Raw genomic sequence first — 142,535 nt, forward strand, 5'->3', positions numbered from 1 at the left:
TAAGTCGCGAACGGGATAGTCAAGGGATGGAGGTGGCTTACATTTCTGCTCAGCGAGGCGTTCCCGGAGGCGGATGTCCGACCTCAGGGCGGCCGTGACAAGTTCTTCGAAAGTGCCTGCTTCGGGCTGGGTGCAAAGATGATCCTTAATGCGCTCATTCAGTGACTGGTAAAAAATCCCCTTGAGTGCGGGATCTGGCCATCCAGCCTCGACAGCAAAAATCCGGAAGTCAATGAGATGTTCACTCACCGGACGGTTACCCTGCCTGAGACCTAGCAACCGTCGGGTGGCTTCCTCCTGCTTTCGAGGCCGGTCGAAGACGAGGCAGAACTCTCCCAGGAAGCGTTCGAAAGGGAGATGCGAGATAGGATGGGAGGCCAGGAAAGCTTGAGCCCATTGCAGCGCCTTACTACGGAGAGAGTTCACGATTAGTGAGATACGAGTGTGATCGGCTTGATAATACCTGGGGGCTTGTTGGAAAATCAGTTCACATTGCAGAAGGAACCCTCCGCAGGCAGAAACATCCCCGAAAAAAGGTTCCGGCTGTAGTCGAACATTTTCCGGGATGAGGGTGGAAGCGGATGTAGCGTTGTTGCCGGAAATAGGAGGCGGAGCAGAGACAGTGGGCCTTGAAGTTTGACCAGAAAATTCATTAAGAGTCCGAGTGATACCGTTGATGCGAGAAACCAGATCCTCTTGTACAGACGTAATACGAGTGAGTAAGTTAGACTGAAGTCCCAGAAAAATACCTTGTTGGGTAACTGCATGGCGGAGCCCTTCCGGGTCAGCTGGGTCAGAGGTTTGGCCAGTTCGTTCTGTCATGATGCGGACGTGAGTTCAGAATGACCCAGATGCTGGAACCCGGAAGGAGGCTAGGACTCAATGGTAAGTTTCAAGTGGTTTAATCTGAAATAGGTCTTGACAGGTTTATCTCTAGTCAAAGAGCTAAGGCTAGCTGGAGAAATCTTGAGGAGGAATTTCCTTGAGGGAGTTCTGCGGCGTGGGCGAGGCTTGAACCATGGCGAGTAGAGGCGGCTGGCTGGAGGTTTCTTGAGGCGGATAGACAGCAGCGTAGGAGGACAGCGACCAGGGGAGGATCCAATAGGTTTAAGTCCTGAGGCAGAGCGAGAAAAAACACTATGAGCGTGAGGCAATGAGACGTGAGACATAAACATGAGCTGACCAGACTATGCACCATAGGAGGAACAACGAACTGGCACCGGCTGATGATCCAGGAGGAGCTTATGAAGGAATGAGTAGATGAGGTGAGTGGATCCAGCTGGTCGCGTGCAACACAGGAAGGAGGGGGGAGGAGGGAGTAGCTGCCAGGCCATGACACTATGGATGCTAAAGTCAGTTAATCAATGATGAAAATCAGCAAAGGAAAAAATCCCTAAACTTTTCTCTGAACTATATGACGGATGTGGAGCAAAATCTTCGAAAAATACATTGTCTTAGATGCATTCTGGTGCATACTGGCAGCTAATCATTCACCTTTAATCCAGAAAAAAAAACAAATTGTTTTGACTTACCATTAAGGACTTGCTGTCCTACAAAAAGAATTTGGAGAAGTGCTAAAAGCAACAAAATTCCACAATTTAAGCTTTTCCTTATTTAACTAAAAACACAATTCACACTCTAAACCACAACAGGTTCGTTAAAACACAGACAATTAATACGCAGACAATAACTTTTAACCGTTTTCTCAAAACCACACCAAAAGACATAACACAACAAATTAGGCACCTTACAGATAAACAAAATAAACCATTTCACTGAAATGAATCGTTTATCACTAGCATTAACATTCATGTTCTCCCTTCTTCTGTTCTACTAGAACCAGCACCTTTCCTTACCTTACCATACCTTTCTGTGTCCACAGACCCTCTATCACTTCCTATGCCGTTCATTTCTACTTTAATTCACTGCTTTGTCCTTTCCCCATTCTGTACAACATCCACTTACACTGTCTTCAAACTATAATTACATCAAAACATGGGATCTGCTTTAACTTTCATCTTTAAACAGCAATAAACCCTTTAACACCAACACTAAGTAATCTGGGAAATATTAAAACAAACATACAAAATAAATTAAACATTGCAAACATTCTTTTAAAGGGAGTCCGGATCTAAACCAACAAATACTTACAATTAGTGTCAATAACATTACTTTTTAGCAAAACTTAACTAAATCATGGTAATTAGGAATTACAAAATAAAGTAGAGACATTTATTCAAAATAAGAAAACCGAAATAATTGCAAAATCATTTTACACAAAATATATTTGACCGATATTACCTTACTGTGTTTTAGAAAGATTTGCCCAACTTTAGGCAAATGCCCGAGAAAGTTATTTTCGTTCGAACAGAGGCAGAACAGATAATGTTGCTGCAGGCTGCAGCTGTAGTCAAGCTGCTGTTGTGGCTGAAACTTCCATCGGAAGCGCTGCTCATAGACTCCTTTCTACTTAAAAATCTTTTTCGTCGAACTAAGACCACTGAAATTTGTTTTTATCGACGTCTTACAACCGAGGTCATGACCACGCTCAATAACTACAATGTCAGTTGTTATTTTACCACAAATTAGTTCGCAAACTCTTAAGCCTTGTTACGTGAAAGTTTAGCGCAGGTTGAACATTTCGGTCTCCATGGACGCCGTCACGCCGACCACATGGTACAAACAAAGCCAATCAGAGCTGTCGACGCATTCGAAAGAAACTAAAACGTCCCGTTATTGGCTAATTCGAAACAAGATGGCCACGTCCATAGAGAAAACATTTCACACAGAAACATGTAAAATAAAGCCAAAATTCGCTGCTTTCAGACAGTTTTTCATCCCATACTTTCCAAAATCTCATGCATACATTTCATTCATAAGCAGTCACGTCTCCAAAATCTCATACATTCAGTCCGTTCATCAGCGATCACGTCTGTATTGTCATCAGTCAGTCGTCAAGTCATGTTGTCGTTTTTGTCCTGACAAAATGCACAATTTTCCTCATCTTCTGTCAAATTCAGCGCTCATGTTTATTTTGAATCCTTCTTTGGTTTCTCTCCGCGTATAAAAAAATAATTTGTAGAGGCCGAAGCCTCCTTGGTGTTTCCGAAAATCCTAGACGCGCAAAATTAGTTCCTAAAATAACTCTGTTTTTTGTAAGGGATTTCTTAACAGGTTGAACAGACGCAAACCTAGTCAATTTGCTGCTTTCCAAATATCACAAGCTCCCAATTTGCCAACGTTCAATTTTGTACAGGCCGAACAGACGAAAAACCTGCATAATTATAATTGTCCAATTTTTCAAAATTTTTTACTGCCGCCCAAAGTGTATATTTTGCCACCGTTCAATTCGCTGTTCTAGGGAGGGTGAACCCAACACTTATTTATTCGGGTGCGCTCGCCCGTTCGTTCGTATAGGGTACACTGTGCCACCCATACAATCGACTTCTCCTTTAATTTGAGATCATCAATACGCAGACTTTACAAAAGGCTCTGCTCACCATGATTATGAATGAGGCCTCTGAAGAAGTCGACCGCATGGCAGGAAGCATCCCCAGACTTTACGTCGAAAGTCTCAGAAATCTCGTAATAAGCCACTATGATGTGGTCCAACCGGTCTGGTCCGCGTTTCCTATTCACCCCCGACTTCACGTCTCGAGGTCACCAAAATTGAAGGAAAGAAAATCGTCCGTTTTTCAGTTCTTTCCATCCATGCGTGTTCGATAGTCGAGAGTGGTAAAACAAACAAGGATTCAACCGGTTTAAAAATACACAGAGTTTATTTCCCTGACAATAGTTCTAAAGCACAGTTTAAAACATTAATGCAGATATATCTGGATTCTCAAGTAAAGATCTACTGACGCACAAGTTACATGCGAATTACTCGTAGATTTTCCTAAGAACAATGGAATAGTTTGAAAACAGTCTTTTTAAGATGTGTTTGAATCCCCGCCTTCCGGAAAGAGCATGGTCGCTGGTCCTCCACCCCTGGTCGCTCTGATTCATCAGCTGATAGCCCGCCTGCTTCCTCTGGCCAATAGCTGACGATTGCCAGCTTCGGATCCGCTCCGCCTCTCGGGGGCCCATTTCACCGGCGCACACAGTCCGATGATCAAGAGAGTCCCCATCTGGTCAGAGTAAATCATTCCTGGACAACTCAAGGTTCCTTTTACCGGTATCCAGAGCAAAGGTCAGCTTCAACCTCCACATGAGAACACGAATCTTCACACTTTCCCAGGGGAAGAATCTTCAACCCAGATGGTACGGATGTAGACCATGGCATATTTATTGCAGCTATGGAAGACACCTAACTTTGCACAAAGAACACCCTATGTCTTCACAGGATGCTGCAACCATAAAGCAAAAAGGAATGTCACACGACCATAAATCTGGATGGTTCAAAATAAGTTCACTTCACACTAAGGATAAAGCTGTAACATAATGAAGAATAAGATATTAAAACATACATTTTCTACACATCATATATTCATCGCAGTGTTTTTTTTTTTGATACACAGCATTCATGATGTAGTGTTTTATTAGGAAAAACCGAGTTGAAATGATCCTGAGCCACAGAACGTTTTTAATAGGAGCCATGGTATAGTGCAGTGAACTGACGCTGATTCCAATACAGGGGAAACAATGGAACTGGTCGGGAAACGTTCAGGATTCATTTCGCATTTCTAGATAGGGCTACTACTGTTCAAAACACAAGTGACATCTGAAGCGTGGTTCGACCAAACGAATCATTTGGCGCGTCATTCTTCATCCACCACGTGATCTGCGCTAGTTGACACACGACCCGAAACACTGTGCCGAAACACTCTGTTTCATGAAGGTCAACCGCGCGCCGAAGCGTTGTGTCAAACGAGCCATCCCTAGGTTCAGCACTGGCCTCTCGTATTTACAAATTATCTGCGAATAGTCACTTTCTTAATAAAACTCTACATTAATGACCCAAACTATTATGCTAGCATCCACCTCACACTTCCCAGCCTGTTTTCTTTCTATTAAAATGTGATAACCAATCTGTGCAAGACAATTCCTCTTGATCGTAAAATTTTGCTGTCGTAATTTTTGCGGTTGATTGTAAAACATGTGCCAGTATGTCACGTGACCGTCAACCCAGTAATACATATCAATGGTGACTGCTTTCATGCTACTGAGCAGCATCCTGCACCTATGGCATTGTGATTTTATGAAGGGGGCAGTTCTGCTCCGGTCCATATGTACTATTTAACCTGTTTTAAACTCTTACCTTTTCAACTCCACTCCACAAGTGGCCAGGATAGGCTCCGGCAGCCCCGTGACCCCGAAACGGAAAAACGGTACAGAAGAAAATGAATACCTTTTCAAATAATGTAGGACTTTAAACATTTGGAATATAAACTGTGAAAAAGAGAGAATCAAACTCTTAAAGTTTTTGTGGGTGGCTCTCAAAAGAGCCATTGTTTGTCCGTCCTTGGAGGACAGAAAACCCCATTCTGGAGGTGCCATGGGTCTGCTCCCTCTGCAGGAAAGTGGATCATGAAGGAGTCTCTCAGCTGGAGAGCCTCTCTGTTGGCAGCAACCTATTTTATCTCGTGCAGCAGCTCGTCTTCAGTTACCCCAGCCTCATCACTGCAGGTTCCTGTGGTGCTGAAGACTTGATGAAGCTGTGCAGAACACGAGAACTTCCCACTCTGCTGTGGATCTTCAGTCAGGCGTCAATACAGACCCCACTGTGGAGAGAGCATCCAGAAGGATTTCTTCACTAGCAGCCGGGCTGGTGAGAGGACGTAGTTAAATATGCACCTCTATTGAAAAAGGAGGCGCCCAGGGAATGACTGTATCCGGTTTCTCTGCAGTGGGAATGTCTCTTCTGCCACAAAGACACGGGGAAGGAGTTCTTTGTTTGTGTTTTGGGGGGATTGGGGACTCATTGGAGATAGACGATTGAATGATCCAATGTGAAGCGTCTAACCAAAGGGGGATAAAGCCAGTGTCCCACTGTGGCTCGTCCTGCCCCATCATCGACCACCAACAAGCAACCAAAGCCTCAAGAGGAAGTGCAGAAAAAGTTCCTTTGCTCTGGGGGGCCTTCAGGACAACATGCTTGCTATCCACTGCCCCACTGGCCACTGCCCCACTGGCCACTGCCCCACTGGCCACTGCCTCAGAGCAATTAAAAGCCACCAGACAAGAACTCACTAGTCTGGCTCCAGGGTGGGGGCACTGGTAACTCTTATTGGGGGGAGTAGGTGGATCTAGTAATGAAAAGGTTTTTGTTTGAATCGCCCTTAGTCTGGCCCGTCTCCCAGGACCAGTTTGAGGTGGAACACCACCCAGGTACTGGCTCCTTGGATCATTCGGGCTCGCAAACCACTCCACCACGATAAGGTGGCGATTCAGGGAGGGGATATTTATCAGTCGCTAGCCAATCACTAACAATTACTGTGGGGAAACTGAAATGCTGGGAGAAAACCCACAAGACTGCCCGGCTTTAATTTGGTTCATTATCTAAATATCTTGGTGACTGATTTATTTATATATGTATGTATGTATGTATGTATGTATGTATGTATGTATGTATGTATGTATGTATGTATGTATGTATGTATGTATGTATGTATGTATGTATGTATGTATGTATGTATGTATGTATGTGTGTATGTGTGTATGTGTGCATGTGTGCATGTGTGAATGTATTTATTTATATATTTATTTACTCATTTGTTTTTTATTATATTTTATTTTGTATTTTTTTATTTATTTGTTATCAATTACTTACTAATTGAACAGAGAGAACAGAACAGAGAGAGAAGGCGTAGATGCAGACAGCGAGGGCAGATGGCGCTCTTAGCCTCTAATTCACTTTTAAAAGTCTTTTTTAGAATCTAGGGAAAGCCGGAGCACCCGGAGAGAACCCACTAATGCACACAAGAACACAAAAACTATTCTTCATATAGTGATTACCTTATTACCCTTGTGCTATTCAAGGCACTTTAAAGTTGGTTTACTGAGGGCTCTGTATTTATATTTGCATGTTTGGCCATAAATCTCTTTTCATATAGAACTTTATCTCTATATATTTTTGGATATTTCATGGATCACTATTTTTTGCTCTAAAACAATCTCTTTATGTAGATATATTTATGAGTCTATCTTTCTATCTGTGACAATATATCCTAACATTTTTGCATATTTGTATATAAATTAATTTTTTTAGTGTTATATTTATACTTTTTAAAACAAAGATCAAGAGAAACGTCAGGTCAAACATAGATAAACTAACTAAATGAATATATGAAAAATATATAAAAACAAAGACTTACAAATATTTATCAACTTCAGACATGTTTCTCTACTTCCAAATAAAAAATAAATCTTTAAAATGAATTTATGACAACTTATATTTATCTTAGTAAAAACACTAACAATTTGTAATATTAAATAAAATAATATAAATACATGTAGAAAACCTGTCACACCTTTTTATTACAAAATTACTTATATTCCTACTAGCTAATGTTATCTAATATTTACACCTATGCATTGCTGCTTGCATTGGAGCTGACTTTAACGGCTGCTTCTTCTGACTGAACCCAACTGAACTGATGTGGTGGATTCACTTTCAGTGTGTCTAGCAGTTGAGAAGAGGCGTCCGGCTTTGCTTTAGGGCAAATGCTCTTAGTTTTTCTTCTCTTCGTGGTTTTCTGAGGTGCAGCTCCAATGGTAAAGATAGTCTTCTGAGGTTCTAACAACAAGGAGGCTTTTACTTTGTCCGATGTCGAGACTTTCTTTGCAAAAGAACTTTGTTGTTCAAAAGACTTTTCCTGAGGTGCACACCCACTTGATTTAGCCTGGCTGCTGACTTTAACGGCTGCTTCTTCTGACTGAACCCAACTGAACTGATGTGGTGGATTCACTTTCAGTGTGTCTAGCAGTTGAGAAGAGGCGTCCGGCTTTGCTTTAGGGCTAATGGTCTTATTTTTTCCTCTCCTATTGGTCGTTTTCTTAGGTGCAGCTCCAATAGTAAAAATACTTTTTTGTGATTCCAAACAAGCTGAGGCTGTTATTTGGTTCAATCCAGAGGCACTTTTAGGTCTATCAAATTCCGTCTGGATTGAGGTCTTCTGTTGAGGTGCACACACAATTGTCTCTGCTTGGTTGCTGATTCTATTGGTCGCTAAGTTGGACAGAAAGACCATCTCTACCACCTGAATTTCAAGATTTTCTCTTTTCTCCTTTTGTTTTCCAATTTGATCTTCCATGTGTGAATTTAGGTTGTTGATTTCAAGCAGTTGTTTTGTGACCATTTCTGTCTCTTCTAAAACTGTCTTGTAACCCTTTGAGTAGCTTGGTTTCTTTTCCACCTTGAGGAATTCTGTCACATTTTGGATCTTCTCCTCAAGTTCTCTGATTTCCTTTCGCCTCTCTTGTCTAATGTGCCGCTCCTGCTCAATACTTTTTTCAGAAAACAACCAGTCTTCATCAGCCTTAAGTGCCTCCTGCTCATATTTCTTAAGGAGGTCCAGTTTTTTTGCGATGTTCCTTTCCCTCTTAGCTAAACAGCTTTTTAGCTTATTGCGCTGTGAGATCAATCCATTAAGATCGTTGACGTCAGTTTCTTCTTGAGACTCCTCTGATAGTGAGTCTTCTGAATCAGAATCACTTGAATTGTCATCCTCACTATCTGAATCAGAGGGTCCAAATGGATATTCTCTGGGGGTGGGAGAGTCCAGACTGTGCTCATCGGTCTGCTCATCAGTGTAGCTGTTGTCAGGGGACATTGAGTAGTAAAACTCCAGATCACCTTCAAAGTCACTCTGACTACATTTCCTGTCGCCATCAGAGATTTGAGATGAATTGTCTTGAGAGTCCAGACTGTGCTCATGGGTGTAGCTATTGTCAGGGGACATCATATTGTTGACCTCCAGATCAGCTTCAAAGTCACTCTGACTACATTGCCTGTCACCATCAGAGATTTGAGATGAATTGTGTTGGGGGATGAGAGAGTCCTGACTGGTCTCCTCTCTGGAACTTTCCTCGGGGAAGACAATCATGTTATAAAAGTCGTCGTCCAGGACGATGTCACTCTCATTTTCAACAATATCGGACCAGAGTTTTTTGACTTTTTCTTCCTGTTGCCTCATTTTTCTCATTCTTGATAGCTGATTTGTTTTCTTTGTGTCTTCTTGAGTTGAAGGAATACTAATCTCTGGGGAGTATTTATGCATTTAAATCCCATCATGCCATGATGTAAAATGACATCATTGCATGTCATCATTTGATGATATGATGTAATATTATCAAAGGATGACATCATATTATGTCATCCTTTGATGATGTAGTCATTGAATGATGTCATCACTGAATGATGTCATCACTGAATCACAGTACTGTTTTCAGAATTTCCCCCCGTCTTCTATGCAGGATCTTCAAAGACGGAGAACCACAACCCACCTAAACCTCTGCCACAGTTGAAGAATGTCCGTCATTGATCAATTCTCATCAAAAATCCTCCTGAACATTTCTGAGGCTTTCTGAAACATTCATTGAAGAGCATTGGAAGATTTCTCAACATAAAGGTTTTTTCTCTCAAAGCAATAGATTGAACCGTATCGTACTTTATAACACACATTAGGAGTTCTATTCTGTGCCTTAAAACAAGGAGCATGAGAGGTCCCACATCGTGATTTGAGCGACGGGCAATTCGCCACTTCCAGTGCTATCGTCTTCCAGAAGTGGCCAGTTTCATCCATCATTCAATCATCCGGATGATAGTTACATCTATTCTCTGTGATAATCTTCCTCAGTGTATCACCTGCAGATTTGGTTGTTGTTTTCTAAATCCTCCCTGAATTCATAACCAAAGAAATAACTTTTAGCATGAACCCAAGTGTGGAGTAAATTTGTTTTGGATGAGAAAACAGAAATTTCTGCACAGTTACAGAATATAACGTTGTTATAACTTGTTCTTTCAACTATGTGAGGTTATCCAAATATATTTTTCCTTGCCAGTTTTTATCAACTATAAAACTTTTTTTAAAGGTAATTCAACAGATTGGATTGCTGAAATTGTTTATATTTGATTTTATCCTACAGGGAATTGGGAACATCAAGTGAGAAGGATCTTGGAGATCTTGACAAGCTGGAGCCTCAGAGTTGTACAATAAAAAAATATATTTTATGTTTGTTTCTCTTTTTTTGGATTTTTCTCAAAGGCAGATGACCAATAAATAAAATGTCAAAAGTCTGAGATGAGAGAGCAGAAAATAAAACCAACTAAGAGTCCAATACGAGAGATCAACCTGACTCTTCACTCTTTTCCTGCGCAGCAACGGGTGCATGAGTGTGCACTGCGGATTAGATGGATTTTAGGGCAATGTAGAAAATCTTTCAGTGATGTGACGTTTAGAAAAGAGTGCTTGAGTGCTGCTGCAGAGATTTTCCTGGAAGGCAGACACAAAAATATGAACTCACTAACAAAATTAAGCCAATCCCAAAGTCAGCCACCTCCACTATCAGAAGATCAAAAATATTAGCAGTTGATGTGTTGTCACAGCTTGAGGATGCTTTGCAGAGAGTAGAAAGCATCTTATTAGAAATTGATGAGTCCACATATGTCGCAGATAAGGCCCAACTTTTGGTCTATGTGGGATTTGTTCACAAACAAACCAAAGCATATTTCAAAACAAATATTCCAAAGACTATATTTTTTTCAGTTGGGTTAGGGCTCACAATGGCCTTTCCGTCCAGCTCCAGCAGCAGCGTAGGCCGTCAGGGACAAGTAATAACTCACTCCGCCCTTGGACAGGCGTGACATAATAGACATTGAAAAGATTGAACCGTATCGTACTTTATAACACACATTAGGAGTTCTATTCTGTGCCTTAAAACAAGGAGCATGAGAGGTCCCACATCGTGATTTGAGCGACGGGCAATTCGCCACTTCCAGTGCTATCGTCTTCCAGAAGTGGCCAGTTTCATCCATCATTCAATCATCCGGATGATAGTTACATCTATTCTCTGTGATAATCTTCCTCAGTGTATCACCTGCAGATTTGGTTGTTGTTTTCTAAATCCTCCCTGAATTCATAACCAAAGAAATAACTTTTAGCATGAACCCAAGTGTGGAGTAAATTTGTTTTGGATGAGAAAACAGAAATCTCTGCACAATTACAGAATATAACGTTGTTATAACTTGTTCTTTCAACTATGTGAGGTTATCCAAATATATTTTTCCTTGCCAGTTTTTATCAACTATAAAACTTTTTTTAAAGGTAATTCAACAGATTGGATTGCTGAAATTGTTTATATTTGATTTTATCCTACAGGGAATTGGGAACATCAAGTGAGAAGGATCTTGGAGATCTTGACAAGCTGGAGCCTCAGAGTTGTACAATAAAAAAATATATTTTATGTTTGTTTCTCTTTTTTTGGATTTTTCTCAAAGGCAGATGACCAATAAATAAAATGTCAAAAGTCTGAGATGAGAGAGCAGAAAATAAAACCAACTAAGAGTCCAATACGAGAGATCAACCTGACTCTTCACTCTTTTCCTGCACAGCAACGGGTGCATGAGTGTGCACTGCGGATTAGATGGATTTTAGGGCAATGTAGAAAATCTTTCAGTGATGTGACGTTTAGAAAAGAGTGCTTGAGTGCTGCTGCAGAGATTTTCCTGGAAGGCAGACACAAAAATATGAACTCACTAACAAAATTAAGCCAATCCCAAAGTCAGCCACCTCCACTATCAGAAGATCAAAAATATTAGCAGTTGATGTGTTGTCACAGCTTGAGGATGCTTTGCAGAGAGTAGAAAGCATCTTATTAGAAATTGATGAGTCCACATATGTCGCAGATAAGGCCCAACTTTTGGTCTATGTGGGATTTGTTCACAAACAAACCAAAGCATATTTCAAAACAAATATTCCAAAGACTATATTTTTTTCAGTTGGGTTAGGGCTCACAATGGCCTTTCCGTCCAGCTCCAGCAGCAGCGTAGGCCGTCAGGGACAAGTAATAACTCACTCCGCCCTTGGACAGGCGTGACATAATAGACATTGAAATTCTCGGTGTTTAGTGTACATGAATGAACCCAAAATGATCACAGTTTAATTGAAGTTCCAAAGCATTTTGAAGTTGTGGAAGTGTTGTCCAACAGACTGAAGCTGTTGGGCATGTGGAGTCCAGACAGCCAAGTTCTGGTATCTTGAATGTGTTTTTGCTCCAAGAAGATGTAAAGTTTTACAGCTTTGAAGAAGTTCATGATAAAATCTTGTAAGTTTACAGAACGGGATCATTCTGAATTTCTGAACATCTTGCTGTGACCCGGATTTGAACCGGGGTTGCTGCGGCCACAACGCAGAGTACTAACCACTATACGATCACAGCTGAGAAGTGATGGTGGTCACAGTTCTAGTGTTTATTGCTCTCCAGGGCTTTTTTGTCAGAACACAGTTGGACCTTGAAGGAAATTATATTTTTGGTCCTAACTTTAGAAGGGTTTCTCTGTCTTTTTTTATTACGTTTTCTGTTTTACATATATCACTTTTAGTTTATTCCATAGCTAAAGTGTGTGCTTTAACTGAACTCCGTGCATCCTGACCTCACATTCCTGAGATGTGACCTATGGACAGCAACTGTCAGTCATTCCCCTACAGAGAAGGGGGATGCTGACCTCTCGGGGGATGCTGACCTCTCGGGGCACTGGCCAGCAGAAATGGAGCCAGCACTCTAATCTAAACCACCTGAGGAATAGAGTATGTCTGTGAGAACCGCTCTGGATGTCCAGTTCTCAAGAAGAACAAAAGACTGAACTTTGACCCAGAACCTCCATGGATTTCCTGCTGTCAATCTGATTTGTTGTGGACAGGAAGGGACGGAGTTTACTGCAACACTAGGTGTCCCTTTGAAGTCATTCCCTGACGAGAGGAACTGGTCACGGAGAATGACCCTCTACGATTGGCTGAAGGAGGAGACGGATCATCGATCAGCCAATGCAAGTGTTCCAGGGCGGAGATTCGACGTCATGTTTTCCATGGGAGGAGGGAAACCCTAATTGTCTTTAAAAGTCTGAGCAGAGCATAATTTTATTGTCTTCTTCTGTCTTGTGGCCTTTCATGTAAAACGCCTGTAACTTCTTGCGTTTTGAAGGCCTTCTAAAATGAGGACCCAGATCTGTTTTAATTCTGTCTTAGAACTTTTGTTAGGGAATAAACCTTCTGTGAATTTATCCGGCTGAATCTTGGTCTTATATCTTTGCCGACTAATAGAACATGCGTGGAAAAATCTCAGAGCGAAAGATATTTTCCAACAACCTCAAGAACAGTAGAAATGCTAAGTTTGTTATCTTCATACACACATATAGGAGAGACACATTTTCACATCACAATCACAGCAGGTGACCACTCTGGTCTTTCATTCACAATACTTTTGCCCCTTTTAGTCAAAAACATTGTTCCATTCTCTCTTTACTTAGTATCAGCCTAACAGCGGCATGTGGGTAGAAACTGGCTTTAATCACCATACAGAAAACATGGTGATTAACATGTATTATTATAAAATGAAGACAAAAACAACAGGCTCATTTCCACCATGCCTTCCCATGTGTCCAAGGGTCCTTGGGCAAGACATTAAATCCAGTTTTTGTCCTGGTCGTTTAAGGTTGGCGCCAATATTTAGCAATGTGTGAATGTGTGTGTCTATTGGGGAATGGGACTGTGAATTTAAAGCAAGCCTCCTAGGAAGGTAGTAAAGCACTGCATAAGTAGCATCTGCTGCTAACTATTTATTCAGATTTTCACCGGTAGAAGAATCTGACAGTGAGATCAATTCAAATGCACAGAATTGTGTGTTGCTGTGACACTTGGATGGGAACTTGGTGACTAAAGGCCATAGATGTTTAAAGCTAAAGCCATGTGCACCTGTACGGTTACTGTGGCTTTTTGGGTTATCCATGCCCATGGATGGTCGTAGAGAGGAGTGGCTGCATTCATAAGGAGAGTACAGGTGTGTTTGAGAGTTCCCTTTAGGCTTGTTGAAAGCAGAAGCTATGATTGTTATGCGTATGGTAAGTGTTTTGTGAAGTATTCTCTTGTAAGTTGATGAACAGATGATGCTGTTGTACGGAGCTCCTAAGCCATATTCTAATTATAGCACAATTTTGACCTTCAGTTACATAGGACTTTGCAGCAAAAAAAATATGCAACCCTGGACGGTCAGCACAAGGAACATGCACTGATCACATGAACAGCCCCTGAACAGTCAACAGGATAGCAGGGATTAAAATCATTGAAAATCTGTAGGACTCACCTACATCTTTCACAACAAATACTCTTAAGACTATCTTTTTTTCAGTTGGGTTAGGGCTCACAATGGCCTTTCCGTCCAACTCCAGCAGCATCGTAGGCCGTCAGGGACAAGTAATAACTCACTCCGCCCTTGGACAGGCGTGACGTAATAGACATTGAAATTCTCATTGTTTAGTGTACATGAATGAACCCCAAATAATCACAGTTTAATTGAAGTTCCAAAGCATTTTGAAGTTGCGGAAGTGTTGTCCAACAGACTGAAGCTGTTGGGCATGTGGAGTCCAGACAGCCAAGTTCTGGCATCTTGGATGTGTTTTTGCTCCAAGAAGATGTAAAGTTTTACAGCTTTGAAGGGGTTCATGATAAAATCTTGTCAATTTACAGAAAGGGATTATTCAGAATTTCTGAACATCTTGCTGTGACCCGGATTTGAACCGCGGTTGCTGCGGCCACAACGCAGAGTACTAACCACTATACGATCACAGCTGAGAAGGGATGGTGGTCATAGTTCTACTCTTTGTTGCTCTCCAGGGCTTTTTTGTCAGAACACAGTTGGACCTCAAGAACAGTAGAAATGCTAAGTTTGTTGTCTTCATACACACATATAGGAGAGACACATTTTCACATCACAATCACAGCAGGTGACCACTCTGGTCTTTCATTCACAATACTTTTGCCCCTTTTAGTCAAAAACATTGTTCCATTCTCTCTTTACTTAGTATCAGCCTAACAGCGGCATGTGGGTAGAAACTGGCTTCAATAACCACACAGAAAACACCATAGAGATCTATGTACACCAAGGTGTGAGACAAGAAAACCAACCTTCAAGAAGAAGACTCTATCACAACAGCTGTCTTTACTGAGTCTGAAAGTGACACCAAAATGAAGACAAAAATAATAGGCTCATTTCCACCATGCCTTCCCATGTGTCCAAGGGTCCTTGGGCAAGACATTAAATCCAGTTTTTGTCCTGGTCGTTTAAGGTTGGCGCCAATATTTAGCAATGTGTGAATGTGTGTGTCTATTGGGGAATGGGACTGTGAATTTAAAGCAAGCCTCCTAGGAAGGTAGTAAAGCACTGCATAAGTAGCATATGGTGCTAACTATTTATTCAGATTTTCACCGGTAGAAGAATCTGACAGTGAGATCAATTCAAATGCACAGAATTGTGTGTTGCTGTGACACTTGGATGGGAACTTGGTGACTAAAGGCCATAGATGTTTAAAGCTAAAGCCATGTGCACCTGTACGGTTACTGTGGCTTTTTGGGTTATCCATGCCCATGGATGGTCGTAGAGAGGAGTGGCTGCATTCATAAGGAGAGTACAGGTGTGTTTGAGAGTTCCCTTTAGGCTTGTTGAAAGCAGAAGCTATGATTGTTATGCGTATGGTAAGTGTTTTGTGAAGTATTCTCTTGTAAGTTGATGTACAGATGATGCTGTTGTACGGAGCTCCTAAGCCATATTCTAATTATAGCACAATTTTGACCTTCAGTTACATAGGACTTTGCAGCAAAAAAAATATGCAACCCTGGACGGTCAGCACAAGGAACATGCACTGATCACATGAACAGCCCCTGAACAGTCAACAGGATAGCAGGGATTAAAATCATTGAAAATCTGTAGGACTCACCTACATCTTTCACAACAAATACTCTTAAGACTATCTTTTTTTCAGTTGGGTTAGGGCTCACAATGGCCTTTCCGTCCAACTCCAGCAGCATCGTAGGCCGTCAGGGACAAGTAATAACTCACTCCGCCCTTGGACAGGCGTGACGTAATAGACATTGAAATTCTCATTGTTTAGTGTACATGAATGAACCCCAAATAATCACAGTTTAATTGAAGTTCCAAAGCATTTTGAAGTTGCGGAAGTGTTGTCCAACAGACTGAAGCTGTTGGGCATGTGGAGTCCAGACAGCCAAGTTCTGGCATCTTGGATGTGTTTTTGCTCCAAGAAGATGTAAAGTTTTACAGCTTTGAAGGGGTTCATGATAAAATCTTGTCAATTTACAGAAAGGGATTATTCAGAATTTCTGAACATCTTGCTGTGACCCGGATTTGAACCGCGGTTGCTGCGGCCACAACGCAGAGTACTAACCACTATACGATCACAGCTGAGAAGGGATGGTGGTCATAGTTCTACTCTTTGTTGCTCTCCAGGGCTTTTTTGTCAGAACACAGTTGGACCTCAAGAACAGTAGAAATGCTAAGTTTGTTGTCTTCATACACACATATAGGAGAGACACATTTTCACATCACAATCACAGCAGGTGACCACTCTGGTCTTTCATTCACAATACTTTTGCCCCTTTTAGTCAAAAACATTGTTCCATTCTCTCTTTACTTAGTATCAGCCTAACAGCGGCATGTGGGTAGAAACTGGCTTCAATAACCACACAGAAAACACCATAGAGATCTATGTACACCAAGGTGTGAGACAAGAAAACCAACCTTCAAGAAGAAGACTCTATCACAACAGCTGTCTTTACTGAGTCTGAAAGTGACACCAAAATGAAGACAAAAATAATAGGCTCATTTCCACCATGCCTTCCCATGTGTCCAAGGGTCCTTGGGCAAGACATTAAATCCAGTTTTTGTCCTGGTCGTTTAAGGTTGGCGCCAATATTTAGCAATGTGTGAATGTGTGTGTCTATTGGGGAATGGGACTGTGAATTTAAAGCAAGCCTCCTAGGAAGGTAGTAAAGCACTGCATAAGTAGCATATGGTGCTAACTATTTATTCAGATTTTCACCGGTAGAAGAATCTGACAGTGAGATCAATTCAAATGCACAGAATTGTGTGTTGCTGTGACACTTGGATGGGAACTTGGTGACTAAAGGCCATAGATGTTTAAAGCTAAAGCCATGTGCACCTGTACGGTTACTGTGGCTTTTTGGGTTATCCATGCCCATGGATGGTCGTAGAGAGGAGTGGCTGCATTCATAAGGAGAGTACAGGTGTGTTTGAGAGTTCCCTTTAGGCTTGTTGAAAGCAGAAGCTATGATTGTTATGCGTATGGTAAGTGTTCTGTGAAGTATTCTCTTGTAAGTTGATGTACAGATGATGCTGTTGTACGGAGCTCCTAAGCCATATTCTAATTATAGCACAATTTTGACCTTCAGTTACATAGGCCTTTGCAGCAAAAAAAATACGCAACCCTGGACGGTCAGCACAAGGAACATGCACTGATCACATGAACAGCCCCTGAACAGTCAACAGGATAGCAGGGATTAAAATCATTGAAAATCTGTAGGACTCACCTACATCTTTCACAACAAATACTCTTAAGACTATCTTTTTTTCAGTTGGGTTAGGGCTCACAATGGCCTTTCCGTCCAACTCCAGCAGCATCGTAGGCCGTCAGGGACAAGTAATAACTCACTCCGCCCTTGGACAGGCGTGACGTAATAGACATTGAAATTCTCATTGTTTAGTGTACATGAATGAACCCCAAATAATCACAGTTTAATTGAAGTTCCAAAGCATTTTGAAGTTGCGGAAGTGTTGTCCAACAGACTGAAGCTATTGGGCATGTGGAGTCCAGACAGCCAAGTTCTGGCATCTTGGATGTGTTTTTGCTCCAAGAAGATGTAAAGTTTTACAGCTTTGAAGGGGTTCATGATAAAATCTTGTAAGTTTACAGAAAGGGATTATTCAGAATTTCTGAACATCTTGCTGTGACCCGGATTCGAACCGGGGTTGCTGCGGCCACAACGCAGAGTACTAACCACTATACGATCACAGCTGAGAAGGGATGGTGGTCATAGTTCTACTCTTTGTTGCTCTCCAGGGCTTTTTTGTCAGAACACAGTTGGACCTCAAGAACAGTAGAAATGCTAAGTTTGTTGTCTTCATACACACATATAGGAGAGACACATTTTCACATCACAATCACAGCAGGTGACCACTCTGGTCTTTCATTCACAATACTTTTGCCCCTTTTAGTCAAAAACATTGTTCCATTCTCTCTTTACTTAGTATCAGCCTAACAGCGGCATGTGGGTAGAAATTGGCTTCAATAACCACACAAAAAACACCATAGAGATCTATGTACACCAAGGTGTGAGACAAGAAAACCAACCTTCAAGAAGAAGACTCTATCACAACAGCTGTCTTTACTGAGTCTGAAAGTGACACCAAAATGAAGACAAAAATAATAGGCTCATTTCCACCATGCCTTCCCATGTGTCCAAGGGTCCTTGGGCAAGACATTAAATCCAGTTTTTGTCCTGGTCGTTTAAGGTTGGCGCCAATATTTAGCAATGTGTGAATGTGTGTGTCTATTGGGGAATGGGACTGTGAATTTAAAGCAAGCCTCCTAGGAAGGTAGTAAAGCACTGCATAAGTAGCATATGCTGCTAACTATTTATTCAGATTTTCACCGGTAGAAGAATCTGACAGTGAGATCAATTCAAATGCACAGAATTGTGTGTTGCTGTGACACTTGGATGGGAACTTGGTGACTAAAAGCCATAGATGTTTAAAGCTAAAGCCATGTGCACCTGTACGGTTACTGTGGCTTTTTGAGTTATCCATGCCCATGGATGGTCGTAGAGAGGAGTGGCTGCATTCATAAGGAGAGTACAGGTGTGTTTGAGAGTTCCCTTTAGGCTTGTTGAAAGCAGAAGCTATGATTGTTATGCGTATGTTAAGTGTTTTGTGAAGTATTCTCTTGTAAGTTGATGTACAGATGATGCTGTGGTACGGAGCTCCTAAGCCATATTCTAATTATAGCACAATTTTGACCTTCAGTTACATAGGCCTTTGCAGCAAAAAAAATACGCAACCCTGGACGGTCAGCACAAGGAACATGCACTGATCACATGAAGAGCCCCTGAACAGTCAACAGGATAGCAGGGATTAAAATCATTGAAAATCTGTATGACTCACCTACATCTTTCACAACAAATACTCTTAAGACTATCTTTTTTTCAGTTGGGTTAGGGCTCACAATGGCCTTTCCGTCCAACTCCAGCAGCATCGTAGGCCGTCAGGGACAAGTAATAACTCACTCGGCCCTTGGACAGGCGTGACATAATAGACATTGAAATTCTCATTGTTTAGTGTACATGAATGAACCCCAAATAATCACAGTTTAATTGAAGTTCCAAAGCATTTTGAAGTTGCGGAAGTGTTGTCCAACAGACTGAAGCTGTTGGGCATGTGGAGTCCAGACAGCCAAGTTCTGGCATCTTGGATGTGTTTTTGCTCCAAGAAGATGTAAAGTTTTACAGCTTTGAAGGGGTTCATGATAAAATCTTGTAAGTTTACAGAAATGGATTATTCAGAATTTCTGAACATCTTGCTGTGACCCGGATTCGAACCGGGGTTGCTGCGGCCACAACGCAGAGTACTAACCACTATACGATCACAGCTGAGAAGGGATGGTGGTCATAGTTCTACTCTTTGTTGCTCTCCAGGGCTTTTTTGTCAGAACACAGTTGGACCTCAAGAACAGTAGAAATGCTAAGTTTGTTGTCTTCATACACACATATAGGAGAGACACATTTTCACATCACAATCACAGCAGGTGACCACTCTGGTCTTTCATTCACAATACTTTTGTCCCTTTTAGTCAAAAACATTGTTCCATTCTCTCTTTATTTAGTATCAGCTTAACAGCAGCATGTGGGTAGAAACTGGCTTTAATCACCATACAGAAAACACCATAGAGATCTTGGAACACCAAGGTGTGAGACAAAAAAACCAACCTTCAAGAAGAAGACTCTATCATTGCCGATGTTTTTACTGAGTCTGAAAGTGACACCAAAATGAAGACAAAAACAACAGGCTCATTTCCACCATGCCTTCCCATCTGTCCAAGGGTCCTTGGGCAAGTCATTAAATCCTGTTTTTGTCCTGGTCGTTTAAGGTTGGCGCCAATATTTAGCAATGTGTGAATGTGTGTGTCTATTGGGGAATGGGACTGTGAATTTAAAGCAAGCCTTCTATGAAGGTAGTAAAGCACTGCATAAGTAGCATATGGTGCTAACTATTTATTCAGATTTTCACTGGTAGAAGAATCTGACAGTGAGATCAATTCAAATGCACAGAATTGTGTGTTGCTGTGACACTTGGATGGGAACTTGGTGACTAAAGGCCATAGATGTTTAAAGCTAAAGCCATGTGCACCTGTACGGTTACTGTGGCTTTTTGGGTTATCCATGCCCATGGATGGTCGTAGAGAGGAGTGGCTGCATTCATAAGGAGAGTACAGGTGTGTTTGAGAGTTCCCTTTAGGCTTGTTGAAAGCAGAAGCTATGATTGTTATGCGTATGGTAAGTGTTTTGTGAAGTATTCTCTTGTAAGTTGATGTACAGATGATGCTGTTGTACGGAGCTCCTAAGCCATATTCTAATTATAGCACAATTTTGACCTTCAGTTACATAGGCCTTTGCAGCAAAAAAAATACGCAACCCTGGACGGTCAGCACAAGGAACATGCACTGATCACATGAACAGCCCCTGAACAGTCAACATGATAGCAGGGATTAAAATCATTGAAAATCTGTATGACTCACCTACATCTTTCACAACAAATACTCTTAAGACTATCTTTTTTTCAGTTGGGTTAGGGCTCACAATGGCCTTTCCGTCCAACTCCAGCAGCATCGTAGGCCGTCAGGGACAAGTAATAACTCACTCCGCCCTTGGACAGGCGTGACGTAATAGACATTGAAATTCTCATTGTTTAGTGTACATGAATGAACCCCAAATAATCACAGTTTAATTGAAGTTCCAAAGCATTTTGAAGTTGCGGAAGTGTTGTCCAACAGACTGAAGCTATTGGGCATGTGGAGTCCAGACAGCCAAGTTCTGGCATCTTGGATGTGTTTTTGCTCCAAGAAGATGTAAAGTTTTACAGCTTTGAAGGGGTTCATGATAAAATCTTGTAAGTTTACAGAAAGGGATTATTCAGAATTTCTGAACATCTTGCTGTGACCCGGATTCGAACCGGGGTTGCTGCGGCCACAACGCAGAGTACTAACCACTATACGATCACAGCTGAGAAGTGATGGTGGTCATAGTTCTACTCTTTGTTGCTCTCCAGGGCTTTTTTGTCAGAACACAGTTGGACCTCAAGAACAGTAGAAATGCTAAGTTTGTTGTCTTCATACACACATATAGGAGAGACACATTTTCACATCACAATCACAGCAGGTGACCACTCTGGTCTTTCATTCACAATACTTTTGCCCCTTTTAGTCAAAAACATTGTTCCATTCTCTCTTTACTTAGTATCAGCCTAACAGCGGCATGTGGGTAGAAATTGGCTTCAATAACCACACAAAAAACACCATAGAGATCTATGTACACCAAGGTGTGAGACAAGAAAACCAACCTTCAAGAAGAAGACTCTATCACAACAGCTGTCTTTACTGAGTCTGAAAGTGACACCAAAATGAAGACAAAAATAATAGGCTCATTTCCACCATGCCTTCCCATGTGTCCAAGGGTCCTTGGGCAAGACATTAAATCCAGTTTTTGTCCTGGTCGTTTAAGGTTGGCGCCAATATTTAGCAATGTGTGAATGTGTGTGTCTATTGGGGAATGGGACTGTGAATTTAAAGCAAGCCTCCTAGGAAGGTAGTAAAGCACTGCATAAGTAGCATATGCTGCTAACTATTTATTCAGATTTTCACCGGTAGAAGAATCTGACAGTGAGATCAATTCAAATGCACAGAATTGTGTGTTGCTGTGACACTTGGATGGGAACTTGGTGACTAAAAGCCATAGATGTTTAAAGCTAAAGCCATGTGCACCTGTACGGTTACTGTGGCTTTTTGAGTTATCCATGCCCATGGATGGTCGTAGAGAGGAGTGGCTGCATTCATAAGGAGAGTACAGGTGTGTTTGAGAGTTCCCTTTAGGCTTGTTGAAAGCAGAAGCTATGATTGTTATGCGTATGTTAAGTGTTTTGTGAAGTATTCTCTTGTAAGTTGATGTACAGATGATGCTGTGGTACGGAGCTCCTAAGCCATATTCTAATTATAGCACAATTTTGACCTTCAGTTACATAGGCCTTTGCAGCAAAAAAAATACGCAACCCTGGACGGTCAGCACAAGGAACATGCACTGATCACATGAACAGCCCCTGAACAGTCAACAGGATAGCAGGGATTAAAATCATTGAAAATCTGTATGACTCACCTACATCTTTCACAACAAATACTCTTAAGACTATCTTTTTTTCAGTTGGGTTAGGGCTCACAATGGCCTTTCCGTCCAACTCCAGCAGCATCGTAGGCCGTCAGGGACAAGTAATAACACACTCGGCCCTTGGACAGGCGTGACATAATAGACATTGAAATTCTCATTGTTTAGTGTACATGAATGAACCCCAAATAATCACAGTTTAATTGAAGTTCCAAAGCATTTTGAAGTTGCGGAAGTGTTGTCCAACAGACTGAAGCTGTTGGGCATGTGGAGTCCAGACAGCCAAGTTCTGGCATCTTGGATGTGTTTTTGCTCCAAGAAGATGTAAAGTTTTACAGCTTTGAAGGGGTTCATGATAAAATCTTGTAAGTTTACAGAAATGGATTATTCAGAATTTCTGAACATCTTGCTGTGACCCGGATTCGAACCGGGGTTGCTGCGGCCACAATGCAGAGTACTAACCACTATACGATCACAGCTGAGAAGGGATGGTGGTCATAGTTCTACTCTTTGTTGCTCTCCAGGGCTTTTTTGTCAGAACACAGTTGGACCTCAAGAACAGTAGAAATGCTAAGTTTGTTGTCTTCATACACACATATAGGAGAGACACATTTTCACATCACAATCACAGCAGGTGACCACTCTGGTCTTTCATTCACAATACTTTTGTCCCTTTTAGTCAAAAACATTGTTCCATTCTCTCTTTATTTAGTATCAGCTTAACAGCAGCATGTGGGTAGAAACTGGCTTTAATCACCATACAGAAAACACCATAGAGATCTTGGAACACCAAGGTGTGAGACAAAAAAACCAACCTTCAAGAAGAAGACTCTATCATTGCCGATGTTTTTACTGAGTCTGAAAGTGACACCAAAATGAAGACAAAAACAACAGGCTCATTTCCACCATGCCTTCCCATCTGTCCAAGGGTCCTTGGGCAAGTCATTAAATCCTGTTTTTGTCCTGGTCGTTTAAGGTTGGCGCCAATATTTAGCAATGTGTGAATGTGTGTGTCTATTGGGGAATGGGACTGTGAATTTAAAGCAAGCCTTCTATGAAGGTAGTAAAGCACTGCATAAGTAGCATATGGTGCTAACTATTTATTCAGATTTTCACCGGTAGAAGAATCTGACAGTGAGATCAATTCAAATGCACAGAATTGTGTGTTGCTGTGACACTTGGATGGGAACTTGGTGACTAAAGGCCATAGATGTTTAAAGCTAAAGCCATGTGCACCTGTACGGTTACTGTGGCTTTTTGGGTTATCCATGCCCATGGATGGTCGTAGAGAGGAGTGGCTGCATTCATAAGGAGAGTACAGGTGTGTTTGAGAGTTCCCTTTAGGCTTGTTGAAAGCAGAAGCTATGATTGTTATGCGTATGGTAAGTGTTTTGTGAAGTATTCTCTTGTAAGTTGATGTACAGATGATGCTGTTGTACGGAGCTCCTAAGCCATATTCTAATTATAGCACAATTTTGACCTTCAGTTACATAGGCCTTTGCAGCAAAAAAAATACGCAACCCTGGACGGTCAGCACAAGGAACATGCACTGATCACATGAACAGCCCCTGAACAGTCAACAGGATAGCAGGGATTAAAATCATTGAAAATCTGTATGACTCACCTACATCTTTCACAACAAATACTCTTAAGACTATCTTTTTTTCAGTTGGGTTAGGGCTCACAATGGCCTTTCCGTCCAACTCCAGCAGCATCGTAGGCCGTCAGGGACAAGTAATAACTCACTCCGCCCTTGGACAGGCGTGACGTAATAGACATTGAAATTCTCATTGTTTAGTGTACATGAATGAACCCCAAATAATCACAGTTTAATTGAAGTTCCAAAGCATTTTGAAGTTGCGGAAGTGTTGTCCAACAGACTGAAGCTATTGGGCATGTGGAGTCCAGACAGCCAAGTTCTGGCATCTTGGATGTGTTTTTGCTCCAAGAAGATGTAAACTTTTACAGCTTTGAAGGGGTTCATGATAAAATCTTGTAAGTTTACAGAAAGGGATTAATCAGAATTTCTGAACATCTTGCTGTGACCCGGATTCGAACCGGGGTTGCTGCGGCCACAACGCAGAGTACTAACCACTATACGATCACAGCTGAGAAGGGATGGTGGTCATAGTTCTACTCTTTGTTGCTCTCCAGGGCTTTTTTGTCAGAACACAGTTGGACCTCAAGAACAGTAGAAATGCTAAGTTTGTTGTCTTCATACACACATATAGGAGAGACACATTTTCACATCACAATCACAGCAGGTGACCACTCTGGTCTTTCATTCACAATACTTTTGCCCCTTTTAGTCAAAAACATTGTTCCATTCTCTCTTTACTTAGTATCAGCCTAACAGCGGCATGTGGGTAGAAATTGGCTTCAATAACCACACAAAAAACACCATAGAGATCTATGTACACCAAGGTGTGAGACAAGAAAACCAACCTTCAAGAAGAAGACTCTATCACAACAGCTGTCTTTACTGAGTCTGAAAGTGACACCAAAATGAAGACAAAAATAATAGGCTCATTTCCACCATGCCTTCCCATGTGTCCAAGGGTCCTTGGGCAAGACATTAAATCCAGTTTTTGTCCTGGTCGTTTAAGGTTGGCGCCAATATTTAGCAATGTGTGAATGTGTGTGTCTATTGGGGAATGGGACTGTGAATTTAAAGCAAGCCTCCTAGGAAGGTAGTAAAGCACTGCATAAGTAGCATCTGCTGCTAACTATTTATTCAGATTTTCACCGGTAGAAGAATCTGACAGTGAGATCAATTCAAATGCACAGAATTGTGTGTTGCTGTGACACTTGGATGGGAACTTGGTGACTAAAAGCCATAGATGTTTAAAGCTAAAGCCATGTGCACCTGTACGGTTACTGTGGCTTTTTGAGTTATCCATGCCCATGGATGGTCGTAGAGAGGAGTGGCTGCATTCATAAGGAGAGTACAGGTGTGTTTGAGAGTTCCCTTTAGGCTTGTTGAAAGCAGAAGCTATGATTGTTATGCGTATGGTAAGTGTTTTGTGAAGTATTCTCTTGTAAGTTGATGTACAGATGATGCTGTTGTACGGAGCTCCTAAGCCATATTCTAATTATAGCACAATTTTGACCTTCAGTTACATAGGCCTTTGCAGCAAAAAAAATACGCAACCCTGGACGGTCAGCACAAGGAACATGCACTGATCACATGAACAGCCCCTGAACAGTCAACAGGATAGCAGGGATTAAAATCATTGAAAATCTGTATGACTCACCTACATCTTTCACAACAAATACTCTTAAGACTATCTTTTTTTCAGTTGGGTTAGGGCTCACAATGGCCTTTCCGGCCAACTCCAGCAGCATCGTAGGCCGTCAGGGACAAGTAATAACTCACTTCGCCCTTGGACAGGCGTGACATAATAGACATTGAAATTCTCATTGTTTAGTGTACATGAATGAACCCCAAATAATCACAGTTTAATTGAAGTTCCAAAGCATTTTGAAGTTGCGGAAGTGTTGTCCAACAGACTGAAGCTGTTGGGCATGTGGAGTCCAGACAGCCAAGTTCTGGCATCTTGGATGTGTTTTTGCTCCAAGAAGATGTAAAGTTTTACAGCTTTGAAGGGGTTCATGATAAAATCTTGTAAGTTTACAGAAAGGGATTATTCAGAATTTCTGAACATCTTGCTGTGACCCGGATTCGAACCGGGGTTGCTGCGGCCACAACGCAGAGTACTAACCACTATACGATCACAGCTGAGAAGGGATGGTGGTCATAGTTCTACTCTTTGTTGCTCTCCAGGGCTTTTTTGTCAGAACACAGTTGGACCTCAAGAACAGTAGAAATGCTAAGTTTGTTGTCTTCATACACACATATAGGAGAGACACATTTTCACATCACAATCACAGCAGGTGACCACTCTGGTCTTTCATTCACAATACTTTTGTCCCTTTTAGTCAAAAACATTGTTCCATTCTCTCTTTATTTAGTATCAGCCTAACAGCAGCATGTGGGTAGAAACTGGCTTTAATCACCATACAGAAAACACCATAGAGATCTTGGTACACCAAGGTGTGAGACAAAAAAACCAACCTTCAAGAAGAAGACTCTATCATTGCCGATGTTTTTACTGAGTCTGAAAGTGACACCAAAATGAAGACAAAAACAACAGGCTCATTTCCACCATGCCTTCCCATCTGTCCAAGGGTCCTTGGGCAAGTCATTAAATCCTGTTTTTGTCCTGGTCGTTTAAGGTTGGCGCCAATATTTAGCAATGTGTGAATGTGTGTGTCTATTGGGGAATGGGACTGTGAATTTAAAGCAAGCCTTCTATGAAGGTAGTAAAGCACTGCATAAGTATCATATGGTGCTAACTATTTATTCAGATTTTCACCGGTAGAAGAATCTGACAGTGAGATCAATTCAAATGCACAGAATTGTGTGTTCCTGTGACACTTGGATGGGAACTTGGTGACTGAAGGCCATAGATGTTTAAAGCTAAAGCCATGTGCACCTGTACGGTTGCTGTGGCTTTTTGGGTTATCATGCCCATGGATGGTCGTAGAGAGGAGTGGCTGCATTCATAAGGAGAGTACCGGTGTGTTTGAGAGTTCCCTTTAGGCTTGTTGAAAGCAGAAGCTATGATTGTTGTGCGTATGGTAAGTGTTTTGTGAGGTATTCTCTTGTAAGTTGATGTACAGATGATGCTGTTGTACGGAGCTCCTAAGCCATATTCTAATTAAAGCACAATTTAGACCTTCAGTTACATAGGCCTTGTCAGGAAAAAAAATACGCAACCCTGGACGGTCAGCACAAGGAACATGCACTGATCACATGAACAGCCCCTGAACAGTCAACAGGATAGCAGGGATTAAAATCATTGAAAATCTGTATGACTCACCTACATCTTTCACAACAAATACTCTTAAGACTATCTTTTTTTCAGTTGGGTTAGGGCTCACAATGGCCTTTCCGGCCAACTCCAGCAGCATCGTAGGCCGTCAGGGACAAGTAATAACTCACTTCGCCCTTGGACAGGCGTGACATAATAGACATTGAAATTCTCATTGTTTAGTGTACATGAATGAACCTCAAATAATCACAGTTTAATTGAAGTTCCAAAGCATTTTGAAGTTGCGGAAGTGTTGTCCAACAGACTGAAGCTGTTGGGCATGTGGAGTCCAGATAGCCAAGTTCTGGCATCTTGGATGTGTTTTTGCTGTAAGAAAATGTAAAGTTTTACAGCTTTGAAGGCGTTCATGATAAAATCTTGTAAGTTTACAGAAAGGGATTATTCAGAATTTCTGAACATCTTGCTGTGACCCGGATTCGAACCGGGGTTGCTGCGGCCACAACGCAGAGTACTAACCACTATACGATCACAGCTGAGAAGGGATGGTGGTCATAGTTCTACTCTTTGTTGCTCTCCAGGGCTATTTTGTCAGAACACAGTTGGACCTCAAGAACAGTAGAAATGCTAAGTTTGTTGTCTTCATACACACATATAGGAGAGACACATTTTCACATCACAATCACAGCAGGTGACCACTCTGGTCTTTCATTCACAATACTTTTGCCCCTTTTAGTCAAAAACATTGTTCCATTCTCTCTTTACTTAGTATCAGCCTAACAGCGGCATGTGGGTAGAAATTGGGTTCAATAACCACACAAAAAACACCATAGAGATCTATGTACACCAAGGTGTGAGACAAGAAAACCAACCTTCAAGAAGAAGACTCTATCACAACAGCTGTCTTTACTGAGTCTGAAAGTGACACCAAAATGAAGACAAAAATAATAGGCTCATTTCCACCATGCCTTCCCATGTGTCCAAGGGTCCTTGGGCAAGACATTAAATCCAGTTTTTGTCCTGGTCGTTTAAGGTTGGCGCCAATATTTAGCAATGTGTGAATGTGTGTGTCTATTGGGGAATGGGACTGTGAATTTAAAGCAAGCCTCCTAGGAAGGTAGTAAAGCACTGCATAAGTAGCATATGCTGCTAACTATTTATTCAGATTTTCACCGGTAGAAGAATCTGACAGTGAGATCAATTCAAATGCACAGAATTGTGTGTTGCTGTGACACTTGGATGGGAACTTGGTGACTAAAAGCCATAGATGTTTAAAGCTAAAGCCATGTGCACCTGTACGGTTACTGTGGCTTTTTGAGTTATCCATGCCCATGGATGGTCGTAGAGAGGAGTGGCTGCATTCATAAGGAGAGTACAGGTGTGTTTGAGAGTTCCCTTTAGGCTTGTTGAAAGCAGAAGCTAGGATTGTTATGCGTATGGTAAGTGTTTTGTGAAGTATTCTCTTGTAAGTTGATGTACAGATGATGCTGTTGTACGGAGCTCCTAAGCCATATTCTAATTATAGCACAATTTTGACCTTCAGTTACATAGGCCTTGTCAGGAAAAAAAATACGCAACCCTGGACGGTCAGCACAAGGAACATGCACTGATCACATGAACAGCCCCTGAACAGTCAACAGGATAGCAGGGATTAAAATCATTGAAAATCTGTATGACTCACCTACATCTTTCACAACAAATACTCTTCAGACTATCTTTTTTTCAGTTGGGTTAGGGCTCACAATGGCCTTTCCGTCCAACTCCAGCAGCATCGTAGGCCGTCAGGGACAAGTAATAACTCACTCGGCCCTTGGACAGGCGTGACATAATAGACATTGAAATTCTCATTGTTTAGTGTACATGAATGAACCCCAAATAATCACAGTTTAATTGAAGTTCCAAAGCATTTTGAAGTTGCGGAAGTGTTGTCCAACAGACTGAAGCTGTTGGGCATGTGGAGTCCAGACAGCCAAGTTCTGGCATCTTGGATGTGTTTTTGCTCCAAGAAGATGTAAAGTTTTACAGCTTTGAAGGGGTTCATGATAAAATCTTGTAAGTTTACAGAAATGGATTATTCAGAATTTTTGAACATCTTGCTGTGACCCGGATTCGAACCGGGGTTGCTGCGGCCACAACGCAGAGTACTAACCACTATACGATCACAGCTGAGAAGGGATGGTGGTCATAGTTCTACTCTTTGTTGCTCTCCAGGGCTTTTTTGTCAGAACACAGTTGGACCTCAAGAACAGTAGAAATGCTAAGTTTGTTGTCTTCATACACACATATAGGAGAGACACATTTTCACATCACAATCACAGCAGGTGACCACTCTGGTCTTTCATTCACAATACTTTTGTCCCTTTTAGTCAAAAACATTGTTCCATTCTCTCTTTATTTAGTATCAGCCTAACAGCAGCATGTGGGTAGAAACTGGCTTTAATCACCATATAGAAAACACCATAGAGATCTTGGTACACCAAGGTGTGAGACAAAAAAACCAACCTTCAAGAAGAAGACTCTATCATTGCCGCTGTCTTTACTGAGTCTGAAAGTGACACCAAAATGAAGACAAAAACAACAGGCTCATTTCCACCATGCCTTCCCATCTGTCCAAGGGTCCTTGGGCAAGTCATTAAATCCTGTTTTTGTCCTGGTCGTTTAAGGTTGGCGCCAATATTTAGCAATGTGTGAATGTGTGTGTCTATTGGGGAATGGGACTGTGAATTTAAAGCAAGCCTTCTATGAAGGTAGTAAAGCACTGCATAAGTATCATATGGTGCTAACTATTTATTCAGATTTTCACCGGTAGAAGAATCTGACAGTGAGATCAATTCAAATGCACAGAATTGTGTGTTCCTGTGACACTTGGATGGGAACTTGGTGACTGAAGGCCATAGATGTTTAAAGCTAAAGCCATGTGCACCTGTACGGTTGCTGTGGCTTTTTGGGTTATCATGCCCATGGATGGTCGTAGAGAGGAGTGGCTGCATTCATAAGGAGAGTACCGGTGTGTTTGAGAGTTCCCTTTAGGCTTGTTGAAAGCAGAAGCTATGATTGTTGTGCGTATGGTAAGTGTTTTGTGAGGTATTCTCTTGTAAGTTGATGTACAGATGATGCTGTTGTACGGAGCTCCTAAGCCATATTCTAATTAAAGCACAATTTAGACCTTCAGTTACATAGGCCTTGTCAGGAAAAAAAATACGCAACCCTGGACGGTCAGCACAAGGAACATGCACTGATCACATGAACAGCCCCTGAACAGTCAACAGGATAGCAGGGATTAAAATCATTGAAAATCTGTATGACTCACCTACATCTTTCACAACAAATACTCTTAAGACTATCTTTTTTTCAGTTGGGTTAGGGCTCACAATGGCCTTTCCGGCCAACTCCAGCAGCATCGTAGGCCGTCAGGGACAAGTAATAACTCACTTCGCCCTTGGACAGGCGTGACATAATAGACATTGAAATTCTCATTGTTTAGTGTACATGAATGAACCCCAAATAATCACAGTTTAATTGAAGTTCCAAAGCATTTTGAAGTTGCGGAAGTGTTGTCCAACAGACTGAAGCTGTTGGGCATGTGGAGTCCAGACAGCCAAGTTCTGGCATCTTGGATGTGTTTTTGCTCCAAGAAAATGTAAAGTTTTACAGCTTTGAAGGCGTTCATGATAAAATCTTGTAAGTTTACAGAAAGGGATTATTCAGAATTTCTGAACATCTTGCTGTGACCCGGATTCGAACCGGGGTTGCTGCGGCCACAACGCAGAGTACTAACCACTATACGATCACAGCTGAGAAGGGATGGTGGTCATAGTTCTACTCTTTGTTGCTCTCCAGGGCTTTTTTGTCAGAACACAGTTGGACCTCAAGAACAGTAGAAATGCTAAGTTTGTTGTCTTCATACACACATATAGGAGAGACACATTTTCACATCACAATCACAGCAGGTGACCACTCTGGTCTTTCATTCACAATACTTTTGTCCCTTTTAGTCAAAAACATTGTTCCATTCTCTCTTTACTTAGTATCAGCCTAACAGCGGCATGTGGGTAGAAACTTGCTTTAATCACCATACAGAAAACACCATAGAGATCTTGGTACACCAAGGTGTAAGACAAAAAAACCAACCTTCAAGAAGAAGACTCTATCATTGCCGCTGTCTTTACTGAGTCTGAAAGTGTCACCAAAATAAAGACAAAAACAACAGGCTCATTTCCACCATGCCTTCCCATCTGTCCAAGGGTCCTTGGGCAAGTCATTAAATCCTGTTTTTGTCCTGGTCGTTTAAGGTTGGCGCCAATATTTAGCAATGTGTGAATGTGTGTGTCTATTGGGGAATGGGACTGTGAATTTAAAGCAAGCCTTCTATGAAGGTAGTAAAGCACTGCATAAGTAGCATATGGTGCTAACTATTTATTCAGATTTTCACCGGTAGAAGAATCTGACAGTGAGATCAATTCAAATGCACAGAATTGTGTGTTGCTGTGACACTTGGATGGGAACTTGGTGACTAAAGGCCATAGATGTTTAAAGCTAAAGCCATGTGCACCTGTACGGTTACTGTGGCTTTTTGGGTTATCCATGCCCATGGATGGTCGTAGAGAGGAGTGGCTGCATTCATAAGGAGAGTACAGGTGTGTTTGAGAGTTCCCTTTAGGCTTGTTGAAAGCAGAAGCTAGGATTGTTATGCGTATGGTAAGTGTTTTGTGAAGTATTCTCTTGTAAGTTGATGTACAGATGATGCTGTTGTACGGAGCTCCTAAGCCATATTCTAATTATAGCACAATTTTGACCTTCAGTTACATAGGCCTTTGCAGCAAAAAAAATACGCAACCCTGGACGGTCAGCACAAGGAACATGCACTGATCACATGAACAGCCCCTGAACAGTCAACATGATAGCAGGGATTAAAATCATTGAAAATCTGTATGACTCACCTACATCTTTCACAACAAATACTCTTAAGACTATCTTTTTTTCAGTTGGGTTAGGGCTCACAATGGCCTTTCCGTCCAACTCCAGCAGCATCGTAGGCCGTCAGGGACAAGTAATAACTCACTCCGCCCTTGGACAGGCGTGACGTAATAGACATAAGAAATTCTCATTGTTTAGTGTACATGAATGAACCCCAAATAATCACAGTTTAATTGAAGTTCCAAAGCATTTTGAAGTTGCGGAAGTGTTGTCCAACAGACTGAAGCTGTTGGGCATGTGGAGTCCAGACAGCCAAGTTCTGGCATCTTGGATGTGTTTTTGCTCCAAGAAGATGTAAAGTTTTACAGCTTTGAAGGGGTTCATGATAAAATCTTGTAAGTTTACAGAAAGGGATTATTCAGAATTTCTGAACATCTTGCTGTGACCCGGATTCGAACCGGGGTTGCTGCGGCCACAACGCAGAGTACTAACCACTATACGATCACAGCTGAGAAGGGATGGTGGTCATAGTTCTAGTCTTTGTTGCTCTCCAGGGCTTTTTTGTCAGAACACAGTTGGACCTCAAGAACAGTAGAAATGCTAAGTTTGTTGTCTTCATACACACATATAGGAGAGACACATTTTCACATCACAATCACAGCAGGTGACCACTCTGGTCTTTCATTCACAATACTTTTGTCCCTTTTAGTCAAAAACATTGTTCCATTCTCTCTTTACTTAGTATCAGCCTAACAGCGGCATGTGGGTAGAAATTGGCTTCAATAACCACACAAAAAACACCATAGAGATCTATGTACACCAAGGTGTGAGACAAGAAAACCAACCTTCAAGAAGAAGACTCTATCACAACAGCTGTCTTTACTGAGTCTGAAAGTGACACCAAAATGAAGACAAAAATAATAGGCTCATTTCCACCATGCTTTCCCATGTGTCCAAGGGTCCTTGGGCAAGACATTAAATCCAGTTTTTGTCCTGGTCGTTTAAGGTTGGCGCCAATATTTAGCAATGTGTGAATGTGTGTGTCTATTGGGAAATGGGACTGTGAATTTAAAGCAAGCCTCCTAGGAAGGTAGTAAAGCACTGCATAAGTAGCATATGGTGCTAACTATTTATTCTGATTTTCACCGGTAGAAGAATCTGACAGTGAGATCAATTCAAATGCACAGAATTGTGTGTTGCTGTGACACTTGGATGTGAACTTGGTGACTAAAGGCCATAGATGTTTAAAGCTAAAGCCATGTGCACCTGTTCGGTTACTGTGGCTTTTTGGGTTATCCATGCCCATGGATGGTCGTAGAGAGGAGTGGCTGCATTCATAAGGAGAGTACAGGTGTGTTTGAGAGTTCCCTTTAGGCTTGTTGAAAGCAGAAGCTATGATTGTTATGCGTATGGTAAGTGTTTTGTGAAGTATTCTCTTGTAAGTTGATGTACAGATGATGCTGTTGTACGGAGCTCCTAAGCCATATTCTAATTATAGCACAATTTTGACCTTCAGTTACATAGGCCTTTGCAGCAAAAAAAATACGCAACCCTGGACGGTCAGCACAAGGAACATGCACTGATCACATGAACAGCCCCTGAACAGTCAACATGATAGCAGGGATTAAAATCATTGAAAATCTGTATGACTCACCTACATCTTTCACAACAAATACTCTTAAGACTATCTTTTTTTCAGTTGGGTTAGGGCTCACAATGGCCTTTCCGTCCAACTCCAGCAGCATCGTAGGCCGTCAGGGACAAGTAATAACTCACTCCGCCCTTGGACAGGCGTGACGTAATAGACATTGAAATTCTCATTGTTTAGTGTACATGAATGAACCCCAAATAATCACAGTTTAATTGAAGTTCCAAAGCATTTTGAAGTTGCGGAAGTGTTGTCCAACAGACTGAAGCTGTTGGGCATGTGGAGTCCAGACAGCCAAGTTCTGGCATCTTGGATGTGTTTTTGCTCCAAGAAGATGTAAAGTTTTACAGCTTTGAAGGGGTTCATGATAAAATCTTGTAAGTTTACAGAAAGGGATTATTCAGAATTTCTGAACATCTTGCTGTGACCCGGATTCGAACCGGGGTTGCTGCAGCCACAACGCAGAGTACTAACCACTATACGATCACAGCTGAGAAGGGATGGTGGTCATAGTTCTACTCTTTGTTGCTCTCCAGGGCTTTTTTGTCAGAACACAGTTGGACCTCAAGAACAGTAGAAATGCTAAGTTTGTTGTCTTCATACACACATATAGGAGAGACACATTTTCACATCACAATCACAGCAGGTGACCACTCTGGTCTTTCATTCACAATACTTTTGCCCCTTTTAGTCAAAAACATTGTTCCATTCTCTCTTTACTTAGTATCAGCCTAACAGCGGCATGTGGGTAGAAACTGGCTTCAATAACCACACAGAAAACACCATAGAGATCTATGTACACCAAGGTGTGAGACAAGAAAACCAACCTTCAAGAAGAAGACTCTATCACAACAGCTGTCTTTACTGAGTCTGAAAGTGACACCAAAATGAAGACAAAAATAATAGGCTCATTTCCACCATGCCTTCCCATGTGTCCAAGGGTCCTTGGGCAAGACATTAAATCCTGTTTTTGTCCTGGTCGTTTAAGGTTGGCGCCAATATTTAGCAATGTGTGAATGTGTGTGTCTATTGGGGAATGGGACTGTGAATTTAAAGCAAGCCTCCTAGGAAGGTAGTAAAGCACTGCATAAGTAGCATATGCTGCTAACTATTTATTCAGATTTTCACCGGTAGAAGAATCTGACAGTGAGATCAATTCAAATGCACAGAATTGTGTGTTGCTGTGACACTTGGATGGGAACTTGGTGACTAAAGGCCATAGATGTTTAAAGCTAAAGCCATGTGCACCTGTACGGTTGCTGTGGCTTTTGGGTTATCCATGCCCATGGATGGTCGTAGAGAGGAGTGGCTGCATTCATAAGGAGAGTACAGGTGTGTTTGAGAGTTCCCTTTAGGCTTGTTGAAAGCAGAAGCTATGATTGTTATGCGTATGGTAAGTGTTTTGTGAAGTATTCTCTTGTAAGTTGATGTACAGATGATGCTGTTGTACGGAGCTCCTAAGCCATATTCTAATTATAGCACAATTTTGACCTTCAGTTACATAGGCCTTTGCAGCAAAAAAAATACGCAACCCTGGACGGTCAGCACAAGGAACATGCACTGATCACATGAACAGCCCCTGAACAGTCAACATGATAGCAGGGATTAAAATCATTGAAAATCTGTATGACTCACCCACATCTTTCACAACAAATACTCTTAAGACTATCTTTTTTTCAGTTGGGTTAGGGCTCACAATGGCCTTTCCGTCCAACTCCAGCAGCATCGTAGGCCGTCAGGGACAAGTAATAACTCACTCCGCCCTTGGACAGGCGTGACGTAATAGACATTGAAATTCTCATTGTTTAGTGTACATGAATGAACCCCAAATAATCACAGTTTAATTGAAGTTCCAAAGCATTTTGAAGTTGCGGAAGTGTTGTCCAACAGACTGAAGCTGTTGGGCATGTGGAGTCCAGACAGCCAAGTTCTGGCATCTTGGATGTGTTTTTGCTCCAAGAAGATGTAAAGTTTTACAGCTTTGAAGGGGTTCATGATAAAATCTTGTAAGTTTACAGAAAGGGATTATTCAGAATTTCTGAACATCTTGCTGTGACCCGGATTCGAACCGGGGTTGCTGCAGCCACAACGCAGAGTACTAACCACTATACGATCACAGCTGAGAAGGGATGGTGGTCATAGTTCTACTCTTTGTTGCTCTCCAGGGCTTTTTTGTCAGAACACAGTTGGACCTCAAGAACAGTAGAAATGCTAAGTTTGTTGTCTTCATACACACATATAGGAGAGACACATTTTCACATCACAATCACAGCAGGTGACCACTCTGGTCTTTCATTCACAATACTTTTGCCCCTTTTAGTCAAAAACATTGTTCCATTCTCTCTTTACTTAGTATCAGCCTAACAGCGGCATGTGGGTAGAAACTGGCTTCAATAACCACACAGAAAACACCATAGAGATCTATGTACACCAAGGTGTGAGACAAGAAAACCAACCTTCAAGAAGAAGACTCTATCACAACAGCTGTCTTTACTGAGTCTGAAAGTGACACCAAAATGAAGACAAAAATAATAGGCTCATTTCCACCATGCCTTCCCATGTGTCCAAGGGTCCTTGGGCAAGACATTAAATCCTGTTTTTGTCCTGGTCGTTTAAGGTTGGCGCCAATATTTAGCAATGTGTGAATGTGTGTGTCTATTGGGGAATGGGACTGTGAATTTAAAGCAAGCCTCCTAGGAAGGTAGTAAAGCACTGCATAAGTAGCATATGCTGCTAACTATTTATTCAGATTTTCACCGGTAGAAGAATCTGACAGTGAGATCAATTCAAATGCACAGAATTGTGTGTTGCTGTGACACTTGGATGGGAACTTGGTGACTAAAGGCCATAGATGTTTAAAGCTAAAGCCATGTGCACCTGTACGGTTGCTGTGGCTTTTGGGTTATCCATGCCCATGGATGGTCGTAGAGAGGAGTGGCTGCATTCATAAGGAGAGTACAGGTGTGTTTGAGAGTTCCCTTTAGGCTTGTTGAAAGCAGAAGCTATGATTGTTATGCGTATGGTAAGTGTTTTGTGAAGTATTCTCTTGTAAGTTGATGTACAGATGATGCTGTTGTACGGAGCTCCTAAGCCATATTCTAATTATAGCACAATTTTGACCTTCAGTTACATAGGCCTTTGCAGCAAAAAAAATACGCAACCCTGGACGGTCAGCACAAGGAACATGCACTGATCACATGAACAGCCCCTGAACAGTCAACATGATAGCAGGGATTAAAATCATTGAAAATCTGTATGACTCACCCACATCTTTCACAACAAATACTCTTAAGACTATCTTTTTTTCAGTTGGGTTAGGGCTCACAATGGCCTTTCCGTCCAACTCCAGCAGCATCGTAGGCCGTCAGGGACAAGTAATAACTCACTCCGCCCTTGGACAGGCGTGACGTAATAGACATTGAAATTCTCATTGTTTAGTGTACATGAATGAACCCCAAATAATCACAGTTTAATTGAAGTTCCAAAGCATTTTGAAGTTGCGGAAGTGTTGTCCAACAGACTGAAGCTGTTGGGCATGTGGAGTCCAGACAGCCAAGTTCTGGCATCTTGGATGTGTTTTTGCTCCAAGAAGATGTAAAGTTTTACAGCTTTGAAGGGGTTCATGATAAAATCTTGTAAGTTTACAGAAAGGGATTATTCAGAATTTCTGAACATCTTGCTGTGACCCGGATTCGAACCGGGGTTGCTGCGGCCACAACGCAGAGTACTAACCACTATACGATCACAGCTGAGAAGGGATGGTGGTCATAGTTCTACTCTTTGTTGCTCTCCAGGGCTTTTTTGTCAGAACACAGTTGGACCTCAAGAACAGTAGAAATGCTAAGTTTGTTGTCTTCATACACACATATAAGAGAGACACATTTTCACATCACAATCACAGCAGGTGACCACTCTGGTCTTTCATTCACAATACTTTTGCCCCTTTTAGTCAAAAACATTGTTCCATTCTCTCTTTACTTAGTATCAGCCTAACAGCGGCATGTGGGTAGAAATTGGCTTCAATAACCACACAGAAAACACCATAGAGATCTATGTACACCAAGGTGTGAGACAAGAAAACCAACCTTCAAGAAGAAGACTCTATCATTGCCGCTGTCTTTACTGAGTCTGAAAGTGACACCAAAATGAAGACAAAAATAATAGGCTCATTTCCACCATGCCTTCCCATGTGTCCAAGGGTCCTTGGGCAAGACATTAAATCCAGTTTTTGTCCTGGTCGTTTAAGGTTGGCGCCAATATTTAGCAATGTGTGAATGTGTGTGTCTATTGGGGAATGGGACTGTGAATTTAAAGCAAGCCTCCTAGGAAGGTAGTAAAGCACTGCATAAGTAGCATATGCTGCTAACTATTTATTCAGATTTTCACCGGTAGAAGAATCTGACAGTGAGATCAATTCAAATGCACAGAATTGTGTGTTGCTGTGACACTTGGATGGGAACTTGGTGACTAAAGGCCATAGATGTTTAAAGCTAAAGCCATGTGCACCTGTACGGTTACTGTGGCTTTTTGGGTTATCCATGCCCATGGATGGTCGTAGAGAGGAGTGGCTGCATTCATAAGGAGAGTACAGGTGTGTTTGAGAGTTCCCTTTAGGCTTGTTGAAAGCAGAAGCTATGATTGTTATGCGTATGGTAAGTGTTTTGTGAAGTATTCTCTTGTAAGTTGATGTACAGATGATGCTGTTGTACGGAGCTCCTAAGCCATATTCTAATTATAGCACAATTTTGACCTTCAGTTACATAGGCCTTTGCAGCAAAAAAAATACGCAACCCTGGACGGTCAGCACAAGGAACATGCACTGATCACATGAACAGCCCCTGAACAGTCAACAGGATAGCAGGGATTAAAATCATTGAAAATCTGTAGGACTCACCTACATCTTTCACAACAAATACTCTTAAGACTATCTTTTTTTCAGTTGGGTTAGTATGGAATTACGTTTCTGCCAATAAGTGAAAGGGCGTAAAGACAACTAAGCGGGCGTATTTAGGAACTGAGTGAGTGAACCTTAAAACCGCGCAGGCGCAATTCTAACTGAGAAGTGATCTTGCGCGGTCAATTCCTTTTTGCGCGCTCATGTGGATTTACGCTCAGTGTTAAGGGGGCGTTTTTGTCACTTTTGGGGCAGGAACCTTTCTGGTTGATCTGATTGGCTGAAATTCGCATGGCTTATCGGCGAGGCAGAGGGGCGGGACCTTCATTTTTCAGTGCGGGGGGGGGGGGGGGGGGGGGGGTTTAACAGGCGGCTCTTGAGCTGCATGCAGCTCTCTGCCTTTTATCATATTTTCTATATTCACTACTTTCACAACCATAAGGTGAAAGTCTTACATTTTCTCCAAAATTTACAGAGCGGCCCTAATGTGTTATTGTGTGACTTCAGCAAAGAGGATCGAGGAGAGAACAGCAGAACAGCATGATGACGGTACGGAGAGAGGAGAGGACGTGAAAGAAGACCCCCCCCCCCATAGTACAAAGGAGCAGATATGAGCATAATGCAGAACTACTTCGTTTTGGAAACCCTGGAAATGCAAAGAGACACGATTATGAGGCATAGTTTAAACTGCAAGCTATCAGCTACGCGGAGGAACACGGGAATAGAGCAGCTGTGGTTCGGTTAAATTAGATCTTCACAGATTCTGACTTCCTGCTTCAATAACTCTTCTGATCAACGTTCAAATGTGTCAGCAAGTATGTCACTCATTTTGTATTAACACAGAGAGTGAACTACAAAAGCATTTTTAAAGAAAAAAGTTTGTTTTTATTGCCTTTTAATCAGAATTGTTCGTTTCAAGCTGTGAATGCAAACAGAGCAGCGAGCCGGCTGCCAAGGGACCGTCAACAAAGTGCAACCTCTGTGAAACAGCATTCTGTAAAAATCAGTGAACTTTTAAAAAGCGAATAAATGTCTATATTTATATGGACTGGTAATGAAGACTCGTCAGCATAGTCATGCTACATTATTATTTATTATACTAAATTTTGTTAGAAAGTCAACCTCTATTTTATTTCTTATAGTTCTTAAAATTTAATAGAGATATGAATCATAACATAAATACTCAATAGCTCTGAAGATACTAAAACTTCTGTCACCAAACCTCCTGTACTGACTAATCATGACCTTATTTTCCTACTAAAATAAAGATTATGCAAAAAAATTTTTTGGCACCTTCAGAGCTATTCAGGGTTTTTGACCAAATCTGATCCATTTGTAAATATGAAAAATTCCTATAAATAAATAAAGTGAACTATTGACATTCTTTATTTTAGTATGACAATAAGGTCATGTCAAGTTACTGATAACTTTAGTCATGATTCATATCTATTAAAATTTGAAAAAGTATATGAAACAAGGTAAAATAAAGATGGACTTTCCTACAAAATATGCATTGTAACAAGAATATGCTTTATAATAGTTTTATGATTTTTTTGTAAGATTATTGATTTTTACACAGTGGTGTTTCACAGAGGTTGCACTTAGTTGACGGTCCCTTGGCAGCCGGCTGCTGCATGTCTGCATTCACAGCTTAAAGCGAACAATTTTGATTAAAAGGCAAAAAAACGATCTTTTTTCTTCAGAAATGCATTTGTGGTTCACTCTCTGTGTTGATACAAAAGGATTTAGATACTTGCTGACATATTTGAACGTTGATCAGAAGAGTTATTGGAAGAAGCAAGAAGTCCGAACCTTGAAGATCTTTCTAACTTATCGAACCTCAGCTGCCAGAGAATTTAAAATAATGAATCTATGGTTCGGAAGTGAGGACGCTGGAAAACCAACTCTGACAAGACAAGAAGACGCAGCAGCTGCTGAGTTTCCGCGGATAAGAAAAGGCCTGCGTTGGAAGATCGACTCGAGGCTCAGCGCTGCTATCAGCAGATGACCGTGAAAAGCTGTCCATCCTCCCCCCTTACCGGGACGCAGCGCCGGCGAATTACTTTGGGACTGCAGGACTTAAACTTGGCCTGACGCGTCTGGTTTCACTGTTCTTAGGAGCCGCATAGCAAAGAGATGGACTCTGATGAGGAAAGGGAAGCCGGTATGTCTGATAGAGATGTAGTCCAGCTGTTCCAGATGCAGAAGATGAGGACTTTGATGGATTAGAAATGCTGATTGATGACTGAAAAAATAGATCACAACCAACTCAGTTTTGCGCTCGCTGCCTTTTTCAAACACACACCAGCATGCATGTTTCACCGGTATGTGTGTTAACGTTAAATACAGAAAAACACTCAAAACTGAAACGGCGCTGTTGTAATGAGAGGAGGGGGTTATGGCACATAACATGGCTTTAATTGTGTGTTTGTCTGGCAGGTCAGTGTGTGTTGTGACTCATTAAATATCACAGTTAGAAATGTCAGCTCTTTGTGTCAAACTTGTTTGTCCCCCCCTGTTAGAGGCAATCATAGAAAAAAAAAACGTGGATGTAACGTGGATTAAAACATTAACCAACGACCCAAAACTAAGGTAAGAAAGTGCAGCGGGTTTTTTTGTGGTGTAAGTTTTTCTCATGTGAAATCCACTGCATTTGTTACAGTTTTAATGCTTTTAATCCACGTTACAGCCGCCGTTCCTTTTCTATTAAAGCCCCAAAATGAAAGTCCCGCCCCGCTGCTTGGCATGCAAATTTCAGCCAATCAGATCAACCAGAAATGTTCCTGCCCCCAAGTGACAAAAACGCCCCCTTAACACTGAGCGTAAATCCAGGTGAGGGCGCAAAAGAGAACTGACCGAGCAGGATTACTGCTCAGTTAGGATTTCAGCCGTTCAGTTGTAAAATACGGGGTCGCTTGGTTAGAATTGCGCCATCACAGTTTTAAGGTTCACTCACTCAGTTTCTAAATACGCCCGCTTAGTTGTCTTTACGCCCTTTCAATTTTTGGCATTTATGTAATTCGATAGTTAGGGCTCACAATGGCCTTTCCGTCCAACTCCAGCAGCATCGTAGGCCGTCAGGGACAAGTAATAACTCACTCCGCCCTTGGACAGGCGTGACGTAATAGACATTGAAATTCTCATTGTTTAGTGTACATGAATGAACCCCAAATAATCACAGTTTAATTGAAGTTCCAAAGCATTTTGAAGTTGCGGAAGTGTTGTCCAACAGACTGAAGCTGTTGGGCATGTGGAGTCCAGACAGCCAAGTTCTGGCATCTTGGATGTGTTTTTGCTCCAAGAAGATGTAAAGTTTTACAGCTTTGAAGGGGTTCATGATAAAATCTTGTAAGTTTACAGAAAGGGATTATTCAGAATTTCTGAACATCTTGCTGTGACCCGGATTCGAACCGGGGTTGCTGCGGCCACAACGCAGAGTACTAACCACTATACGATCACAGCTGAGAAGGGATGGTGGTCATAGTTCTACTCTTTGTTGCTCTCCAGGGCTTTTTTGTCAGAACACAGTTGGACCTCAAGAACAGTAGAAATGCTAAGTTTGTTGTCTTCATACACACATATAGGAGAGACACATTTTCACATCACAATCACAGCAGGTGACCACTCTGGTCTTTCATTCACAATACTTTTGTCCCTTTTAGTCAAAAACATTGTTCCATTCTCTCTTTACTTAGTATCAGCCTAACAGCGGCATGTGGGTAGAAACTGGCTTTAATCACCATACAGAAAACACCATAGAGATCTTGGTACACCAAGGTGTGAGACAAAAAAACCAACCTTCAAGAAGGAGACTCTATCATTGCCGATGTTTTTACTGAGTCTGAAAGTGACACCAAAATGAAGACAAAAACAACAGGCTCATTTCCACCATGCCTTCCCATCTGTCCAAGGGTCCTTGGGCAAGTCATTAAATCCTGTTTTTGTCCTGGTCGTTTAAGGTTGGCGCCAATATTTAGCAATGTGTCAATGTGTGTGTCTATTGGGGAATGGGACTGTGAATTTAAAGCAAGCCTTCTATGAAGGTAGTAAAGCACTGCATAAGTAGCATATGGTGCTAACTATTTATTCAGATTTTCACCGGTAGAAGAATCTGACAGTGAGATCAATTCAAATGCACAGAATTGTGTGTTCCTGTGACACTTGGATGGGAACTTGGTGACTGAAGGCCATAGATGTTTAAAGCTAAAGCCATGTGCACCTGTACGGTTGCTGTGGCTTTTTGGGTTATCATGCCCATGGATGGTCGTAGAGAGGAGTGGCTGCATTCATAAGGAGAGTACCGGTGTGTTTGAGAGTTCCCTTTAGGCTTGTTGAAAGCAGAAGCTATGATTGTTGTGCGTATGGTAAGTGTTTTGTGAGGTATTCTCTTGTAAGTTGATGTACAGATGATGCTGTTGTACGGAGCTCCTAAGCCATATTCTAATTAAAGCACAATTTAGACCTTCAGTTACATAGGCCTTGTCAGGAAAAAAAATACGCAACCCTGGACGGTCAGCACAAGGAACATGCACTGATCACATGAACAGCCCCTGAACAGTCAACAGGATAGCAGGGATTAAAACCATTGAAAATCTGTATGACTTACCTACATCTTTCTCAACAAATACTCTTAAGACTATCTTTTTTTCAGTTGGGTTACGGCTCACAATGGCCTTTCCGTCCAACTCCAGCAGCATCGTGGGCCGTCAGGGACGAGTAATAACTCACTCCGCCCTTGGACAGGCGTGACGTAATAGACATTGAAAATCTCATTGTTTAGTGTACATGAATGAACCCCAAATAATCACAGTTTAATTGAAGTTCCAAAGCATTTTGAAGTTGCGGAAGTGTTGTCCAACAGACTGAAGCTGTTGGGCATGTGGAGTCCAGACAGCCAAGTTCTGGCATCTTGGATGTGTTTTTGCTCCAAGAAGATGTAAAGTTTTACAGCTTTGAAGGGGTTCATGATAAAATCTTGTAAGTTTACAGAAAGGGATTATTCAGAATTTCTGAACATCTTGCTGTGACCCGGATTCGAACCGGGGTTGCTGCGGCCACAACGCAGAGTACTAACCACTATACGATCACAGCTGAGAAGGGATGGTGGTCATAGTTCTACTCTTTGTTGCTCTCCAGGGCTTTTTTGTCAGAACACAGTTGGACCTCAAGAACAGTAGAAATGCTAAGTTTGTTGTCTTCATACACACATATAGGAGAGACACATTTTCACATCACAATCACAGCAGGTGACCACTCTGGTCTTTCATTCACAATACTTTTGTCCCTTTTAGTCAAAAACATTGTTCCATTCTCTCTTTACTTAGTATCAGCCTAACAGCGGCATGTGGGTAGAAATTGGCTTCAATAACCACACAAAAAACACCATAGAGATCTATGTACACCAAGGTGTGAGACAAGAAAACCAACCTTCAAGAAGAAGACTCTATCACAACAGCTGTCTTTACTGAGTCTGAAAGTGACACCAAAATGAAGACAAAAATAATAGGCTCATTTCCACCATGCCTTCCCATGTGTCCAAGGGTCCTTGGGCAAGACATTAAATCCAGTTTTTGTCCTGGTCGTTTAAGGTTGGCGCCAATATTTAGCAATGTGTGAATGTGTGTGTCTATTGGGGAATGGGACTGTGAATTTAAAGCAAGCCTCCTAGGAAGGTAGTAAAGCACTGCATAAGTAGCATATGCTGCTAACTATTTATTCAGATTTTCACCGGTAGAAGAATCTGACAGTGAGATCAATTCAAATGCACAGAATTGTGTGTTGCTGTGACACTTGGATGGGAACTTGGTGACTAAAAGCCATAGATGTTTAAAGCTAAAGCCATGTGCACCTGTACGGTTACTGTGGCTTTTTGAGTTATCCATGCCCATGGATGGTCGTAGAGAGGAGTGGCTGCATTCATAAGGAGAGTACAGGTGTGTTTGAGAGTTCCCTTTAGGCTTGTTGAAAGCAGAAGCTATGATTGTTATGCGTATGGTAAGTGTTTTGTGAAGTATTCTCTTGTAAGTTGATGTACAGATGATGCTGTTGTACGGAGCTCCTAAGCCATATTCTAATTATAGCACAATTTTGACCTTCAGTTACATAGGCCTTGTCAGGAAAAAAAATACGCAACCCTGGACGGTCAGCACAAGGAACATGCACTGATCACATGAACAGCCCCTGAACAGTCAACAGGATAGCAGGGATTAAAATCATTGAAAATCTGTATGACTCACCTACATCTTTCACAACAAATACTCTTCAGACTATCTTTTTTTCAGTTGGGTTAGGGCTCACAATGGCCTTTCCGTCCAACTCCAGCAGCATCGTAGGCCGTCAGGGACAAGTAATAACTCACTCGGCCCTTGGACAGGCGTGACATAATAGACATTGAAATTCTCATTGTTTAGTGTACATGAATGAACCCCAAATAATCACAGTTTAATTGAAGTTCCAAAGCATTTTGAAGTTGCGGAAGTGTTGTCCAACAGACTGAAGCTGTTGGGCATGTGGAGTCCAGACAGCCAAGTTCTGGCATCTTGGATGTGTTTTTGCTCCAAGAAGATGTAAAGTTTTACAGCTTTGAAGGGGTTCATGATAAAATCTTGTAAGTTTACAGAAATGGATTATTCAGAATTTTTGAACATCTTGCTGTGACCCGGATTCGAACCGGGGTTGCTGCGGCCACAACGCAGAGTACTAACCACTATACGATCACAGCTGAGAAGGGATGGTGGTCATAGTTCTACTCTTTGTTGCTCTCCAGGGCTTTTTTGTCAGAACACAGTTGGACCTCAAGAACAGTAGAAATGCTAAGTTTGTTGTCTTCATACACACATATAGGAGAGACACATTTTCACATCACAATCACAGCAGGTGACCACTCTGGTCTTTCATTCACAATACTTTTGTCCCTTTTAGTCAAAAACATTGTTCCATTCTCTCTTTATTTAGTATCAGCCTAACAGCAGCATGTGGGTAGAAACTGGCTTTAATCACCATATAGAAAACACCATAGAGATCTTGGTACACCAAGGTGTGAGACAAAAAAACCAACCTTCAAGAAGAAGACTCTATCATTGCCGCTGTCTTTACTGAGTCTGAAAGTGACACCAAAATGAAGACAAAAACAACAGGCTCATTTCCACCATGCCTTCCCATGTGTCCAAGGGTCCTTGGGCAAGTCATTAAATCCTGTTTTTGTCCTGGTCGTTTAAGGTTGGCGCCAATATTTAGCAATGTGTGAATGTGTGTGTCTATTGGGGAATGGGACTGTGAATTTAAAGCAAGCCTTCTATGAAGGTAGTAAAGCACTGCATAAGTATCATATGGTGCTAACTATTTATTCAGATTTTCACCGGTAGAAGAATCTGACAGTGAGATCAATTCAAATGCACAGAATTGTGTGTTCCTGTGACACTTGGATGGGAACTTGGTGACTGAAGGCCATAGATGTTTAAAGCTAAAGCCATGTGCACCTGTACGGTTGCTGTGGCTTTTTGGGTTATCATGCCCATGGATGGTCGTAGAGAGGAGTGGCTGCATTCATAAGGAGAGTACCGGTGTGTTTGAGAGTTCCCTTTAGGCTTGTTGAAAGCAGAAGCTATGATTGTTGTGCGTATGGTAAGTGTTTTGTGAGGTATTCTCTTGTAAGTTGATGTACAGATGATGCTGTTGTACGGAGCTCCTAAGCCATATTCTAATTAAAGCACAATTTAGACCTTCAGTTACATAGGCCTTGTCAGGAAAAAAAATACGCAACCCTGGACGGTCAGCACAAGGAACATGCACTGATCACATGAACAGCCCCTGAACAGTCAACAGGATAGCAGGGATTAAAATCATTGAAAATCTGTATGACTCACCTACATCTTTCACAACAAATACTCTTAAGACTATCTTTTTTTCAGTTGGGTTAGGGCTCACAATGGCCTTTCCGGCCAACTCCAGCAGCATCGTAGGCCGTCAGGGACAAGTAATAACTCACTTCGCCCTTGGACAGGCGTGACATAATAGACATTGAAATTCTCATTGTTTAGTGTACATGAATGAACCCCAAATAATCACAGTTTAATTGAAGTTCCAAAGCATTTTGAAGTTGCGGAAGTGTTGTCCAACAGACTGAAGCTGTTGGGCATGTGGAGTCCAGACAGCCAAGTTCTGGCATCTTGGATGTGTTTTTGCTCCAAGAAAATGTAAAGTTTTACAGCTTTGAAGGCGTTCATGATAAAATCTTGTAAGTTTACAGAAAGGGATTATTCAGAATTTCTGAACATCTTGCTGTGACCCGGATTCGAACCGGGGTTGCTGCGGCCACAACGCAGAGTACTAACCACTATACGATCACAGCTGAGAAGGGATGGTGGTCATAGTTCTACTCTTTGTTGCTCTCCAGGGCTATTTTGTCAGAACACAGTTGGACCTCAAGAACAGTAGAAATGCTAAGTTTGTTGTCTTCATACACACATATAGGAGAGACACATTTTCACATCACAATCACAGCAGGTGACCACTCTGGTCTTTCATTCACAATACTTTTGTCCCTTTTAGTCAAAAACATTGTTCCATTCTCTCTTTACTTAGTATCAGCCTAACAGCGGCATGTGGGTAGAAACTGGCTTTAATCACCATACAGAAAACACCATAGAGATCTTGGTACACCAAGGTGTAAGACAAAAAAACCAACCTTCAAGAAGAAGACTCTATCATTGCCGCTGTCTTTACTGAGTCTGAAAGTGTCACCAAAATAAAGACAAAAACAACAGGCTCATTTCCACCATGCCTTCCCATCTGTCCAAGGGTCCTTGGGCAAGTCATTAAATCCTGTTTTTGTCCTGGTCGTTTAAGGTTGGCGCCAATATTTAGCAATGTGTGAATGTGTGTGTCTATTGGGGAATGGGACTGTGAATTTAAAGCAAGCCTTCTATGAAGGTAGTAAAGCACTGCATAAGTAGCATATGGTGCTAACTATTTATTCAGATTTTCACCGGTAGAAGAATCTGACAGTGAGATCAATTCAAATGCACAGAATTGTGTGTTGCTGTGACACTTGGATGGGAACTTGGTGACTAAAGGCCATAGATGTTTAAAGCTAAAGCCATGTGCACCTGTACGGTTACTGTGGCTTTTTGGGTTATCCATGCCCATGGATGGTCGTAGAGAGGAGTGGCTGCATTCATAAGGAGAGTACAGGTGTGTTTGAGAGTTCCCTTTAGGCTTGTTGAAAGCAGAAGCTAGGATTGTTATGCGTATGGTAAGTGTTTTGTGAAGTATTCTCTTGTAAGTTGATGTACAGATGATGCTGTTGTACGGAGCTCCTAAGCCATATTCTAATTATAGCACAATTTTGACCTTCAGTTACATAGGCCTTTGCAGCAAAAAAAATACGCAACCCTGGACGGTCAGCACAAGGAACATGCACTGATCACATGAACAGCCCCTGAACAGTCAACATGATAGCAGGGATTAAAATCATTGAAAATCTGTATGACTCACCTACATCTTTCACAACAAATACTCTTAAGACTATCTTTTTTTCAGTTGGGTTAGGGCTCACAATGGCCTTTCCGTCCAACTCCAGCAGCATCGTAGGCCGTCAGGGACAAGTAATAACTCACTCCGCCCTTGGACAGGCGTGACGTAATAGACATAAGAAATTCTCATTGTTTAGTGTACATGAATGAACCCCAAATAATCACAGTTTAATTGAAGTTCCAAAGCATTTTGAAGTTGCGGAAGTGTTGTCCAACAGACTGAAGCTGTTGGGCATGTGGAGTCCAGACAGCCAAGTTCTGGCATCTTGGATGTGTTTTTGCTCCAAGAAGATGTAAAGTTTTACAGCTTTGAAGGGGTTCATGATAAAATCTTGTAAGTTTACAGAAAGGGATTATTCAGAATTTCTGAACATCTTGCTGTGACCCGGATTCGAACCGGGGTTGCTGCGGCCACAACGCAGAGTACTAACCACTATACGATCACAGCTGAGAAGGGATGGTGGTCATAGTTCTACTCTTTGTTGCTCTCCAGGGCTTTTTTGTCAGAACACAGTTGGACCTCAAGAACAGTAGAAATGCTAAGTTTGTTGTCTTCATACACACATATAGGAGAGACACATTTTCACATCACAATCACAGCAGGTGACCACTCTGGTCTTTCATTCACAATACTTTTGTCCCTTTTAGTCAAAAACATTGTTCCATTCTCTCTTTACTTAGTATCAGCCTAACAGCGGCATGTGGGTAGAAACTGGCTTTAATCACCATACAGAAAACACCATAGAGATCTTGGTACACCAAGGTGTGAGACAAAAAAACCAACCTTCAAGAAGGAGACTCTATCATTGCCGATGTTTTTACTGAGTCTGAAAGTGACACCAAAATGAAGACAAAAACAACAGGCTCATTTCCACCATGCCTTCCCATCTGTCCAAGGGTCCTTGGGCAAGTCATTAAATCCTGTTTTTGTCCTGGTCGTTTAAGGTTGGCGCCAATATTTAGCAATGTGTCAATGTGTGTGTCTATTGGGGAATGGGACTGTGAATTTAAAGCAAGCCTTCTATGAAGGTAGTAAAGCACTGCATAAGTAGCATATGGTGCTAACTATTTATTCAGATTTTCACCGGTAGAAGAATCTGACAGTGAGATCAATTCAAATGCACAGAATTGTGTGTTCCTGTGACACTTGGATGGGAACTTGGTGACTGAAGGCCATAGATGTTTAAAGCTAAAGCCATGTGCACCTGTACGGTTGCTGTGGCTTTTTGGGTTATCATGCCCATGGATGGTCGTAGAGAGGAGTGGCTGCATTCATAAGGAGAGTACCGGTGTGTTTGAGAGTTCCCTTTAGGCTTGTTGAAAGCAGAAGCTATGATTGTTGTGCGTATGGTAAGTGTTTTGTGAGGTATTCTCTTGTAAGTTGATGTACAGATGATGCTGTTGTACGGAGCTCCTAAGCCATATTCTAATTAAAGCACAATTTAGACCTTCAGTTACATAGGCCTTGTCAGGAAAAAAAATACGCAACCCTGGACGGTCAGCACAAGGAACATGCACTGATCACATGAACAGCCCCTGAACAGTCAACAGGATAGCAGGGATTAAAACCATTGAAAATCTGTATGACTTACCTACATCTTTCTCAACAAATACTCTTAAGACTATCTTTTTTTCAGTTGGGTTACGGCTCACAATGGCCTTTCCGTCCAACTCCAGCAGCATCGTGGGCCGTCAGGGACGAGTAATAACTCACTCCGCCCTTGGACAGGCGTGACGTAATAGACATTGAAAATCTCATTGTTTAGTGTACATGAATGAACCCCAAATAATCACAGTTTAATTGAAGTTCCAAAGCATTTTGAAGTTGCGGAAGTGTTGTCCAACAGACTGAAGCTGTTGGGCATGTGGAGTCCAGACAGCCAAGTTCTGGCATCTTGGATGTGTTTTTGCTCCAAGAAGATGTAAAGTTTTACAGCTTTGAAGGGGTTCATGATAAAATCTTGTAAGTTTACAGAAAGGGATTATTCAGAATTTCTGAACATCTTGCTGTGACCCGGATTCGAACCGGGGTTGCTGCGGCCACAACGCAGAGTACTAACCACTATACGATCACAGCTGAGAAGGGATGGTGGTCATAGTTCTACTCTTTGTTGCTCTCCAGGGCTTTTTTGTCAGAACACAGTTGGACCTCAAGAACAGTAGAAATGCTAAGTTTGTTGTCTTCATACACACATATAGGAGAGACACATTTTCACATCACAATCACAGCAGGTGACCACTCTGGTCTTTCATTCACAATACTTTTGTCCCTTTTAGTCAAAAACATTGTTCCATTCTCTCTTTACTTAGTATCAGCCTAACAGCGGCATGTGGGTAGAAACTGGCTTTAATCACCATACAGAAAACACCATAGAGATCTTGGTACACCAAGGTGTGAGACAAAAAAACCAACCTTCAAGAAGGAGACTCTATCATTGCCGATGTTTTTACTGAGTCTGAAAGTGACACCAAAATGAAGACAAAAACAACAGGCTCATTTCCACCATGCCTTCCCATCTGTCCAAGGGTCCTTGGGCAAGTCATTAAATCCTGTTTTTGTCCTGGTCGTTTAAGGTTGGCGCCAATATTTAGCAATGTGTCAATGTGTGTGTCTATTGGGGAATGGGACTGTGAATTTAAAGCAAGCCTTCTATGAAGGTAGTAAAGCACTGCATAAGTAGCATATGGTGCTAACTATTTATTCAGATTTTCACCGGTAGAAGAATCTGACAGTGAGATCAATTCAAATGCACAGAATTGTGTGTTCCTGTGACACTTGGATGGGAACTTGGTGACTGAAGGCCATAGATGTTTAAAGCTAAAGCCATGTGCACCTGTACGGTTGCTGTGGCTTTTTGGGTTATCATGCCCATGGATGGTCGTAGAGAGGAGTGGCTGCATTCATAAGGAGAGTACCGGTGTGTTTGAGAGTTCCCTTTAGGCTTGTTGAAAGCAGAAGCTATGATTGTTGTGCGTATGGTAAGTGTTTTGTGAGGTATTCTCTTGTAAGTTGATGTACAGATGATGCTGTTGTACGGAGCTCCTAAGCCATATTCTAATTAAAGCACAATTTAGACCTTCAGTTACATAGGCCTTGTCAGGAAAAAAAATACGCAACCCTGGACGGTCAGCACAAGGAACATGCACTGATCACATGAACAGCCCCTGAACAGTCAACAGGATAGCAGGGATTAAAACCATTGAAAATCTGTATGACTTACCTACATCTTTCTCAACAAATACTCTTAAGACTATCTTTTTTTCAGTTGGGTTACGGCTCACAATGGCCTTTCCGTCCAACTCCAGCAGCATCGTGGGCCGTCAGGGACGAGTAATAACTCACTCCGCCCTTGGACAGGCGTGACGTAATAGACATTGAAAATCTCATTGTTTAGTGTACATGAATGAACCCCAAATAATCACAGTTTAATTGAAGTTCCAAAGCATTTTGAAGTTGCGGAAGTGTTGTCCAACAGACTGAAGCTGTTGGGCATGTGGAGTCCAGACAGCCAAGTTCTGGCATCTTGGATGTGTTTTTGCTCCAAGAAGATGTAAAGTTTTACAGCTTTGAAGGGGTTCATGATAAAATCTTGTAAGTTTACAGAAAGGGATTATTCAGAATTTCTGAACATCTTGCTGTGACCCGGATTCGAACCGGGGTTGCTGCGGCCACAACGCAGAGTACTAACCACTATACGATCACAGCTGAGAAGGGATGGTGGTCATAGTTCTACTCTTTGTTGCTCTCCAGGGCTTTTTTGTCAGAACACAGTTGGACCTCAAGAACAGTAGAAATGCTAAGTTTGTTGTCTTCATACACACATATAGGAGAGACACATTTTCACATCACAATCACAGCAGGTGACCACTCTGGTCTTTCATTCACAATACTTTTGTCCCTTTTAGTCAAAAACATTGTTCCATTCTCTCTTTACTTAGTATCAGCCTAACAGCGGCATGTGGGTAGAAATTGGCTTCAATAACCACACAAAAAACACCATAGAGATCTATGTACACCAAGGTGTGAGACAAGAAAACCAACCTTCAAGAAGAAGACTCTATCACAACAGCTGTCTTTACTGAGTCTGAAAGTGACACCAAAATGAAGACAAAAATAATAGGCTCATTTCCACCATGCCTTCCCATGTGTCCAAGGGTCCTTGGGCAAGACATTAAATCCAGTTTTTGTCCTGGTCGTTTAAGGTTGGCGCCAATATTTAGCAATGTGTGAATGTGTGTGTCTATTGGGGAATGGGACTGTGAATTTAAAGCAAGCCTCCTAGGAAGGTAGTAAAGCACTGCATAAGTAGCATATGCTGCTAACTATTTATTCAGATTTTCACCGGTAGAAGAATCTGACAGTGAGATCAATTCAAATGCACAGAATTGTGTGTTGCTGTGACACTTGGATGGGAACTTGGTGACTAAAAGCCATAGATGTTTAAAGCTAAAGCCATGTGCACCTGTACGGTTACTGTGGCTTTTTGAGTTATCCATGCCCATGGATGGTCGTAGAGAGGAGTGGCTGCATTCATAAGGAGAGTACAGGTGTGTTTGAGAGTTCCCTTTAGGCTTGTTGAAAGCAGAAGCTATGATTGTTATGCGTATGGTAAGTGTTTTGTGAAGTATTCTCTTGTAAGTTGATGTACAGATGATGCTGTTGTACGGAGCTCCTAAGCCATATTCTAATTATAGCACAATTTTGACCTTCAGTTACATAGGCCTTGTCAGGAAAAAAAATACGCAACCCTGGACGGTCAGCACAAGGAACATGCACTGATCACATGAACAGCCCCTGAACAGTCAACAGGATAGCAGGGATTAAAATCATTGAAAATCTGTATGACTCACCTACATCTTTCACAACAAATACTCTTCAGACTATCTTTTTTTCAGTTGGGTTAGGGCTCACAATGGCCTTTCCGTCCAACTCCAGCAGCATCGTAGGCCGTCAGGGACAAGTAATAACTCACTCGGCCCTTGGACAGGCGTGACATAATAGACATTGAAATTCTCATTGTTTAGTGTACATGAATGAACCCCAAATAATCACAGTTTAATTGAAGTTCCAAAGCATTTTGAAGTTGCGGAAGTGTTGTCCAACAGACTGAAGCTGTTGGGCATGTGGAGTCCAGACAGCCAAGTTCTGGCATCTTGGATGTGTTTTTGCTCCAAGAAGATGTAAAGTTTTACAGCTTTGAAGGGGTTCATGATAAAATCTTGTAAGTTTACAGAAATGGATTATTCAGAATTTTTGAACATCTTGCTGTGACCCGGATTCGAACCGGGGTTGCTGCGGCCACAACGCAGAGTACTAACCACTATACGATCACAGCTGAGAAGGGATGGTGGTCATAGTTCTACTCTTTGTTGCTCTCCAGGGCTTTTTTGTCAGAACACAGTTGGACCTCAAGAACAGTAGAAATGCTAAGTTTGTTGTCTTCATACACACATATAGGAGAGACACATTTTCACATCACAATCACAGCAGGTGACCACTCTGGTCTTTCATTCACAATACTTTTGTCCCTTTTAGTCAAAAACATTGTTCCATTCTCTCTTTATTTAGTATCAGCCTAACAGCAGCATGTGGGTAGAAACTGGCTTTAATCACCATATAGAAAACACCATAGAGATCTTGGTACACCAAGGTGTGAGACAAAAAAACCAACCTTCAAGAAGAAGACTCTATCATTGCCGCTGTCTTTACTGAGTCTGAAAGTGACACCAAAATGAAGACAAAAACAACAGGCTCATTTCCACCATGCCTTCCCATGTGTCCAAGGGTCCTTGGGCAAGTCATTAAATCCTGTTTTTGTCCTGGTCGTTTAAGGTTGGCGCCAATATTTAGCAATGTGTGAATGTGTGTGTCTATTGGGGAATGGGACTGTGAATTTAAAGCAAGCCTTCTATGAAGGTAGTAAAGCACTGCATAAGTATCATATGGTGCTAACTATTTATTCAGATTTTCACCGGTAGAAGAATCTGACAGTGAGATCAATTCAAATGCACAGAATTGTGTGTTCCTGTGACACTTGGATGGGAACTTGGTGACTGAAGGCCATAGATGTTTAAAGCTAAAGCCATGTGCACCTGTACGGTTGCTGTGGCTTTTTGGGTTATCATGCCCATGGATGGTCGTAGAGAGGAGTGGCTGCATTCATAAGGAGAGTACCGGTGTGTTTGAGAGTTCCCTTTAGGCTTGTTGAAAGCAGAAGCTATGATTGTTGTGCGTATGGTAAGTGTTTTGTGAGGTATTCTCTTGTAAGTTGATGTACAGATGATGCTGTTGTACGGAGCTCCTAAGCCATATTCTAATTAAAGCACAATTTAGACCTTCAGTTACATAGGCCTTGTCAGGAAAAAAAATACGCAACCCTGGACGGTCAGCACAAGGAACATGCACTGATCACATGAACAGCCCCTGAACAGTCAACAGGATAGCAGGGATTAAAATCATTGAAAATCTGTATGACTCACCTACATCTTTCACAACAAATACTCTTAAGACTATCTTTTTTTCAGTTGGGTTAGGGCTCACAATGGCCTTTCCGGCCAACTCCAGCAGCATCGTAGGCCGTCAGGGACAAGTAATAACTCACTTCGCCCTTGGACAGGCGTGACATAATAGACATTGAAATTCTCATTGTTTAGTGTACATGAATGAACCCCAAATAATCACAGTTTAATTGAAGTTCCAAAGCATTTTGAAGTTGCGGAAGTGTTGTCCAACAGACTGAAGCTGTTGGGCATGTGGAGTCCAGACAGCCAAGTTCTGGCATCTTGGATGTGTTTTTGCTCCAAGAAAATGTAAAGTTTTACAGCTTTGAAGGCGTTCATGATAAAATCTTGTAAGTTTACAGAAAGGGATTATTCAGAATTTCTGAACATCTTGCTGTGACCCGGATTCGAACCGGGGTTGCTGCGGCCACAACGCAGAGTACTAACCACTATACGATCACAGCTGAGAAGGGATGGTGGTCATAGTTCTACTCTTTGTTGCTCTCCAGGGCTATTTTGTCAGAACACAGTTGGACCTCAAGAACAGTAGAAATGCTAAGTTTGTTGTCTTCATACACACATATAGGAGAGACACATTTTCACATCACAATCACAGCAGGTGACCACTCTGGTCTTTCATTCACAATACTTTTGTCCCTTTTAGTCAAAAACATTGTTCCATTCTCTCTTTACTTAGTATCAGCCTAACAGCGGCATGTGGGTAGAAACTGGCTTTAATCACCATACAGAAAACACCATAGAGATCTTGGTACACCAAGGTGTAAGACAAAAAAACCAACCTTCAAGAAGAAGACTCTATCATTGCCGCTGTCTTTACTGAGTCTGAAAGTGTCACCAAAATAAAGACAAAAACAACAGGCTCATTTCCACCATGCCTTCCCATCTGTCCAAGGGTCCTTGGGCAAGTCATTAAATCCTGTTTTTGTCCTGGTCGTTTAAGGTTGGCGCCAATATTTAGCAATGTGTGAATGTGTGTGTCTATTGGGGAATGGGACTGTGAATTTAAAGCAAGCCTTCTATGAAGGTAGTAAAGCACTGCATAAGTAGCATATGGTGCTAACTATTTATTCAGATTTTCACCGGTAGAAGAATCTGACAGTGAGATCAATTCAAATGCACAGAATTGTGTGTTGCTGTGACACTTGGATGGGAACTTGGTGACTAAAGGCCATAGATGTTTAAAGCTAAAGCCATGTGCACCTGTACGGTTACTGTGGCTTTTTGGGTTATCCATGCCCATGGATGGTCGTAGAGAGGAGTGGCTGCATTCATAAGGAGAGTACAGGTGTGTTTGAGAGTTCCCTTTAGGCTTGTTGAAAGCAGAAGCTAGGATTGTTATGCGTATGGTAAGTGTTTTGTGAAGTATTCTCTTGTAAGTTGATGTACAGATGATGCTGTTGTACGGAGCTCCTAAGCCATATTCTAATTATAGCACAATTTTGACCTTCAGTTACATAGGCCTTTGCAGCAAAAAAAATACGCAACCCTGGACGGTCAGCACAAGGAACATGCACTGATCACATGAACAGCCCCTGAACAGTCAACATGATAGCAGGGATTAAAATCATTGAAAATCTGTATGACTCACCTACATCTTTCACAACAAATACTCTTAAGACTATCTTTTTTTCAGTTGGGTTAGGGCTCACAATGGCCTTTCCGTCCAACTCCAGCAGCATCGTAGGCCGTCAGGGACAAGTAATAACTCACTCCGCCCTTGGACAGGCGTGACGTAATAGACATAAGAAATTCTCATTGTTTAGTGTACATGAATGAACCCCAAATAATCACAGTTTAATTGAAGTTCCAAAGCATTTTGAAGTTGCGGAAGTGTTGTCCAACAGACTGAAGCTGTTGGGCATGTGGAGTCCAGACAGCCAAGTTCTGGCATCTTGGATGTGTTTTTGCTCCAAGAAGATGTAAAGTTTTACAGCTTTGAAGGGGTTCATGATAAAATCTTGTAAGTTTACAGAAAGGGATTATTCAGAATTTCTGAACATCTTGCTGTGACCCGGATTCGAACCGGGGTTGCTGCGGCCACAACGCAGAGTACTAACCACTATACGATCACAGCTGAGAAGGGATGGTGGTCATAGTTCTACTCTTTGTTGCTCTCCAGGGCTTTTTTGTCAGAACACAGTTGGACCTCAAGAACAGTAGAAATGCTAAGTTTGTTGTCTTCATACACACATATAGGAGAGACACATTTTCACATCACAATCACAGCAGGTGACCACTCTGGTCTTTCATTCACAATACTTTTGTCCCTTTTAGTCAAAAACATTGTTCCATTCTCTCTTTACTTAGTATCAGCCTAACAGCGGCATGTGGGTAGAAATTGGCTTCAATAACCACACAAAAAACACCATAGAGATCTATGTACACCAAGGTGTGAGACAAGAAAACCAACCTTCAAGAAGAAGACTCTATCACAACAGCTGTCTTTACTGAGTCTGAAAGTGACACCAAAATGAAGACAAAAATAATAGGCTCATTTCCACCATGCTTTCCCATGTGTCCAAGGGTCCTTGGGCAAGACATTAAATCCAGTTTTTGTCCTGGTCGTTTAAGGTTGGCGCCAATATTTAGCAATGTGTGAATGTGTGTGTCTATTGGGAAATGGGACTGTGAATTTAAAGCAAGCCTCCTAGGAAGGTAGTAAAGCACTGCATAAGTAGCATATGGTGCTAACTATTTATTCAGATTTTCACCGGTAGAAGAATCTGACAGTGAGATCAATTCAAATGCACAGAATTGTGTGTTGCTGTGACACTTGGATGTGAACTTGGTGACTAAAGGCCATAGATGTTTAAAGCTAAAGCCATGTGCACCTGTTCGGTTACTGTGGCTTTTTGGGTTATCCATGCCCATGGATGGTCGTAGAGAGGAGTGGCTGCATTCATAAGGAGAGTACAGGTGTGTTTGAGAGTTCCCTTTAGGCTTGTTGAAAGCAGAAGCTATGATTGTTATGCGTATGGTAAGTGTTTTGTGAAGTATTCTCTTGTAAGTTGATGTACAGATGATGCTGTTGTACGGAGCTCCTAAGCCATATTCTAATTATAGCACAATTTTGACCTTCAGTTACATAGGCCTTTGCAGCAAAAAAAATACGCAACCCTGGACGGTCAGCACAAGGAACATGCACTGATCACATGAACAGCCCCTGAACAGTCAACATGATAGCAGGGATTAAAATCATTGAAAATCTGTATGACTCACCTACATCTTTCACAACAAATACTCTTAAGACTATCTTTTTTTCAGTTGGGTTAGGGCTCACAATGGCCTTTCCGTCCAACTCCAGCAGCATCGTAGGCCGTCAGGGACAAGTAATAACTCACTCCGCCCTTGGACAGGCGTGACGTAATAGACATTGAAATTCTCATTGTTTAGTGTACATGAATGAACCCCAAATAATCACAGTTTAATTGAAGTTCCAAAGCATTTTGAAGTTGCGGAAGTGTTGTCCAACAGACTGAAGCTGTTGGGCATGTGGAGTCCAGACAGCCAAGTTCTGGCATCTTGGATGTGTTTTTGCTCCAAGAAGATGTAAAGTTTTACAGCTTTGAAGGGGTTCATGATAAAATCTTGTAAGTTTACAGAAAGGGATTATTCAGAATTTCTGAACATCTTGCTGTGACCCGGATTCGAACCGGGGTTGCTGCAGCCACAACGCAGAGTACTAACCACTATACGATCACAGCTGAGAAGGGATGGTGGTCATAGTTCTACTCTTTGTTGCTCTCCAGGGCTTTTTTGTCAGAACACAGTTGGACCTCAAGAACAGTAGAAATGCTAAGTTTGTTGTCTTCATACACACATATAGGAGAGACACATTTTCACATCACAATCACAGCAGGTGACCACTCTGGTCTTTCATTCACAATACTTTTGCCCCTTTTAGTCAAAAACATTGTTCCATTCTCTCTTTACTTAGTATCAGCCTAACAGCGGCATGTGGGTAGAAATTGGCTTCAATAACCACACAAAAAACACCATAGAGATCTATGTACACCAAGGTGTGAGACAAGAAAACCAACCTTCAAGAAGAAGACTCTATCACAACAGCTGTCTTTACTGAGTCTGAAAGTGACACCAAAATGAAGACAAAAATAATAGGCTCATTTCCACCATGCCTTCCCATGTGTCCAAGGGTCCTTGGGCAAGACATTAAATCCTGTTTTTGTCCTGGTCGTTTAAGGTTGGCGCCAATATTTAGCAATGTGTGAATGTGTGTGTCTATTGGGGAATGGGACTGTGAATTTAAAGCAAGCCTCCTAGGAAGGTAGTAAAGCACTGCATAAGTAGCATATGCTGCTAACTATTTATTCAGATTTTCACCGGTAGAAGAATCTGACAGTGAGATCAATTCAAATGCACAGAATTGTGTGTTGCTGTGACACTTGGATGGGAACTTGGTGACTAAAGGCCATAGATGTTTAAAGCTAAAGCCATGTGCACCTGTACGGTTGCTGTGGCTTTTGGGTTATCCATGCCCATGGATGGTCGTAGAGAGGAGTGGCTGCATTCATAAGGAGAGTACAGGTGTGTTTGAGAGTTCCCTTTAGGCTTGTTGAAAGCAGAAGCTATGATTGTTATGCGTATGGTAAGTGTTTTGTGAAATATTCTCTTGTAAGTTGATGTACAGATGATGCTGTTGTACGGAGCTCCTAAGCCATATTCTAATTATAGCACAATTTTGACCTTCAGTTACATAGGCCTTTGCAGCAAAAAAAATACGCAACCCTGGACGGTCAGCACAAGGAACATGCACTGATCACATGAACAGCCCCTGAACAGTCAACATGATAGCAGGGATTAAAATCATTGAAAATCTGTATGACTCACCCACATCTTTCACAACAAATACTCTTAAGACTATCTTTTTTTCAGTTGGGTTAGTATGGAATTACGTTTCTGCCAATAAGTGAAAGGGCGTAAAGACAACTAAGCGGGCGTATTTAGGAACTGAGTGAGTGAACCTTAAAACCGCGCAGGCGCAATTCTAACTGAGAAGTGATCTTGCGCGGTCAATTCCTTTTTGCGCGCTCATGTGGATTTACGCTCAGTGTTAAGGGGGCGTTTTTGTCACTTTTGGGGCAGGAACCTTTCTGGTTGATCTGATTGGCTGAAATTCGCATGGCTTATCGGCGAGGCAGAGGGGCGGGACCTTCATTTTTCAGTGCGGGGGGGGGGGGGGTTTAACAGGCGGCTCTTGAGCTGCATGCAGCTCTCTGCCTTTTATCATATTTTCTATATTCACTACTTTCACAACCATAAGGTGAAAGTCTTACATTTTCTCCAAAATTTACAGAGCGGCCCTAATGTGTTATTGTGTGACTTCAGCAAAGAGGATCGAGGAGAGAACAGCAGAACAGCATGATGACGGTACGGAGAGAGGAGAGGACGTGAAAGAAGACCCCCCCCCCCATAGTACAAAGGAGCAGATATGAGCATAATGCAGAACTACTTCGTTTTGGAAACCCTGGAAATGCAAAGAGACACGATTATGAGGCATAGTTTAAACTGCAAGCTATCAGCTACGCGGAGGAACACGGGAATAGAGCAGCTGTGGTTCGGTTAAATTAGATCTTCACAGATTCTGACTTCCTGCTTCAATAACTCTTCTGATCAACGTTCAAATGTGTCAGCAAGTATGTCACTCATTTTGTATTAACACAGAGAGTGAACTACAAAAGCATTTTTAAAGAAAAAAGTTTGTTTTTATTGCCTTTTAATCAGAATTGTTCGTTTCAAGCTGTGAATGCAAACAGAGCAGCGAGCCGGCTGCCAAGGGACCGTCAACAAAGTGCAACCTCTGTGAAACAGCATTCTGTAAAAATCAGTGAACTTTTAAAAAGCGAATAAATGTCTATATTTATATGGACTGGTAATGAAGACTCGTCAGCATAGTCATGCTACATTATTATTTATTATACTAAATTTTGTTAGAAAGTCAACCTCTATTTTATTTCTTATAGTTCTTAAAATTTAATAGAGATATGAATCATAACATAAATACTCAATAGCTCTGAAGATACTAAAACTTCTGTCACCAAACCTCCTGTACTGACTAATCATGACCTTATTTTCCTACTAAAATAAAGATTATGCAAAAAAAATTTTTGGCACCTTCAGAGCTATTCAGGGTTTTTGACCAAATCTGATCCATTTGTAAATATGAAAAATTCCTATAAATAAATAAAGTGAACTATTGACATTCTTTATTTTAGTATGACAATAAGGTCATGTCAAGTTACTGATAACTTTAGTCATGATTCATATCTATTAAAATTTGAAAAAGTATATGAAACAAGGTAAAATAAAGATGGACTTTCCTACAAAATATGCATTGTAACAAGAATATGCTTTATAATAGTTTTATGATTTTTTTGTAAGATTATTGATTTTTACACAGTGGTGTTTCACAGAGGTTGCACTTAGTTGACGGTCCCTTGGCAGCCGGCTGCTGCATGTCTGCATTCACAGCTTAAAGCGAACAATTTTGATTAAAAGGCAAAAAAACGATCTTTTTTCTTCAGAAATGCATTTGTGGTTCACTCTCTGTGTTGATACAAAAGGATTTAGATACTTGCTGACATATTTGAACGTTGATCAGAAGAGTTATTGGAAGAAGCAAGAAGTCCGAACCTTGAAGATCTTTCTAACTTATCGAACCTCAGCTGCCAGAGAATTTAAAATAATGAATCTATGGTTCGGAAGTGAGGACGCTGGAAAACCAACTCTGACAAGACAAGAAGACGCAGCAGCTGCTGAGTTTCCGCGGATAAGAAAAGGCCTGCGTTGGAAGATCGACTCGAGGCTCAGCGCTGCTATCAGCAGATGACCGTGAAAAGCTGTCCATCCTCCCCCCTTACCGGGACGCAGCGCCGGCGAATTACTTTGGGACTGCAGGACTTAAACTTGGCCTGACGCGTCTGCTTTCACTGTTCTTAGGAGCCGCATAGCAAAGAGATGGACTCTGATGAGGAAAGGGAAGCCGGTATGTCTGATAGAGATGTAGTCCAGCTGTTCCAGATGCAGAAGATGAGGACTTTGATGGATTAGAAATGCTGATTGATGACTGAAAAAATAGATCACAACCAACTCAGTTTTGCGCTCGCTGCCTTTTTCAAACACACACCAGCATGCATGTTTCACCGGTATGTGTGTTAACGTTAAATACAGAAAAACACTCAAAACTGAAACGGCGCTGTTGTAATGAGAGGAGGGGGTTATGGCACATAACATGGCTTTAATTGTGTGTTTGTCTGGCAGGTCAGTGTGTGTTGTGACTCATTAAATATCACAGTTAGAAATGTCAGCTCTTTGTGTCAAACTTGTTTGTCCCCCCCTGTTAGAGGCAATCATAGAAAAAAAAAACGTGGATGTAACGTGGATTAAAACATTAACCAACGACCCAAAACTAAGGTAAGAAAGTGCAGCGGGTTTTTTTGTGGTGTAAGTTTTTCTCATGTGAAATCCACTGCATTTGTTACAGTTTTAATGCTTTTAATCCACGTTACAGCCGCCGTTCCTTTTCTATTAAAGCCCCAAAATGAAAGTCCCGCCCCGCTGCTTGGCATGCAAATTTCAGCCAATCAGATCAACCAGAAATGTTCCTGCCCCCAAGTGACAAAAACGCCCCCTTAACACTGAGCGTAAATCCAGGTGAGGGCGCAAAAGAGAACTGACCGAGCAGGATTACTGCTCAGTTAGGATTTCAGCCGTTCAGTTGTAAAATACGGGGTCGCTTGGTTAGAATTGCGCCATCACAGTTTTAAGGTTCACTCACTCAGTTTCTAAATACGCCCGCTTAGTTGTCTTTACGCCCTTTCAATTTTTGGCATTTATGTAATTCGATAGTTAGGGCTCACAATGGCCTTTCCGTCCAACTCCAGCAGCATCGTAGGCCGTCAGGGACAAGTAATAACTCACTCCGCCCTTGGACAGGCGTGACGTAATAGACATTGAAATTCTCATTGTTTAGTGTACATGAATGAACCCCAAATAATCACAGTTTAATTGAAGTTCCAAAGCATTTTGAAGTTGCGGAAGTGTTGTCCAACAGACTGAAGCTGTTGGGCATGTGGAGTCCAGACAGCCAAGTTCTGGCATCTTGGATGTGTTTTTGCTCCAAGAAGATGTAAAGTTTTACAGCTTTGAAGGGGTTCATGATAAAATCTTGTAAGTTTACAGAAAGGGATTATTCAGAATTTCTGAACATCTTGCTGTGACCCGGATTCGAACCGGGGTTGCTGCGGCCACAACGCAGAGTACTAACCACTATACGATCACAGCTGAGAAGGGATGGTGGTCATAGTTCTACTCTTTGTTGCTCTCCAGGGCTTTTTTGTCAGAACACAGTTGGACCTCAAGAACAGTAGAAATGCTAAGTTTGTTGTCTTCATACACACATATAGGAGAGACACATTTTCACATCACAATCACAGCAGGTGACCACTCTGGTCTTTCATTCACAATACTTTTGTCCCTTTTAGTCAAAAACATTGTTCCATTCTCTCTTTACTTAGTATCAGCCTAACAGCGGCATGTGGGTAGAAACTGGCTTTAATCACCATACAGAAAACACCATAGAGATCTTGGTACACCAAGGTGTGAGACAAAAAAACCAACCTTCAAGAAGGAGACTCTATCATTGCCGATGTTTTTACTGAGTCTGAAAGTGACACCAAAATGAAGACAAAAACAACAGGCTCATTTCCACCATGCCTTCCCATCTGTCCAAGGGTCCTTGGGCAAGTCATTAAATCCTGTTTTTGTCCTGGTCGTTTAAGGTTGGCGCCAATATTTAGCAATGTGTCAATGTGTGTGTCTATTGGGGAATGGGACTGTGAATTTAAAGCAAGCCTTCTATGAAGGTAGTAAAGCACTGCATAAGTAGCATATGGTGCTAACTATTTATTCAGATTTTCACCGGTAGAAGAATCTGACAGTGAGATCAATTCAAATGCACAGAATTGTGTGTTCCTGTGACACTTGGATGGGAACTTGGTGACTGAAGGCCATAGATGTTTAAAGCTAAAGCCATGTGCACCTGTACGGTTGCTGTGGCTTTTTGGGTTATCATGCCCATGGATGGTCGTAGAGAGGAGTGGCTGCATTCATAAGGAGAGTACCGGTGTGTTTGAGAGTTCCCTTTAGGCTTGTTGAAAGCAGAAGCTATGATTGTTGTGCGTATGGTAAGTGTTTTGTGAGGTATTCTCTTGTAAGTTGATGTACAGATGATGCTGTTGTACGGAGCTCCTAAGCCATATTCTAATTAAAGCACAATTTAGACCTTCAGTTACATAGGCCTTGTCAGGAAAAAAAATACGCAACCCTGGACGGTCAGCACAAGGAACATGCACTGATCACATGAACAGCCCCTGAACAGTCAACAGGATAGCAGGGATTAAAACCATTGAAAATCTGTATGACTTACCTACATCTTTCTCAACAAATACTCTTAAGACTATCTTTTTTTCAGTTGGGTTACGGCTCACAATGGCCTTTCCGTCCAACTCCAGCAGCATCGTGGGCCGTCAGGGACGAGTAATAACTCACTCCGCCCTTGGACAGGCGTGACGTAATAGACATTGAAAATCTCATTGTTTAGTGTACATGAATGAACCCCAAATAATCACAGTTTAATTGAAGTTCCAAAGCATTTTGAAGTTGCGGAAGTGTTGTCCAACAGACTGAAGCTGTTGGGCATGTGGAGTCCAGACAGCCAAGTTCTGGCATCTTGGATGTGTTTTTGCTCCAAGAAGATGTAAAGTTTTACAGCTTTGAAGGGGTTCATGATAAAATCTTGTAAGTTTACAGAAAGGGATTATTCAGAATTTCTGAACATCTTGCTGTGACCCGGATTCGAACCGGGGTTGCTGCGGCCACAACGCAGAGTACTAACCACTATACGATCACAGCTGAGAAGGGATGGTGGTCATAGTTCTACTCTTTGTTGCTCTCCAGGGCTTTTTTGTCAGAACACAGTTGGACCTCAAGAACAGTAGAAATGCTAAGTTTGTTGTCTTCATACACACATATAGGAGAGACACATTTTCACATCACAATCACAGCAGGTGACCACTCTGGTCTTTCATTCACAATACTTTTGTCCCTTTTAGTCAAAAACATTGTTCCATTCTCTCTTTACTTAGTATCAGCCTAACAGCGGCATGTGGGTAGAAACTGGCTTTAATCACCATACAGAAAACACCATAGAGATCTTGGTACACCAAGGTGTGAGACAAAAAAACCAACCTTCAAGAAGGAGACTCTATCATTGCCGATGTTTTTACTGAGTCTGAAAGTGACACCAAAATGAAGACAAAAACAACAGGCTCATTTCCACCATGCCTTCCCATCTGTCCAAGGGTCCTTGGGCAAGTCATTAAATCCTGTTTTTGTCCTGGTCGTTTAAGGTTGGCGCCAATATTTAGCAATGTGTCAATGTGTGTGTCTATTGGGGAATGGGACTGTGAATTTAAAGCAAGCCTTCTATGAAGGTAGTAAAGCACTGCATAAGTAGCATATGGTGCTAACTATTTATTCAGATTTTCACCGGTAGAAGAATCTGACAGTGAGATCAATTCAAATGCACAGAATTGTGTGTTCCTGTGACACTTGGATGGGAACTTGGTGACTGAAGGCCATAGATGTTTAAAGCTAAAGCCATGTGCACCTGTACGGTTGCTGTGGCTTTTTGGGTTATCATGCCCATGGATGGTCGTAGAGAGGAGTGGCTGCATTCATAAGGAGAGTACCGGTGTGTTTGAGAGTTCCCTTTAGGCTTGTTGAAAGCAGAAGCTATGATTGTTGTGCGTATGGTAAGTGTTTTGTGAGGTATTCTCTTGTAAGTTGATGTACAGATGATGCTGTTGTACGGAGCTCCTAAGCCATATTCTAATTAAAGCACAATTTAGACCTTCAGTTACATAGGCCTTGTCAGGAAAAAAAATACGCAACCCTGGACGGTCAGCACAAGGAACATGCACTGATCACATGAACAGCCCCTGAACAGTCAACAGGATAGCAGGGATTAAAACCATTGAAAATCTGTATGACTTACCTACATCTTTCTCAACAAATACTCTTAAGACTATCTTTTTTTCAGTTGGGTTACGGCTCACAATGGCCTTTCCGTCCAACTCCAGCAGCATCGTGGGCCGTCAGGGACGAGTAATAACTCACTCCGCCCTTGGACAGGCGTGACGTAATAGACATTGAAAATCTCATTGTTTAGTGTACATGAATGAACCCCAAATAATCACAGTTTAATTGAAGTTCCAAAGCATTTTGAAGTTGCGGAAGTGTTGTCCAACAGACTGAAGCTGTTGGGCATGTGGAGTCCAGACAGCCAAGTTCTGGCATCTTGGATGTGTTTTTGCTCCAAGAAGATGTAAAGTTTTACAGCTTTGAAGGGGTTCATGATAAAATCTTGTAAGTTTACAGAAAGGGATTATTCAGAATTTCTGAACATCTTGCTGTGACCCGGATTCGAACCGGGGTTGCTGCGGCCACAACGCAGAGTACTAACCACTATACGATCACAGCTGAGAAGGGATGGTGGTCATAGTTCTACTCTTTGTTGCTCTCCAGGGCTTTTTTGTCAGAACACAGTTGGACCTCAAGAACAGTAGAAATGCTAAGTTTGTTGTCTTCATACACACATATAGGAGAGACACATTTTCACATCACAATCACAGCAGGTGACCACTCTGGTCTTTCATTCACAATACTTTTGTCCCTTTTAGTCAAAAACATTGTTCCATTCTCTCTTTACTTAGTATCAGCCTAACAGCGGCATGTGGGTAGAAATTGGCTTCAATAACCACACAAAAAACACCATAGAGATCTATGTACACCAAGGTGTGAGACAAGAAAACCAACCTTCAAGAAGAAGACTCTATCACAACAGCTGTCTTTACTGAGTCTGAAAGTGACACCAAAATGAAGACAAAAATAATAGGCTCATTTCCACCATGCCTTCCCATGTGTCCAAGGGTCCTTGGGCAAGACATTAAATCCAGTTTTTGTCCTGGTCGTTTAAGGTTGGCGCCAATATTTAGCAATGTGTGAATGTGTGTGTCTATTGGGGAATGGGACTGTGAATTTAAAGCAAGCCTCCTAGGAAGGTAGTAAAGCACTGCATAAGTAGCATATGCTGCTAACTATTTATTCAGATTTTCACCGGTAGAAGAATCTGACAGTGAGATCAATTCAAATGCACAGAATTGTGTGTTGCTGTGACACTTGGATGGGAACTTGGTGACTAAAAGCCATAGATGTTTAAAGCTAAAGCCATGTGCACCTGTACGGTTACTGTGGCTTTTTGAGTTATCCATGCCCATGGATGGTCGTAGAGAGGAGTGGCTGCATTCATAAGGAGAGTACAGGTGTGTTTGAGAGTTCCCTTTAGGCTTGTTGAAAGCAGAAGCTATGATTGTTATGCGTATGGTAAGTGTTTTGTGAAGTATTCTCTTGTAAGTTGATGTACAGATGATGCTGTTGTTCGGAGCTCCTAAGCCATATTCTAATTATAGCACAATTTTGACCTTCAGTTACATAAGCCTTTGCAGCAAAAAAAATACGCAACCCTGGACGGTCAGCACAAGGAACATGCACTGATCACATGAACAGCCCCTGAACAGTCAACAGGATAGCAGGGATTAAAATCATTGAAAATCTGTAGGACTCACCTACATCTTTCACAACAAATACTCTTAAGACTATCTTTTTTTCAGTTGGGTTAGGGCTCACAATGGCCTTTCCGTCCAACTCCAGCAGCATCGTAGGCCGTCAGGGACAAGTAATAACTCACTCGGCCCTTGGACAGGCGTGACATAATAGACATTGAAATTCTCATTGTTTAGTGTACATGAATGAACCCCAAATAATCACAGTTTAATTGAAGTTCCAAAGCATTTTGAAGTTGCAGAAGTGTTGTCCAACAGACTGAAGCTGTTGGGCATGTGGAGTCCAGACAGCCAAGTTCTGGCATCTTGGATGTGTTTTTGCTCCAAGAAGATGTAAAGTTTTACAGCTTTGAAGGGGTTCATGATAAAATCTTGTAAGTTTACAGAAAGGGATTATTCAGAATTTCTGAACATCTTGCTGTGACCCGGATTCGAACCGGGGTTGCTGCGGCCACAACGCAGAGTACTAACCACTACACGATCACAGCTGAGAAGGGATGGTGGTCATAGTTCTACTCTTTGTTGCTCTCCAGGGCTTTTTTGTCAGAACACAGTTGGACCTCAAGAACAGTAGAAATGCTAAGTTTGTTGTCTTCATACACACATATAGGAGAGACACATTTTCACATCACAATCACAGCAGGTGACCACTCTGGTCTTTCATTCACAATACTTTTGTCCCTTTTAGTCAAAAACATTGTTCCATTCTCTCTTTACTTAGTATCAGCCTAACAGCGGCATGTGGGTAGAAACTGGCTTTAATCACCATACAGAAAACACCATAGAGATCTTGGTACACCAAGGTGTAAGACAAAAAAACCAACCTTCAAGAAGAAGACTCTATCACAACAGCTGTCTTTACTGAGTCTGAAAGTGTCACCAAAATAAAGACAAAAACAACAGGCTCATTTCCACCATGCCTTCCCATCTGTCCAAGGGTCCTTGGGCAAGTCATTAAATCCTGTTTTTGTCCTGGTCGTTTAAGGTTGGCGCCAATATTTAGCAATGTGTGAATGTGTGTGTCTATTGGGGAATGGGACTGTGAATTTAAAGCAAGCCTCCTAGGAAGGTAGTAAAGCACTGCATAAGTAGCATCTGCTGCTAACTATTTATTCAGATTTTCACCGGTAGAAGAATCTGACAGTGAGATCAATTCAAATGCACAGAATTGTGTGTTGCTGTGACACTTGGATGGGAACTTGGTGACTAAAGGCCATAGATGTTTAAAGCTAAAGCCATGTGCACCTGTACGGTTACTGTGGCTTTTTGGGTTATCCATGCCCATGGATGGTCGTAGAGAGGAGTGGCTGCATTCATAAGGAGAGTACAGGTGTGTTTGAGAGTTCCCTTTAGGCTTGTTGAAAGCAGAAGCTAGGATTGTTATGCGTATGGTAAGTGTTTTGTGAAGTATTCTCTTGTAAGTTGATGTACAGATGATGCTGTTGTACGGAGCTCCTAAGCCATATTCTAATTAAAGCACAATTTAGACCTTCAGTTACATAGGCCTTGTCAGGAAAAAAAATACGCAACCCTGGACGGTCAGCACAAGGAACATGCACTGATCACATGAACAGCCCCTGAACAGTCAACAGGATAGCAGGGATTAAAATCATTGAAAATCTGTATGACTCACCCACATCTTTCACAACAAATACTCTTAAGACTATCTTTTTTTCAGTTGGGTTAGGGCTCACAATGGCCTTTCCGTCCAACTCCAGCAGCATCGTAGGCCGTCAGGGACAAGTAATAACTCACTCCGCCCTTGGACAGGCGTGATGTAATAGACATTGAAATTCTCATTGTTTAGTGTACATGAATGAACCCCAAATAATCACAGTTTAATTGAAGTTCCAAAGCATTTTGAAGTTGCGGAAGTGTTGTCCAACAGTCTGAAGCTGTTGGGCATGTGGAGTCCAGACAGCCAAGTTCTGGCATCTTGGATGTGTTTTTGCTCCAAGAAGATGTAAAGTTTTACAGCTTTGAAGGGGTTCATGATAAAATCTTGTAAGTTTACAGAAAGGGATTATTCAGAATTTCTGAACATCTTGCTGTGACCCGGATTCGAACCGGGGTTGCTGCGGCCACAACGCAGAGTACTAACCACTATACGATCACAGCTGAGAAGGGATGGTGGTCATAGTTCTACTCTTTGTTGCTCTCCAGGGCTTTTTTGTCAGAACACAGTTGGACCTCAAGAACAGTAGAAATGCTAAGTTTGTTGTCTTCGTACACACATATAGGAGAGACACATTTTCACATCACAATCACAGCAGGTGACCACTCTGGTCTTTCATTCACAACACTTTTGCCCCTTTTAGTCAAAAACATTGTTCCATTCTCTCTTTACTTAGTATCAGCCTAACAGCGGCATGTGGGTAGAAACTGGCTTTAATCACCATACAGAAAACACCATAGAGATCTTGGTACACCAAGGTGTGAGACAAGAAAACCAACCTTCAAGAAGAAGACTCTATCATTGCCGCTGTCTTTACTGAGTCTGAAAGTGACACCAAAATGAAGACAAAAACAACAGGCTCATTTCCACCATGCCTTCCCATGTGTCCAAGGGTCCTTGGGCAAGACATTAAATCCAGTTTTTGTCCTGGTCGTTTAAGGTTGGCGCCAATATTTAGCAATGTGTGAATGTGTGTGTCTATTGGGGAATGGGACTGTGAATTTAAAGCAAGCCTCCTAGGAAGGTAGTAAAGCACTGCATAAGTAGCATATGCTGCTAACTATTTATTCTGATTTTCACCGGTAGAAGAATCTGACAGTGAGATCAATTCAAATGCACAGAATTGTGTGTTGCTGTGACACTTGGATGGGAACTTGGTGACTAAAGGCCATAGATGTTTAAAGCTAAAGCCATGTGCACCTGTACGGTTGCTGTGGCTTTTTGGGTTATCCATGCCCATGGATGGTTGTAGAGAGGAGTGGCTGCATTCATAAGGAGAGTACAGGTGTGTTTGAGAGTTCCCTTTAGGCTTGTTGAAAGCAGAAGCTAAGATTGTTATGCGTATGGTAAGTGTTTTGTGAAGTATTCTCTTGTAAGTTGATGTACAGATGATGCTGTTGTACGGAGCTCCTAAGCCATATTCTAATTATAGCACAATTTTGACCTTCAGTTACATAGGCCTTTGCAGCAAAAAAAATACGCAACCCTGGACGGTCAGCACAAGGAAAATGCACTGATCACATGAACAGCCCCTGAACAGTCAACAGGATAGCAGGGATTAAAATCATTGAAAATCTGTATGACTCACCTACATCTTTCACAACAAATACTCTTAAGACTATCTTTTTTTCAGTTGGGTTACGGCTCACAATGGCCTTTCCGTCCAACTCCAGCAGCATCGTAGGCCGTCAGGGACAAGTAATAACTCACTATGCCCTTGGACAGGCGTGACGTAATAGACATTGAAATTCTCATTGTTTAGTGTACATGAATGAACCCCAAATAATCACAGTTTAATTGAAGTTCCAAAGCATTTTGAAGTTGCGGAAGTGTTGTCCAACAGACTGAAGCTGTTGGGCATGTGGAGTCCAGACAGCCAAGTTCTGGCATCTTGGATGTGTTTTTGCTCCAAGAAGATGTAAAGTTTTACAGCTTTGAAGGGGTTCATGATAAAATCTTGTAAGTTTACAGAAATGGATTATTCAGAATTTCTGAACATCTTGCTGTGACCCGGATTCGAACCGGGGTTGCTACGGCCACAACGCAGAGTACTAACCACTATACGATCACAGCTGAGAAGTGATAGTGGTCATAGTTCTAGTCTTTGTTGCTCTCCAGGGCTTTTTTGTCAGAACACAGTTGGACCTCAAGAACAGTAGAAATGCTAAGTTTGTTGTCTTCATACACACATATAGGAGAGACACATTTTCACTTCACAATCACAGCAGGTGACCACTCTGGTCTTTCATTCACAATACTTTTGCCCCTTTTAGTCAAAAACATTGTTCCATTCTCTCTTTACTTAGTATCAGCCTAACAGCGGCATGTGGGTAGAAACTGGTTTTAATAACCACACAGAAAACACCATAGAGATCTTGGTACACCAAGGTGTGAGACAAGAAAACCAACCTTCAAGAAGAAGACTCTATCATTGCCGCTGTCTTTACTGAGTCTGAAAGTGACACCAAAATGAAGACAAAAATAACAGGCTCATTTCCACCATGCCTTCCCATGTGTCCTTGGGCAAGACATTAAATCCAGTTTTTGTCCTGGTCGTTTAAGGTTGGCGCCAATATTTAGCAATGTGTGAATGTGTGTGTCTATTGGGGAATGGGACTGTGAATTTAAAGCAAGCCTAGGAAGGTAGTAAAGCACTGCATAAGTAGCATATGCTGCTAACTATTTATTCAGATTTTCACCGGTAGAAGAATCTGACAGTGAGATCAATTCAAATGCACAGAATTATGTGTTGCTGTGACACTTGGATGGGAACTTGGTGACTAAAGGCCATAGATGTTTAAAGCTAAAGCCATGTGCACCTGTACGGTTGCTGTGGCTTTTTGGGTTATCCATGCCCATGGATGGTCATAGAGAGGAGTGGCTGCATTCATAAGGAGAGTACAGGTGTGTTTGAGAGTTCCCTTTAGGCTTGTTGAAAGCAGAAGCTAGGATTGTTATGCGTATGGTAAGTGTTTTGTGAAGTATTCTCTTGTAAGTTGATGTACAGATGATGCTGTTGTACGGAGCTCCTAAGCCATATTCTAATTATAGCACAATTTTGACCTTCAGTTACATAGGCCTTTGCAGCAAAAAAAATACGCAACCCTGGACGGTCAGCACAAGGAACATGCACTGATCACATGAAGAGCCCCTGAACAGTCAACAGGATAGCAGGGATTAAAACCATTGAAAATCTGTATGACTTACCTACATGTTTCAAAACAAATACTCTTAAGACTATCTTTTTTTCAGTTGGGTTAGGGCTCACAATGGCCTTTCCGTCCAACTCCAGCAGCATCGTAGGCCGTCAGGGACAAGTAATAACTCACTCCGCCCTTGGACAGGCGTGACGTAATAGACATTGAAATTCTCGTTGTTTAGTGTACATGAATGAACCCCAAATAATCACAGTTTAACTGAAGTTCCAAAGCATTTTGAAGTTGCGGAAGTGTTGTCCAACAGACTGAAGCTGTTGGGCATGTGGAGTCCAGACAGCCAAGTTCTGGCATCTTGGATGTGTTTTTGCTCCAAGAAGATGTAAAGTTTTACAGCTTTGTAGGAGTTCATGATAAAATCTTTTAAGTTTACATAAATGGATTATTCAGAATTTCTGAACATCTTGCTGTGACCCGGATTCGAACCGGGGTTGCTACGGCCACAACGCAGAGTACTAACCACTATACGATCACAGCTGAGAAGGGATAGTGGTCATAGTTCTAGTCTTTGTTGCTCTCCAGGTGTTATTGTCAGAACACAGTTGGACCTCAAGAACAGTAGAAATGCTAAGTTTGTTGTCTTCGTACACACATGTAGGAGAGACACATTTTCACATCACAATCACAGCAGGTGACCACTCTGGTCTTTCATTCACAATACTTTTGCCCCTTTTAGTCAAAAACATTGTTCCATTCTCTCTTTACTTAGTATCAGCCTAACAGCGGCATAAGGGTAGAAACTGGCTTTAATCACCATACAGAAAACACCATAGAGATCTTGGTACACCAAGGTGTGAGACAAGAAAACCAACTCTTTACTGAGTCTGAAAGTGACACCAAAATGAAGACAAAAATAACAGGCTCATTTCCACCATGCCTTCCCATGTGTCCAAGGGTCCTTGGGCAAGACATTAAATCCAGTTTTTGTCCTGGTCGTTTAAGGTTGGTGCCAATATTTAGCAATGTGTGAATGTGTGTGTCTATTGGGGAATGGGACTGTGAATTTAAAGCAAGCCTCCTAGGAAGGTAGTAAAGCACTGCATAAGTAGCATATGCTGCTAACTATTTATTCAGATTTTCACCGGTAGAAGAATCAGACAGTGAGATCAATTCAAATGCACAGAATTGTGTGTTGCTGTGACACTTGGATGGGAACTTGGTGACTAAAGGCCATAGATGTTTAAAGCTAAAGCCATGTGCACCTGTACGGTTGCTGTGGCTTTTTGGGTTATCCATGCCCATGGATGGTCTGTACGGTTACTGTGGCTTTTTGGGTTATCCATGCCCATGGATGGTCGTAGAGAGGAGTGGCTGCATTCATAAGGAGAGTTCAGGTGTGTTTGAGAGTTCCCTTTAGGCTTGTTGAAAGCAGAAGCTATGATTGTTGTGCGTATGGTAAGTGTTTTGTGAAGTATTCTCTTGTAAGTTGATGTACAGATGATGCTGTTGTACGGAGCTCCTAAGCCATATTCTAATTATAGCACAATTTTGACCTTCAGTTACATATGCCTTTGCAGCAAAAAAAATACGCAACCCTGGACGGTCAGCACAAGGAACATGCACTGATCACATGAAGACCCCCTGAACAGTCAACAGGATAGCAGGGATTAAAATCATTGAAAATCTGTATGACTCACCTACATCTTTCACAACAAATACTCTTAAGACTATCTTTTTTTCAGTTGGGTTAGGGCTCACAATGGCCTTTCCGTCAAACTCCAGCAGCATCGTGGGCCGTCAGGGACAAGTAATAACTCACTCCGCCCTTGGACAGGCGTGACGTAATAGACATTGAAATTCTCATTGTTTAGTGTACATGAATGAACCCCAAATAATCACAGTTTAATTGAAGTTCCAAAGCATTTTGAAGTTGCGGAAGTGTTGTCCAACAGACTGAAGCTGTTGGGCATGTGGAGTCCAGACAGCCAAGTTCTGGCATCTTGGATGTGTTTTTGCTCCAAGAAGATGTAAAGTTTTACAGCTTTGAAGGGGTTCATGATAAAATCTTGTAAGTTTACAGAAATGGATTATTCAGAATTTCTGAACATCTTGCTGTGACCCGGATTCGAACCGGGGTTGCTACGGCCACAACGCAGAGTACTAACCACTATACGATCACAGCTGAGAAGGGATGGTGGTCATAGTTCTAGTCTTTGTTGCTCTCCAGGTGTTTTTTGTCAGAACACAGTTGCACCTCAAGAACAGTAGAAATGCTAAGTTTGTTGTCTTCGTACACACATGTAGGAGAGACACATTTTCACATCACAATCACAGCAGGTGACCACTCTGGTCTTTCATTCACAATATTTTTGCCCCTTTTAGTCAAAAACATTGTTCCATTCTCTCTTTACTTAGTATCAGCCTAACAGCGGCATGTGGGTAGAAACTGGCTTTAATCACCATACAGAAAACACCATAGAGATCTTGGTACACCCAGGTGTGAGACAAGAAAACCAACTCTTTACTGAGTCTGAAATTGACACCAAAATGAAGACAAAAATAACAGGCTCATTTCCACCATGCCTTCCCATGTGTCCAAGGGTCCTTGGGCAAGACATTAAATCCAGTTTTTGTCCTGGTCGTTTAAGGTTGGTGCCAATATTTAGCAATGTGTGAATGTGTGTGTCTATTGGGGAATGGGACTGTGAATTTAAAGCAAGCCTCCTAGGAAGGTAGTAAAGCACTGCATAAGTAGCATATGCTGCTAACTATTTATTCAGATTTTCACCGGTAGAAGAATCTGACAGTGAGATCAATTCAAATGCACAGAATTGTGTGTTGCTGCTACACTTGGATGGGAACTTGGTGACTAAAGGCCATAGATGTTTAAAGCTAAAGCCATGTGCACCTGTACGGTTGCTGTAGCTTTTTGGGTTATCCATGCCCATGGATGGTCATAGAGAGGAGTGGCTGCATTCATAAGGAGAGTACAGGTTTGTTTGAGAGTTCCCTTTAGGCTTGTTGAAAGCAGAAACTATGATTGTTGTGCGTATGGTAAGTGTTTTGTGAGGTATTTTCTTGTAAGTTGATGTACAGATGATGCTGTTGTACGGAGCTCCTAAGCCATAATCTAATTATAGCACAATTTTGACCTTCAGTTACATAGGCCTTTGCAGCAAAAAAAATACGCAACCCTGGACGGTCAGCACAAGGAACATGCACTGATCACATGAAGAGCCCCTGAACAGTCAACAGGATAGCAGGGATTAAAACCATTGAAAATCTGTATGACTTACCTACAACTTTCACAACAAATACTCTTAAGACTATCTTTTTTTCAGTTGGGTTAGGGCTCACAATGGCCTTTCCGTCCAGCTCCAGCAGCAGCATCGTAGGCCGTCAGGGACAAGTAATAACTCACTCCGCCCTTGGACAGGCGTGACGTAATAGACATTGAAATTCTCGTTGTTTAGCGTACATGAAGGAATCCAAAATAATGACGGTTTAATTGAAGTTCCAAAGCATTTTGAAGTTGTGGAAGTGTTGTCCAACAGACTGAAGCTGTTGGGCATGTGGAGTCCAGACAGCCAAGTTCTGGCATCTTGGATGTGTTTTTGCTCCAAGAAGATGTAAAGTTTTACAGCTTTGAAGGAGTTCATGATAAAATCTTGTAAGTTTACAGAACGCGATCATTCAGATTTTCTGAACATCCTGCTTGGACCCGGATTCGAACCGGGGTTGCTGCGGCCACAACGCAGAGTACTAACCACTATACGATCACAGCCGAGAGGTGATGGTGGTCACAGTTCTAGTCTTTGTTGCTCTCTAGGGCTTTTTTGTCAGAACACAGTTGGACCTCAAGAACAGCAGAAATGCTAAGTTTTTTGTCTTCATACACACATATAGGAGAGACACATTTTCACATCACAATCACAGCAGTTGGGTTAGGGCTCACAGCAAACTTACATCTAACCTTAACCATTCTTCCAGGTCCGTGATGCAAAGAAAAAGGTTCTGGTAGGGATGGGAATAGAAGCCCCATGAAGCCTCATTGGGTTTTATGTTATTGTGCCGGATAAATGAACCACCCATTCAGGGCTTCGAAACCACACAGAACAGCAGCATCTGGTGGCGGACTGGATGTATATTGAAATATGTTTCAACAAAGCTCCTTGTAACACTTCAATGTGGAAATAATGATGAAAAAACGTAAAAAAGAAAAATGTACATGTGATGAGAAGAGAAGTGTTTGACACAGCAAAATACATGTCACATGAAGAACAAAATACACGCAAAAACAATATGGATATTGCCAGATTTAATCCTGGAGTCTCTGGAAGTGTATGCCATTGACTATTCCACTAAGCTATCTCTAACCACAAGAAAACGGTGTGCCATCATATATTCATCGCAGTGGTTTTTTTTGATACACAGCATTCATGATGTAGTGTTTTATTAGGAAAAACCGAGTTGAAATGATCCTGAGCCACAGAACGTTTTTAATAGGAGCCATGGTATAGTGCAGTGAACTGACGCTGATTCCAATACAGGGGAAACAATGGAACTGGTCGGGAAACGTTCAGGATTCATTTCGCATTTCTAGATAGGGCTACTACTGTTCAAAACACAAGTGACATCTGAAGCGTGGTTCGACCAAACGAATCATTTGGCGCGTCATTCTTCATCCACCACGTGATCTGCGCTAGTTGACACACGACCCGAAACACTGTGCCGAAACACTCTGTTTCATGAAGGTCAACCGCGCGCCGAAGCGTTGTGTCAAACGAGCCATCCCTAGGTTCAGCACTGGCCTCTCGTATTTACAAATTATCTGCGAATAGTCACTTTCTTAATAAAACTCTACATTGATGACCCAAACTATTATGTTAGCATCCACCTCACACTTCCCAGCCTGTTTTCTTTCTATTAAAATGTGATAACCAATCTGTGCAAGACAATTCCTCTTGATCGTAAAATTTTACTGTCGTAATTTTTGCGGTTGATTGTAAAACCTGTGCCAGTATGTCACGTGACCGTCAACCCAGTAATACATATCAATGGTGACTGCTTTCATGCTACTGAGCAGCATCCTGCACCTATGGCATTGTGATTTTATGAAGGGGGCAGTTCTGCTCCGGTCCATATGTACTATTTAACCTGTTTTAAACTCTTACCTTTTCAACTCCACTCCACAAGTGGCCAGGATAGGCTCCGGCAGCCCCGTGACCCCGAAACGGAAAAACGGTACAGAAGAAAATGAATACCTTTTCAAATAATGTAGGACTTTAAACATTTGGAATATAAACTGTGAAAAAGAGAGAATCAAACTCTTAAAGTTTTTGTGGGTGGCTCTCAAAAGAGCCGTTGTTTGTCCGTCCTTGGAGGACAGAAAACCCCATTCTGGAGGTGCCATGGGTCTGCTCCCTCTGCAGGAAAGTGGATCATGAAGGAGTCTCTCAGCTGGAGAGCCTCTCTGTTGGCAGCAACCTATTTTATCTCGTGCAGCAGCTCGTCTTCAGTTACCACAGCCTCATCACTGCAGGTTCCTGTGGTGCTGAAGACTTGATGAAGCTGTGCCGAACACGAGAACTTCCCACTCTGCTGTGGATCTTCACTGTGGAGAGAGCATCCAGAAGGATTTCTTCACAAGCAGCCCCACTGTCCACTGCCCCAGAGCAATTAAAAGCCACCAGACAAGAACTAACTAGTCTGGCTCCAGGGTGGGGCACTGGTAACTCTTATTGGGGAGAGAAGGTGGATCTAGTAATGAAAATGTTTTTGGTTGAATCACCCTTAGTCTAGCCCCTCTCCCAGGACCAGTTTGAGGTGGAACACCACCCAGGTACTGGCTCCTTGGATCATTCGGGCTCGCAAACCACTCCACCACGATAAGGTGGCGATTCAGGGAGGGGATATTTATCAGTCACTAGCCAATCACTAACAATTACTGTGGGGAAACCAAAATGCTCGGAGAAAACCCACAAGACTGCCCGGCTTTGATTTGGTTCATTATCTAAATATGTAGGTGACTGTTATTTAATATATTTATGCATGTATGTATGTACGTACGTACGTATGAATGTATGTAGGTAGGTCGGTAGGTCGGTCGGTAGGTATGTATGTATGTATGTATGTAAGCATTTATGCATGTAGATAAGTATGTATGTCTGTATTTATGTACGTACATACGTATGTATTTTATTTTAATTTTTTTATTCATTTACAGTATTTATTTATTTATTATTTATTTATGTATTAATTTACTTTTCATTTTTATTTATTTTTTATTAGTAATTGCTTATTATATAATTGATTTGTATATTTTATTATTTTATTATTATTTTATTATTATTATTATTATTATATTTTTTTACCATAACAAACTACTTATTATTACTATCAGTTTTAGCCACATGCAGCTCAGACAGCCTTACAGAAAGAGAAGGTGTAGATGCAGACAGTGAACGCAGGTGTCGTGTAGAGGTGATGGTGAGGGCAGATGGCGCTCTTAGCCTCTAATTCACTTTAAAAAAAAGTCTAATTTAGAATTTAGGGATAGCCGGAGCACCCGGAGAGAACCCACTAATGCACAAAAGAACACAAATATTTCTGCACATAGTGATTTGTGCAGAAAAAACCCTTCCAGACATCCATCCATCTTTTTCCGCTCATCTGGGTTGTGGGGCAGTTGGGAACCTGGAGTGCCCAGAGAAAACCCACAGGTGTTTTTTTTCTTTTTTTTTTCCAAATCTTTTAGGTTACTTTGAATGTGAAGAACTTTCTCACTCTGGTAAAGAACCTCCTAAGTCTTCTGAAGCACTTTGATCTTGTCTTTGTTTTTTCCTCTTTGGAAGATCCACCTTTTAGATTTTCTTCACTGCCAGTTGGATTTTCTTCTGAGGTTCTGTCTGGTAGTTTTTCTGAGGAAGCAGCTGGTGTTGGTTGATCTTCTGTTGGTGGTGGAGCATCCACAGTTATGGTTTTTAGTTCATCACCAACAGTTGTGTTAGAGGAGGACAGTCTGTCCAATGGAGATGAAAAGAGTTCCTCACTCACTAAAGCTACTTCCTCTTCCTCCAGATTCATGGAAAATTGCTTTAAGTTTTGTTCTTCCTGAAGCTGGATCCCAGTTTCAATGGATTTGATGTCGATGCTGTTCTTTCCACTGGCAGAAGTGTCCTGATTTCCAATAAAAATGTGTTCAGGTGAAGAGTCTGGACCATGAAAACATCCACAGAGACACCTTTGAACAGTTTGATGACGACGACCACCAAGCATTTCTGAATCTGCTCAAAAACATGCTGACTTTTGATCCTCGCAAAAGATTCACTCCTAGTCAAGCCCTGGCTCATAACTTTATCACCATGAGGCACCTTTCAGAGGACAGTAAGGCATCTTATGCTGCCACAGCAGAAGACACAATGAGACAGGCCCAACTTCCAGGAATGGAGGGAAAGTCTCCAGCAGCTGATGGTGGAGCTGTGGACTTGGATGAGCTGTTCATGGAAGAACTGCAGGACACAATGTCAAACGGTTTGATGTCACAAATCCAGATTCCAAGAATCCAAGAATCTCTTTCATTTGATCCAGGTCTGGAATTGTATTCAGTCTTCGCACTGCTTCCCCTGATTTTTGAGTGTACTCGCTTGGTGAGTTGAACCTCCAGCCAGGTTTGCTGCAGTCCTTCTCAAAGGTGAAAAACTCTGATGTGAAGAGTCCTTCAAAGAGAGGTTCATCTTCAGGTAAACCAAACCACTGCACCACACAACGGATTGTATCATATTCCTCATCGTAGGTGAAGGGTAGCTTACCGAAGTACAAGGAGGCCAAAACCACACCAAGCGACCACATGTCTGCACCGACGCCCAGAGGGAGGCCCAGACTGACCTGTGGGGCTCTGAATGGAACAATCTGGACAAGGGCTCCAAGCTGCAGGTCCCATGAGTCCGTGGCCAAACCAAAATCGATGAGTTTGACTTTATAGGGCGTTGAGTCCTGGTTGACCATCATAATATTGTCTAATTTAATGTCGCCGTGAAAAACATTGATGCTCTTTAGTGCGCTCAGAGCCACCAGCAGCTGCTGAGCTATGGCTCTGATCGCACACAGATGAGTCGGGCGGAAAGAGTTTTTCCGCATGAGGCTCTCCAAGCTCTGATCCAGGATTTCGTAGACCAGGCACATGAACTTGAGGTATTTAAAGGACTCGTGGAACTTGAGGAGATTGTTGACATCGGGATCCAGAGATTTGATGAGTCCAATGGCTTTGGCCTCATCCATGCCGGCATCCATGTCATCCACCATTTTAATGGCAAAACATTCGTTGCTTCCCAGCTTGGAACATTTTGCCACTTTGCCAAAAGCACCTTCTCCCAGGAATTTCCCAACTTCATAAATTCCCAGCTTTCCCATCAGATAGTGTCCCGTTCTCGGTTCACTCATTGTAGTTGCTTTAGAGGTTGTGAAGTTTACTTGAAAAAAATAAGAACCTTTGTTCTTTAATAGCAGTTAAGCTCAGTTATCTTTAGGAAGTTCACTGTGTCGCTGTGAAGATCTAAAAGAAGATTACTCTGCTGTTTTCTGCCTCTATATTTAAGATTTATTTAAGAAGGCAATATTTTAATTATGTCAAATTATACTTAACATCATGTCAAATGAATGACTACAGACCAGTAGCACTCACTCCGATCATTATGAAGTGCTTTGAGAGAGTGATGCTGACCCACATCCAGAGCAGCATTCCAGACACACTAGACCCCCTGCAGTACGCATACCGGCCCAACAGGTCCACCTCAGACGCCATCGCTGCAGCACTGCACACCTCCCTCTCACACCTGGAGAATAAAGACTCCTACATCAGGATGCTCTTTATTGACTACAGTTCTGCTTTCAACACGGTCGTTCCCCACAAGCTCACCCACAAACTGTTCTCCCTTGGAATACACCCCATCATCTGTGACTGGCTCCTGGACTTTTTGACTGGCAGGCCTCAGTCTGTCAGAATAGGGGACAGGACTTCAGCCAGCATCATCACAAACACTGGCACACCACAGGGCTGTGTTCTCAGCCCAATCCTCTACACCCTGTTCACCCATGACTGTGTGGCCTCTCACAAGGACAACATCATCCTGAAGTTCGCCGACGACACCGCTGTGATAGGACGCATCACTGGCGGGGACGAAGCAGCCTACAGGAGGGAGGTGGCCAGTCTGGTGACATGGTGTGGGGACAACAACCTCACCCTCAACACCGACAAGACAAAGGAGATGATAGTGGACATGAGGAAGGAGAGGAGGAACCCTCATCAGCCGCTTCTTATCCGGGGTCTGGAAGTGGAGAGAGTGAGCAGCTTCAGATATCTGGGGGTCCACCTCAGCCAGGACCTCACCTGGACACTAAACACGTCACAGCTGGTGAAGAAAGCTCATCGGCGGCTGTACTTTCTGAGGAGGCTAAGGAGGTTCGGCATGTCCTCAAAGATCCTCAGCAACTTCTACAGCTGCATGGTTGAGTCCATCCTGACCAGCTGCATCACAGTGTGGTACGGCAGCTCTACCGCTGCGGACCGCAAACGCCTGCAGAGAGTGGTGAAGACTGCGTCCAAGATCACCAGGACTCCTCTTCCCTCGCTGCAGAGCATCTACAAACGCAGGGTCTGCAGGAGAGCTGCCTCCATCATCAAGGACCCCACCCACCCGCAACGAGGACTGTTCACTCTCCTCCCCTCAGGACGGAGGTACAGGAGTGTGAAGTGCAGGACCACCAGATTTAGGAACTCTTTCTTTCCCTCTGCCATCAGACTCCTTAACAGCTGACTGGAGTCTGGAAAAAACAAACTGCACCCTTGCCTATCCTAATTGTTGCTATTGTCATTGTCACTTTTGCACATTTGCACTTTTACAACTGCCACTCGACATCTTGTGTTTTTGTGTGTATGATGTGAGTGAATTGTTTTGTTTCCTCTATACATTTGGCATTTGGAGCAGACAGCAAAGAAAGAATTTCATTGTGCAGGGAAACCCGTTTCTTTACTGTGCATATGATAATAAACCCTTTGAATCTTGAATCTTGAAATGATGTCATATGATGCTACACATCATATTACATCATGTATCATGTCACATATCTGAGGGAAGACATCAAGATATTGCATCATTGTCTATGATGTCTTATCTCAGAAATGACATCATGTCACATGACAGGTTGTTAACTGACACTGCTTTCAATGCGTAGATCATGTGATTAGAAAGGTTTGTGATTGGTGTAAAACATGCATGCGCTTAAAGAACCAACAATCCTGACAGATATTTCAATAACATCATTTCAAACATTGTTTTTTAAAAGTTCAAATGTTAATATAGACAATCAAAAGAAATGACAAACATGGATGTGTTTATCAGTGTGTCCATCTATGGACATCCATGGAAACGTTTAGAGTCGTCTTCCAAGAAGCTCTTTTTAAATTTCTTTTTCTTATCTTTTTTTTTTTTGAACATCCACTGGAGATGAATTCAACTTCTTTAAACACTTTATTCTGCCTCCACAGTTTCTGGGGTAACAATAATACATAAAATAACAAGATCCCTTTCTTTTACTTGTGCACGTGAGTGTGCACGTGAGTACACACACAGAGTTACACGCGCACACACACAAACACTGCGCAGCAGGAACATGAGGAGCGGGGAAACTGTCCAACAGAAAAGAGCAAATCGGTATGATGGAGCAACTCAGACTGAAAGCAAAACAAAGGAGTAAAACAACCTAAATGATAAAAATGATTTCCCTGGGAAAATCTAAAAACATTTGATGTAAATAAAGGTCGTTAGCCTGACCCGGAAGTAAACAGTCCGGCAGCGTTAGCATTAGCAGGCCTTGAGGGTGCAGCCTGTTTTTATCGTTGGTTTGTCGGGTTTTACCTGAAGAAAACGATAGATACGTTGTTCGTCTCAGAAGTAAAGGGTTTTTTTTAGGGGGCATTCATGTGTGGAAACGTGTTACATGTAAAAACTAACGTGGCTGTGATTGTTAGAGCAGCGGATGATCGGAGAGCATCAGAGCAGCTGCAGCGACCATCATGTCTGCACTTCAGCATCTGAGAGTCCGTCAGCGACGAACTTTCTGCTGCTGCTGCTGAAGAAATCTTCAGACTCTGTGAAAGAACCATCGTCCAAAACGAGGAGGAGCTCTGTCGTCAGCGCAGACTGCTGGATATCAGCTGGAAACCACAGCTTTCAGCTCCATAGGTGTGTTCACTATGTTCTGCTTCCAGAGAGATTTAAGCTTAAAGTCTCTTCACTGCCTCTTTTACGGGGACTAAAAGGGAAAAAAAGCTGTCCATCAATCTTATATTCAACATAAAAGTTTTTTTCTGAACTGCTTCCTTTGCTGTCTGGTCCAACACCATTAAAGCTCATTAAAGCTATTAGAGCTCATATTATTGCACCATGACGCAGAGTTTTGTGGTAGGGGGGGGTCACAACTCACTTTTCTGTTTTTGCCCCTTCATTTGGTTTTTAAAACGTCGTCAAAGAGCCTGTTAAATCAACTTTTTTGTTTACTGTCTATGTTATTTCCATTCCACTATTGTTATTTCCACACCCAAAACGGCCCCAAAGTGGTATTCTGATCCGCATTTGGGAGTATTCCTCTGAAAACCTGCATTCTGAGCACCAGCCCCTCCGAATCCATGAAAACGTCTGGGTTCTCACATTGTGACGTAGATAAGTGAGGAACTGCCCCTTCCAGGAAGAGTCTGCAGTGCCAGCTCCGCCCCCTCAGGCTAATGGACACACCCACTTTCTTTGTGGAGCTAGCGCTGATCGGCTAAACGCTTTTGTTTTGTATGCACATCCATTTTGGCAAAAGTCTGTTTTTTGTTTTCGCTGGCGAATCTCAGACTCCTTGCCAAGGCTGAATCTAGGTTGATGTCATGAAATGGGCGCCACCCACATCGAGAGAAAGGCGGAGCCTCAGAGGTCGAGTTTTGTCACTGACTTTGCAAATGACTTTGCAAGAAATTATTCTTTAGTGTGCCTAAAGGTAATATATCATCGTATATGTGGATATAGTTTATGCTGAAAGGCTTAAGAAAAGCATGATATAGGCCAGGGGTCGGCAACATGCGGCTCTATAGTTTAGTAAAATAACTATCGTGTTCTAAGATTGTCGTGGTGCCTTTAACAGCGTTGGACAGTGCGAGCGGGCAGGAGGAAGAGAGCAGCATGAGCACGCGGAGGGGGCGTGTCTGCGTCTCTGCGTCACGTTGACCAAAGTTGTCCCTCCCTGCTCCCTAACTCATAGAAACTAGTGCAGGACAATCCAGTGTCCTGGATGTCAGTGCAGTTAAGACATATGCTCTCTACATTTCTTAAGAAATGCCATATATGACGTCACCCATTTGCCTAGTGACTTCTGTCAGTGTAAGAGTTCAGCAGGTTCCCCAGCACAGTTGCTGCTTTTTTTTTTTTTTTTTAAGCTGGGTCCAGCTGCAAATGCTGCTCAGCACAAGCTTTCATTGCTGAAGGTAGCATTAAACAATCTTCAGCCTGAGTTCCCTGATTGCAGCATCAGATGCTGGTTGGCTGTGTAATTCGGCCAGAATCATAAGCTCAATCATAAGCTTTTTGCCTGTGCTGCCAATACGACTGTCAGCGCAGACACTCTTGCAATTTTCCCACTTAAGTCCTCCTTTTTCCAGATATTCTGTCACCTGAAAATTTTCATTTCCAGTTCAGGGGTTGACATAGCCCAGAAATTTGCACTGGCCCACAGGGCCAGTAGTTTTTGAAAGTTACTGGCCCTGCCTGAAAGTTACTGGCACGACACAGCGCGACCTGCCACCACAGGCAGCACCCAAGCAGCGGACGCAGCAAGCACCACAGGTGCTTGCAACTTTAAGGGGGTCCGGGGGCATGCCCCCCGTAAAATTTTAATATGGTGCAATTTGGTGCATTCTAGTGACTAACACTTATTTCTACACTTTTCAATTACTGAAAATAGACCATATCAAACTTAAATCTGCTCTAGTCTGTTTCAGATTTTTTGAAGAGAGCACTGCAGTGTAGTAGTTAACACTAGTTAAGAAGTTTTCATGCTGCTTCTAATCTCTGCTATTTCACATTTGTTCATAATCAATAGTTAAGAAGTTTTATTTACTTTTTTGCTCTGACTGCCTTGAGGTTCTACTTTTTGTTACTGTTGCAAAGTTACATTTACTTTTTAGATCCTTAATTACTGTTATGTTGTTCAAATTTGTTAAACAACTGTTATGTTGTTTTAACTTGTTTAAAGTTGCAAGGTTACATTTACTTTTTAGTTACTTTAGTTACTTAAATAAATTAAATAATTGAAAAATTAAATAAAATTAAATTACTGAGATCATTTAGCTTTTGACTAGAAATACTTCCTGCTTACAGTGTTGTAAAGAAAAACAAAATTGAGTACTTTGACAATATACTGCATTTGAGTCTGAGATTCAGGTATTTGAAGTTGCCTTTGATTCTTTGAAATTCATCTTAAAGCTTAGTGCAGGTGTGCTCACACTTTTTTGGCGTGTGAGCTACTTTTGAATCGACAATGTCTTGAAAATCTACCTATAAAATATGTACATGTGTGTGTATGTATATATTTATATATATATATATATATATATAAAATACTAATAGTAAATGTTTGTTAGTTATGTTTATTAGTTACATGTTTATTTGAACATTGTTGTTTATATGCTGATGATGAAGAACTACACAGTAAGATTACACAAAGCTACTTTTGTATTAACAGATTAGGCGTTTTATAACAAAGGCAGAAAGCAGCGACTATCATTTGTCATGCTCTGCTGTAAACCGTGCAATGGGGGGAGCATTGCATTTCAAAGGCGCTGCTGGCTCCGTACGAAGCGCGTGCCACATAAAAAACAGCTTCCTTAATGAGCTCGTATTTATAGGGCGAGAACTGCAGAGCTGATAGCAGGAAGAGACACGCGAGGCGGCTTCAAGAAACATTTTGGTTGTCCGGAGTGGTCTTCTGCCGGGAACTTGACGTGCCGCGCGGCAGAAACCGACTTTCTGATAACAGAGTTTGCGCTCAGTGTTTTTAAACACGCATGTGCAGTGATGTATGTTTCAGAGGATGTCCGATTGGCCAATCTACATGTCAATCAAGTCCTGTACTTCTCAGTGAGGATTTTGATTGGCTGGTGGATTTTTAAGAAGTACATTTTATTTTATTTTTTTATCTTTTCTGGCCCGCGATCTACACTCATGTCCTTGAAGATCGACTGGTCTATTGCGATCGACGTAATGAGCACCCCTGATCCACACGTTTTCGCAAAATATACTTTATTGAAAAAGATGAAAAATATATTAACCGTTAGAAATTTTAGTGGCCCGACCGGACAACTGAAAAATAAAGTCTTGTGTCCGTACTGCTCGAGAGAGCTGGACCGGGCCAGCGGACAAATGGCTATGTCGAGCCTTGCAGTTGTTTTCTCTGGCAAAGCCTTGCAAAATAGAAAGTTCTCTCTGAATATGTCTCCATCCACAAAATGCACATTGGCCAAAAGTTGAGCGTGTCCACTTATGTCAGTAGACTCGTCAATTTGCAACGCAAATTTATTACTGAGACGGATCTTGTCCAAAACCACACTTTCAATGTCTGTAGACATGTCATTAATACGTCTGGAAATTGTGTTATCAAAAAGAGGGACTTGGACTATTTCTTTAGCCGCTTCAGGTCTGAGCATCTCATTACAATGGCTTTGCAAGCAGGAAGTATTAATTGCTCTGGGACTTTTTGGATTTATCCTCAAGTTCAGCTAGCTTTAAGAGCTCTCTCATTTACCTTTGCAGTTTTTCTCATGAAAGTTGCCTATTTATCTGTGTATTCACGCAGACAAACACAATATTCCACATTTTTGTTTTGAAGTGAAGGCTGTTTCGTTTGGAGATGGCGTTTAAGTGTACTTGGGACCTTAGCCTTGTTGAAGAGCTTTTCACCACATACCAAGCACAACAGAGTCGGTGCCGTTGCATCACGATAAAAGTAAATCCAAATGAAAGATGGCTTTCGTTGTATTGCTTAAAACTTTCCTGGACGTCACAGTCTTTGCTTTCTTTTGACCTTCACTCATACTAGGGCCTTCATCTGGGTCCGGATTTTGTCCAGGGTGCAGTTCAGAGCCAGAATTTTTCCTCTTCTAAAACGTATCCATCACTTTCACCGTTGTCCTGTCATTCACAATGTCACCGGCAACGCCACCTGTCACTCGTTCGCTTGACTCCAAGCACAAAGCAATTAGTTATATTCTGCTGCCACCTACTGGTATGGAAGAGTACTGAAGAGTAATGATTATTCTGGCAGGCGCTAGACTGCACAGGCACACAAATTGATAATTTTCCACGGCACACTTGACAGTATCTCGCGGCACACACAGTGGTTGAAAACACTGCCCTAGAGCCCTGGGACTGGATGTTGGAGTTGTAGATTCGGACACCACTAAAAAAAAGTTGCCCTAAATAGTGCACAAGGTAGTGAGGAAATTTGGACACAGACCAACTCTCTCATCTTCTGTCAAAGTTCCTAAGCTCAAAGTTCTTCTTTTAAGTCCTTGACTCTTGACTTTTTCTTTTCACTGCTGAAGAACACGCCTTCCCTCTTCTCCTTTCTTCATCAGTAGTCATAGTTACCCCGTCACCCTGAAGGTCAACAGCACCAGTGATGGTTGGAGTCAACCCAGACTTTAACCGATCTGATACGGCAGTTATATTTGTAATACGGGGATTTGATTTGGCTCCAGTTTGAAGTCACATGACCTGATCTGCATAATTTACTGTACACAGACCTAAAATCCACATCAGACGCACCTTTTTGTCATTGCATTCTTCTAGGCGCGTCTATATTTGGGTTTTCGGTTTTCCTTTTTCTTTTTCGTCTTTTTGGTTGGAAGTTTGACAAAATGAGGCCTGAAAGACAAATGTTTAACTTTTAATGATCTGAACCGTAAAAATATTTTTTTCAGTAAAAGTTTTCAAATCAGGTTTTCAAGACGAAAGTGATTTTGATTATTTTTGCTACACGATAACAGAAAGCACTTTGAACGCAGGAACAGACTTTTTCTTGTAATTTTGTCTTCACGCAGATCTCTCCCAGCATTCTATGATGAATCAGGAGAGGACACCCAAAGAGGAGCAGGCAGAACTAGAACCTCATCAGATTAAGGAGGAGATGGACGGACCAGAATATCTTCAGAATGAATGGGAGCAAGATAAACCCCCACCTCCACAGATTAGGGAGAGCCAGGATGGACCTGAACCACCACAGATTAAAGAGGAGCAGGGTGAACTAGAAGATCAACATATTAAGAAGGAGATGGATAAACTAGGAGATCCTCAGATTAAAGAGGAACAGAATAAACTAGAAGATCAACATATTAAGGAGGAGATGGATGAATTAGAAGATCCTCAGATAAAGGAGGAAAACGAGGAACTCAGCATCAGTCAGGATGAAGAGCAGTTGGAGACTGATGTCTTGATGGATTCTCTTACCTATGAGGAGAATGAGCTCAGTGAAGAAGAGCTAAACAGTCAGCAGAGCTTTAGTGATAGTCAGGATGAAGAGCCAAACCAACATGAATCAAGATCAGCTACAGATGGAGAGACAGACCCACAGAAGAAAGCCAAACAGACCCAAAAAGAAAGTAAACGTTCCCGTGGAAGAGCTGGACAAAGTTCTAGTAGCTCTTGTAATACGTCCGCCCACTTGACAAGTAACTCTGTAGACAAACCTTTCACCTGTGAGGAATGTTGTAAAAGCTTTAGGCGACTGTGTCACCTTCAAACCCACAGGAGAATCCACACGGGAGAGAAGCCCTTTTTCTGTAAAGAATGTTTCAAATGTTTCCGAGACTCGTCTACTCTGAGAAGACACATGAGGACCCACACAGGAGAGAGGCCTTTCTTCTGTCTCCAGTGTCATCAGAGTTTCAGCCAAATATCTATTCTGAGGACCCACGTGAGAACCCACACGGGTGAGAAGCCTTTCGCGTGTCAAGAATGCGATAAAAGTTTCAATGAGAAATCCAGCCTGAAAAAACACATGACGACCCACACGGGAGAGAAGCCCTTTGCGTGTCAAGACTGCGACCAGAGGTTCTCTCGGAAGTCTGTCCTCAGGACACACATGAGGATTCACACAGGCGAGAAGCCTTTCGCGTGTAAGGAGTGTAACAAACTTTTTAGGGAAACATCTTACCTTAGGAAGCACATGAGAACCCACACCGGAGAGAAGCCCTTTGCGTGTCAAGACTGCAACCAGAGGTTTTCACGAAGGTCTGTTCTCAAGGCACACATGAGGATTCACACAGGAGAGAAGCCTTTTGCATGTACGGAGTGTCATAAGCTGTTTAGGGAAAGATCTTCTCTCAGGAAGCACATGATGACCCACAGCAGATTACTCCTGTAGTCACCGCTGCAGGGTTGGAATGGGTTGCAGGGCTTCCTGACACCTCAATTGTCGGGTGGAGGTCATTGATTTGTGGGATCTCTGCTTAGAGTTCCAGAATCTGGAATTCTGAAGGACTTGGATTTGTCACCAAGATCACTTTAATGTTCAGAATTTCCTTAATGAAATAATTTTAAAAAACACTTCATGTTCTGCTACAATTAAAATCAAGTGTTCTTGAACAGCTGGGCTGGTTAACAGATTATGTTGTTCTTGTTATGGCCTGGTTCCCAAGTTGCATATTTTTTAAAGAACAACTAAATAATTCAAAATTTAGTCAACTTTTCAGTACATTTTTAAAAATATGACAAAAAGTAACATTTGTTTTTCTTAATGTAAGTTTCCAGTTTATTTCATTTACTAATGTGTCTGATGCTAGAAAGACTGGAATGTCCATTAAGGCCAGATTATACTTCACAGCCACCGGGCTTCACATCAATAGTATCCACAATCACGCGGTCTAGTTCATACTGATGTTCGCTGGCTTTGCTCATGACTGTCCACAAGAACTCTGCCTGAAAATCAAGTCTCCGATTGTAGAGTCTCAACAAGCAAAGAGCTCTCTGCTCCTGCTGTTGTTGGAATGAATGTTCATCCATATCGATCAGTTTGATCTTGAGGAAGGAACTTTCCTTAGATGGACAGTGAAGAGGAAACATCTGCAGAGCTTTGTGGAAAAAGAAAAGATCCATCCTGAAGGAAGCTGACATTAGAAATGAAGACGATGGAAAGAAAGATTCAAACATGAGATCTTCTGCTGAAGTAAATGGATTAAAGCTCAGAAGAAGAAGTCAGCCTTCAGCATGAAGATGGTCAGCATGCAGCAGGAGAACATCAGCCTCATGGCTGCAGTTTAGAAATCGTGAATCCTGCAGGTCGTTCCAGCTCAGGTCCAGAACTCTAAGATTGGACGGGTTTTTCTTCAGAGCTGAGACCAAAGCTTCACAGCTGATCTCTCCAACCTGAAATCAGACAGAAAAGTGTGTTCGGGAGTCAATGACAGCTGGAAGTCCAGGAACTTGGTAAATTCAGTCAGGTGGGACCCGCCCTGATCAGAGACTGACAGAAAACATCTTTAGATGATTAAGAAATCGTGGCAACTTGTGAATAAAAGGCATTACGCCTTGTGGGGTCACCATTTTGCAATTTATTTATGTATTACCCTAAAACATGATGGCAAATTAAAGTAGAAAATATTTTCAATTACTTTAATAAAGTTATGTATCCTGGTAAGTACTGGCAACCCCTTGCACACAGTCTTCTCTTACCAGAGAAGTTCTCATAGCAACAGATTTTGCTAAATACCGTGCTCGACTGAGAGATTCAAAACGTACTTTGCATCCAGTGCAATAGGACCGTTCAATACTAATGGGAAGGGGGAGCCCTCTGAATGTTTCTAGTTAATTTTTAAAAACTATTTGTGTTTGTTTATTTTTGTGTGTGTGTTTGTGCCGAATTTATTATATGTGTTTCAAGCAGTGGTTTTTCAATGCTTTTTTTTTAATCTAGTGTGTAACTCCGGTGTAATATTTAAATGAAGCAATGGACAGTCATGCAATTTCCCTCAAGATCAATAAAGCATCTATTACAAAAAACATTTTCAAATGTATATTGAACTGACAGTTGTAAAATGAGTTCATTTGAATTATGGAACCCAAAATATAATTACAATTTAAAATCCAATTGATATAGATTTTTATTGAAACCCTTGATTCAGGAATTGTATTTCTTCCTCTAGCATCCTAAATTGTGAAACACATTTTCAATTTACATGATCAGACTGCAAAGAGAAATTTTAGTGGGATATCAATTTGTCCTAGAGGTGAACAAAAACTTTCATAAGAAAATCTCTCATTTTAATGGATTTTACACAAAATCATGTGTTCAAATAAAGTTTCAACTCCCTGCAGATATTTTAAAGAGGATGAAGATTCCATAAAACAAAGTTGTTGATTTGTGAAAACTTTTAAAAGACACCAGAATTTTCCAACAGCAAAGGAATATTAGACCGGACCCCTTCACTGCAAAAATACTGTTACTAACAAAGCTTTGAGGTGGGCTCAATACCATTCCAGGTAAGCTGACTGAATCTGAATCTGGCAGGGCGATGATGTAGGAACCAGTCTGAAACACTGGAGGGTTGATGAGTTGCAGGTGTGTAAAAACAACCCACCATCATCCTGAAGACCTGTAGAGACGGAATGGCAGCAGTGGTCAGGAGAGGTAGTCCAAGGGTTAGGGAAACTTAACGGAAGTAACTTAACATCATATAATACATCTTGTGTGTATCAGCCACTATAGATTGTGAATAATATCTAGTACAAATCTTGATATTTTTTCCACTTTCTTATAGAGATATGCTCTGATAATTAAGAATGTAAAAAAGAAAATCAAAATAATCGTTTTTTTAAAATATTAAACACTTTTTTTTTTTTTTTAGGGTTTTCCAAAACTAATCTTTCCCTCAGCAGTGACACCCAACAGCACCTCCAGTATGGAGCTCTTTCCCATGCTCTCAAAACACAGTGATAACCTGCTATTGCCTCTATTACTCCATGTTGGAGACGCTGTTCAGTGCTGCTGAGAGGGAGAAAAAAAAAATTAAGAGTTGAGTGTTTTAAAAACTTGTATTTTTTGTACTTTTTTTGTCTTAAATAATAGGGAATATCTGTTTAAGAAAAAAGGTAACAAATGTCTTGTTTTTACTGGATATTTTATACAATATAAGTTCAAAGCAGTTGATAAAAGAAACAGATTACCCAGCATTCTAGCAGCATTTAAACGCATCATCTTCACACTAATCTGAAGATTTAAAATTAGTCTTACAACGGATCTGTGCGTAAATGGGGTTCTGTCTTTGTGTATCAGGCGATTGGTGCGTACTCTTTGTGTGTATAGGAGCTGTTTTGAATTTAAGCTGGTATTAATTTCAAGTTGTGTATGTACCAGTTGTATTTGTCAGTTTTTGATATCTAAGTGTGAATATGAAAATACAATTGTACACACCGTTGCAAACAAAATGATAATCAAGTATTAGCACACACAACTCCGAAGTTCCACACAAACTGGCATGCACAAGTTACAAATCAAGAATTAGGCAAACACAAATCCAGTGAACCAACTTTCTCTCCATAGGAATAAAACAGATACTTAATTTTATTCAAATGTAAATTTATATAAAAGGAAATCACCCCTAAACCTCATCCCACCCCTTTTAAAAAGTGTTTGTCAAAATCACGTATTGAAGATGTAAAAACATCACATCTGTATTTTCTAAAGTAAAACAAGTTTTAATGGTTTGTATTTTACCAAATTTGTTTTTATTCTAAGTGAGTTTTTGTACTCTAAACATACAAGCTATAGATTAAGTCTCTGGTTTTATCTGATCCATCCCGGTTTGAATAAAGAAATGCTCAGAAATCCAGTTTTATCTTAAATTATTTTACACATCTTCTCCATCATGACAAAAATTCTAAAATAATGTTAAAAACACACCAACAACAACATAAAGAAAATGATTTTCATTGGAGTGGGACTTTAAAGATGTAAATCTATACATAAGATCAGTGTCACCCTCCTTTAACAGAAAAGCAATCTAAACAAATCTTTTTTTAAATATATAATTAACTTTCCTGTTTATATCATTATTTTAATATTACATGTACTACATTTGTTCTCCTGTTGCACTTTGTTCAAGTTGGCAAGAAAAAAATCTCAAAAAAACAAACAAAACAAAGTTCACTTCTAGACAAGTGATCTGTCGTAATCACTGTTTAGGTGACGTCATATCCGTTCCCTGGTCTCTTAAAACCCAAGCTTTTTGCTTTTTCGACTTATTCTAATGTCTAGTTTTCTAAACTACGGTGTTGATTTAAAAAAACATGTATTTTCCTTCTTTTTAGAAGTTTTAAATGAAGGCTAAACCTTTGTGCAAGGTTTGTTTAAATAAAATTCGTGACCCTCACCCGGAAGTAAACAGTCTGGTAGCATCAGCCTTAGCTAGCGCTAAGACAAGAGTCAAGCTTGTTTTCCAAGTAGTTTGTCGGATCTTTGCTGAATAAAAATGAAAGATAAGTGGTTCGTGTAAGAACTAGGAATTTTTAAGTGTCTTAGATGTTCGAAAACGTGTTACATGTAAATATAACGTGGCTGTGATTATTAGAGAGCAGCAGATGATCGGAGCTGCAGCGTAGTAGAGCATCGGAGCAGCTGCAGGAACCATGTCTGCTCTTCAACATCTAAGAGTCCGTCAGCGACGAACTTTCTGCTGCTGCTGAAGAAATCTTCCGACTCTGTGAAGGAACCATCGTCCAGTTCGAGGAGGAGCTCTGTCGTCAGCGCAGACTGCTGGATATCAGCTGGAACGCAGCTTGAGCCAGCTCCGCACTATAGGTATTTTTTAAATGAACTTTATCAACAAATATTGCACATACAAAATACCAAACATTAAAACACCATGTGCAAAAAAAAAATCGTTTTTGCCAGGAAAATGAATAAACATGTCAAAAGGCTATAAAAATATAAATATAAAACAGGTTAAAAAATAACACTAAAATCCACGATATAGGTATGTTCACCATGTTCTGTTTCCACAGTTGGACGGATTTAGGAATAAGGTTTCCTGTTTGTTTCAACATAAAAAACGCCAAGTTTGACAGAATAAACTCTAGAAAAGCCTTTGGGCACATTACCCAAACTGTGTCGATACTATGTCACTCAATAGTGACTCCTGCTGGAGTGAAAACATAATTGCAGGCAACCAAACTGTTGATCAAATAAACTCCATAATTCCCCAGCACTGAGAATTGCATTGAAGTTTGAAAGTTCTGCAGAACAAATGCCCCATTTAACCTTTCAAATAAGTCAGTTTGAAATGGAATTGTATTCTGCAAGATCAAGCGCAAACTGAGAGGAAAAAGGGTTACAAAACACTATTAAAACTATAAAATAACTCCACAAACTTAATTGAAACACAACATTCAACACCTTTAAGAGAGATTCAGCAAGCTAAAACGTCATGCTAGAATCATGTAACATGCCAGGTATGCATATCGCTGCTTTACTGATTTAGCACCCAAGTGACAGAAATGTGACAGAGAAGAGCTGGTATTTTTCAAAATAAAAGATAGCTTAGACTCATAATAAAACTAACTAAAACCTGCCAAATTGATGCGAAAACCGCCCAAAGCAAATTTTCTCCGCAATATCAAAAATCAAAACCACCCAGTTGGGTGGAAAACCGCAGAATCTGGCAACACTGCCGGTAGAGGCGCTTCCTTGTTTGGCTCCTCAGTGGCACACCGACTCATTGGCTGTATTGGTCACGTGACCTTTCCTGAAGCGATATGCGCACCGACACAAGGGGTTTCACGTTATGAGTTCGACGTGTCAAGTGTTGCCGGACCGACCACTACTAAACACACCAGCATCGCCAAATCAACACTTTATTTTAATAAACTTTCTGGTTGCCGGTGCAAGTCCTGGTAGTTTATCCTCCAGTTATGCCTGGAACCTGGTAAAAATCATCACATGTTCCCGATGCTCCATCAGCCTAGAACCAAAACAAAGTAGTCGCACTCCGTATCCTAGGTATTGGATTTTGGAATTGTAGATTCGGAGGCCACAAAAAATTGTTGAACGCCTGAAAATATGTAGTGAGGAAATGCGGACACAGTCCAACTCTCTCATTTTCTGTCAAAGTTCTTCTTTAAACCCTTCTGCTATCTTGTGGGGTCAAAATGACCCCACCCTTACTTTGACGTGTTCTCCCTACCATGACAAAGGTGGATAAAGGTGGAAAGATTTTATGTAATCCATGGACACCAGTGAGGATCACAAATCATTGAAGTAAAAAGGTTCAGAGCACTGTCTAGTGCAGGGGTCGGGAACCTTTTTGGCCAAGAGAGCCATAAACGCCACATATTTTTAATTGTAATTTCAAAAGAGCCATACATAATGTAGCGTCCCCTTCCCACACTGAGGCACGGAGACTTAACCTCTCTTAGGGTTCTTTATTCTGGTTACTGTAGACCGCAACGAACGCCGTACAATTAATTCAGCAGCTCCTGAATCTCTCCCGCCGAAGCGAGAGCGCTTCTACCAACTTTATATTCGCTCACTGCCGCGTCAGCCCTCCCATTTCCCTTATTCGGCCCATAGCTGAACCCCATTGGTCCAAATTACCTAACAACCGCCTGAGCGACAGAACTAAGAGCCAATCAGATCTCTGCTTGATGTGTTTAATGAACTCCAGAACTTTTAACACGGCCCAACAGCCACCCAGTCCAACTCAGACCGCAACAATGTGTTTTTAACTAAATATACAAATGAATGTGTGCACTTGATTTAATTTTAAACATTTTTAAAGTACAATAAGTCTGTGGATTCTTTTTAATAACATCGTTATGCTGTTGCTAATAAATGATGAGTATTTCTCGTGGTAGTTTTGCTGATGGTCTAGTCTGGTTGATACGTGGTGAGTTTCTGCTTCATGCAGGCGTTGAGACTTTAAACGTGATCGTAGGTCTGAATGTTCTTTAGATGTGAGAAAGACTGATCACATGGAGATACGGAGCCAAACACACACTCACACGCTGCAGTGAGTGACAGGCAGTGGGTTTAACGTTTTTACAATCCCTGCGCTGTTCACCTTACTGGCCGTGCCCACACACCCCCACCCTCTGCTTTCTTCCTCACACATCCCGTCCCCACAACTGCGCGCTCTTTCTCAGAGACGGGAGCGCGCAGTTTTAGGCACTGCAATTCACAGGTTTCCGGCTGGTACAAACTCTGTGAAATAATAGATAATGGTAACTGATAGTGCTGATGTAGATTTTGTTCTCCAAGCACCGCTACTACTGCGCGCCTCTGGCATAAAAAAAAAGTATAATTAAAGATTTGTCTGCGAGCCACATGTGACCATCAAAAGAGCCATATGTGGCTCGCGAGCCATAGGTTCCCGACCCCTGGTCTAGTGGGTCTAGATGACCCAACTCCCAATGTCAAAGTGCCTTGGATAGCACAAGGGTTAAGTTCTTTATTCTTGACTTTCCTTTTATCTTCTGAAGAACACGCCTTCCTCCTCTGTCTCGTCACTCTGAAGGTCAACAGCACCAGTGGTTGGAGTCAACCCAGACTTTAACCGATCTGATACGGCAGTCATGTTTGTAATGCGGGGATTTGATTTGGCCTCAGTTTGAAGTCACATGACATATGAGAAGCACCTTTTTCTAATCCTATCCCTTTATGGTCTTATATGTTTGTTTTTTTTATTTCTTGGTTGGATGTTTAACAAAAAGAGGCCTGAAAGACAAATGATTAACTTTTAATGATCTGTTCCCCCCCCAAAAAAAAAAGCTTCTTATTTTTCAGAAAATCAGCATTTAAGGCTAAAGGTGTTTGTGCTACACAATAACAGAAAGCTCTTTTAATGCTTTTTCTTGTGTTTTTTTTTTTTTTTTTTGTTCTTGCAGATTTCTCCCAGCATTCTATGATGAATCAGGAGAGGACACCCAAAGAGGAGCAGGCAGAACTAGAACCTCATCAGATTAAGAATGAGATGGACGGACCCGGGTCGCCCCAGATTAAAGAGGAACTAGATGAACCAGAAGATCCACATGTTAAGGAGGAGATGGAGGAATTAGAACCTTCCGACATTAAGGAGGAACCAGAACCTGAACAGATTAAGGAGGAACAAGAGGAGCTCAGCATCAGTCGGGATGAAGAGCAGTTGGAGACTGATCCCTTGATGGATTCTCTTTCCCATGAGGAGAATGAGCTCAGTGAAGAAGAGCTAAACAGTCAGCAGAGCTTTAGTGATAGTCAGGATGAAGACGAATCAACATCCACAACAGATGGAGAGACAGACCCACAGAACAGAGTTCAGGGTCATGTCCAAAGCCTGGACAGCTCTCACGTGTCAGAAAGTCAATGTGACTCTGATGTTGGTAAAAACGCTAAACAGACCCAGATAGAAAGTAAACTTTCCTGTGGAAGAGCTGGACAAAGTTCTAGTAGTTCTCGTAACGCGTCTGTCCATGTGAGAAGTAACTCTGGAGACAAACCTTTCACCTGTGAGGAATGTTGTAAAAGCTTTAGGCGACTGTGCCACCTTAAAACCCACAGGAGAATCCACACGGGAGAGAAGCCTTTTTTCTGTAAAGAATGTTTCAAATGTTTCCGAGAATCGTCCAGTCTGAGAAGACACATGATGACCCACACAGGAGAGAGGCCTTTCTTCTGTCTCCAGTGTCATCAGAGTTTCAGCCAAATATCTAACTTGAGGACCCACGTGAGAACCCACACGGGTGAGAAGCCTTTCGCGTGTAAAGAGTGTGATAAGAGTTTCAGCGAGAAATCCAGCCTGAGAAAACACATGACGACCCACACGGGAGAGAAGCCCTTTGCGTGTCAAGACTGCGACCAGAGGTTCTCTCGGAAGTCTGTCCTCAGGACACACATGAGGATTCACACGGGCGAGAAGCCTTTCGCGTGTAAGGAGTGTAACAAACTTTTTAGGGAGAGATCCTACCTTAGGAAGCACATGACGACCCACCACAGATGACTCCTGCAGAGGCCGCTGTAGAGTTAGAGGGGGGCGGGGCTTCCTGACACTTTTAACGAAGGGTGGAGGTTGTTGGTTTGCGAAAAAACCAACCGGAAGAAAAAAAGCTTTATTTTAAACGGCAACTCTAACAGTTATGTTAAAGCTTTAATCAAAGTTTTTATCTAGAATTCTTAACACCTCTGGGTTAGAGCCCCTTTTCTACCTGAACTCCACAGACCTGAAATCATAAACATCAGGTTATGTCCTGCTACATTTCAAATCAAATGTTCTTGAACGAACTGACCTGGTTAACAGGTTCTATTATTCTTGAGAAAACCCGGTTACCAATTTAGATTTTTGTTTTTGTTTTGTTTAGAAAAAAAAATCTATCCTGATTTTCATTGATCAACTTTTTTTGTTTTTAGCATTTTTACAAATATTTGTATCTTGATGCTGAAAGGACTGCTATGTGTGTTACCATGAAGTTTTATTGTTGAATGAAAAAGGCCTTTACTTTATAAATGTACTAATTTATTGTGATCGGTGTACGTTTTGTCTACATTAAGGACAAATGCATGAACTGGTACCAGTGCAGCAGCTGTTCTTGTCTTTGGAACCACTCAAGCCATGTTTGTTTGTTTTTTTAATCTGTCTGATCCTCTCTCAACGATTGCTAAAAGGATTAAAAAAAATTTTGAACAAACACTTTGAATCGATGGCAGCTGCCGCTCTTCGCCTATCATTTTAGCAAATGTTTTTCCGCAATAAAAGCACCACATCATCTGCAAAAAGAAGCAACGATGGAGGTTTGAAGCACTCAAAGTAAAATACTCCAAAATGTCTCGTTTTTCCAAGTTGGATCAGGACATTTCTGAACTCGTGCCACAGGGAAAGACCCGGCTTTCCACACAACTTCCACCTTCGTTCACAACAAGAGACTTCCAGAAGTCTGGACGATTGTCTTTGTGGAACTTTCCTCAGACGAAAAAGGAACTGAGGCGGAAGGCTTCACAGTTTGGGAGAAAGGTTGTAACGTTCAGATATAATCAAGAGCTAGATGGTGAAGTGCTTGAAAAGAAAAAAAAAAACAACCAGAATCAGCTACCCAATAAGCCCAAAAAACCAGACAGGGAAACAGCAGCGAAACAAAACATAGGCGCCGCAAAAAAAGGGGGTTTATCAGATTAAAATAGCTTGCATTGTGACACTCAGATGCAGTTCTCTAACACAGCCAGTAGGTGTCTCACTTCTCTAAATGTAAAGCATCAATTCCACCATTCCTTAGGTCAGTCTGTTCATGAATGTCCTTTCATTTAGAAAACATGGTTGGTATCGTCCCATTCATTTAAAAGATTCTATATGTTATGTTTATTTTGTTTGAAACTATTAAACTGTAGCTTAAAGTTTTTTAACAATGTAAATTCAGAAAGAACAAACAAGAAGTCAAAAGAAAATATGAATGAAAAAATGTTATTTTCTTAAATAAAACAATTATTAGTATAAATAAACATCTGCTCGCCATCTTTATCCATTCATCCTTCTTGCAGCTGGAGAACATGATCGTCCAGATGTTTGTTTCTGCAGCTTTGACTGCTTTTTCTTACCTTCTTGTTGATTCTGATTTAATCTGTATTGGACAGCCTCCTCATTGACTGAATGCCTGTTCACACCGGGACGAATTTCGCGCGCGATATTCGCCGACGTTTAATGCCTCGTGACTAAACAAAGGACACCAATGTGCGTGTGCACACCGACGCGAAAAACGCCACGCGTAAAAGCGTCATTTTTTAAAAAACGCCTCGGGTTCGCCGCCGCGTCAAAAACTATACGACCAATGAGAATGGCGCTTTTGCACACGTGTCTGGAGCTTCTGAAGTTACAGTAAAACACGACTTGGGGGCGCTCAAACACAAAACTGTCTTGCTGAGCATACATACTAGCGAAGAAGATAGACGCCAAGTAGCGTCTACAATGCCGCAAAGAAAAAATGACGGACATTCTAAAATATCCCCAAAAACGCTCATGATACATTTTCAGCTCTTGTACCAGTCGATAAAACTCCTCATGTTCTTCTCTTCCCGTAACTATGGGATGTACCCAAAATCGGCGTCTTTTCCGGCGTCTTCCATCATTCAACAGAACAATAATTTCTTCATCGCTGGAACTGGAGCTAGAGCTACTGGTGCTTGAAATATTCATGTTTTCTTTGTTTGATTATGACAAGCGCGTAAATACATGCTCTTTTCTTCTGAGTGAAAAGCGACTTTAAGAAGCGTAAAGTTGTGCAGCGCCATCTTGTGTACAGGAGTATTTCTGTTTTACATTAAGCACCATCTAATGTCAAGGAATGAAATTGCATGTTCACTCGGTCCATCCTCAGCGGAAATCGCCTGGGTGTGAACACAAAAAACGTATTGAAAAACGCTGGCGAATAACATGCGTCGATAGTCGTCCCGGTGTGTACGGGCCTTTAGACTGACTTCTTCTCATTGATTGACTCTGCATTTTCCATTAAAGTGAGAGAAGGAGAGTGTTCCATCTCTTTCATGTTTTTCTTTCTGAATGGGAGTAATTGTGGCAGAGTGAGGGCTCGCAGTTTTTGTTGCATCTTTGTGCTTTGTCCAGGTTCTGCTTGCTGGGTTATGATCTATAGCTATAGATCTGTGCTTGTCAATAAAGCCCCCCCCCCCCCCCCCCCAGTTTTCTTCAGAAGTAGAATGTATTCTTTCTGTTGTAACCCTTGTGCTATCCTAGGCACTTTAACATTGGGAGTTGGGTCATATAGACCCACTAGACAGTGCTCTGAACCTTTTTTCTTTAATGATTTGTGATCCTCAATGGTGTCCATGGATTACATGAAATCTTTCCACCTTTATCCACCTTTATCATGGCAGGGAGAACACGTCAGTGTAAGGGTGGGGTCATCTAAGATAGCACAAGGGTTAAGGGTCTTTATAACTTATTAGCCCCTTCCTAGCTCCTCTGCAGGTGATAAGCTCTTGTCATCCATTTGAGCTAAACCTCAACAGGAAGAGCCACCAAGGGTATGCCCCAACCCCTGGCCTGGCTCCAGGGTGGGGCTCCGATGATGCCAATCAAATCTTGCCGCCACTGACTCATAAGGGGCAATCTTATGATGTCACAGAGAATCAGCCAATGAGCTGCTGTCTGTGAGAGACACCAGAGATCCAAACACCTCCCTGATCTCCTTATGTCCATCTCGAGTGTCCTTCAGTGACCGTTAGCTGGTTTTTGGAAGTTTTTTTTTCTTTCCTCTGCTGCTCTTCATCCCACATCCTCACAGATGTGGGCACACAGACACATCCCTGCCTTCATCTTAAGTGTGGAAAACAACAGAAAACACAAAGACTCACTGTGAAGAAGAAGAGAGTTTGAGTCAACGTCTCCTCCTCCTGCTGTGAAGTGGAGCAAATCCTCTCAGCTTCCTGATATGTAGATTTCGGAACACCTGAACGGAGCTCCGCCCACTGTGTGTATATCAGTGTGTGATGAGTATGTGTGGGGTCCATGTCCCTGTTATCAGGCCCCTGGATTGTCTTAAAGAGTCACGTTTTGCACGGGGTATGACACCACTGTGTCTGAAACTCTTACTGACTCCTAGAGATCAGCTACAGGAAGAATGAAGCTGCAGGAAGAATGAAGCTTCCGGAAAAAATCAGAATTTTACTCTTGGATGTAACATTTCCTTTCCAGCAGATCTAGCATAAACATTGTGAATCTTAAATCATAACCTACTCAAATTATCAGCTAGGTACTGCTCCACCTCTCTTATTTTTTCTTCTACCCCCCACAGTTTTTTTCTCCTTCTTCTCTTCCCTCTGTAAAAACAAACATAAAATTCAATAAACAAGTAAGGAATAAAAAAAACTAAAAAAGAAAAACTAAAAGGGGTTTATGCAAATATACATCTTGGCCATCCATCAGAGGATGCATAACCCCTTATTGAAATAGTAAAACCTATCCAACACAAAAGGTCTTCACCTCTCATCTGTTTGCTCAGTTGTTGGACAGGACAAGGTAAGAAGAAAATTTATTCTGCGTGTAAAAATAAAATCAGTGTAACCCCTTAATCCCAAACTACTGTAGTGCATGGTTTATTTCACCTGTAAATAAAAATAACACCTTTTAAAATAAAATGTGTCCGTTTGATGTTTGAAATGGTCAATCTGTTGCGAGATGCTGCCATCTAGTGGCAGATTTCCAGAAATGAACAAATCCAGATCCTGTGTTTTTTTTCCGACAGAATTGGCTGTTTCTGTATATTCAATGGGTTTATTTTAGTAATGCTATAGATATTATTCATTTATTTTTCTGACAAAGTTAAAAAATCTGACAGAGTTGATCAAATTTGTCTTTATTTGCCTTTCTACATTTGACAAAACCAAAGTGGGAGGAGTCAACTTTATGAAGTGTATCAGAATCATGGATCTTCCACTTAAACAGCTTTTTCTTTTTCTTTAAAAGTGGAAGCTGTAGTGGTTTGGGTTATGGTTCTATTTTAAGTTCCTGCAGCATTTTGATCATCAAAGTCCAGGAAGAAATCAAATTGCAAACTGTGCTGACACAGCATATATCAAAAGAGACAGAGATGGTTTCCTGGAATGAACATCAAACATCATGATGTGATCTGGAACTGAGCTGTTCTTCAGAAGATCCTCCCAAACATGGAAACTGTTGCTGCAACACGTGAAGGTTTGATTCTGTTGCTAGTGAGATCTGATGGATCAGAACCAGACTTCTGTCAGCTGGAACTGTGGCTTCTTCCAGACCATGTGACCTCATGGACAAAGTTCCAATGAATGAGTTTCAATGAAATGTTGATGTTTTCAAGAAAACGTTGCTGCAGTTCCTCCGTCTCATCAAATGAGAGATTTCTCTGCACTACAAAAAGAACATTTTTCATAACAGCTTCAAGCTGCAGAAACAGTTTCCATCATTCTAATTACATTTCTTCAGGCTTCATTTGAAGAAAATAAAACTGTTTAACCCTTGTGCTATCCTAGGCACTTCAACATTGGGAGTTGGGTCATCTAGACCCACTAGACAGTGCTCTGAACTTTTTTTCTTCAATGATTTGTAATCTTCACTGGTGTCCATGGATTACATGAAATCCTCTCCACCTTTATCCACCTTTGTCATGGTAGGGAGAACACGTCAATCTAAGGGTGGGGTCATTCTGACCCCTCAAGATAGCACAAGGGTTAAAAAGATGAAAACAGAAACAAAGTAGATTCTAAAAGCTGCAAATGCAGTTACACAGAATAGCAGTGTGTGAGTCTTTGTAGTTTGAAAAATGACTTTTCTTTGGTGAAATGTTATCAGTTTTTAATGACAAACACTTAGCAGAACAAGATTGGGTACAAATATTTGTATTAAAGAAAAGCAACAATCAAATGACCATCAGGTCTTTTAAGTTCATCACTCACTAAAAGATACAGATGAATGCATTTGAAACATTGTTCAGTAAAGCTGAGACTTTGATCAACTGTGGATATTTCAAAACATCCACCTATCTTCCACTCATCCATAAGCACAGATTCCCAGACTTCTCTCCCCATGGCCACTTCCTTCAGCTCCTAGAGTTCTCTGCCTCGTCTTCATCAACAGAAGGCGTTTCAGTTTCATCAGGATTGAGGGATATTCTTGAAGTATTCCTTACACGGCCCAGTAACACCCTCAGTCAGAGTCAACTCGTTTGATCTGCAACTACTGCACGCATTCTTCGCTGTGACTTTTCATGTGATCTCTGAGGTGAGATTTCTGGTAGAAGCTCCTTTCGCACCGGTTACAGGGAAAAGGTCTGCGATCCGAGTGCGTCCACATGTGGATCCTGAGGTTGGAGCTCTGGCGGAAATGTTTTTGGCAGACTACGCACGTGAAGGGCTTCTCTCCTGTGTGAGTCCTGGAGTGGGTGCGCAGGTGAGACCGGTGGCGAAAACATTTACCGCATTCGCCGCATTCGAAGGGCTTCTCTCCGGTGTGGGTTCGGATGTGGATCTTCAGATTCCCTTTCATCGTGAAGGTCTTGCCGCAGTGTTTGCAGGAGAAGGGCCTCTCTCCTGTGTGCGTTCTCATGTGGACTCGGAGAGAACAAGTGTCTCGGTAACTCTTGTTGCACTCCTTACAGGACAGCGGTTTCCTGCCTGTGTGAGACTCTAGGTGCATTGTGAAAAGACTTTTGTTTTCAAAGCTTTTGTTGCATTCTTTACATAAAAAAGGCGTCTGTTCGCTAACGGTCTGTGTGACCGTAATACTAGAACTCACCGTGGACTGTTTACCTCCCTTTATTTGGGTTAGTTTGAGTCCCTCAACTAGAAGAGCAGGTCTTCTAGATTTGCTCCCAACGCCAGAGTCCCGACTTTCTGACATGCGAGAGCGGCCCACGCTTTGGACACGACTTCTCTCTTTCCTCTGATCGTTTTTTAGATGTGCTTCACTGTGGTCGTGTTCCTCATGAGCGGGAATCTCCATCGAGGCATCGGCGTCCTGCTTCAGATCAAGCTGCTCTTCCTCCCGACGGATGCAGAGCTCGTCCTGCTCCTCTTTAACCAGTTCAGGTTCTGGTTCCTCCGGCTCCTCTTTAATCTGTGGAGGTTCTGGATTCTCCTGCTGCTCAACACAGGAGCTCCTCTCCTGGTTCCGGACATCTTCATCTCTTTTTTGATAATATAGAGGAAGGTCTGCAGAGGCAAAGAAACAAAAACAAAAAAAAAACATCATTTATGTGTACTTAAGGGACAAAATTGCATTATTGTGAAAGGTTCCTGGCTGTTACACCTTCTGGGATGTCAAAATAAAAGTCAATGTTGGTTATAAATCTAGCTGAAAGGGCTAAAAGACATTTTGGAATTAGTTTGGGATTATTTTTTAAAGACAGAAAAGGTCAAATTTCAATAAGATAAATTTATGTTGTTATTATAATACTAATAGTATTAGTATACAATTTAACATTACGTTAAATGAATTCTCTCAACAACTACCCATGATGCTGAGTTCCTGGGTACTTATTCTAACATTTCCTGACAAATTTTCTTATTAATTTAACAACATATTTTCTTTAGTCTTTTTGACTTCCAGTAAACTTGAGACTCAAAACCTGCTTTGAAGTCGAGTCATCCAAGTTGCTTCATCAGAGCTCAGATGAAAGTAGAGATATCTTTAAGAAGAGGAGGCAATAAATGACCATTAGGCCCTGGTATTTTGGAACTTTGGGTCAGGATTAAAAGGAACCAGATTACCAAATCCCCTGATCCAAATCCACAGATCATAGTATTTCAAAGCTTTGCTGGATCAGATCAAAATAATTTAGATCTGCTTGGATGAGGGAAACCAGAACCAGAATCGCAAATAACTGAATCTTTGTGTTGGACACATGTAATTTTTTTATTTTTTTTTTACCTTGTCCTGTCCAACAACTAGGCAAACAGAGCTGAATGCCTTTAGTCTTGGACAAATTTTAATATTTCAATAAGGGGTTATGCATCCTCTGATAGCCAATGGGTATATTTGTTTTCTCATTGTTATTTTTAAATTGGTTACATTTCAAGTTTTAAATATATATTTCCTTTTTTTACAGAGGGAGGGGGGGGGGGGGGGGTGGGGTGAAAAATAAGTGGGGCTAAAAGAAAAAAAAGAGGGGGAGAAAGCCAAGAGTGAAATTCGGAGGCTAACATAAGTGTTGGATGGGGGGCCGCGGGGCATGGGTAACCCTGGCTGGACACCAGGACACGGGCCAAAGATGGGGCCAGGACCCAGAGGACCCAGGAGCCGCCCACCAACCAGACGGAGTCAGGTTATAGCTGGCCCAGGTGCCCGACCCCGACGGCCCAAAGATCACGACGCAACCATAGCCCCCCCCCCCCCCCCCCCCCCACACACACACACACACACTAAGCTATCTTCACTATCCTTCATTTTAGTAGGATAAAATAACGTTTGTTTACATAAGATGTGCATAGAGCAAGTCAGGGATGCAAAAAGTGGCTATGCAGAATATAGTTGCATAGGGGCGCCGGGCTACAGAGGGCGCCAAACCGAAGTTGGGGAAATTATGCATAGTCAGTATCTTGTAAATTTCACAGAGTTTTGTGCACATATAAAGAATATGATCAGTACCAGAAGCACATCATAACTGACATGACTCCTCCTTCACTCGGGTCATGTGTACCTTGCGAACGTGCCGTTGATTGTTTTCATTTGAAACGTGTGGTCATCTAAAGATGGCATGGCAAAAGAAAAACTATCGGGGGCTCAAGGGCTCAAAACAGAAAACGAAAGATGGAGAAGGACAAGGATGTAGTGAGAAGAAAGAAAAGTTTCCCTAAATGGTTGAGAGACCGCAGCTACGTTATATGTTATAAAAACAGGCTTGTAATCATTCAGGCTAAAGCTACTGGTAAAATGCTCATGCATGTCTTGTAACTGTACTGAGCAGGATTTACAGTATCACTCATTATGATGAGAAAAATAAAGGAGCTTGTTTGTGTTGAGTCTGTTTCAGACAGACATTTATAATTTATTTAACTAGATGTACCAAAACACTTAAAATATTTTTATCCTATGACTGTAACAGCACTGAATGGTGGGTTAGATGGTGTTTTTGTTTCTTTTTATGTGAAAAGTTTGCATAATTCTTTTTTAAGGGTTTCAGCCTGTTGCTTTTAATATCACTATACCTGAACGACATTTTGGATTTTAGCTGAACATTTGGAGATCTTTTTAAGCCAATAAAGAAGTCTATTCTATCCCACCACTGACTGATATCCAACAAAAAATATTATTTTAAAAAAAGTCTATTTTTACATATAGTTTAGTGTCTGTATTCTTTTAAAATCTTCCTAACACAAAGTTTATATCATGCAGCTGTGAGGATGGTAAGAAAGACAAGAAGAGAGAGAGAATCAGGGCAGATGGAGGAAAGAAACAGGCTGGTCTTATATTTGGTGGACGTTTAGGGCAAAGCCAGTCATTTTTAAATAGTATTCTTAATTTTTTAAAAGTGTATAGCAAGATGTTTAATTTACGGTGATTAAAACATTAAATAAGTCTTGCTTGGCCATATGATTTAGTGGAAACGAACACAGGCAAGAGGCAGGTGATGGCATCTGATAGAAAAGAGAGCAGGGATGAGTTTAGGGAGGAATCATTAATCTATTGAAGTCACAAAAACCTAGATGCTCATCCTGGTTTAAACTTCTGCTGACCACCTACTTTTGGAAAACAAGTGCAGACATATATGACAAGTCAGTCCCAAAAGAGAATAATGAGGAGAGAGGTTCACATGATGATGACAACGATCAGGAGAAAAAGAGATGATCAGCTGATGATGAAGAGGGAGAAGAACAAAGAGGTGGAGAGAAGAGGGCTGGAGTAAGGCATTACTCAGAGGATCTTTCTGAATGGCCTTCACCACACAAAAGTAGGGGCTTATTGAAGACAATAAATGGTTGAAAATGTCCCCCCAAAAAATGTCTGATGGGCCATATCCAAGATTAGATTAGAAGTAATGAGATTTTTACATTTAAACACAAAATAAGTTTTGTTTGGGTGTGTAGTTGTCTTGAGGAGGCGTTTTCTAAAGTGTGTGTGTGTGTGTGTGGGGGGGGGGGGTTATAGTGTGACACATACCCCTATGAAACTGGGTAGTTTCGCCCCTGAATTAAGTACTACTTTTTGATCGCGCATAGGTACCAAATTGTGTTTTGATTGCTATTATGCTGTTATTTATGGCATTTCTTGCCTAGTCAGTGTTTTATGGTACCTTTTGCTTGCCGTAGAGCGGTGCATGTGGTCTGCAGAGCGAGGTCTTGTGACATAGACTGGCTTTTGTGCAGAAATTATGTTTTTCAGTATCCAAAAGCTATTTTCGAGCATCTAAACTATGTTTGAGCGACTTTAGAGACATGACAGCAACCAAACCCTGTAAAAGAATAAATCAGCATCTGAGAGTGAGACATACGTATATCGTGAAGCTGAAGCTGTGGTTTCCAGGCGACATCCAGCAGTCTGCGCTGACGACAGAGCTCCTCCTCGTACTGGACGATGGTTCCTTCACAGAGTCGGAAGATTTCTTCAGCAGCAGCAGCTAGTCGCTCGCTGATCAACTCTCTCAGAGACTGAAGGGAAGACATGGTTCCTTCAGCAGCAGTAAGATGTTCTCTGACAGAACCTTCCTGAGGTTCTGAAGACATGGTTCCTGCTCCGATCTTCAGCTCCAACTCCCACAAACACCGCCGTCCTCTTCACTGCAGCTCCGATCGATCATCTACTAGTCTCACAATCACAGCAATCCACGTTGTCTTTCCGTTCAACACTTCTTCACTCATTTACGACACTTTGGAAAATGCTGAGAGTTCCCAAACGAACCACGTATCGTCCTTTCTGTCCAAAAACCTCACAAACGTCCCAGCAAAACACCACAGTCCTTTCCGCACAAGCTAACGCTGCTAGCCTGCTAGCGTAGAGACACACCATTGGCTGGACTGAGTGGCCCCTCCCCCTGGTGTCCCAAACAGGAAGTAGCCGCTGGTTTTAGGAGGCTAAAATCTCATACTCTTTTACTGAGAAATAAACAGCTATTACTGTCCGTCATTCTATTTGTCAGAATAGTCATGCTTGCTCTAATACATTTTAAAAACATATTTTTGATCATCCTTTTTTTTATTGCAAGTTATTCAAGTTATGAACTGACCAATCAGACGCCTCAATAAAGGCACGTGGTACTTACTGGCCCCCTCCGAGCTTACTCCTGATTGGCGACAGTGGTTGCCATAGAAATGTTGATTCAGACCTGACCAACTCGGACCAATCAATGCTTGATAACCACTTCAGACTCCAAATTTTTATTTATTTATTTATTTGTTTATTTATTTATTTATTTTTATTGAGTCATACAAATCATTACAAACAATCAAAGCATCTCCATCTTCAATCTTGCCATCATTGCACGTTGAAACAGCAGCAGAAGAACATATAGTGACAACCTGGGGGTTAGCACCACCTATGGCCACTAAGACTCCTGGGAAATGTGAAATCCTGCACCATGAGCGAGAAAGCTGTTGAGGGAAGTGAGACTCGTGCTGTGTGCCAAGTCTAGCTGTAATCACTCTTAAATGGAAGGCAGTTCTGGTGCTTTGACTTTCAGATCCTTTCTGAAATTATTCAAGAACATTTGACATGAGAGACTGATAGTTATCTAACATAACCAGATTGTTGATAGTTAAGCACAGAGTTCCTCGCTCTGCAAGTGATGCAAAAGCTGGGTCATTATAATATCAGTCAAACCAACTACTTTGTCTCTTACCTGAAAGCAGATAAAACAAAATTGAAAGTTGTGATTGTGGAGGTGAAAAGGGATCCCATTATATTTTTATGCTCTTATTTCAATGATTATGCACTTCTGTTATTTCTATAAATATGCATGAACATTGTATTGTGAAATATGCTTGCTACCTGCGTGCACAGTAGGTCAGCAGCAGGCCTGTCTGTGACTTCTGGTCTGTTTTCTTTTTTGTGCTGGTGTGTTTATGGAACCTGCGAAATGTAGTCTAGACTTGCATCCTTGACTGGCGAAAAAAAACACACCGTCTAATGAGGTATTTTACATGTTTACACGTTACCTTTTTGGATAATAAAAAAACGGCCTCCTGGAAAGCAGTGAGAGGGTGGAGAACGACAGAGCCTTATCAGTTATGTTTTTCCTCTCCCCTTTCGCAAAAGGTTTGAAATTTTAATCAGACTGATATGATTCTTTTTTCCTTTTTCCAAACTGCACATTAGATTGTTGGTGTCTTGAACCATCCGAAACTTACAAGGCCATACAGGGCCACGTGGGATGTCATTTAGAGTCTAAATACATCTATTAAATGAGAACATGTTTTTTTGGCATTTTTATTTTTATTCAATGCACTGCTTGAATAATCTTGAATAGAATTTAGGATACACTATAATACCAAAAGTATTGGCTCACCCATCCAAAATAATCAGATTTAGGCGTCCTTATCACTTGACCTGGCCACAGGTGTATAAAATCCAGTACTAAGGCATGCAGACTCTTTTTTTATAAACATTTGTGGAAGAATGGGCCGCTCTCAGGAGGTCAGCGAATTCCAGCGTCAAAGGACGCCACCTGTGCAACAAATCCAGTCGCAAAATGTCCTCGTTCTTAAATCTTCCACAGTCAACTGTCAGCTCTATCAGAAGAAAAATGGCAAAGTTTGGGAAGAAGTTAACCACGAAGTGGTAGACATGTAAACAGACGGAGATGGGTGAGCGGATGCTAAAGCACATAGTGCAACCAGGTCTCCGACTTGCTGCACAGTCAATTTCTACAGAGTTCCAAACTTCATGTGACCCTCAGATTATCCCAAGTACAGTATGCAGACACCTTCATGGAAGGAGTTTTCATGGCTGAGAAGTTGCATCCAAACCACACATATCAAGTTCAATGCAATGCGTCAGATGTAGTGGTGTAAAGCATGTCGCCACTGGACTCCAGAGCAGTTGAGATGCCTTCTCTGGAGTGATGAATCACGCTTTTCCATCTGGCAATGTGATGGACGAGTCTGGGTTTGGACGTTGCTAGGGGAGCGGTAAATTTCGGTCTGCATTGTGTGAAAGTTGGTGGAGGAGGAATTATGGTGTGGGTTGCTTTTCAGGACTTGGGCTTTGCCCCGTAGTTCCAGTGAAAGGATCTTTGAATGCTTCAGGATACCAAAACATTTTGGATAATTCCATGCTCCCAAACCTGATCAACCTGATCAACTCTATGCGAAGGAGATGTGTCGCACGTCATGAGGCAAATGATGGTCACACCAGATACTGACTGGTTGTCTGAGTCCCCTGACCCCCTCAATAAAACAAAACTGAAGATTTCAGAGTGGCCTTTTCTTGTGGCCAGTCTAAGGCACACCTGTGCAATAATCATGCTGTCTAATCAGCATCTTGACATGGCACACCTGTGAGGTGGGATGGATTGTCTTGGCAAAGGAGAAGTGCTCACTATCACAGATTTAGACAGATTTGTTAACAATATTTCAGAAAACTGGTTATTTTGTGTAAATGGAAAATGTTTCACATCTTTGAGTTAATACCATAAAAAATGGGAGCAATAACAAAAGTGTTGCGTTTATATTTTTGTTCAGTGTAGTTAAATGATCAATTAGACTTATAGTTATTTCTCATTTACTATTTCCCTCTTTTGTTCCTTCTTCTTGAAAACATGTCTCTGAGCTTTAGACATTTGGCCACATCCTCAATCAATGCCTTTCTTTTCTTTAACCTAGCTTTTACTTTTACTCGCGGTAATCTACCGGCAGCCCCACTTCTCTGCTCCGCCTCGGCTTTTTTGGTAAGATGCGCTCTGTTTTATGATGATATTTGTCTATTTTGGAATTTCATCCCAAAATATGTATTTGATAAGCTTGGAAGTCTGCTATTTCTTTTATTGTGTAACTTTAAAATAGAAAAACTTCATGTAAAACTGCCTAACTGTCATAAGCAGGTTTTATTGGCATGGACTGTGATCTACAAACATAATTTTTCTCCTCAGCACTACTAGATTTGAAATAATGCAGATATTCTACACAAAAACAAGAGTATTTTTCTTGAAAATTGATTTGAAAAACATTTTTTTCTTGCAACACAACTGATTAATATATAAAGTAATCTGATGTCATACGTTGACTTTCTCTCCACCTACAGTCTGCATGTCTCACCTGCAGAGTTTGCATTGGTTATGGGAGCTCAAATAATCAAATAGTCTTCGTTATGACACAGTCGTTTGCTGTGGTCACGTGATTTCTTGGAAATTCAGACAAACACGTCGAACCAGCTCCAACACCGCCTGTGTGTGGAGGGAAGGGTCTGCCGTCGAGCACTGTGAGCTGAATTTTTGGTGTATCCAAAGAAAGAATTTGGAGTTTCCTGGTTTCTTCTATCACGGTGAGTCTTTCAGAACATATTTTCTGCGCTCATGATGAAGGCGTGTCTGCGTCTGACTGTGAGAGGACAGAGACGGGAGAACAACAGAAAATGTCGGTGCTTAGTTCATGACAGAACATGGCGCCTAGTCGGAAAGTTGTTTTTGAGTCATGCGGACGTGTCTAGACAGTTCCAGAAGAAACGTGAGCGCTTTCCTGACATGTTTATGAAAGTCCAATACTTTTTATAACCATGATAAAGAATTCTAACATTTCAATCCCATAATAGTTCCGTCAGTCTGGTTGACTAAAACAGGCAGACATTAGTTTGGTTAAGGAAGCAAAAATAAAATCAACAAGAAGAGAAAAAAGTCTGCAATATATTCACTGTTTTGGACTTTTGGGCTCAATAAGTCTTAAATTAGTTGTTTAAAAGGTAACGCAATTGTAAATTATGGGATGTACAACATGGTGCGTCATTACTCCGGGAAACCCTGTATCTCTGCGTCCGCCCCCCCCCCAAAATAAACTTTATTGACATACAGAATATCAAACATTGACACACCACACTATGTGCACATGCCAATTTTCACATTTGTCAGAAAAATTAACAATAAAAAAGCCATAATAATAGCAAGATAAAACAGTATTATTAAAGTTAAAGGATTCTGCTAAAGTCTCAAATGTGACCATGTTTCAACTTTACTAACAGCTTTTTTTTGTGCAGGATTCAATACTGTTTACATACAGAATCATTTCTTTCTGAAAAATATAAAATACATTAATAAGTTAAGCAGTTTTACATTAAGTTTTTCTATTTTAAACTAGAAGAAATGGCAGACCTCCAAGCTTATCAAATACATATTTTTGTTATTTATGAAATTCCAAAATGAAGTTTCACTTTTTACAATTTTTTTTAACCATTTAATTTTAAGGACATTATTTTAGGGAAGTCAAGAAAGTCAAGTCCTCAATCTTTTGATAAACTAATTAGTACTGATTTTCATACATAGTAGATTCTATTTCTCCAAAGAAAATGAAAAAGTATCCCATTAATCCTATTTTCATTTTTACAATCACGAGGTAGTGAGGAAGTCATGTAGATTAGTCTAGAAATTCCTTCTGCTTTTGCTGAGAGGGCTCTTCCTTTTAGTGGAAGATCCCTTTGTAGCCAACAATTGAAATTATTTTATGCTTCTGTATGGAGTTCATTCAGTCTCAAGAATCATAAATGCACATAACCTGTTTAACAAATACACACTCTCTGATTCACAAACACACACGTTGCATTTCAAAAATGCACACTAAATGTTTCACACGCACAATAAGTGTTTCTCACAAATGTGCACGATGTGTTTCACAAATTCACAATAGATTTTTCAGAAATCCACAATAGATGCTTCACAAACATCATTTTTAGTTACACTTGTAATATGAACTCACAGATAGTACAAATTTTAGAATGTGCATTCACAAACCTACTCTCATTTGTGAATCTCCCCACATTTGTGAGAGATTTTTCTATGGTGAATATTGAGACTCCCTTCACGCTGCAGGTCAACTAATGTCACTATTGGCTGATGAATCTGTCAATCAAACTCATTAGAAAAGCAGGCGTGCTCGCTGTCAGCCGATTGAATGGGCCCTAAGACTTTCTCCAGCTTTCACACTGAAGTCAGAACTGACGATGCACAGCACACAAGAAGCATGGTGGATACGTTTTAAATTCCAGGAGATGCAAAGTCCCCTAGTTAGGAGTAACAAAATCAAATCCTACATTACGGTTAAAGTCAGTAGCACAACTTTGTTCTGACTTTAGGGGTAATGCAACAGGACAGTTGGAGGCTGACTCCAATCTCAGCCCGGATTTGAAGAATGGAAAGAGAAAAATGCCCCCCCCCCCCCCCCATTTTTCTCTTTCCATTCTTCAAATCCGATTGATCTTGCTCCAAAAATTGAAAAATTTATTTCATGATTTTTCCTAATGTAATTTTGCACATATATTAACTTTTGATATTTGAGCAATTATTGTTATGAAGGTTTTTGAAAGTGTTATGTCTATTTTACTGATATAGTATTATTTTGTAATCATAGGAACGACTTTTATAAGTAACATAAACTGCATATATTTTAGATAACTGATCTGCATTTGCCATATTGATTTCTAAAATAGTTTTTTTTACATAATAAAGTATTTCATCTTTGAATGTGGTTTATTGATACCGAATGATTTTTAATTCTGTCTGATAAAGCTAGGAACCGGATATTGATAAATCATGTAATAAAATGGTTACGGTAGAACAGGGGTGGGATTATATAAATTCGCTTCCTTTCACTCCATTTCACGCAATATTTATTAATGTGTCTAAATATCCTACGTTTGATAGGTCATTATATGAATGTATAACCAATGATTGTATTGTTGAGTATTATTATTTAATTGCTTGAAATAAACCATTTCAAATCAAAAATTCAAATCAGATCTGTGATTGACAGTGAGGGGCTGCACGGTGGCGCAGTGGTTAGCGCTCTTGCCTCACAGCAAGAAGGCCCCCGGTTCAAGTCCCGGCTGGAGGACATGAAAAACACAACATCAATGGGGGACCTTTCTGTGTGGAGTTTGCATGTTCTCCCCGTGCATGCGTGGGTTTTCTCCGGGATCTCCGGCTTCCTCCCACCGTCCAAAAACGTGCTACATAGGTTGATTGGCAACTCTAAATTGTCCATAGGTGTGAGTGTGAAAGTGAATGAATGTGTGATTGAGGATATTCTACCCTGCGACAGACTGGCGACCAGGCCAGGGTATCCCCTGCCTACGCCCAAGTGGCCGGGATAGGCTCCGGCAACCCCGTGACCCCGAATGGGAATAAACGGTTAAGAAGGTGAATGAATGCTTGACAGTGAGGTTGGCTTGAGGTAACGTAGTCACGGCTCTGCATCTTTAAAATGGAGAGTGGTACAAAGTGATGCAAGTTTCTCCACAGAACTTTCTGTGGAAGTTAAAGATTTTTCTCTTCCACCTCCTAATGATCCAGACTGAAGGGAACCGTGTCTGAATGTTGAAATGACGCTGGCATCATAGCTAATAAGGATAAAGTATTAGCAAAACTATCCAGAGTGAAACATTCATTGCAAATCCCATCACCAGGACACAGTTCGCTGGATTCAATGCCAACTGCATTCAACCAGTGTTGCCTTGCCTCCAAGTCCACTGGAAAGTTGCACAAGCCATTAATTTTTGATGACCGAAGGTAATAAACCTATAACCGACCGGTACAGAATCAAAGATGGGCAGGGCTTTTTGTCACCTTTGTGAAAGCTGGAGAAAGTCTAAGGGGCCATTCGATTGGCTGAAAGCGAGCACGCCTGCTTTGCTGATGAGTTTGATTGACAGATTCATCAGCCAATAGTGACATTAGTTGACCTGCAGCGTGAAGGGAGTCTCAATATTCACCATAGAAAAATCTCTCACAAATGTGGGGAGATTCACAAATGAGAGCAGGTTTGTGAATGCACATTCTAAAATTTGTACTATCTGTGAGTTCATACTACAAGTGTACTTAAAAATGATGTTTGTGAAGCATCTATTGTGGATTTCTGAAACATTTATTTTTAATTTCTGAAAAATGTATTGTTTTTGTGAAACACATTTGTGTGAAGCATTTAGTGTGCATTTGTGAAATGCAACGTGTGCATCTCCAAATTTATATTGCACGTTTGCATAAAATTACAGTTGTGAATCAGAGCGTGCGTATTTGAAAAACAGGTTGTGTGCATTTCTGATTATTGAGACTAAATTAACTCCACACTTCTGCAGTCATGGGATTATAGTTTATAAATTCTCTTTCTTTCTTGATCTTTAGTTATCTGCAATCCCAAATATGTTAAAATTGTTTTTATTGTTATTTATAGACGTTAGAACACATTATTTAAGAGGAAATAACTCGCCTTTCTTTAGGTTTAGATAAAGTCCTGATGCTTCTGAAAATGTTTCAATAATTTGAAGAACCCTGGGAACGTGTGAGTATTTTTTAAGGAACAATGTGGTGTCGTCTGCCAACTGACTGTTTTTACCAGCAATTGAAATCACATCAATATTACTCGATTTTATATATCTGCAGAACACTTGTGCAACCAGAAGAAAAGTACACAGAAACGGGGCAGAATTGTCTCTAGGTGTGAGTGTGAGTGTATAAAGGTGTGTGATTTATGGCCCTGCAACAGACTGTTGTCCTGTCCAGATTGTCCCCTGCCTTCATCCATGAGGTGCTGGGATAGGCTCCAGCAGCCCTGTGACCCCTTGAGGGACAAAACGGGTTTAGCAGAAGATTGATATATATATATATAGATATATATATATATCTATATATATATATATAGATATATATATATAGATAGATAGATATATAGATAGATAGAGAGAGAGAGAGAGAGAGAGAGAGAGAGAGAGAGAGAGAGAGAAAGAGAGAGAGAGAGGGAGAAAGAGAGAGAGAGATAGATATTAACTTAACAGGTTTTTAAAACTCAAACCACTCTTTAAACTCCCCAAAAGTCCCCAGTGGTCTTTTTGGCCGCCTTTACACTGCATTGTTCCAGTGACTCAATTCCGATTTTTTTCGTCTCACGTGGCACAGATCGGATATGATCAGTGAACGTGTAAGCAGGACAAAAGCGCATGGATTCCGTTTTTCTCAGATCGGATACAGGCCTCTCTCATATGTGGAAATAAATCGGAAATGAATCGGATACGTGCATTTGCGTGTGCCATGTAAGCAGACAAATCGGATATTCCCCAGTAAATGCGAGTCGTACGTCAGTGACGTCAACTCAGGACACCACCAACTGAGATCACATGACTTATTAAGGTGCTTTTTGTGCGCTGATTTTGCTGTCAGCGTGTTACCTTTCAGCCTCAGGCTTCAGACCGTAGTTGGAAACCGCTGTTATGTCCGGTCCGGGTCGGGACGCAAACGGTAACTAATGAAGCGGGACACCGTTGCTATGGAACAGGCAAGAAGCCGTTTAATTCTTTGGGGGGCGTGTATGATGGGGACCGTGTGTGTGTGTGAGCGCGCGCGCGCACGCGTGCTTGCGTGTGTGTGTGTGTGTGTAAGGAGAGAGGTGGGGGGGGGGGGTGTGAGCGCGGAGCGTGGGACTGTCGGAGAACCGTAAATCAAAAATAAGGTGTCTCGCCCAAAAGTTTCGGAGTCTCTTAGCCCACTCTGGAGGCTGAGGGTCCAGAACGGAAAAGTGAACCCCGAGCAAATCTCCCGTGTGTTTCTGACTACAGTCGGAAAAGAGAAGTCATCGCGCAGGAAAGGTTCAACACTTGGATCAAACTGTTCGGACAGCACAACGTCTGCAACACTTCCTCATTCAAAACTCAGAGAGAGCACATAAGACGGCCGAACAGCCCTAATTTTTACCCCCCTGTGCATCCCCTCTGGAGCGCCAAAGGCAACGCCTCCTTCCGTCGCCGCCTTGCCTCCATGACAACCGCAATCACAAAAGTCCGAAAAAGGTCCGCGGAATGCGGAAATACTGCTACGTAGTCCTCAGAACATCTACGTTTGATAGTTTCAGCATTGTATAGTGTAAATGCAAAAACCAGATACGGGTCACTTTTAAAAGATAATGTAAGCGGGTCGTCAAAAAAATCGGATAAAGTCAGAAAATCGGATATGGGGATCAAGACCTGCAGTGTAAAGGCGGCCTTAAGGCCTGTTCACACCGGGACGAATTTCGCCGGCGATTTTCGCCGACGTTTAACGCCTCGTGACTAAACAAAGGGCCCCAATGAGAGTGTGCACACCGACGCGAAAAAACGCCAGGCGTTAAAGCGTCAAAAAAAAAAAACGCCTCGGGTTCGTTTTTTTTTTTTCGACGCGTCGCGTCGAAATCTACTCGACCAATGAGAACGGCGCTTTTGCTCACGTGTCTGGAGCTTCTGAAGTTACAGTAAAACACAACTTGGGGGCGCTCAAACAAAACTGCCTTGCTGAGCACACATACCAGCGAAGAAGATAGACGCCAAGTAGCGTCTACACAGCCGCGAAGCAATAATGACGGACATTCTAAAACATCCCTGAACCAAGCACCAGTTGGAGCTACTGGTGCTTGAAATATTCATGTTTTCTTTGTTTGATTCTGACAAGCGTGTAAATACTTGCTCTCTTCTTCTGAGTGAAAAGCGACTTTAAGAAGCGTAAAGTTGCGCAGCGCCACCTTGTGTACAGGAGTATTTCGGTTTTACATTAAGCGCCATCTAATGTCAGGGAATGAAATTGCATGTTCACTCCACTCATCGTCAGCGAAAATCGCCTGGGTGTGAACACAAAAAACGTGGCGAAAAACGCTGGCGAATAACGCCTGGCGAATATTCGTCCCGGTGTGTACGGGCCTTTAGTCGTGATTATGCACATAATACTAAATTACCCAACTTGTACCATTAGTGTCCTGTGAAAGGATGTTCTCGAAACCAGGAGAAATTATTTCTAAATGATGCATCTACCTCTGACTAAATGTGTTAAAGCAGCTGATGTAAGTGCACTGTAAAATAGTTGATGTAGATTTTACAGGAACTTACTGGCAGCTGGATGCCAGTAATTATTGTAAAGCATTTTACAACTTTACTAAAGTTAAATGAAATACAGTAGAATTTCTATAAACTGTATTGCATTTTAAGTAATAAAGCTATAAATTGAAATGCAGTACATAGATATTTTATTGTATTTAATTTTACAGTTGTACCATCCTAAAATAAAAAAATAGTTCCTGGTATCCAGGTGCCAGTAGTTATTATAAATGTAATTGTACTGTGCTGTGTTTTGCAATAACATTGCTGCATTTTCATTTTCACTTTATTTACTTTACGATAAATATGGAAAATAAAAGTTTCCTCTGGTTCTCTTACAACAACTTCTTTAGCTGTTTTTAGGCCATTTTTACCTTTTTACTTGGTTCATTACAGACACTCTTCATATTCACATTGAAAGAACCAGACAGAGTCATGTAATTCTATTTCACACCACTGAACAATTTCAAGTCCACTTGAATGAAACTAACAGATGCACAGAGAAAATATACAAACTCAACACACAAAGGTTTCCACTGAGGCTTGAACCAAGAACTTCTTGCTGTGAGGGTGCAGACCACTGCACCACATCAACACAGTTTTAACGGACCTATAATAAAATTGTTTTAACAGTGTAGTGTTTAGTTTCATTCCTAGCTTCATTCCTAAAAAAAAAGCCTTACAATAATTGTTAAAAGTATTGACAAATTCAACCAGCTTTTACTTTTTCACACATGACTAGTTAGCATTTGTCATGCTTCGTTTGCATTCATTTGCAATCCATATTTATTTATTTTGAAGGTAACTGTTTAGTTTACTACAATCATTCAGTTATTGTTCAAAGTTGAAAAACCTGTGAGGCATGTTTTTAGACTGAGTAAGACACAGTTATACAGTAAACCCTTGTTTTTCACAGGGGTTACGTTCCAAAAAGTACCCGTGATAGGCAAAATCCGTGAAGAAGAAACCTTTATTTTTTTCTTACAATTATTATACATTTAAAAACTCTATTATACATTGAAAAGAAAGAACAAACCATTTCACAGATCAAAGTACTTTAGAAATGTTTTTTTCAACAAATAACTTCTGTATCATACTGTGAAATAATAATTTCAATCATCAATGTGAACGGAAGGATTCAAATTCGTGGAGATTAGCCCCGCCCACCGCTACCCGAGTAATTGGATTAAACGGGAGAAAATTTTAAATGATTATGAAAAAAATACAAAGTAAAGTCGGACAAATAGTGACTCAGGTGTATTTCACTGCTCTACAGACTGAGCCGCTGCATCCTGACTCCGCTCTGCAGTGTTTTCTTCTTTGAAGCCCGCGGTGCAGGTGTGTTTGTTCAGGAGGAGAACATAGTGATAGGCAGTTGTTGTCGCTCTTTTTTGATGTTTTACGTACATGTACATATTAAACTGCAACGTTATTGACGCGCAGGTAGAAAAGAAGCGGAGTGACTTTTTAGCCAATCAGAATGCAGAACACAATGCACAATGCAAATCCGTGAAGTAGCGAAACCGTGAAAAGTAAACCGCGTTATAGCGAGGGATCACTGTATACGGAAGTGAACTTATGAAGCTGTAATACTAACCACTGCACCACCATGCAATCTCTGAACAGGATCAAACTGAATTCTTTTCTGCCAAAAAATGTACAGTCTCTCCTTTTTAACCCTTGTGCTATCCTAGGCACTTTACCATTGGGAGTTGGGTCATCTAGACCCAGTAGACAGTGCTCTGAACTTTTTTTCTTCAATGATTCGTGATCTTCACTGATGTCCATGGATTACATGAAATCTTTCCACCTTTATCCACCTTTGTCATGGTAGGGAGAACTCGTCAATGTAAGGGTGGGGTCATCTAGGATAGCACAAGGGTTAAAAGCAGCAACTTTTTTATTTTTCCCACTCACACACAGTTGAAACACAATCATTTTCAAAAATTTAAACCCATTTTGGGAAAGCACATAGAAAAACAAAGTCACCCTTTTCCTGCCCATCTCTACCTGTAAATATTACATTGAGGTTTACAGTAGTGAACATGAGCATTTTCAAATTCATTGGTGTGGGCAGAAAATGGTTTTTATCACATGTTTAACTATTGAGGTATGATGTAAAAAATAAAATACTGTGTCGTGTTTTACAGGTTTTGGTGAGTAGTACAGTAAAATACTACCCAGTTACAGTATAGTTACCATAAAGGTGCTTCCAGCAATAATAACTTCTCTCATTTTGCAGCTTTTATTGTTAAATACATTTCACAGAAATGAATTTTTCCTTAAAGTATTTCTTTTTTTCTTTTTTCTGGCCACCATGGTGGCATTGGTTAGCGCTCTTGCCTCTGAGCAAAAAGGGACCTGGAACAGAACACCAATGGGGATTTTGTGGCCCACACCCTGTCTTTCGCCCACGAGAAACCGGGATAGGCTCCGGCAGCTCCGTGACCCCGAAAGGGGAAAAAGGGGGTTTAGAAGATGAATGAATGATTCTATTTTCAGAAGTTTATTTATGATGTTGATTTGGAGCAAGTAGTGGATTCTCAGTCTAATGATTGTTCAATTAAAAAACATGCTAAACCTTATTTTAAAAAATTATATTGTTACTGAACAAAGTTTTCTGATTTTGAATACACAATTAGGGAAAACAAAATAGAGCAATAATTTCTAGCCTTCACCTATTAATATCTAAATACTATAAAGCATCGTAGATATACCGGTACTCATATCTAATTACAAAACAAAAGCTTCACTTATTCTGCAAGTCAAAATCAACTATATATGTTATAAATGAGGCAACATGTGGATTCAAGGTCACTGATTTTTGATGGACCCTTTTGCCAGACCATCGACTAACTTGGGTCTTTGACTGGCATTTGGACCTCTCTGGATTAATTCTAAGGATGAACATGAAAGCAGAAGACAGTAGAGACTGTTGGACACAGTCTGTACTTCTTTGAAGTAATATTTTGGAATTTGACTTGATGAGACTCTTTTTTTTGCCAGTGACTTCAAGAGGCAAGTTTATTTTTATAGCACATTTCATGAAGAAAGACCATTCAAGAGTAGTAATTATTTTCTATATCTCGTGCTATACTCAAGACAAACTTGCTTGAACAGAGTCACTGTACTGTGGTTTCTAAGTTTGTAAACAATGTGGCATGAACTAAAAGCCTTTCACTGCTGTCTGACTGAATTCAAGGTCAGAACCTGAGAGGAAACACAAGAGAAGAGCCAATCAGTGGAGGAGCAGCTGATCTGTTGGTGAAGGAGGATCAGAGCTGATGTCTGTTTACTCTGCAGATGATGGTGGAAGGTATGTGTGAATCCAGTGAATCCAGCAGCATGGATCAGTGGGAGGACACTCAGGAGGGAGCCCCTCCGACTAAAAAAAGGAGAGATGCAGAGCATGAGAGCCAGAGCAAAGCTCAGAGGTGAGATGAACATCTCCAACTGTCCATGATCTTCTCCATGTCAGAGCTCAGCACTCACACCAGCAACCTTCATTCTTAACAGGAACCAACCTGGACCTGGATCTGAATCCAGCTGGGGGTCCAACAGGAGTGACACGTCCAAGGGTATACCTCCTGACTTCAAAGACATCCGTTCAGGAGTGGCACCGTAAGTGTTTGTCACATAGTTGTTATGGTCCTTTCACGATGGAGGGGACCTTACAGGATTACAACAAAAGTTGGACCTCTAAATTTTGAGGTTGTTCTTGAAGATTCAGGTGAGGACCTGTGCATTGTCTACGTGGCCCAAATGAAACCTTGTTATCCCACGGCAGCAGAACTGGACAGGAAACACCATAGTCTTCACAATTTTCCAAGAAGATAGTGATGATGGTGGACTTTGAAGGTTTTATGTGATTTACTATGGAAGCGATTCTGTAGCATAAATAAAAAGCAAAGTCAAAACCAGAAATGCTTTTTCATTTTCAAAATGAAGCTGCATTTTTTGACTCAAAATTAAAATGAAAAGTCAATCCTTCAAAATGCTTTTTCATTTCTTTCCTCAACACAGCTTTTTCTGTCACTTAATTAAAATGAAAATGGTATTTGACATTTCATTTTCAAGATGTTCCATGGTAAATGTGTAGCATAATTCATTTAGAAATGTCTAATTTGATCATTTAAAATGGATTAATAGAAATGCTTTTTCATTTTCAAAATGTAACTGCATCAAATGACTCAAAATTAAAATGAAAAAGCAATATTTCCAAATGCTTTATCATTTTATACTTAAAACCGCTTATTGTGTGTCATAATTAAAATGAAAATGCAAAGAGGGGATTGCATTTGCATTTTTAAATCCACCCTGGGAAACTTGTCTCAATAATCATTTTTTAAAAGCATTAGCAGAGGGGAGGGGGGTTGATGACGTCACTGCTTTCTCCGTGTGTCCGGCCGCTGAAGTTGGCTTGCGATTCACAGCTTCTGATTCGCGAGGGCACTAAAGGAACATTCCACTGCATTCGATCCAGGAATCCAGGTTTAAGCAGTCCAGGTCCAGCGGTTTGTGAACATGTTGCGGTTTTAGGTGATCTTAATGCGAAAAATGGAGCCTTTAGTGCCCTCACGAATCAGAAGCTGCGAATCGCAAGCCAACTTCAGCCAATTATCTGTTGATGGGTCTCCAGCTGTCATCAAACAGCAAATTCAGCGCAAAGCTGCAAATAAATTTGTAAATATGTGGGAATTACATCAGTCTTTATTTTGTTCTGGACACCACTGGAAACACAAATCCATATGATGGTTTCTCAGATCGCAGCAGCATTTCCGCCTTCAGAGATCATGATCGGGAGCTTCGCGCTCCGCTATGCGAAGGCAGCTGGCGGTCCGAAGAACAAAAGCTTGTCTGCGGTGCGTCAGGAGGAGGACGGCAGAAGGCGGACATGCTGCTATGTAGTCCTGAGAAGCTGTGTACAGTCATCAGAAGTTCACAACCAACTCAAACCGTCTTCTCTGCCGCTAACACAGTCTGCTCCTGGAGTGTCTGTGTCTCTCAGCGGCCGGACACACGGAGAAAGCAGTGATGTCATCGCCCCGCCTTCCTTCTGGAAATGCTTTTAAGAAATTATTATTGAGACAAGTTTCCCAGGGTGGATTTGAAAATGCAAATTCAATCCCCTATCTGCTTTTTCATTTCAATTATGACACACAATAAGCGGTTTTAAGTATAAAATGAAAAAGAATTTGGAAATATTGCTTTTTCATTTTACTTTTGAGTCATTTGATGCAGTTACATTTTGAAAATTAAAAAGCATTTCTATTAATCCATTTTAATTGTCAAATTAGACATTTCTAGATGAATTTTGCTACACATTTACTAGAAAACATTTTGAAAATTAAATGTCAAATACCATTTTCTTTATCATTTTAATTAAGTGACAGAATAAGCAGTGTTGAAGAAGAAAATGAAAAAGCATTTTGGTGGATTGCTTTTTCATTTTAATTTTGAGTCAAAAAATGCAACTTCGTTTTGAAAATGAAAAAGCATTTCTAGTTTTGACTTTGCTTTTTATTTATGCTACAGAATCGCTTCCATAATTTACTACATCTTATACAAAAACAGGGGGAAGGGGTGTGGCGATCTAATAGTTTGCATATCGCCCTGATAAAATACACCTGTGCGGGTTAGAGAAGAGAGGCGTGCACTCAAATTAGAGTGCCATCAACTGTAGAAAGAGCAGGCATAAAAAGACACAGGCAGAGGATCTGGAGTGTGAGGAGTCAGAGAGAGGAGGAAGCTGTAAGAGGCGCCAACTCAACTAACGCCCACTTGGGAAGCCAGGCCGATGGTGGCGGAGCGCAACGCCATCTTGGTGGGGTCGACGGCGCTCACATGACAATGCTTTCTACAGCCTTTGGTCGCATCTAAGTAGCTTTCATATAATTTATATATATTTATGTGTATATATATTTATACATATATATATAAATATATAATATATATGTGTATCATTTGTTGTTAAATAAGAGAAACAGTCAGCCTTAAAAGCTCAAACTTTAATGAAAAATATGGTGGTTGCAGGACTTCTTAAAAGAAAACAATTATTACAAAGAACTTTTAAAAATAATTCTTAAACATGTAAAAGTTTTAGACCTCTTTGACATGTATTTTAAATTATTTACAAAAGCCCAACAATAATTCAATGGGAAGTCAATAACTATAATAAATAATAACAATATATGCAGAATAAGTCAATAATTATAATAATAATAATCAATCAATAATAAATAATAATAATAAAAAATCAATAGTACTTCAATAATAACAAATGATAAGAATAAATAAATAATAAGTCAACAATAAGTCCAAAAGTCAATAACAGATTTTGTAGCATGTAATTCATCAAAGTGCATCTTGGCTGCATGTATTACATCAGCAAACTTTATTTTTCACAGGAACCGACCTGGATCTGAATCCAGCTGTGTGTCCTTCAGGAGTGACATGTCCAAGGGGATACCTCCTGAATTCAAAGACATTCATTCAGGAGTGGACGAGTAAGTGTTTGTCACATAGTTGTTATGGACTCAACAGAAATATTTGATGAATTGGAGGATTTTTGAACCCAAATGATCGCTTATTATTCAAACTCCAAACTCTCAGCTCACTAAATGGAATTGGTTGATTTCAAATAAATAAATTAAAAGAAAACCTATCTACATGATAATATATCAAACCTTTTTTAGTCATAAGTTCTAGAAAATTAGAAATGTTGCATTAATTGCAACAATTAATTGCTTGTTTGATACATTTTGGCAAATTAAGATGAAGTTTATGTAAAGGAAAATATTGAAGGTGTTTGCTTAAAGTTTGCAGAGGTTTTGTAGCATGCAATGCAGCAAAGTGCATCTTGGCTGTACGTATTACATCAGCAAACTTTATTTTTCACAGGAACCAACCTGGATCTGGATCCAGCTGTGTGTCCTTCAGGAGTGACAGGTCCAAGGGGATACCTCCTGAATTCAAAGACAATCATTCAGGAGTGGACGAGTAAGTGTTTGTCACATAGTTGTTATGGACTCAACACGAATATTTGATGAATTGGAGGATTTTTGAACCCAAATGATCACTTGGTGATTCAAACTCCAAACTGTCAGCCCACTAAATGGAATTGGTTGCTTTCAAATAATTAAAAAAGAAACAAAACAAATCTACTATCAAACCTAGTCAAGATTTTTAGTCATAAGTTCTAGAAAACTAGAAAGGTTGCATTAATTGCAACATTAATTGCTTGTTTGATACATTTTGGCAAATTAAGATGAAGTTTATGTAAAGGAAAATATTGAAGGTGTTTGCTTAAAGTTTGCAGAGGTTTTGTCGCATGAAATGCATCAAAGTGCATCTTGGCTGCACGTATTACATCAGCAAACTTTATTTTTCACAGGAACCAACCTGGATCTGAATCCAGCTGTATGTCCTTCAGGAGTGACAGGTCCAAGGGGATACCTCCTGAATTCAAAGACAATCATTCAGGAGTGGACGAGTAAGTGTTTGTCTCATAGTTGTTATGGACTCAACAGAAATATTTGATGAATTGGAGGATTTTTGAACCCAAATGATCGCTTATTATTTAAACTCCAAACTCTCAGCTCACTAAATGGAATTGGTTGATTTCAAATAAATAAAAAAGAAACAAAACAAATCTACATGATAATATATCAAACCTTTTTTAGTCATAAGGTCTAGAAAATTAGAAAGGTTGCATTAATTCCCATGGGAAGTTACTAGGTGTCACAGATGATCCGTGATCCATTTGGGTTACTAGCCCCCCCGGTTCTGCACCGACGTGTGCCGCGGATTGCCCCCCCCCCTTCATCCCTCCACGCACTTCATTTAAATCAATTTTCTGTCCACAAGTCACGTCCTCTGCTTTTGATTTAACACACATAAAAGGCGCTGCTGGATGTTTGTCCAAAAGTGTTTAGAAACCTGACGCTCCTGTCGCGTGTGGGAGGAGCTACCGTCAAAAGTTTTTCTCACCCAAACAAACAAACAAACAAACAAACAAACAAACCAAAATGAGTAACCTTAACATATATATGAACATGTATGTGCTACAGATAAATACTGAAAACAAAGAATAAATGTATATTTTAACTCAAAGAAATGTGTGCATTTATTAAAGATTAAATAATCTGAAATAATAAACTGATTAAGAAGACAGTTTGCAGTGCTGGGGGGTTACCGCCATTTTGTTGTGGGTGTTGCATCGTATGCTGCCATTACACCTTATAAGTAAAAGTAAACTCATAGTTTACTAGGGACAGAACTGTTTGAACGGCCCTCTGATAGGTATTTGCAGAAAGCCTTCCACTTTCTATCATTTCTGTTCCAAAACAGTTTCAAACACTAAAATCAGAGCAAGTCCAAGTGTCTCTGGAGTTCAGGAACCCTCAGAGAAAGTTGGTGAAGCAAAGTGACGACTGAGAGTTCAGAATCCCAAACAGAAAGCAGAGCTTTGATCTGAATCTGAAGATCAGAGAGGATCTGCTCCATGATCAGAGTTAGTCTGGAACTTCCCACTGACTGCTTTGATTGTTGTTCACTAACATTTCTCCACAGAGAGAAGAAGAGGAGAAGACCCCAGTCTGCAGAAAGACCCAGAGCTAGTGAGTCAGAGCCTGATCATCTGCTGATGGATTCTTCTGGAAACATCTGCTGGGGTTGTAATAATAATAAATTGTATTTACATGGCGCCTTTCTGGACACTCAAGGTCGCTTCACAGTACACAAGTATGTAAAAACATAAAAATACAACAATAAAACTCCAAAACACAAAATAAGTTAACGGTTAAAAACAGCAATATAAATATTATTTGCTGAATTCATGACGAAAATGGTGAGTTTTGAGATGTTTAAAAAAATGAAATGTGAGTCCATATTTTGTAGATCAGAGGTAGATTCCAGAGTTGTGGGGCAGAGCTGCTGAATGCTCTCTACCCCCCCCCCCCCCCCCCCCATGGTAAAGAGACGTGGTCGTGGAACAGTCAGTCGAAGGGAGAAAGAGGATCTGAGTGAGCAAGTGGGGAAAGCAACAGTCAGGAGCTCTGAAAGATACGGAGGGGCAAGGTGGTGGAGGGCTTTGAAGGTTAAAATCAGTGTTGAACACTCATGAAGGAACTTTCTTCTCTGCTCTTTCAGCAGATGTCGATCTGCAGGAGATGTTTGGAGAACATCATATCAGTCTGAGGAGCAGAAGTGAACATGTGGCTGAAGGAACTGAAGAAGCAGGAAGAGAAACGCTCTTCAACAGGGTCTACACTGAGCTCTACATCACAGAGGAACTGAGACCAGAGGGTCACACCCAACATGAGGTGATGCAGCTGGAGACAACCACCAAGACCAACAAGCTCCATGACACTGCAATCAAGAACCCAGACATCTTCAAAGTCTTCCCTGACCAACACAGATCCATCAGAGTGGTTCTGACCAGCGGAGTTGCTGGAGCTGGAAAAAGCTTCTCAGTGCAGAAGTTCACTCTGGACTGGGCCGAGGGCTTGGAGAACCAAGACATCAGTGCTGTGGTTCCTCTGTCCTTCAGGGAGATGAACTTGATCAGAGATGAGCAGCACAGTCTTCTCTCTCTGATCCAGCTGTTCCATCCAACACTCCAGAAGATCCCAGCAGAACAGCTGTCTGTCTGCAAACTTCTGTTCATCTTTGATGGTCTGGATGAAAGCAGACTTTCTCTGGACTTCAACAACAGTCTGGTGGTGTCTGATGTCACACACAAGTCCTCAGTCAACGTGCTGCTCACTAACCTCATCCAGGGACGTCTGCTGCCCTCAGCTCTGGTCTGGATCACTTCCAGACCTGCAGCAGCCAATCAGATCCCTCCTTCATGTGTGGACAGACTGACAGAAGTACGAGGCTTCAATGATGCTCAGAAGGAGGAGTACTTCAGGAGGAGGTTCCCAGATGAAGAGCTGTCCAGCAGAATCATCTCCCACATCAAGGGCTCCATGTCCCTCTACATCATGTGTGAGGTTCCAGTCTTCTGCTGGATCACTGCTGTGGTTCTGGAGAACCTGCTGACCACAGAGCAGAGAGGAGAGCTGCCCACCACCCTGACTGACATGTACTCCCACTTCCTGATGGTCCAGACAAAGAGGAAGAAGAACAAGTACCAGCAGGAACATCAGACAAGTCCACAAGAGCTGACAGAGACTGACAGAGAAGTTCTTCTGAAGCTGGGGAGGCTGGCATTTGAACATCTGGAGAAAGGAAACATCATGTTCTACCAAGAAGACCTGCAGCAGTGTGGTCTGGATGTCACAGAGGCCTCAGTGTACTCTGGAGTTTGTACTGAGATCTTCAGAAGAAAGTGTGAGATCTTCCAGAAAGCGGTCTACAGCTTTGTTCATCTGAGCGTTCAGGAGTTTCTGGCTGCAGTCTACATGTTCCACTGTTACTCCAACAGGAAGGTAAAGGTCATTGAGGACTTACTGGAGGCCAAAATGGAGAACCCATCCCTGGATGAGTTTCTGAGTAGAGTCATGGAGAAATCCCTGCAGAGTAAAACTGGACACCTGGACCTACTTGTTCGCTTCCTTCATGGTCTCTCTGTGGAGTCCAACCAGAGAGTCTTAGGAAGCCTGCTGGGTCAGACAGAGAAGAATCCAGGAACTATCCAGTGGGCCATCAACAAGCTGAAGAGAGTCAACATCAGTGGAGTATCTCCTGTCAGAAGCATCAACATCTATCACTGTCTGATGGAGATGAAGGACCTCTCAGTTCATCAGGAGATCCAAGAGTTTCTGAAGTCAGAGAACAAATCAGAGAAGAGACTCTCAGAGATCCACTGCTCAGCTCTGGCCTACACTCTGCAGATGTCAGAAGAGGTTCTGGATGAACTGGACTTGGACCAGTACAAAACATCATCAGATGAGGCTACACGGAGACTGATCCCAGCTGTGAGGAACTGCAGAAGGTTCAGGTGAGTCCAGAAGTGATTGTGATGATACATCAGATCAGCTATTAGATTTAATTTCTGGAATCAAGTCCAACTCTCCAGACCTTCCTGATTCTGTAGAAAAGATAACTGACACTAAACCTTCTCACAGAGTGCTCCACTTAGAGCTGCAGCTATAGACGACTTCAGTGATCACAGGCTCTATTTAGTTTTCTATTTAGGCTTCCGTCTAATCAAAATACATAGAATGAAAGGTTTGAAAGTGTTATGAAATCAAAACATGAAAGAAGAAAATCAGTTTGTTTTTCACACACATTATCCTTTTAGCTTAAGAGCAAAGAACGACCATTTTATCCAAATGAAATCCGATCCAGAACCTTCACAATGTCAGTCATTCTAGAAGTACATTTATAAAATGGTCTTTCTTCTGTTAATAATCCTCTTTGTACATAAATCAATGATATGTGAATGAAACGGTTTGATAACTAAAAGAAGAAATTGCAGAATAATTCCAGAGTACAGAGGAGCAAAGAAGTGAAGAAACATTTACATGTCAGCCAGCTGGTAAAAGACCCCCCCCCCCCCCCCCCCCAGCAACGTTTCTTTGACAACAACACAAACAGCTTCAAGATACCATCAAGTAAAGATTTATAAAAGCTCTTTCAGAATAGAAACATTCACTTTACCCTTTTTGTACCAAGAACACCTTCTAGAACAGGTGTTAGGCAACCTGCGGCCCTGTGCGGCAACGTTATTGACGCACAGGTAGAGAAGAAGTGGGGTGACTTTTTAGCCAATCAGAATGCAGAACACAATGCACGATGCAAATGCGTGAAGTAGCGAAACTGTGAAAAGTAAACCGCGTTATAGTGAGGGATCAATGTATCACCAAATTAACTATCGCAATGTATCGACGAAACAATTTTTTCTTACACCCTACTGTTACGGCTCCCTGTGCTTTCATTTCTGTAGGAAAACGAGTGGCTCTTTGAGTGGTTAAGGTTGCCGACCCCTGTTCTAGAAAGTTCTGCTTGAAAGTTGGTGCTGCTGTGGTTCCATTCATGACGGGTGATGTGGATCTGAGGAGGAAATTAGATATAAAATTCTGCAACAGAACAGGAGGATTAACTATTGTTGTTTACATCTTCAGAGCTAAAAAAAATATCTACAATAAAAACTTGAAAAAGCATTTTTTTAAATGAAATCAGAAAACTCAGAGAAAAAACTATCAACATTCAACCGTGACAATGATGGTTGAATGTTTACATTCAGCTATCATTGGCGGCGGTGGCGGTGGATTTCTCAGTTTGGGCACCCCAGGTGAACAATAACATGGGGCCCTCCGCAGGGATTGTGTTAATTTTTTTTTTAAATCCTTACTTTATGGTAAAACCTCAAAGAACCTCCTTACTGGTTCACTTTTTGCGAAGAGGAAGAGTTGCTGACCAGTGGAGGTGGGCTGAGGGAGTTTGGATCCCAAAAGAGGAGAAATCGAAAAACATCAACCAGTTTTGAAGGAAAGGTGTTTTTCAGCTTTGTCTCGTGAAGATTGACAGTTTCTCCTCAAAAACGACTACATCGACCCTTCAGTGCAGAAGGGAGGGATTCCTGGAGCTCACAAAGTATCTGTGATAAGGATTACTTGCTGCTCAACTGGTTTTTCTTTTCAAAACTCCATATTTAAACGTACGTGTTAGTTTTTTTAAAATCTCTTTTCCATCTTGTGAGGTGGAGAGAATACATTTTTATATTTTAGGATGAATCTCATTAGAAAACTGGATTTTTCTTTTTTTTTTCCCCCCAGACTGCCTGTGTCTCTTGCAAACGAACAAACATTGCAAGAATGAGCTCAGTGGCTCCTCCACTCATTTTTCACAACAATAAAACCTCTGAGGAGACCCAAGAGTTTATTTTTGAGTGCAGGTAAAGTCTGCAGCTCCAACAGGTCTTTTGTATTATCTAATTGTTTTTTTTCTGTGTACTTTGCTGCTTAGAACACACTGGAGTAGTTACACAACTCCTCAGAGAGGCCCATGAAAACAAAGGTGACCTAGCTGTTTTGTGTGGCTGGACCTGGCTAACGCTTATGGGTCCATACCGCTCAAGCTGATCGAGCTCGGCTTACATCTCCATCATGTTCCCAGTAAGATCAAGGACCTGATTTGATTACTACAATAATTTTAGAATGCTGGTCTCTTCTGGGTAAGTTATATCAGACTGGCATAGCATTGGGAAAGGAATAATTACAGGCTGCACCATCTCTGTTATACTTTTCACTCTTGCCATGAACATGGTGGTCAAGGCAGCTTAGGTGGAATGCAGAGGGCCCTAAACACGTCAGGTGTACGACAGCCCCCTATAAGAGCCCATATGGATGACTTTACCATCCCAACATCATTTGTTCTAGGGATGGATCCCAGGTGGATCTTACCAGGACTTGAGAGACTCATCAATGATGAGATTTAAGTCAAGGTCCATTGTGCCGAAGAGGGGGAAAGTGGTTAACAAGTTCCGTTTTTCCATCTCAGGGACTGTCATCCCAACCATCACAGAGCAACCTGTTAAGAGTTTGGGGAAGCTTTTTGACTCCAGCATGAAAGACTCTGCTGCCATCCAGAAGTCCAACAAAGAACTTGAAGCTTGGTTCACTAAGGTCGACAAGTCTGGTCTGCCTGGTAGATTTAAAGCTTGGATCTACCACCATTCCATTCTGCCCCAAGTCTTGTGGCCCTTGCTGGTCTATGCAGTCCCAGTGACAACAGTAGAGTCCCTAGAAAGGCAGGGCCTTCCACGTAGTATTACCAGCACTGTGTTGTATCAGATGAATAATATCCTGCAGTTGCCCTTCAGTGACCTCACGGAAGAATTTATGGTGGTACGCACCAGAGAAGCCCTACAGTACAGGGACTCCAGGGATTGCAAGGTGCCAGCAGCCGGTATTGAAGTGAGGACAGGAAGGAAGGCTGGAAAAGCAGTGGAGGAAGCAGAGTCACGCCTGAGACAAAAGCACTGCTGGGCACTGTGGCGACAGGCAGAGTGGGCTTGCGCTACTTCCCAAAGACTCTGGTCAGCCAGGCCTGTGGCAAGGAAAGACGCTATCCATTCCAAGAAGAGGTCCGGGCAGGTGTGGAGGAAGAGCGAGTGAGCAGGGCCATGGGAGTTCGGCAGCAGGGAGCACGGACTAGGTAGGAGACTAAACTGCAGCGAAGGATTACCTGGCCTGGAGGTTTCAAAACATCTGATCATGGTGAAACTTGCGGTGCCCTGGAAAGAGCGTATTGAGGAAGCAAATAAGAGGAAACACACTAAGTACCAGGAACTGGTGGAGGAGCGCAGGGAGAGAGGCTAAAAAACCTTTTATGATCCTGTAGAAGTAGGCTTCAGAGGCTTTGCAGGACGTTCTCTCTGCAAAGTCCTCTGTTGTTTAGTCATTACAGGGGTGGTCAAGAAGAGGGCCATTCAATCTGTGGACTGCTACTGGGACGCAAGTCGGGGCTTGATCAACCCTGACTGGGTCGACTGGGTGAGGGTGTATGATGTTGTGAGACCCGAAACACCCCATGATATAACAATTTTAGGATAAAAATAATGTATCTCAGGAGGACAATCCCCCACCCACCCGACCTTCCCACCCACTGAACTTCATTTACCGTGTTGTCGTGTGAATATGTGCAATTGTGTTTAAACAGTGTAGTTTTTTCTTGTTTCTACGCATTGTATCACAAATGTTGAGATACAACCTTTTTTGTCACCAATGCCCCCCCCCCCCATTCGTAACTCATCTACACCCACCCCAAGCAACCCGTGCGGTGCGTATCACTGCTGCGCCTCTGTCAACTCTGAACTGTATATGTGTATTTGTTGAATGTCTGATCTTGTTCGGGTTGAACTGGAACAAATTTCGTATGTCAGTGTAAAATCTGTACATGTGACAATAAGAGGATTCTGATTCTGATTAGAATCAAACCTATAATTCACATTTATGGAATCAACAAACTTTACATCTCATAAAGGCAGGTGAGAAAGACGACAGGTGAAGCGTCTGTTACCTGTCTCTCACCAGATAGCACTTTCCTGCTTAAAATGAGTTTCAACCAGTAACTAAAAGCTCCCGAACCTATCCCAAACCAAATTATGTCCATCCACCTAAATCAACTCTAACCCACAAAGTCGGAATAAAAAATGCCCTTTTGAGCAGGACACCACCCAGTCGGAAAATGCTGCTTCTGCTCGCAAACTTGCGAGTTTCTGGACTTGCTGTTGACAGGAATATACCATTGCTGCAGAAGGGCAGGGGAGGACTAAACCTTTTTACACGATCAATCTTGTGCTAGTTCAGTGATTTGGGGTGTTTTTTTTTTTTATAACATAGTTAAATAATGATGGATGTGAAATTTATTTTAGACATTTTTACTACGTGTTCAGCAGGCGATCGCCTTTACCTAATGGTTAGTCCGCCTCAGATCATCATGATCATCGGAGTAACAGAGGTCAGTCTCATAACAGCTTGAATTCATCATAAGATTACCTGCTTCTGTCTTTGTTTCTCTTCACAGACTTTCACAGCGATATATACACTTTGAGACTCACTATAACATGAAGCCCAACCCGTCCCACCTGTCAGAACTGGGCCTGGAAAACATCAGAATGCAAGCTCAGAGGTCAGAACATTGAAGCTGCTGGTTGGTTCATTTCTACATTTGTAGTTCTCCATTGAAGCTGAAAGGTTTGGATTCAAAGATTTTCTGGATTTTCCAGAAATAGATCATTGTAGAGGCTATTTTTGATTTTTTTCACTACTCAAATAGCCATTCTGTAGTGCAGTCTGAATTTAAAATTCAAAACTTGAGTGCCCTAGAAATTTCCTAGTATTTTCTGTGAAAAACTAATGCGCATTGATGCTCACTAGATAAGCAAATATAGATCACAATGCATTGCGTTTAAACAGCTATCAGAACACAGTGGATTCATAAATAGTTGCCCCAAAATGCTCATATCAATTAGATTTTTACTTTGTTAAATCAATTACTTCAAATTACTAAATAGTTCTGCACTATATACCGAAATTTCCGGATTATAATCTGCTACTTTTGTCACATGCTTTCAACCCTGCAGTTTAATCAATGATGCCGCTAATTTAAGCATTTTTTTCTTTTCCTTTTTTTTATTACATCTTTTCTAAGCGCTCGAGCAGAAAGGGTAGGAGTGAGACTGGGGGAATATGGTATATGTGTCGAGGAAGACACAAGTTTAATGTAAATTCCTGCTTTGTGAATGAATAGCACGAACAGAAAATGCAAGAAGAAATGCATATGACGAAGCTTTCAAGTTAAAAGCAATCGTTAAAAGCAGTGTGAAAAAATCCACAATCACCAACGGGTTTGGAATAGCCGGTCTGCTGCGTGACGGAGAGGACAGCGCAAGCTCAGGAGAGAATTTACCTCAGAGTGACACTGACAGCGACAATGAAGGAGAGACTGAGAGAGTGTGTGGCAAAGAATATCTGACGATAATCCAATCCAGCACTGAGGAGGAAGACTTCATGGTTTCAGTGCACAGGAGGAAGATGAAGAAAGATCTCAGTGACTTTTACATTTATGTTTTTTAAAACACCCTGTTAGTGCTGTGTTATGGTGTGTCACTGTGGAAGAAAACAGACGGCGCACGCGCTGCGCAGCGCTTGACTCTGCCTATGAATTACTGCTGCTCTCAGGGACTTTTTTTTTCTCTTACTTTTACTTCTTACTTATGCATGTTTTTTTTTTAAATTAATAATTGTGAGTAAACTGATTTTCTCTAAACAGGACTGTAAAATAGTTTGTTTGTTTCATGATGAAGATGAAGCTCTGATGAAGAGAGAAATGTCCAACTTCATCACAGCCTGAATTCATCATAAGATCAGCTGTTTATATCTTTGTGTCTCTTCATAGACTTCCAGAACAATGTGGACTCTCAGAGACTCACTGTGAAATCGTGGCCTCTGCTCTGAAGTCCAACCCGTCCCACCTGATAGAACTGGACCTGAAAAACAACAGCCTGGAGGATTCATCCATGAAAGTTCTGTGTTCTGGACTGGAGAGTCCAAACTGCAGACTGCAGACTCTAAGGTCAGAACATTGAAGCTGCTGGTTGGTTCATTTCTACATTTGTAGTTCTTCACTGAAGCTGAAAGGTTTGGATTCAAAGACTTTCTGGATTTTACAGAAATAAATCAATTTAGAGGCTGTGTTCAAATTCTGTCACTACTCACCATATAGTGCACCAGGGGTGCAGCCACCTAATTTCATAGGGGTACACCACCACAAACACACACAAACATAAATGCACATTATAAAACACCCCATCCACCTCTCCTAAAGCAATTTAAACGCCCCCGCAACATTTTCATTGTTTACATGTATAAATCTAATTACTTAACTGATCTTGGATCAGAAGAAGAAGAATATTTTTGAGGTATTTTCAACCATTATTGCCTCAACGAGCCCCTAGTTTTGTGAGGTGAAGGCCATTCAGAAAGATCCTCTAGGTAATGCCTTGCTCCTCTGTACCTCTATTTTCTTCTCCCTCTTCATCATCAGCTGATCATGTCTCTTTCTCTCTATCATCATCATCATCATCTGAACCTCTCTCCTCATTAACGTTATCGCTATGTCTGCACTTGTTTTCCCAAAATAAGTGAACAGGTGTTCAGCAGAAGTTTAAACCAGGATGAGCATCTAGGTTTTTGTGACTTTAATAGTTTGATGATTCCTCCCTGAAGTCATCTCTGCTCTCTTTGATATCAGATCACCAACCTCCTGTCTGTCTCCTTCACCTCTTGTCTGTGTTTTTCTCCACTAAATATTATTGCAAAGCAAGAAATATTTCATGTTTTAAATACATTAAACATCTTACTTATGCATGTTTTTTTTAAATTAATAATTGTGAGTAAACTGATTTTCTCTAAACAGGACTGTAAAATAGAAATATTTTTAGGTTCGTACCCACAGCTTCCTGCACACAGAAATGAATGAATAATGACTCAGAGACAGTTACTTATCTTTTGTGGAAGTTTTACTTCGTACAAACACGAAGGGGACAGACAGATGAACATGGTGCATTCAATGTCTGAACCACCGGAGGCAGGGAGATGGGCTTGGTATAAGAACCCTGCATTTGCATTTTCAAATTTGCATTTGCATTTTCCCACCTTACCAACCGAGCGGCTGGGTAGCTCGGTTGGTAAGGTGGGAAGCTACCATGCAGGAAACCAGGGTTCGATTCCCGGAGGGGAATGAGCAATGGCACTGGGGGCAATTACCATATCAATGGCGAGCAGTTAACATCACCCAGTGAGGGTCCTTAGGCAAGACCCTTAACGCTACTGCCTCCCGAGTGCGGTTTCGGCTGCAGCTCACCGCTCCCCAAGGGGATGGGTCAAATGCGGAGAAAGAATTTCCCTTCGTGGGATAAAATACAGTGTATATAAAAAAAAATAAAAAATAAAAAAAAGATCATACACTGGACAATGGTGTGAAAATCACGCCCACAGGTTGTTGCTGGAGAGAAGCTCCAAGGTTGCAATGGAGTTATCTCTGAGGCATCACACACACACAGAAAAAGGTAGTGTGAGAATAATAGTTTGCTATGCTTTCTTCAAATGTAATATAATTTTGAGATGATAATGCATACTTAATGAATTAGGTTTAAACCATTAGTGTAATAAAAGTTAAAGACAGTTTCTAACTATTCTTCACACTATTTGAAAATGACTGACTTGGTATTAACTGGCTTTGCCCTGAACGTCCACCAAAAGACCAACCTGTTTCCTTCCTCCATCTGTCCTGATTCTTTCTCTTTCTTCTCATTTTTCTCTCCATCCTCCCAGCTGTATGATGTAAAGTTTGTGTTAGGAAGATTTTCAAAGAATACAGAGACTAAACTATATGTAAAAATAAAAACATTTTTGATTGTAAATTATATTTGTTTTGAGTTTCACTTAGTGATGGGATAGATTCATCTTCTTCCGTTTGTTCCCTTTCGGGGTCATGGGGCTACCGGAGCCTCCCGACCTCTTATGAGCAAAGGCAGGAGACACCCTGGACAGGTCGCCAGTCTGTTGCAGGACCACAATCACACACCCAATCCCACTCGCATTCCCCCATTGATGTTCTGGTCCAGGTTCCCCAGCTAGGACTTGAACTGGGGGCCTTCTTGCTGTGAGGCAATAGCGCTAACCACTGCGCCACTGTGCAGCATCAACATTTTAAGCGCGCTGTCATCAGATGATCACACAATTCAGACTCGCGTCTCTGCGAGAGCGCGCTCCAGCACATTCAATTGTGCTCTCTGCACAAGACCCGAGTGAGAAAGGAGCGGCTGCGGCAGGGGCGCCGATCCGTTACTATATGCTTCTGTTACTAATCATATCATGTGCACAAACGGCTGTGAAAAAAAAAAAACGGACTTTAAAATAATTTTCACTACTTCAGTTTTGCGCCCCCTTTGGCCGGCGCCCCTATGCAACGCATACGCTGGATACCCACTTTTTGCGCCATTGTAGTGCACTATATAGTGTGTCTGCCACTGTGTACATGGGTCCAAATAAACCTTATCCAATTATAAAAAACGTTTACAGAAGCCACACTTTTGGTCATAATAAATCATTTGGACGTGCAGAACTCTCTAAAACACTGGAAACGACAGTAGAAGAAGAAATATTGAGTTCCGTTGTAAACAAAGAAACCTGCAGCATAGAGTGAGATGATCTTCTTCACATGATTTTATTATTGTTATGATTATAATAAAAGTGCTGGTTCCCTCATAATTTTTTTAATCCATGCTTTATTTCTTGGCGGAAGCTGAAAGAAGGGTTAGGATTAGGCTAATACATGCTAACAAAATTTAGCCATGGATGTAGTCAAAAAATCCATCTGGTCATTTCTGCAATGTGCATCTTGACTGAGTGTAAATATCTGGGATTAACATCAGCCTTTACTGGACACTGGATTGGAAATATGAATTCCCGTGATTGTTCTCAGGACAGCACTGCGTTTCTCCATTCAAAAGCCACCTCCGTTACCTCACTTGTCTCCTGGGGACACGGTCTTCCTGAGAGACAAGGTTCTCCCTAGTCCGGAAGCTCGCTCACATAGAGCGACCGGATTGACTGCTGTTTGAAGCCTCCTCAAGAGCGCACACTGTAACAACGCCCCCTCTCCTGCCCGCAATCACGAAGCTAAGAGTCCGGCTGCTCTGCTCAGAGACATGGTTTGCTCTGGTGAAGCAGGCGGCCCTGTTCGCGCTCTAAAGCTTTCTCTGGAGCACCACACTGTCAATGCATGACGGAAAACCAGTGGAGTAGTGACCTACGATCAGAATAAACTGTTTATATGCATCATGACTGCATAGATCGGCATAACCCACCTATGTTGAAATTTTGATCCAAAGGAGTCTGATCAGGGAAGAGTATTGCGAACATTGTGTTTACATGACACATTTTTATTCTGATCAAGCATTTATTATGATTTACTTTTGTCCATCTAAATGTAGCTAGTGAGTCTTTATGGGAGAGCTCAGGTTAGGGTTAAAAAATAATGTTTTACTGACAAACGGATCAAAAAGAGACTTAAGAGAACCTGGAAAAGCTTCACAGTCATGTTTGGAAAAAAGCTGAAGTTTGGTTCAGAATTTTTTCATCAGATGATTTGATTGTAATGATGATTGATGTGAAACTGATCTGTTTCAATAATGATCTTCTGAATCAGTGATCCAAATCTTATTTTTGGGCCACATACCAGTTTAATGTTAAACAATATTATTAAGGAGCGGCCTCTAGAGCAGGGGTGCCCAAACTTTTTTCCTCAAAGGGCCAAAATCTAAATATGATTGTGGACCGTGGGCCAAATACAATACGTATTTTGCATGTCGTTAAATAAAAGCAGAAAACAAAGAATATGGTTTAATGTGTTTATTTTGATTCTGAATTCATCAAGGTAACACACAAAAATAAGCATTCTTTCAAACCATTAAACATAAAAGGAAGGCCTCACTGGCAATTTTCAACTAAAAAACAACAAACTAAAACTAACTTTTTTCCCATGAAAACAGCAAATAGCTATCCTTAATGAGAGACATGGAGCTGGTCTTTTGACTTCATCAGTGACTGAATGTTGGGCTGCAGCTTACTCACTGATAGTGTTAGTATGTCTTGCAAGTGTGAGTCTGTGAGGATCACCCTGAGTTTGATCTTGTTCAGGTTCATGAGACTAAATGTTTGCTCACAAATGTATAGGTGCTGCCAAACAGAGATAGCATCACTTGTGCATTTTTTCTCATCTGTGGGTATCTTTGTTTTGACACATGTGGATAAAAATCCCTCAAGGGTAGTGATACAAATTTTCTTCTTAGCTCTGTGTCACATTGAAACTCAATCAACTCCATCTGCAAATGCTCTGGAACTGAGTCGGGGCTTACGCTGAAGGGCTGAGAAAAAAGCTCCATGTCATCTGCAGTCTTCTTAAAGTCCACAAAGCGCAAATCAAACTCCTTGTTTAAGTTGCTGAGAAGTTCTCCATATTCTGGCAACCTGTCCACCTCCACATTCACTTCTCTTAGGCTGGGGAAGTGTGCCAAGTTTCCTAAAGAGACAAAGTCAAATAAGAATGTGTCCATTAGTATAATTAGCACTACTATGAGGCACATAAGCTACAGGACACAAAAGACAACAGAGCAATGAAAGCAAACCCACAAAGACAAACAATTACGTTTTCTGTCAAACAGGCGTAAGCACCACGGACAGCGACACATCACAGCGAAGGACACACATGGAGCAGCACGTGTTACAATCACAAATAACAAACAGCCAAAAGTCTGTGTGCAGCATGTTAATGACTTACCTGCTGAAAGATGCCGGCAGAGTAGTTGCAGCTTCATTTGGAAAGCCTTGATGTGGTCAAACAGCTCCGTTATGATCTGTTCTTTGCCTTGAAGTTTAACATTCAGATTGTTGAGCAGGTCGGTGATGTCCACCAAAAAGGCCACGTCAAAAATCCATCTTTTATCGGAGGGGATTTGTGTGTCCCTGCTCGCACTCGACAGAAACTCCGCGATAAGTTGGCGCAACTCAAAAAATATTTTGAGCACAGTCCCCCTGCTCAGCCAGCGCACCTCCTGATGGTAAAGAATATCTTTGTATTGCGCATCAACTTCATCCAAAAAGGTTCTGAACTGGCGGTGTGAGAGTGCCTTTGAGCGGATGCAGTTAATTATTTTAACGACATCGCGCACAACGTCTGCCAGTCCGATGGTCTTTGCGCACAGCTGTTCCTGGTGCAGGATGCAGTGGTATTGCGCTACCTTTCCCCCACACTCTGAAACTTTTTCGGAAACGAGAGCAGTGAGGCCAGCTCTTTCTCAATGGCAGGTGCACCATCGGTTGTTATTCCAACCATTTTGTCCCAACTCAAGTTATATTTGTCCAGGACTCTTGAAACCACCGCAAACAAATCTTCGCCTTTTGTCGCCCCTTTCAGCGTCTCATGTCCCACCAACTCCTGTGTTATTTCCACGTCAGCGTTAATTCCCCGAACAAAAACCAAAAGCTGCGCTGAATCCGAATGTCTGTGCTCTCATCACATGCCAGTGAGAAAGCAACAAAGTCTTTTGACCTAACTGTTAAGTGATCTCTAATGTCCCGAGACGCGGCTGGTGTTGCGCGAGCAGCTGTGGACAGGCACTCCTTAACAAAATCTCCCGTTGAAAACGATCTCCCACTCTGTGCGATTAGTGCCGAATTTTCGTAGCTGGTCCGTGTGCTACTGCCATTGTCGCTCCATCTTAACAAACTGAAAAAGTCTTAGAGTCGTAAATCTTCTCCAAAATGTAAGGATGGCCCTATGGTGAGGTGCGCTTTATGTGTTTTTGAGACTTTGGTAAAGAGGACCTGGGAGAGGACAGCATAAGAACGGTATGGAGAGCAGTGAGGACGTAAAAGTAGACACCCTGTGCAGGGGGTTGAGAGGGGGTGACAGCGGTGGGCAGCAAAGGTGCCATCAGCGCCATCTGGAGAACGAAAGTAATTTACAGTCATAGAGTTTTCACCATCATAGACAATGGATGTGAGGTTAAGGGGTTTTACAAAAACACGGCAGCTTGCGCAGCCACGACTCGGCGGGCCGGAAAAAAACCTTTGGCGGGCCAAATTTTGCCCGCGGGCCCCACATTGGGCACCCATGCAGTTTCTGACAAATCTTTTTTTTCCACGTTAAAAAGTTATTTTCATTCTTCAGGGCCAAACTGGTAATCACAGTTCTTTTTTTTTCATTTTGCTGTTGGAAAATTCTTCAGTTCCTCAGTTTTCATGAATCAGCAACTTTGTTACTTGGATCTTCATCCTCTGTAAAACATATGCAGGAGTTTCAACTTTATTTTTTTCACTTGATTTTGTGTCGGATCCATTGAAATATGTTCAAGATTTTCCTATGAAAATTTTTTTCCACATATAATTCAAAGTGATCTTCGATTCTGATTAAATAATTCACTTTGGAATGTGTTCACTTTTAAAATCCTTGCACAATTTAGGATTTCAGATGAAGACAATTAATTTAATCTGACATTCTAACAGAAAGCTTCACTCATTCCTTTTTAACTTCATTTTAAAGTCCTTTCAGATCCAATACATTTTATTTTGCCATCAAAATTTTGGTCAACCCCCCCTTAATTGCTGTACAGCCCCCCCCCCAAAAAAA

The 142,535-nt window shown here is 41.4% G+C and overlaps 3 protein-coding genes, 1 long non-coding RNA gene and 26 other non-coding genes across 31 annotated transcripts in view; 3 read left to right on the plus strand and 27 right to left on the minus strand.

Annotated features, from left to right (window-relative positions):
- The first annotated feature begins 622 nt into the window (after positions 1–622).
- On the plus strand, positions 623–2,998 carry LOC144988587 (uncharacterized). Its single transcript, XR_013652513.1, has 2 exons — positions 623–715; positions 916–2,998. It is a non-coding gene; the product is annotated as an uncharacterized LOC144988587 (long non-coding RNA).
- A 9,308-nt stretch (positions 2,999–12,306) lies between these two features.
- Positions 12,307–12,378, minus strand: trnah-gug (transfer RNA histidin (anticodon GUG)). The gene has a single exon. It is a non-coding gene; the product is annotated as a tRNA-His (tRNA).
- Positions 12,379–17,971: 5,593 nt separating this feature from the next.
- Positions 17,972–18,043, minus strand: trnah-gug (transfer RNA histidin (anticodon GUG)). Its single transcript has one exon. It is a non-coding gene; the product is annotated as a tRNA-His (tRNA).
- Positions 18,044–19,601: 1,558 nt separating this feature from the next.
- On the minus strand, positions 19,602–19,673 carry trnah-gug (transfer RNA histidin (anticodon GUG)). Its single transcript has one exon. It is a non-coding gene; the product is annotated as a tRNA-His (tRNA).
- Positions 19,674–21,231: 1,558 nt separating this feature from the next.
- trnah-gug (transfer RNA histidin (anticodon GUG)) lies at positions 21,232–21,303 on the minus strand. The gene has a single exon. It is a non-coding gene; the product is annotated as a tRNA-His (tRNA).
- A 3,188-nt stretch (positions 21,304–24,491) lies between these two features.
- Positions 24,492–24,563, minus strand: trnah-gug (transfer RNA histidin (anticodon GUG)). Its single transcript has one exon. It is a non-coding gene; the product is annotated as a tRNA-His (tRNA).
- Positions 24,564–26,121: 1,558 nt separating this feature from the next.
- trnah-gug (transfer RNA histidin (anticodon GUG)) lies at positions 26,122–26,193 on the minus strand. Its single transcript has one exon. It is a non-coding gene; the product is annotated as a tRNA-His (tRNA).
- A 1,557-nt stretch (positions 26,194–27,750) lies between these two features.
- Positions 27,751–27,822, minus strand: trnah-gug (transfer RNA histidin (anticodon GUG)). Its single transcript has one exon. It is a non-coding gene; the product is annotated as a tRNA-His (tRNA).
- A 1,558-nt stretch (positions 27,823–29,380) lies between these two features.
- On the minus strand, positions 29,381–29,452 carry trnah-gug (transfer RNA histidin (anticodon GUG)). Its single transcript has one exon. It is a non-coding gene; the product is annotated as a tRNA-His (tRNA).
- Positions 29,453–31,009: 1,557 nt separating this feature from the next.
- On the minus strand, positions 31,010–31,081 carry trnah-gug (transfer RNA histidin (anticodon GUG)). Its single transcript has one exon. It is a non-coding gene; the product is annotated as a tRNA-His (tRNA).
- A 1,559-nt stretch (positions 31,082–32,640) lies between these two features.
- trnah-gug (transfer RNA histidin (anticodon GUG)) lies at positions 32,641–32,712 on the minus strand. Its single transcript has one exon. It is a non-coding gene; the product is annotated as a tRNA-His (tRNA).
- A 4,816-nt stretch (positions 32,713–37,528) lies between these two features.
- trnah-gug (transfer RNA histidin (anticodon GUG)) lies at positions 37,529–37,600 on the minus strand. The gene has a single exon. It is a non-coding gene; the product is annotated as a tRNA-His (tRNA).
- Positions 37,601–42,135: 4,535 nt separating this feature from the next.
- trnah-gug (transfer RNA histidin (anticodon GUG)) lies at positions 42,136–42,207 on the minus strand. The gene has a single exon. It is a non-coding gene; the product is annotated as a tRNA-His (tRNA).
- Positions 42,208–43,764: 1,557 nt separating this feature from the next.
- trnah-gug (transfer RNA histidin (anticodon GUG)) lies at positions 43,765–43,836 on the minus strand. Its single transcript has one exon. It is a non-coding gene; the product is annotated as a tRNA-His (tRNA).
- A 1,558-nt stretch (positions 43,837–45,394) lies between these two features.
- trnah-gug (transfer RNA histidin (anticodon GUG)) lies at positions 45,395–45,466 on the minus strand. The gene has a single exon. It is a non-coding gene; the product is annotated as a tRNA-His (tRNA).
- A 1,557-nt stretch (positions 45,467–47,023) lies between these two features.
- Positions 47,024–47,095, minus strand: trnah-gug (transfer RNA histidin (anticodon GUG)). Its single transcript has one exon. It is a non-coding gene; the product is annotated as a tRNA-His (tRNA).
- A 1,559-nt stretch (positions 47,096–48,654) lies between these two features.
- Positions 48,655–48,726, minus strand: trnah-gug (transfer RNA histidin (anticodon GUG)). Its single transcript has one exon. It is a non-coding gene; the product is annotated as a tRNA-His (tRNA).
- Positions 48,727–50,283: 1,557 nt separating this feature from the next.
- On the minus strand, positions 50,284–50,355 carry trnah-gug (transfer RNA histidin (anticodon GUG)). Its single transcript has one exon. It is a non-coding gene; the product is annotated as a tRNA-His (tRNA).
- A 1,557-nt stretch (positions 50,356–51,912) lies between these two features.
- Positions 51,913–51,984, minus strand: trnah-gug (transfer RNA histidin (anticodon GUG)). The gene has a single exon. It is a non-coding gene; the product is annotated as a tRNA-His (tRNA).
- Positions 51,985–53,542: 1,558 nt separating this feature from the next.
- trnah-gug (transfer RNA histidin (anticodon GUG)) lies at positions 53,543–53,614 on the minus strand. The gene has a single exon. It is a non-coding gene; the product is annotated as a tRNA-His (tRNA).
- A 1,557-nt stretch (positions 53,615–55,171) lies between these two features.
- trnah-gug (transfer RNA histidin (anticodon GUG)) lies at positions 55,172–55,243 on the minus strand. The gene has a single exon. It is a non-coding gene; the product is annotated as a tRNA-His (tRNA).
- Positions 55,244–56,802: 1,559 nt separating this feature from the next.
- trnah-gug (transfer RNA histidin (anticodon GUG)) lies at positions 56,803–56,874 on the minus strand. The gene has a single exon. It is a non-coding gene; the product is annotated as a tRNA-His (tRNA).
- A 6,155-nt stretch (positions 56,875–63,029) lies between these two features.
- On the minus strand, positions 63,030–63,101 carry trnah-gug (transfer RNA histidin (anticodon GUG)). Its single transcript has one exon. It is a non-coding gene; the product is annotated as a tRNA-His (tRNA).
- Positions 63,102–64,658: 1,557 nt separating this feature from the next.
- trnah-gug (transfer RNA histidin (anticodon GUG)) lies at positions 64,659–64,730 on the minus strand. The gene has a single exon. It is a non-coding gene; the product is annotated as a tRNA-His (tRNA).
- Positions 64,731–66,287: 1,557 nt separating this feature from the next.
- Positions 66,288–66,359, minus strand: trnah-gug (transfer RNA histidin (anticodon GUG)). Its single transcript has one exon. It is a non-coding gene; the product is annotated as a tRNA-His (tRNA).
- Positions 66,360–67,917: 1,558 nt separating this feature from the next.
- Positions 67,918–67,989, minus strand: trnah-gug (transfer RNA histidin (anticodon GUG)). The gene has a single exon. It is a non-coding gene; the product is annotated as a tRNA-His (tRNA).
- A 1,558-nt stretch (positions 67,990–69,547) lies between these two features.
- trnah-gug (transfer RNA histidin (anticodon GUG)) lies at positions 69,548–69,619 on the minus strand. Its single transcript has one exon. It is a non-coding gene; the product is annotated as a tRNA-His (tRNA).
- Positions 69,620–83,105: 13,486 nt separating this feature from the next.
- On the plus strand, positions 83,106–99,084 carry LOC101171308 (uncharacterized). The gene is made up of 4 exons (XM_078939289.1): positions 83,106–83,574; positions 88,467–89,784; positions 96,895–96,989; positions 97,300–99,084. The coding sequence occupies exons 2-4, from the start codon at positions 88,484–88,486 to the stop codon at positions 98,388–98,390; spliced, it is 2,487 nt and encodes an 828-aa protein (XP_078795415.1). The 5' UTR covers positions 83,106–83,574; positions 88,467–88,483; the 3' UTR covers positions 98,391–99,084.
- Positions 99,085–103,691: 4,607 nt separating this feature from the next.
- Positions 103,692–108,993, minus strand: LOC105355401 (uncharacterized). Its single transcript, XM_078937428.1, has 2 exons — positions 108,352–108,993; positions 103,692–105,073 (listed from the first exon to the last, which is right to left on the minus strand). Exons 1-2 carry the CDS (start codon positions 108,581–108,583, stop codon positions 104,100–104,102), a joined length of 1,206 nt encoding a protein of 401 aa, XP_078793554.1. The 5' UTR covers positions 108,584–108,993; the 3' UTR covers positions 103,692–104,099.
- A 3,223-nt stretch (positions 108,994–112,216) lies between these two features.
- LOC101170820 (NACHT, LRR and PYD domains-containing protein 12-like) overlaps positions 112,217–142,535 on the plus strand; it is a 44,029-nt gene continuing 13,710 nt past the window's right edge. The window contains exons 1-10 of one of the 2 annotated variants that reach the window (XM_078934090.1): positions 112,217–112,334; positions 122,190–122,320; positions 122,403–122,507; positions 125,294–125,392; positions 125,787–125,885; positions 126,280–126,378; positions 127,458–127,504; positions 128,037–129,831; positions 134,364–134,468; positions 135,738–135,914. In XM_078934090.1, the coding sequence (XP_078790216.1) occupies positions 122,190–122,320; positions 122,403–122,507; positions 125,294–125,392; positions 125,787–125,885; positions 126,280–126,378; positions 127,458–127,504; positions 128,037–129,831; positions 134,364–134,468; positions 135,738–135,914 (2,657 nt within the window). In that variant the 5' untranslated portion in view covers positions 112,217–112,334. The remainder of the gene's footprint in view (positions 112,335–122,189; positions 122,321–122,402; positions 122,508–125,293; positions 125,393–125,786; positions 125,886–126,279; positions 126,379–127,457; positions 127,505–128,036; positions 129,832–134,363; positions 134,469–135,737; positions 135,915–142,535) is intronic. The other variant, XM_078934097.1, reaches the window with a different exon arrangement.

The sequence above is a fragment of the Oryzias latipes genome, chromosome 2, assembly GCF_053564925.1.
Source record: "Oryzias latipes strain Hd-rR chromosome 2, Olatipes_Hd-rR_3.1".
NCBI classification, from domain to species: Eukaryota; Metazoa; Chordata; class Actinopteri; order Beloniformes; family Adrianichthyidae; genus Oryzias; species Oryzias latipes.

Excerpts from the sequence above, each read along its gene's own strand:
- LOC101171308 (XM_078939289.1), top strand. The coding sequence starts at position 88,484 with ATGATGAATCAGGAGAGGACACCCAAAGAGGAGCAGGCAGAACTAGAA. Across the intron at positions 89,785-96,894 it reads ACCCACAGCAGATTACTCCT|AACACGCCTTCCTCCTCTGT; the intron begins GTAGTCACCGCT and ends TATCTTCTGAAG. Across the intron at positions 96,990-97,299 it reads CGATCTGATACGGCAGTCAT|ATTTCTCCCAGCATTCTATG; the intron begins GTTTGTAATGCG and ends TTGTTCTTGCAG.
- LOC105355401 (XM_078937428.1), bottom strand. The coding sequence starts at position 108,583 with ATGTCTTCAGAACCTCAGGAAGGTTCTGTCAGAGAACATCTTACTGCT. Across the intron at positions 105,074-108,351 it reads GCTTCAGCTTCACGATATAC|ACCTTCCTCTATATTATCAA; the intron begins GTATGTCTCACT and ends TTGCCTCTGCAG.